Source organism: Callospermophilus lateralis, chromosome 11, assembly GCF_048772815.1.
Source record: "Callospermophilus lateralis isolate mCalLat2 chromosome 11, mCalLat2.hap1, whole genome shotgun sequence".
NCBI lineage: Eukaryota > Metazoa > Chordata > Mammalia > Rodentia > Sciuridae > Callospermophilus > Callospermophilus lateralis.
In genome coordinates, this window is record NC_135315.1 from 49,647,339 (window position 1) to 49,791,517 (window position 144,179).

General features: G+C 39.3%; 5 protein-coding genes and 1 pseudogene across 8 annotated transcripts; 4 read left to right on the top strand and 2 right to left on the bottom strand.

Moving 5' to 3' along the window:
* The first annotated feature begins 2,313 nt into the window (after positions 1 to 2,313).
* Trpv3 (transient receptor potential cation channel subfamily V member 3) lies at positions 2,314 to 31,502 on the top strand. 2 transcript variants are annotated; one of them, XM_077110533.1, is made up of 17 exons: positions 2,314 to 2,432; positions 9,589 to 9,693; positions 9,832 to 9,918; positions 10,618 to 10,775; positions 11,547 to 11,723; positions 13,221 to 13,361; positions 16,475 to 16,755; positions 19,288 to 19,464; positions 20,358 to 20,516; positions 21,215 to 21,316; positions 22,489 to 22,562; positions 24,898 to 25,063; positions 27,631 to 27,697; positions 28,425 to 28,699; positions 29,729 to 29,841; positions 31,091 to 31,170; positions 31,405 to 31,502. In XM_077110533.1, the coding sequence occupies exons 1-17, from the start codon at positions 2,314 to 2,316 to the stop codon at positions 31,500 to 31,502; spliced, it is 2,379 nt and encodes a 792-aa protein (XP_076966648.1). The 2 variants fall into 2 exon arrangements, with proteins under 2 accessions (XP_076966648.1, XP_076966649.1); XM_077110534.1 differs by having other exon boundaries at positions 31,408 to 31,502.
* An 8,019-nt stretch (positions 31,503 to 39,521) lies between these two features.
* Aspa (aspartoacylase) lies at positions 39,522 to 52,211 on the bottom strand. The gene is made up of 6 exons (XM_077110567.1): positions 51,775 to 52,211; positions 50,089 to 50,284; positions 48,653 to 48,746; positions 46,107 to 46,214; positions 42,960 to 43,069; positions 39,522 to 40,997 (listed from the first exon to the last, which is right to left on the bottom strand). The coding sequence occupies exons 1-6, from the start codon at positions 52,008 to 52,010 to the stop codon at positions 40,800 to 40,802; spliced, it is 942 nt and encodes a 313-aa protein (XP_076966682.1). The 5' UTR covers positions 52,011 to 52,211; the 3' UTR covers positions 39,522 to 40,799.
* Positions 52,212 to 73,007: 20,796 nt separating this feature from the next.
* LOC143386991 (spermatogenesis-associated protein 22) lies at positions 73,008 to 98,028 on the top strand. Of its 3 annotated transcripts, none has more exons than XM_077110596.1 (8): positions 73,008 to 73,050; positions 74,792 to 74,920; positions 78,003 to 78,057; positions 78,179 to 78,274; positions 81,704 to 82,049; positions 84,202 to 84,328; positions 94,835 to 94,932; positions 97,837 to 98,028. In XM_077110596.1, exons 1-8 carry the CDS (start codon positions 73,008 to 73,010, stop codon positions 98,026 to 98,028), a joined length of 1,086 nt encoding a protein of 361 aa, XP_076966711.1. The 3 variants fall into 3 exon arrangements, with proteins under 3 accessions (XP_076966711.1, XP_076966712.1, XP_076966713.1); XM_077110597.1 differs by having other exon boundaries at positions 74,792 to 74,872; XM_077110598.1 differs by lacking the exon at positions 74,792 to 74,920.
* A 1,031-nt stretch (positions 98,029 to 99,059) lies between these two features.
* LOC143642352 (U6 spliceosomal RNA) lies at positions 99,060 to 99,151 on the bottom strand (annotated as a pseudogene).
* Positions 99,152 to 106,770: 7,619 nt separating this feature from the next.
* On the top strand, positions 106,771 to 107,709 carry LOC143642230 (olfactory receptor 1E5-like). The gene has a single exon (XM_077110485.1). It carries the CDS (start codon positions 106,771 to 106,773, stop codon positions 107,707 to 107,709), a length of 939 nt encoding a protein of 312 aa, XP_076966600.1.
* A 21,630-nt stretch (positions 107,710 to 129,339) lies between these two features.
* Positions 129,340 to 130,281, top strand: LOC143642228 (olfactory receptor 1468-like). The gene has a single exon (XM_077110483.1). The coding sequence runs from the start codon at positions 129,340 to 129,342 to the stop codon at positions 130,279 to 130,281; it is 942 nt and encodes a 313-aa protein (XP_076966598.1).
* The last annotated feature ends 13,898 nt before the right edge of the window (positions 130,282 to 144,179 follow it).

Below are 144,179 nucleotides of genomic sequence, written 5' to 3' on the forward strand. Positions count from 1 at the left end.
GCTGGTATCCTCCAAGGCACATGGGGGGCCTAGGGTGTGGGCCTAGGGGGTTGCCTGAGCCTTGTCTGCTCATTTTCAACACCTTGGGGGAAGTCAGGAAGGAGCCTGGGCTTCAGGAGGGGAAACCCAGAAGCGAGCTCTTAGCTGCTGCGCCATGTGAGAAGGTAGGTTCCAAAGGACCCGGGAACCCTGAATTTGGGAACCCTGAGGAGGCAGATGATTTCGCAGCTGTCCAAGGCCAGAGGTGAAGCTCCTGGTTCCCTTGGTGGGCTCTGGGATTGCAGTTCTTGGGGGGCAGAAGTGTGACAGGAGTTGAGGATGGGATGAAGTGGCTCAGTGCTGAGGAGGGACAGGGCCCAGGTACCTCACAGGTACCAGCAGCCCTGGGGTCTCCCTGTGGTTGCCAGGCCATGTCAGGGCTTTGGGGGTGTGGTATTCCATTTCTTAGGTGATGAAGCTGAATCCCAGACAGAGGGATGGCCAGGGCAGCAACAGAGGCCAGCAGGTGAGCTTACAGGGTTTATGGGGTGACTCAGCAAGCTAATTATAGCTGCTGTAGCCCAGTTCAGATTGTCCTGGCCCTGTCCTGTCCTGGCTGCCCACACTCATGGGGAGAGAGGATGGAGCAATCTGTGCCATGGGTTAGGGTTAAAGGATCCTTGGGGATCACTCAGCCCATTTCTCAGGAGGGAAGTCAGAGGCCCCCGGAAGGGGTAAGAGACATGCTCTATCCTTCTTCCCTCGTGGCCCAGTCCAGCCTTTTAGTCCCATCTGTCCATGGGTCTTTGGGGGCTGGGACAGGCAATCAGGCCACCTGTCTTTATCAGGCTATGATTAGATATAGGGAGGACTTAGGAGTTCCTGAGGCTCTTTCCATGGGCTGCCCATCTGGCTGGCCTTAAGGCCCCTCCTGAAACTCCCTCCTTCAAAGTTCCTGCATTCCAGGGCCAAAGCCCTCCCCAGGATGACTTCCCCTACCCTGAAGCTGCTTACTTTTAGTGCGGGCAGCGGGACTGACTTGTTTTCAAAGCCCCCCAGCTTGATGACAACCTGCTCTGGACACTCCCTCCAGGAAGCTTTCCTACCTGGGGCAGGACCCTGGTGGTTCTGGCTCTATCCCACCAGCTGGCTTCATCTTACAGAAATCCACCCCTCCCTTCTCCTCTCTGTATCCCAGTAGGTCCCACGAGGTGGCTCAAGCCAAGACTGGCCTCTTAACTGCAGACCTGCCTCCTGTCCACACCGTCCTCTCCCCATCCATCTTACCCGATGTGGGCAGTTTTACCTTCTTCATCCTCATCCCCCCTACCCCAGCAGCCTCCTCCTGGTCCCCAGGTTACTGATCTCTACATCTCCATGCCCCTGTAGCCCCACAGCCCTCCATTACTCCCTGCTGCCCTGGGATCAGCCACGGTGCCCAAGTGGTGCTAGAGGTCCTCACGATTGGGTCCCACTGCTCCCGAGCCCCTGCCCCAGACTCCCCAGGTTCTCCAGCTCCACCAGCTTCTTGCCACTCTCTGGACTGTCCTCATCCCTAGTCCTTGCCCAGGCTGTGCTGGCTGCTGGGATCGCCCTGCTTCCAGCAGCCTTTAGGATTCCCTTCAAGATGCCTTCCCTCGTCTCTTTGGAATATGTCTCAGTCCCTCCTCCCAGCATCTCTGCACCCCTTGGAGCTCACCAAAGTGCCCGACCAATCCTGAGCATTGGTAAAGTAGGTCTGGACTGAGGAGGGGTCAGCCTCTGGGGAAGGGATTCAATTGCTCCCTCCATGCAAGAGTGTCTGTGGAGGGTCCAGCAGACAGACAGCTGTCATGGCGGGGTGACAGAGATGATCAGTGTGTTAGCTACAGAGACCAGCTGGGTGATGAGAAATCCAAAATACCAGAGGAATCCAAGGCTGTGTTACTAGGAACATAGGGTCTAGAGAAGTGGAAGTGACAATCTGACTCTGTCAAGGTCAAATGTCTTAAGTATAGATCTGAGCACAAATCCTAAGGGGAGCATAAGTCCATCTGGAGTCTGGAGGGACTAGATATGGTGGTTAGAGGAGAGGCTATAGGCCACGGTGGTCTCTACCTGGATGCCTTGCTGGGCTCTCTTAAGGCCTCATAAGCAGGGAACAGGAGAAACTGTAGACAGTCTCCCTGTCCCAAGAAGGACTGGCAGCCTGGGAAAATGGGAACGAGCTCCCTGTCCTAGGGGGACAGGGAGTGTGAACTGGAGCTGGATGGTGCCATATGGTGGTGTGAAGCCCCCCCAAACTCCTCCATGCCCCCTCAACCTGAGCATCTGCCTTGTGATTTCATTCCAGCCATGCATGCCCACACCAAGGAGATGGTGCCCCTAGTGGGCAGGAGGACCACTGGCCCCAGTGGAAACCCTGTTGTCCTGACAGAGAAGAGACCGGCAGAAGTCACCCCCACCAAGAAGAGGTAGGGCTGGCAGACTTGGACCTGGCTTTTGTGCAAGTGGGGCACAGAAACTCTACCTAAGGAACCCTTGCTTCCTGTGACCTAAGAGCATCAGTGTCATATGGGGTGGTCTGGTGTTTAAATAGGTATAACTGGGGGAACAGCACTGCATACTTTGCTGGAGACATCTGTGTGACTGTATGACTCCTGGAGGAGTCAGGGGACACTAAGGAAGGCTCCTGGAGGAGGAGAGGGACTGTTGGAGCCATCTTTGAGACAAGGATGAAAAGGGTGGGTGGGAATTCCAGGTGGTATGGACCCTCAACTAAATACATTTTTCACATACACCAATGACTTTCATTTTGTGTATGCCTGACCAGGTTAATCAAGCTCTCTAACCACATCCGTGTAAAGGAAATTTTGTAAACAAAGAAAAACAAAACAAAACGAAACCCAGTTCCATGTATGAGAACCAGCTACCAAAGGTGGAAGTTATTATGAGACCAAAGACAGATTCTGGATAGCAAGTGTAATTTATTGGGGACTTGCAGACAGAGGTGTGTCGTGGGAGGCATAAGACAGGAGGATCCTGACACTCCAAGGCTGGAGGAAGGGGTTAAAGCTGGTCTGGACAAAGGTGGCCTTGAATGTACCTGGATTTCTCAATTACTAACATGTTCCATGACAGTTCAGTGCCGGTCCTGGTGTTAATGGCTAGCACAACACTCTGAACTCTCTACCTTAAGGACTTTATTTGTCCCGTAAAGTTTGTGATACGTGCCAGGGTCACGTAGCAGGCAAAACGGAGATTGTGACCAAGACGGCTGTAGTCAGGCTGGATCCCTGCATGGGGACCCTGGCAATGGCACCAACTCAGAGGATGATGGTTAATTGGGATTATGGCAACCAAGTGCTCAACACAGTGCCTGGTGTGAGGCCAGTTCTCAGCATGTGTCCACAGTCATCAACTTGCTGCCCTCATCGTCGTCACTGTTGTTGTTACTCTGTGAGGCTTTTGGGAGCTGGACTGGTTCATTCCACTTCCCAGCTGGGGACACTGAAGAGGTCAGGATCAGGGCAGGGGCTTCTCTAGGCTCACACCTTCCTGCTTCTGAGCTGCCTCCAAGACAGGCCCTTCATCCCTCAGCTGCTTGGATGAGCCAATCTAGAGCAGAAGGCCACCTCAGCTGTGCCTCCCTTAGACCTAGGATGGCCATTTGCCTTGTCTCCTATGTTCCCTTCCCAGGTCTCCTCTTGGGCCTAAGGCAAGCTTGGTGTTTTCCTTCTGTTTTTTTTTTTTTTTTTTAAAAAACATAATCATTGAGGTGTCCTGTGTATCAGGCCCAAGATTAGACCCTGGATAAGGAGACAGGGACACTGGGGGGAATAATACCCACTCCTGCTCACAAACCAGAGGGAGGGCACCAAGGAGAATCCAGGAAGAGCCTGGAGAGAGGAGAACCAGGCAGAGTGGGACCTGAAGAAGGCCAGGTCATTTTGATCCTTTGGACAGTGTTGGGGCACTTCCTAGAGGAGGTGATATTAGACTGGACCTTGGTAGATGGAGAGGAAGGGAGAGGACATGCCGGGCAGAGGGATGTGGAGCAGATGCTCAGGGTGGGGACCAATGAGAAATTTGGTGCAGCTGAGTGGGGAGAGGAATTTTGGGGGCAGTGAATCTCACTGGGGCTGGCCTTGGGGGGTCAGTTAAGAAACTTGGACAATCCTGAGGGGAGTGGGGAACCCTCAGGAGGGTTCAGAAGTGAGGGACTTCCCATGGGACAGTATGGTGAGATTTGTATTTTGGAAAGATTACTTTGGGTGACCCACATGGATGATGGATTGGAGGGGAGGCAGAGCCAGGGAGGTCAGAGGAGGTTGTTGGGAAGGCCAGGTGAGGTCTGAGCCTGGGTTGTCAGGGATGGAGAGGAAAAGACAGATCAGAGAGATATTAGTGTCATGGGATCTGCTAGGGGAGGGAAGGGAGAAAGAAATGGAGTCACCTCCTTCTGGTGGGTTGACTTGGAGAGATGGTGGGGCCATCCCTGACTTGAATAATGTGTTACACCAGCTACCAAAGGTGTAATACATTATTCAAGGTCACAAGGAATGGTCCAAGTTCAGGTGTGGAATTCTGGGTGAGAGGCATCTGAGGGATATCAAAATGGCGACTTTATCCTGGAGCTCAGCAGAGGAAACCGGGTGGAGATGGAGATGAGACAAGTATCTCAGGAGCAAGTGGGGCAGCCTGGGACTGGATGTGCCTGTCCAGGAAAGAGCAGAAAGATCTGTGAGCTACGTTGGCAAGGACCACCTTCTTCTCTCATTTTCCCAGGGGAGGTTCAAATCTTGAGGAAAGATTGAGGACAGGCTTTTGGAAAAATCCCAGGGTCTCCCCGCCACAGGATCAGTCTACCTTTTCTGAACCCCTCGCCGTTCATGGACTGCTCTAGGTGTCACTCTTACTAGTTGACTGCTTGGCCCAGTCGAGGGTATGAGGTGTGATCTTTGTCTCCTGAACTGGTGGCCCAGAGATGCTCCAAGGGCTCTTGTGTGAAGGTCTGGACATCTCCTGCAGAACTGAGTAAAAGACTTAGGGTTGTAGTCAGGAAAAGAAAAAAAATATATGCAAAGAAAGAGGGCGACCCTGAACAGGAGGGAACCATGTATTAATGACAGAATTGAAGGAACCAGGAAGTCTACAGCACGGAGAGGGTTTTTGGATCTGGGGGCTTTGCCTGAGCTTCATGCTGTTCCCTGTGAGCAAGGTGGTGCCCAGGATCAGAGATGCAGGCTATAGGGGGCTGTGGGAAAGCTGAGCATTTCTTGGAACAATGCAGGTGGCCAGACAAGCTCCTTTCCAGCCCTGGACTTGCTCCTAGTCCTGGAGTTATTCCTTGGGAGGAACAGAAATGCAGGAAGAAATGGTTTAGAGTTGTCTGTGCACCTGAATTAACAATACCCAGGTGGTGTCCTTTGGCCTGAACCAAAGGTAGGAGTAAACAAGGAGCATTGGCAGTGGGCAGGAGCCAGGATGTCCTGGGCCAAGACCTGGCCATGTGCCTACGAAGGTGGGAGGGATGTGGGGTGCGGAAGCAAGTAGGCAGGCACGAGGCAGGCCCTTATGCCTAGCAGCTGTCCATCCCAGGAGTTAGGTTCTTGCTCAACAATTGGATCCTCCCTAGCAGGGTTCTTGTCACTCTCTTCCTCACATCTTGCACTCCAGCCACTGGGGATGTCCTTCCCAAGATTCAGCCCTACCCTTCCTCCCCCGGACACTTTTCTCATGCTGCCCTCTCTGCCTCCAGGGCTTTTTCTGAGCCAGCGGAGCATCCCATCCCTGTCTTTAGCTGCAAGGAACTTTGCTTCCCTTGAGCTCTCACAGCCCCACCCTCCTCAGAGGCCAAAGTTGTCATTGGGATGATATGTTAGCCCTGGTTGGGATCTGTGAGCATGTGAGTAGTTTTTGCGTAAGTGGATGACACCATGAAGGAGCAGGAAAGGAAAGGAGAGGGGTGAGATGAGGAGCCCAGCATGGCCACTCAGCACGGCCACTTAGCACGGACAAGGACACTGCAGGGTGAGCTGACGCCTTGACCCTTTCCCTGGGCCCTCAGCCTGGGTTGGACAGATGCTCTCACTCTGGCTTCCTGGACTGTCTTTGTGGAATTGTGGTTCTCATGCTCACGCATGTCTGCTCACATGGATGTGTCTGAAGATAGGGTTGAGCTGTGGCTGGCTGGAGTTGAGGGCTCAGGGGACAAAGCTAAGAAGCCCTCAAGAGAGAAAGCCAGGAAACCACACTGGGGAAGGAGGGGTGAGGCTGGAGACAGGATCAGCTTTCTCATTGGGCTGGGAGAGGAGGTTCTGTGGCCTGGCTGAGCCCCAGAGAAGGGCAAACACTCATTGCCACAAAAACACACCCTCAGCTGCTCCTCTGGGAGAAGATCTTGAAGAGAGGTCAGGTGAGGAGAGGCAAAGGACCCCTTGTCACTTGTCCAAGCCGAGAAAGGGGCTGAGGCTTAGAAGAGGCAATGAGAGCAAAGTAGGAGTCACGTGAAGGATTCCACTTCCTAACATTTATTGTTTATGGTTGTGTTGGTCTGTCTGATTTGTGATTCTGACCACAGATCTCTGAATTTATTGTATTTACCCTATCTACATACCTGACTACATTATCCATCCATCCATCTGTCTGTCCACCCATCCATCCAATCATTCTTCTATCATCTAGCCATTACTCATCCATTCACTCATATGTCCCTCTCTCTAACCAGCCATTCTTCCTTCCACTCATTTATTTATTTTTATTTTTAAAATATTTTTTTAGTTGTCAATGGACCTTTATTTTATTTATTTATACGCAGTGCTGAGAATTGAACCCAGTGCCTCATACATGCTAGGCAAGTGCTCAACCACTGAGCCACAATCCCAGCCTTCCACTAATTTATCTTTCTCTCATACCTATTCTCCCACTCACCCATTCAGTGAGGGTCTTCTGAGTGACAGGACCCCTGTTGGAGAATGCGGGACGATTTTGGGGAATCAGGATGGTGTAATTGTGGTCCCTACCACTAAGGAACTTATAGCTGAAGGATGATGGATGGTCCAGAGCGCAAAGCCGTGGCCTCAAGCACGGTGCCCTGCTCTCTCCCTGGGGGACTGGAACAGCAGATCTGGGAGGGCAGGGAGTTTGCCCACTTACTCACCACTGTACCCTCAGCTTTGGGAACAGTACCCAGCATATTGTAGGTCAATAAATATTTGTTAAGTAAATGCACCACTGAGTAGCTCAGGTGGAGTGGAGTGGGAACCAGGAGAGAGACTGGATCAACTGCCTTAGAGGAAAACTTGTGGGTGTGGGGGTTGGAGCTCCACATGGAGAATATTTGGCAGATCTCAACCAGGATAATTTGAGGCTGAGCCTCCAGCAAATGGGTTTGTAGCCCTTGGGTTAGGGAGCCATACTGGAATGGCACTCGTTTTGGGGTGGCAGTTCTGGGACACTGCAGGGATCCGTAGGTGTGGCAATGAAACTGGTTAGCCTTTCAATGTCCCAGAGCTGACCTGGCTCCAGAGTGCAGGCCTTAGGGATCATCTGACCTCACCACTATCCATTCACGTGAGGACACCTGGTTCGGTGATGGAAAGTGACCACCTGGGCCACACAGGAGGCAGAGGCAGAGAGACTCTAGAACTCAGGCTTTGGGTTTCCAACCAAACATTTACTCCTTCCTTTTTCTTCTTTTTTAGAAGAAGTCTTTGTTTTTGGATCAGGTCATAAATTTCCTTCTGATGGGCAGGAGCCAAGAAGGTGAGGGCCAGTGTCTCAGCCAGCACTGTCCACTGCCCCACTTACGATCCATCTCTGGATTAGCTCTGAGCCTTCTAGGCTTATCTTGAGTCCAGTTTTGGGCCCCTCCTGCCTGCCCTACCCTGGGCAGTAGCTATATGGGGCAGTCTCCCTCGGTGGCCAACCTCTCCTGCTGGTTGGGTTGAAAGCAGGCCCAGAGGGCTGAACTGAGAGCGGAACAGTGTGGATCATGGTGTGAACTGGGAGCCTGGACAACAGCAAGCAGGTTCTCAGGCCAACTTGGTTTCTACTCTGTGGGGGAGGGGTAACCCTAATGAGCTGCTTCTCTGTACTGAGTCTCAGTTATCTCATCTGTGGAGTGGGGCCACGATCCCTTCCCTCTGCCCTTCCTTCTGAACTTGACTAAATGCAGCTAAGTGGGACTGTACTTTGGGAGCTTTTATGGGATCTTGTGAGGATGGGAGGGAACCTGCTGGAAGGCATCAGGAAGCAAATGTTCTTGGGAGCCTCGTGTGCCTGAAGAGAGGCCTGGCAGTGGGAGGCCCCGACCTGGACACAGTTAGCAGATGTGCTGCAGCAGCTGCAGAGTGGGGTGTTGCTGCAACTGAAGTCACCCTTGGCCTGATCCTTATCATCCTAGTTGTCACTATCTCTGAGTGTGGGATTAGGGTCTCCATGCTCACACACATCTGTATTTGTGGGTGTGTCTGAAGATGGGGCCCAGGGGCTATAGGGCTCAGTGGACTATGGCAGGCCCCGGACCACACAATGGGTCTGAGTTTTGACTCTCTTGTGGCAGTATCTGTCCTTCTCTGGAGTCAGCCAAGCCACAGGGCCTCTTCTGCCAGTCTAGGAGAAAGCTGGCCCAGGCTCTGCCTCTCCCCTCACTGCCTGGGCTTTCCTTTTTGACTCATCAAAAAGTCAATAGGTTGGGGCTGGGGATGTGGCTCAAGCGGTAGGGTGCTCGCCTGGCATGTGTGCGGCCCGGGTTCGATCCTCAGCACCACATACAAACAAAGATGTTGTGTCCGCCAAAAACTTTAAAAAAATAAATATTAAAAAATTCTCTCTCTCTCTGTCTCTCAAAAAAAAAAAAAAAAAAAAAGTCAATAGGTGTCTCAGCCCTGCCCCCTGAGCCCTCAAGTCCCCCCTGCTCTAGATCAGCCTTTTCAACCTGTTTTCTGTCATGACAAAAAACAACAACAACAAAACAAAAAAACAAACAAACAAAAAAACCCCAAAAAACAAAGCCACAACAAAAAACAAAAACAAAACAAAAAAAACTACCCTTTGCTGAACAAAGAGACCTGGGATGGGAGTAGGGAGGCACAGTGGTGTGACTCTGGCCTTTTCTCCCTCCCTCAAGAGCCAGTAAGGCCTGCATGGATCTTGGAGTCCAGAGGCCTCTCTTGCAGGGCTCTCACTTCAGACCGGAGTTCTGAGGGCAGCTGGGTGGCCATGGGGAAGCTAGCTCTCTGGGTGCCCTGTTCTCATCTTTGAAAAATCCTCTAAACCTGAAGGCAGCTGCAGATCCCCAGGTACTGGGCCACCCCCAGTAGAGACTCTGTGGTTTATCCACCCAGCATTTCTAGCAATAGGAGTCACCCAGACTCAGTCTCAAATCCAGGCTCTGCCACAGTGCTGCAGGTGACCATGCTGAGTTGGGTTACCCCAGAGCCTCCCAGGGGCTCATCTGTGAACTGTGATAGTGCCTGGCCCTAAGGGCTGCTGAGAAGGCTGGATGAGGTCAGGCCACGCAGAGTTGGCTGAAGTGGTGGGGAACCCTCCATGACAGGGGTGCAGGATGCACAGGTAGACAGGTGGTGCCCCAGCTCTAATGACCTTGCTTGGGTGTCCCCTCAGTGCACACTTCTTCCTGGAAATAGAAGGGTTTGAGCCCAACCCCACTGTTGCCAAGACCTCTCCCCCCATCTTCTCCAAACCCATGGACTCCAACATCCGGCAGTGGTGAGTATCGGCCCCTTGTTCAGCCCTCAGCTCCCATGGGTTCCCAGAAACATGCCTTGGGCCGAGTAGCCTGGCTTGGCTGTGGGGAACTACCATTTTTAAACTTGTCCTCTCTTGTTCCTCCTGCCATACTTCCAGCATCTCTGGCAACTGTGATGACATGGACTCTCCCCAGTCTCCACAGGATGATGTGACAGAGACCCCATCCAATCCCAACAGTCCAAGGTGAGTCTGGCCCTTCCCCATCTCCCACTGGGCCTACCAAGGGAAGTGGGTGAGATAAAACTTTGGAGGCCTGGGCCATGGTTGTGGCATGGAGGACATTTAGTGGGGGAAGTGGAATATCAAATTTTATAAATTGTAAAATAATAACTGATCATTATAAAATAGTATACAGAGGATCAATAACTTTAGCACAAGACCACTTATGTAAATTTTAAATACATGCATTGAAAACAGCAATATGCATTTTGCAAAAACACATGCAAACAAGAAGAGACATCAGTGCATCACCAGGACTGTCCATTTGGAGTATGGGGACAAGGATGGATTGGAAAAGTTCAAGTGGAAGGGGAGGTGATAAGATCTATTTGTAGTGCAAAATACGAAAGTGAAATTTTCCTTCCCCTAGTCCTGTATTTCAAGGTAATTTGCTGAGAATAGTTAGGCACATATTCTTCCTGATTATTCCTAAATATATCCAGATACATATTTTGATAAATGCGATCGCATATGGATTGGAAGGGGAGCTTCATGGAGCAATACGGAGCCCCAAAGCACAAACATAGGATTTGCAGGTGTTGTGACAGGCCTGTGAGGTGTCCCTGAAGGTCCCGCAACTCTGTTGGGGAAGGGGTGATGGTTGCAGGGCAGGGGGTGAGGGGATGGTGTGCACCGTGAATTGAAAACATTTTCTGGCCTCAGTGCAAACCTGGCTAAGGAAGAGCAGAGGCGGAAGAAGAAGCGGTTGAAGAAGCGCATCTTTGCAGCGGTGTCTGAGGGCTGTGTGGAGGAGCTGGTGGAGCTGCTGGCGGAGCTGCAGGAGCTTTGCAAGAGGCGCCGTGGTGGCATGGATGTGCCTGGTCAGTGCCTGGTCCTGGCAGATGCTGCAGGTCTAGGGATGACACTTGGCGCTTGATTCCTGCCCCATCTCCTGTAGGGCTGGGTTTTGAGGAGCCTTGGGAGCTGGGATAGCAGCCTTTAACTCAACTCTGAGGGCAGTGGGGAGCTATGGAAGGGTTTAGGCAGGTGGGCATCATGGCCTGGCTCCTGCATGTTGCTGTTCAAACAGTGTTGGGACCCTGAAGGAAGGCTGGGAGATTTCTTCAGGCATGGCATTGTCAGAACTTGGTGACATGGGGATTGAGGAAGAGAGAAGAGTCCAGGGCGGCACCATTTGGACTTGGGTAGCTTGGTGGATGGTAGGGTCCTTGCTGTCTGGGGGACCCAGAGAAAAGCAAGTGGAAGTGGAGATCCCAAATAAGATCTATTTGTAGGCTCCAGGGAGGGAGAAGATGGAGACAGAGATTTCAAGGTGTCAACACAGAGGTGGACAGAGGGAAGCCAGGCAGTGGGTGAGACTGCCCCTCGCCAGGGACAAGGAGCAGAGGTCAAAGAGCAAAGAGCTTTCTTTGGCAGGATAAGGGAGAAGGAGCCCAGAGCTGGAGAAGGAACAGCTAGTAAAGAAGGAAGAGTGCTAGGAAGTTCACGGTCGGGGAGGCCAGGCAGTGGACAGGGTGGGGAGCAGGATCTTGAGGTGAGAGGCTGCAGCTCCCACACCTTCTTCTGGGTTATGAGGGTCAAGGGCAACTGGTCCCTCCTGCCCACACCTCCATCTGTGACCCTGCCTGTAGACTTCCTCATGCACAAGCTGACGGCCTCGGACACGGGGAAGACCTGCTTGATGAAGGCCTTGCTAAACATCAACCCCAACACCAAGGAGATCGTGCGGATCCTGCTGGCCTTCGCCGAGGAGAACGACATCCTGGACAGGTTCATCAACGCTGAGTACACTGAGGAGGCCTATGAAGGTATCCTGGCTGCCAGAGGCTGTGCAGATGTTTCCCAGGTTGAGGTGCTGGGCCACAGGGCTACCAGAGGCACTGCTGCCACCTAGAAGCCTGAGCACACAGCACGGTGCTAGGCATGCAGCAGGCACTCCACTTGCCCTTCCTTCTTTCTACAAGTAACTGTGAGCACTGACTATGCGCCAGGTGAACAAGACAGATTAAGGTCACTGCTTTAAATAAGGAAATTTTAGATAGGAAATGCTGTGGCAATAAAGGTAATATGACAGAAAGGGGCTGAAGAATGGCCACTTTAGCATGGATAGAGAAAGGGGCTCTTGACTGCATGATGAGAAGGATCCAGGGTGGGAATGAGAGAGGCATGTGGCTGGAGATGAGGCTAGAGATCCCAGCAGGGGCCCAGAGAAGCAACTGTGTATCATTATCATCATCCTTATTAACTGTCCAGTTTGGGTCTTGGTGCTGTGTAGATGGTGCATGGAGACAAATTTGGGATAGTATTTCTCTACCCAGGAAAGTCATTGTGAATAATCAATAAAATATGTGCTCATTTGAGTTTTTAGAGTCAGTAAACAACAGCCTGTTAGATGCTTGTGGCAAAAATAATTGGTTCCTGATTGGTCATCTTGCTCACATGCCAGTGGGCACTAAGCATCTTGGCTTTTTCCAGGTGGAGTCTAGTTTAAGCCCTTCACTGTTCTTATTAAGAAAACTATTTTATTACTTAAAACTCTGCAGATTGTCAAAAGGGTTTTTGTCATATATAAGAAAACACCAAGGATGTGACACATAGAAACTATGGAAAAGGGGAGAGGAAACCCAGGGAAGATTGCTGCTACTGAGTGTTGAACTGCACATTGAGCTGGTAGTCAAAGCAAAGAGAGAAACTGAGTGAGCCATACAATATTCTTAGCCTGGCACTAAGGAGTTGATGCTAGTCCTGTAGACAGCCAGGTTCAGATCAGTGCATCTGATCTTTTGACTGTCTTGATTCTTCTCCCTGTTCAGTCCCCTTCTGTTCCCTCCTCAGGGACTTAGAGATTTCCGTCTGCTGGCAGTGCATTCCCTTGAGGACAGGGATGGAGTCCGTTCCCCACAGTTGATTTTCTGGGGTTCTTAGGGTCTCACATTGGAGCTATTTAATACAGATTTTTTTGACTGGGTGGACAAATTAAAGTTATTAGTATTTCCATCAAGGCTTCGCTGTGTGGCCATAAACCCTACTCCTCTCCTTTCTCTGCCGCCCCTTATCTCTTCCTTCTTTCTTGAATTGGTCTCCTGCTGGTGGGCTTCTCTCTCTGCATAGTAGAAGGAGCAATTTATTCTTGCCGCCCCAGAAACCAACCTTGCCCCACCTTTCTGCCCCCTGACGATGGCTCTGAGGCCCTCCCTTCAGTGTTTTTAGGCAGTCCCCGCCACGTGGGGCTGCGGGGTTCCAGGGTCAGTTTAATCGCCCGGGTCCCAGCGCTGAGCGCCCCTGCGACCCCGCCTGTCCCACAGGGCAGACCGCGCTGAACATCGCCATCGAGCGGCGCCAGGGAGACATCACCGCGGTGCTCATCGCGGCGGGCGCCGACGTCAACGCCCATGCCAAGGGGGTCTTCTTCAACCCCAAGTACCAGCACGAAGGCTTCTACTTCGGTGGGTGCCGCTGTCGTCCGTCTTGGGCTGGGGGGTGGCTTCCTAGAGAGGAGGAGGGGATTGGATGAGCCCGAGGGGGAGGGGAAGGGGGAGGAGGGAGGTGGACGAGAGGACAAGTGGGGGAGGGGAGAGGAGGGGGAGAATGAGTAAGGGAAGGGGTGGGGCAGGGGCGTCCGCTGCTCTGGCTCGGCCCGGTGGTGCCTGCCCTAAGAGGCGCTGGCAGGCTGGAGACCCTTTAGCCACGTAGCAGGTCCCAGGCTGCGGAGGACAGAGCCTGATTGGGAGGCTGCTGAGGCAGATCCATCTGAGCAGGACCCCTAGGGTGGACCAGAGAAAGAGGGGCCTGGGGAGGCAGGGTGGAGCCCCAAAGCCCGCAAACCCTGCGACATCACTTGGCATTAGAGGGCACATAGGCAGTCACCTGAGCAACCCTATGTGGGGAACAGAGACTTGGGGGAGGGGGACGGAAAAGAGCCCCGTTTCATAGGAGAGAGATGGTTCTGAGAAGGGAAGTGACTTTCCCCAGCCTAGTGTGGCCTCGATGTAGGTAGGTGTCCTCGCTTCCAACTCTGGTGTCTGTCCCCTGTGCTCAGGGCCTCTCAGAGAATCCAAAGTGAGAGAAGCCAGCCACAACCACCTGTAATCCCAGAGGCTGGTGAGGCTGAGGCAGGAAGATCACAACTTCAAAGCCAGCCTCAACAATTTAGTGAGACTCAGTTTCAAAATGAAAAAAAAAGGGGCGGGGCTGGAGTTGTGGCTCAGTGATTAAGTGCCCCCTAAATTCAATCCTTGGTATGAAAAAAAAAAAAAAAAAGCAAGAGGAGGAAAATCTCTGACAAGTTGGGGAATCCAACAGCAATTAGGGTTAGATGTATCAACCTAAATATTTTTTTTTTAAATCACATTCTCCAAAGAATACTGACATTTACTTGGGAATAATAGAGCTTTGCAATGGGGATATGCATGTCATAGTGAACTGTGGGCGTACTTAAAGAGGTTGAGCAGGGCACGGTGGTACACCTCTGTAATCCAGCTATGTGGGAGGCTGAGCCAGGAGGATTACAAATTTGACACCATCCTGGGCAATTTAGCAAGACTCCGTCTCAAAATAAAAAAAAAATAAAAAGAGCCAGGAATGTAGTTCAGTGGTAGAGTGCCCTTGGGTTCCATCCTAAATGTCTGTCTGTCTCACACACAAAGAAGTTGAGTCTAAGGGAAGTTTTAATGAGAATTGTGTCAGATATTTTGAAGCAAATAATCCTTGGCCACAGTGGTTGACAATAAATGTGGTGTCAGTCCAAGGTTGAACAGTTTGGGGCAGATGTCTTTGCACTGGTACTTTTTGTATAAGGTTGTGGCAATCCCTATTCAAGCTATTGACTCTGGCAGAGTGTTTTTTTTTTTTTTTGGTACCAGTTGTCAGAGACACATCCCCAGCCCTATTTTGTATTTTATTTAGAGACAGAATCTCACTGAGTTGCTAAGCACCTCGCCATTGCTGAGGCTGGCTTTTGACTCCTATCTCAGCCTCTTGAGCCACTGAGTGGCAGAGTGTTTTGTGAATCATGTGAATCATGTGTAAGAGTCCTTCCTTCGTAACCTCCCAGCTTTGTTTACTTTTTTTTGGTTAGGTTTGACACAAGTGACTCCATTTTTATTCTGACAATAGTCAACATTTCTTTCACTGATGCTCTGGGTGGGAAAAAAAAAAAGTTGAAATGTGTAGTTTAGATCTGGTGACCACACCCACTTAATTGCACAGTCGTGTTATTTCCACACATGCTTAGGGCTGTGAACCACCACCAAGATCAAGACAGGCCACCAGCAGCTCTGCCAGATCAAAACATTTCTCTGAGTAATTTTACAGGAAATTGCCAGCCTTGGCCTGAGAACTACTCATCTGTTTTCTCTTCTGGGTGGCTTTAAAAATATATTTTTAGATGGACCTTTATTTTGTTTATTTATATGCAGTACTGAGAATCAAACCCAGTGCCTCACACATGCTAGGCAAGTGCTCTATCACTGAGCCACAAACCCAGCCCCTCTTCTGGGTAGCTTTTTAATGAGCAGGACTAGATGGTTCTGTGAGTCCTGGAGGACAGGGTCTTGTCCAGTCAGTTTTGTGTCCCCATTGCCCAGCACAGAGCCTGGTTGCAGTTGGTGTTGGGAAACCTTTGTTAGGGGTGAAGAGAGGGGACAGGAGGAAGAAGACTGAGAGGAGGCAGGAGCCTTGGCCTGTAGTCGTGGTGCTGTCCCATGCTTGCTGTTTGACACTTGGGAGTCAGTGGCCTTCTCTTTTCTTAACAAACAGTTATTGAGCACATACTATCTGTGTCAGGAACTGTTTTAGGTGCTTGAAATATATCAGTGAACAAAACAAAGATCCCTGCCTTCATAGGACTTATATTGTAGGTCTGGAGAGAGGCCATCAATAATAAACATTATAAATAAGAATGTTATGCATTATGTTAAAAAATGGAAAGTGCTATTTAAAAAAATACAAAGTAAAGCAGGGGAAGAGGAACCAGAAGTTCTGACTGTGATGAGAGGATTTGATTTTAAATAGGGTAAGGTTAGAGAGGGCGATACTTGAACAAAGACTTGAAGCAGGTGATAGAGTGAGAAATGCAGAAATCTACATGCAGAGAGAACAGCCCAGGCAAAAGTCCTGAGATAGGAAAATGCCCGGTGTGTTACAGGGAGAGGAAGAAGGCCATTGTAGCTGGAGGGGAGTGAGGGATAGAGGAGGAGAGGTCAGAAGATGCAGGGCTTTGTGGGCTGTCTTTGGAACTGGGGCTTTCATTCTGGGAAGGTGGGATTCACATGTTAATGGCGGCAGGCAGGGAGGGGTGGGGGGGGTGGGGGGTGTGGACTGGGGTGGATCTTGCTGCTGTGCTGAGCACAGTGTTAGAGGGCAGTGGGGAACAGGGAGGTTGGTTAGAAGGCCACCGCATCAGTAGAGCTTCAGTCTCTGTTCAAGTGGGAGAGAAAGAGACCATCAAGGAACCTCAGGGATCAAAGCTACTGGGACGGTCAGGCTGTGGACCCCTGGGGCCTGGGCACATTGCTTCTGACCCCTGAGATACCTGAGTCCCAGTGCTCCCCTGGCCCAGGTGAGACGCCCCTGGCTCTGGCAGCATGCACCAACCAGCCCGAGATCGTGCAGCTGCTGATGGAGAACGAGCAGACGGACATTGCCTCGCAGGACTCTCGGGGAAACAACATCCTACACGCGCTGGTGACAGTAGCCGAGGACTTCAAGACCCAGAATGACTTTGTTAAGCGCATGTACGACATGATCCTGTTGAGGAGCGGCACCTGGGAGCTGGAGACCACCCGCAACAATGAAGGCCTTACGCCACTGCAGCTGGCCGCCAAGATGGGCAAGGCCGAGGTGGGCCAGCGGGCCAGGGCGGCGGGAGGTTGGGGAGGTGCCGCTGCCACTCTGCCAGTGCTGGTGCCCTCCTAAGGATCCTGCAGAACACGGCCTCAGCCCTGGGAAGGTCCCAGCCTTAGATCCAGAGTGAGGCTGTGGCCTGGGACAGGTTATTCTGAGTGACAGCCAGTGAGATGTGGGCACCCCCTCTGGATTTCAGTGCCACAGTCTGTTGTTCTCTCTCTTCTCCTGGGACTTCCCCTGGGGCTGAGATGCCACAATGTCTCAAATGCTTTGTGCCTGAGCATTTCTGTGTGGTGCTGGACCCAAGCAGAAGCTGAATGTCTGACCCTCAGGGCCTTAGGCCTCTCCTGCGGACAGGTGTACCAGAACGGCTTCTCTGGGCCCAGAACTGGCTTTTTTTTCCCCCAAGCTCAGGACTCTGGTTCCTTCCAGGGCTCAGATCCAGAGGCCTAAGCCTGCTCCTCAGCCTTTGAGCCTGGGAGGGGATGGCGGCTCCTAGGAGACTGCAGGGCAGGCAGAGACTTTGAGCAGTCACAGCTGTGCACACCCCTCCCTAGTCAGCTGCCTGAGGGCTTTGGGTGGTGTTCCAGTGGCCAGGGCTGGGGACCACAAGAGACCTTTTTATTCTCCTACTGGGGGAGGAAGAGATGGGAATGGCTTCAACAGAGGAGGAATTGTGTCCTTGCCTCCCTCTTCTCCTCCCCACCCCTGGGTCACAGCCTTCTGGGGGCTTTGATAGTCAGATTGTGGTTTCAGATTTAACCTCCTCCAGGGTCTCATTTCTGCATAACACAGTGGCACATGCTCTCCCTGTCACCCCAGCTCAGGGCAGAGCCTCCCTGTGGAGGCCAGTCTAGGGGAGGCACCTGTACCCCTCCCCACTCCTTTCTTGGATGTTGCCCAGGGCAGCCACTCTTAGGGAGTGGAGGGTACGTGACACTAAAGCAGACCCTGCCCTTGGGGATTTTATAGGCTTGTCTGTGTAGTGGGGAAACCCAGTCCTAGGAGCTCTCTATCTGGGCTGAGGAGACCGGCTTACCATGAGAGATGGCAAGGGAATACTGCTGGGTTGTGCAAGACCCATGCTGTGACACCTCCTACTCCAACAGCACCTCCTACCGTAACAGCACCTCCTATTATGTTTTGGGCTCCTGACCCAGGAAGCCCTAGTCCCCAAACTTGAGTAACCCAGAGCTCAGCTTTCCAGAAGTAGTGAGCTGGATAGTGGGTGGCCCTCCAGTCACCTCTACCTAGTAGTCTCTTGGGTCTACCCTCCCCACACTAGCTTTCAGTAGTTGGCGGTGGTTTGGGTGTTTTAAAAGTTCCTCCAGACACCTAACATTCAGCAGAGTTTGAGGATCACTGACCCCCACAGCTGGCCAGAGTGGTGAGCCTCAGTTTGACTGAGGGTGGAATGAGAAACTGAACATGAACTTCTAGCTTCTTCTCAAGTCCAAGCCAATTGGAAATTGTTACCAAAAAATGATCAATTCCATTAGGGTGCAGTGGCACATTCCTGTAATCCCAGCAGCTCAAGAGGCTGAGGCAGGAGGATCATGAGTTCAGAGCAAGCTTCAGTAACTTAGTGAGGCCTTGTCTCAAAATGAAATATAAAAGAGGGCTGAGGGGGCTGGGGTTGTGGCTCAGTGGTAGAGTGCTCACCTAGCACTCGTGAGGCCCTGGATTCGATCCTCAGCACCACATAAAAATGAAATAAAGATTAAAAAAAAAAAGGCTGAGGATGTTAAGAGCCCCTGGATTCAATCCCTGGTACCAAAAACAAACAAACAAAAGCAACCAAACAAACAAAAAATCAATTCCTGGGTTCTTCACTGAACTGGAGCCCCAGCTGGTGCCAGGATTAGGAGTTGATGGTGCAGCTTTGTGTAGCCTGTGAAGGGCCTTCACATCTTTGGTCCCCAGTGAGATGGGCAGAACTGGAGCTTTGCACCTGTCAGATCAGGCTGGGCAGGCAGCAACCAAAGGAGGCAGATTTAAAAGGGCCGCTGAACAGGCTTTATTGACATATCACTCCCGGGCGCAGTCCCACGAGGGGACAGGGGAAGGGTCTGAGGAGAAACCTCAGCTCGACCGGACAGGACTTTTATGGGGCTTACAGCAGGAAGGGAAGGGCTTGGGACAGGAAAAGGTGTCTCTAGGGTCCCTTGCCCCCTTGAAGTTGGTCAGGGGAGTTGGCTGAACTCCAGGATTGGCTAGGGTGTCCTGCTGATTGACAGGCGTTAGTCAGGAGATCTTGCTGATTGACAGGTGTTTCCGTGGGCATCTGATTGATGTTCAAAGCAGCCTGCGCTGCTTTGTTCTAAGTTGCCATTAAGTCGCCGCCACCAACCTAACAGCACCCATTCCACTGATACTGCATGGGCCCAGGGGTCATGGTGCATATGCGGGACTCAAACCATCTTGATGGAAGCATCTTTTGGGGCCTGCCCTGCCTCTGGCTGGCCCAGCCCTGTTGGGCCCAAGCCCCATTCTGTGGCTGACAGCTGTTCCCCTTCCTGTCCCCAGATCCTGAAGTACATCCTCAGTCGTGAAATCAAGGAGAAGCCACTCCGGAGCCTGTCAAGGAAGTTTACTGACTGGGCGTATGGCCCTGTGTCGTCCTCACTGTATGACCTCACCAATGTGGACACCACAACAGACAATTCTGTGCTGGAGATAATCGTCTACAACACCAACATCGATGTGTGTCTCCTGGGCAGTTGGGAGGGACAGGGAACTAGGGCGGGACTTCAGTCTGCCACTGGGAAGACCCAGACCGCTAGCTCCATGGTGCCTGGAGTCCCCAGGGCTTTCTCTCAATTGTAGAATTAGACATGGAAGCACGGGTTGAGGGGGTGGGGAAATGCTGGGCTCCACTGTTCCCGGTCAGCCTCAGATTGCGGACCCTAATGGTGAAGGGTCTCTGGGTTCCAGAATCCTGGGCAGTTTGGGGTGTGAATATAGTCCATATGGCCTGGCTTGGAATCCTCTCTCTTCCCAAACCTGATTCCACATGAGGATCTGGGGGTGCACGGCTTCCTGGAGGAGGTTGGAGTAGGAGATTAGTGAAATTGGAGGTGAATAGAGAGGATTAGCTCTGAGAGGTTTTTAGCTCTTGGGAGGAGTGAGATGGCAGGCTGTTGGTATTTTACCAAGTCTTGCTTCCCAGAGCCTGCCTTGTCTAGGGTTTCTCTGGACCCTTGCAGCAGCCTGGTTGGTAGGGCAGGGATTGTTATCATTTTATAGATGAGGAGATTGAGGCGCAGAGAGGGTCATGGGCTGTCCTAAGGACACACAGTGAAGAGGGAGATTGGGATTGGAACCCTTTTTTAGCCCTCCCTCCCTGCTGTGCAGCAGATGCTCCTGCTGGAAGCCCCACTCTCCTGGAGCATTTCCCTGCTGTCTGTGTGCTTTGGGAAGAGCCCAGGTGCCAGAAATGACCTTTCCACCATTTCCAGCCAAACCAGTCCATTGGGCATAAAGACGGGTCCCTTCAGCCAAGGGCCCCACTGACTCAGAGCTCATGATGGGCCCTTTGAAAGTGGTCCTTCCCTGTCTCCTCATCTCCATGGTGACTGGTGGTATTCTCCCCACAGAATCGGCATGAGATGCTGACCCTGGAGCCCCTGCATACACTATTGCACATGAAGTGGAAGAAATTTGCCAAATACATGTTCTTCCTGTCCTTCTGCTTTTATTTCTTCTACAACATCACCCTGACTCTTGTCTCTTACTACCGTCCTCGGGAGGTGGAGGTACGTGGGTCCTTGGGGGTGGATGGAGAGGTGAAACATGGAGGAGTTTGAGCTGTCCCTGGGAAGATGGGGAAATTGAGGCCCAGAGAGGCTTAGAGATTTGTGTGGGGGTCACCTTCAAAGTTTCTAGGGAACTGAACAAGTCTTTAGAACTTAGGACGGCTAAGCTCCAGGCACTTAGCCCCAGGGGAACTCATGTTGGGGAGAGTTGGGGAATCAGGAAATCCAAGCCCTGTCCAGGTTTTTGATCTGAATCTAGAATGCATTGGGTGTTTCTGCTGTCAGGGCCACAGGAGGTGGGAGGAGGGTGTGGTTACTTGGCCAAACTTCCCCACTACTCCAGGCCTTGGTTTCCCACTCAACACCAGAGCACAGCCTGCCTTTATTGATTGTGTTAAGAGGTCCTGCTGAGTGTCTGGTGGTGGATGGGTTCTGGGAAGGACGAATGCCACAGGGCATGTGGAAGAGTTGCACAGATTGGCTCATCCTGCTCACTGTGGAGTTCTGGTTCCCACCAAGGGTAGGGAAGGCAGGGGCAGGGGCCTTCCATTCCCTCTCAGGCTCTCTACAGAGATGGTGTTCCAGGCTGGCCTCTGGTCCAGCTTGAGGGTCTGGAGTGTGTGGGTGTCGTGGTCCCTGGAGCTGGTGTGCCCCACCCTCCTCACTTTTCTCCTCCCCCTCCTCACTTTCCCCCACAGGCCCTCCCACACCCTTTGGCCCTGACGCACAAGATGGGGTGGCTACAGCTGTTGGGGAGGATGTTCGTGCTTATCTGGGCCACATGCATCTCTGTGAAAGAGGTGAGTGAGCTTCTGAGCCTTTCCAGACTGTTCTGTGAGGCAGGCAGGGTGAGGGCAGGCCTGCTGCCATCCTGCCCTGCTCTACCATTCCTGATGGGAGTGTGGGGAGGAATTTCCCTTCCAAACCTTAGAGCCCCAGTTAAAACATGGGAATAAGTGAATAAGGCAGACCTGGTCTACCTACTTCATTCCCTCTGTCCACCTGTCCAGTTTATCCACCCTTTACCTCTTTCTAGCTACTCAGTGAGCATCCGCCTCTCCCTGTCCTCACCCATCATCCCCCACCCACCTGCTCTCTGCCACCCAGCCACTCATTCATGCATCCATATACCCATGCTACCTTACCCACCATCCTTCAATCCTCTATCCAACCATCCTTCCATCTGTTTTATTTTTTAATTTTTATTTTTTGTGGTGCTGGGGATTGAACCCAGGGCCTTGTGCATGTGATGCAAGCACTCTACCAACTGAGCTATATCCCCAGCCCCATCATCCTTCCATCTGTTTATCTGTGCATGCATCTATCTAATTCATCCATCCATCCATCCATCCAAGCATTGAATCAACAGGTATATTCTGAGCACCTTCTACATGTGAGGACTTGGTTGTAAGGATAGAGTTTGCCCTCTGTGGTTCACAGTTTGATAGGAGATAGATCATGGGCACAGATATCTAGATTTTAAGGTAGACTTGGAAAAGTGCCCTAAGTTGGACAGAAGAAGGGACTTTTATCTAGGGACAGGGGGAGGGAGGGAAGCTTGAAGACAATGATAGCACTTAGGCTGGTAGGGTAGGGTGTGATACAAGGACATGGGGACAGGATCACATAGGGAAGTTGTGGGAAACAGCATGAACAAAAAGCTCAGAGGCTGGAAAGCTAGGCCAGTTTTGGAGAATGGAGCTGTCGTGATTATGTGGCTTTGCAGGTTCTGGGGTGAGGATGGGGGTCAGGAGTAAGAGAGGTAAGAAGATCTGAAGGAGCATCCCTCCTTACTGTGGGGTTCACCGACACCATCTAGACATAGGACTTCTTCTATGTCCCTCCCCTGGGTTCTGACTGGGCCTTTGCACACTCACCTCTCATGGAGTCTCAGTCCTGGGGTGAACTCCCTCCCTGAGGTCCTCCAATGAGCACATTCAGAGGACAAATTTTTCTTTTCCTTTGTCCCTAGGGTATCGCCATCTTCCTGCTGAGACCCTCGGATCTGCAGTCCATCCTGTCAGATGCCTGGTTTCACTTTGTCTTGTAAGTAGGTCTTTCCTCTTGGTCACACCTCAAAGGCAGGGCCCAAGTCCTCTGTTGTGGCTGCCATGTCCCTCTGGAGTAGCTACTCCACCATTTCACCATGTCCAGGCCTTCTGCCATGGTTACATCCCAGGTATCCCCTCTCTTGCATCTAGTAAGAAGGGCACACAGATGTGCCACATAACTGTGGAGCGGATCAGAAACTCTTAGGACAGCACCAACCATCTGGTGAGAGTGATGACTGACTCTGTCCACTCTGTCACAGAGCCTCAGGTGGCAGGCAGCATAGAGAAAGCCTGAGAAGGTGGTTCTGTTTTCTTGTTTACAAAGTGATATTCCAGGGCAGCCCCTCCTAGTTGCATGGGACCTCAAAGTTGCCATCTGGGACCTTAGCATATCAGGACTGGAAGGCACCTGAGAAATCACTGAGTCTCATGTATAGATCCTAGGAAGTGAGTCATCTGAAGTCACAAGGCACTTCAGTGACACTCCAGTAGAAGTCCAGCTCACTAGTCATTTTACTCCCAACTGATGCATACTTGATGGCCACAGGGCCCCAGGCAGAAAGCCCAGCTCAGCAGCCTCTCTGAATGAGGTCATGAGTGGCTAACATCAAAGGCTCATGTGACCTCTGTCACTAAATGAACAGAGGCTGATTCAGCTTTACTGCCATGGTAATGGGATAGAATCTGCAGCTTGGAATGAAGAATGCTAAGCTCCACAGACTGGAGTCTCTCTTCTGAGTATTTAAGAGGCTGGGTCTATGGGATCTTGAACCTGGGCGTAATGCTTCCAAATATCTACGTATTTTATTACGTATGCACCTGCCTTCCAGAGACATGAACCCAGTTCTTCATCCTTGTGGGCAAATGGGGTACCCAGATACTGCAGTAAATGGATGGGCCAGGTGCAATACTGCCCCACATGCAAGTTGCATACACATCTGTCACCTTAGAGGAAGCATGATTCCAGAGAAGAATGTATTTATACAACTACTGGTTTCAGTCCATTGCCCTGTTCTTTTGATTCTTTATTGTTTTGTTAGCATAGAGAAAGGTGGAGACCTTCTTCCTCATTTCATTCCCACTGCAATTGATCATTCATTTGTTCTCCACTCTGCCAGAAAAACAAGCTTTATGTGTCCTAATTATGGTTAGGCATTTTATAATTGTGGAAACTGTCAGATGTTATAAGCAGGAGAGTGTTTTTAACCCTGTGTTGGCAGAGTATATGCACTGTTGATGAGTGCATTTGCATATCCTATGTGTGGTATATATTGTACTTTAAAAATGTAATTGTGCTAAAGTGCACATAAAAATAAAAGCATCTTGACCATTTTTAAGTGTTCAGCTCAAAATTGTGAAGTACATCCAACTGGCTGTGCAACCAATCTTGCAAAACTGAAACTCTGTACCTAGTAAACAACAATTCTCTTTTTCCCTTTGACACCCTGGCCACCACCTGTCTATTTTCCATCTCTTGTGAATTTGATTACTCTGGGTACATCATGTAAGTGGAGCATACAGGATTTGTTTTTTTGTGACTGACTTATTTTGGTTACCATATATTAAAGCTTTTTTTTTTTTTTAAAGAAAAGAGTAGGTTTTGAAGGACTTGATTGATTTTTTTAAGTATAAATGTTCACAGCATTTTTCATTTTGGTTAAAAATGTAATTATTCACTGCATCCTTGGTGTAGCCTAGTGGCTCCCAAGTGGTTTATGATATATGGGAATCATAAATTGTCGTGTTCTAAAAACCATACATCCTCCTGAGCTGCATGTCAGAATCTCCTGGAGCCCTGGGGTGTGTGTGTGTGTGTGTGTGTGTGTGTGTGTGTAAATAAATGTATGTAAAGTATATATAAAAATATATATACATATATAAATTTTTTTTTGGTACCAGGGATTGAACCCAGGGGCACTCAACCACTGAGCCACATCCCCAGCCCTTTTTTTGTATTTTATTTAGAGACAGGGTCTTACTGAATGGCTTAGGGCCTTGCTAAGTTGCTGAGATTGACTTTGAACTTGCAATCCTCCTGGCTCACTCTCCAAAACTTCTGAACTACATGTGTGCACCATCTCACCTGGCTGTATTTTTTTTTTTTTTAAGTCCCTGTCAGTCACAACTAGTCCACGATTGGTCCTGACTTGCATCTGGCGATGTCCTCAATAGGCTGGGGTTTAGATGTGTGGATCCAAGGCAGCCTTTATCTTGTCAGTCCGGGCCCCCAGGGTGACTGTTCATGGGGTTTAAGGTTTGAGGGATTTGAATGTCTCTGCCCTGATGCTGAGAAGTGAGTAAGGCCCTTGTCTCCTGTGTCTCCTGAACAGTTTTATCCAAGCTATGCTTGTGATACTGTCTGTCTTCTTGTACTTGTTTGCCTACAAAGAGTACCTCGCCTGCCTCGTGCTGGCCATGGCCCTGGGCTGGGCGAACATGCTCTACTACACACGCGGCTTCCAGTCCATGGGCATGTACAGCGTCATGATCCAGAAGGTACGCAGGGAACTGCACAGGTGGGAGGGCCCTCAGAGGGTGCCCTTTCTTTAAGTGGGGAAACTGAAGTCTGTAGAGAAAAAGGGCTTAACACGTGACAATCGATCCATGGCTCCTTCTCCCGAATGCTATGGTCTTCCTTGGCTTTTGACCAGACTTTAGGTGTCCACATCTTACAATGCCCAGGCTTGTTGGACATTGAGAAGGGACATACTTTGTGAATGAAGGAAGTTCTCATCCCTGGGCAGTGGTGTGCTGGAAAATATGAAACAGTTGCTCTGTGTGTATTTGTGTGTGTGTGTGTGTGCGTGTAAACTAGCATATGTGTATAAATGCATACGTTTATTGCATGCAGTATGCTTTAGTATAAGTTCCACATAGCTAATTGAGTCTCACAGAATACTTTGTTTTTAATTAAATTCTTTCATCTGTTGCCAAACTGCAATTGACAAATGTGTGTTGTTCCAGTTTATGTTTTATTTTATAAGCAGTTAAGATGAGAGTGAAACAATGAAGACTTAAGTTGAAACTCCACTAGTTTGTCCATGGCTGGGCAACTTCTTTCCTGAATAGGATAATTGTTTGCAGATACTTGAAGGCCATCTTGTTGCTATTTGTGGGCTATTTATAATGTAACAGCTATGGAAATTTTGAAGTTGAAGCTGCCTTCACATTTTCTCTGTCATTGATTTAAATATACACATAGACATCAATAAAACAGTGAGTCAATCTGATTTGTAGTGTTTACCACTCTTCCTGCTGTCAAGCTCCACCATGGCTGATTTCCTGTTACTGACATTATGTTGCCGAAGACAGAATTGGGAAGAGATGTGCAGTTACACATCCTTATGTAGTGTTTCCACCATGGGGCTACAACAGAGGTAAAAAACCTCAAAAACATAGATAATTGTAAAATGTAGTAAAATAATAAGGGAATGATTAGTTTTGAACATTTATTATCTTTATTTTTAATATGTTTATGTTTTGCAAAAAAGTTGATTTCTTTTTCCTTTGATATATTGAGAAACCATTGACAAATAAAATCGAAATTTAAGGTGTACTGTGTGAGGAATATGAATATATATATATATATATATATATATATATATATATATATATAGTGATACACACACACACACACACACACATACATACACACATTGTGAAATGTCACCAGCACAGGGGTCTTGAGAAGGTTCCCCAACACGGAGGTGAACGTCAGCTTGGGCCATGAAGGTCCTTGATGTCATTGCAGAAAGGAATTTAAGGATGGGTCAAAGTGAGACACAGATGGAATTTACTGAGAGAAAGAAGGTAGTAGACATTCTGAGAGACAGGGTAAGGGTGGGTAGTCTTAGGCATATTTATACATGTCAAATCTGTAGTGCAGAGACTTGGTCTAAGAGGGTGTTTTCAGGTCTTTGGGTCTCTGACTTCATAGTACCTGCCAGGGGTCATTTTCCTTTTTTTTTTTGTTTTTGAAGAAAAATCACTAATAATTTCCCCATGGGAATTTTATCGATCTGCTTTGTGGACTGAAACAGTACTACACTGGGGTGATACTGAGGGCTTGATTAAGAGCACGAAATGTAGATGCAGTAATTAGATTCCAAAATATATATATCAGATTCCAAAAATATAAATCACAAGGATATCTACTTGTGGAAGAAAGACATCCTCAGACTTCTTTTTCCTTTAGATCCAGGTCAGGAAAGAAGTTATTGACAGACTCAAGGAATAAAGTCTAATGGCTTATTTAATTATTTTGTGACCGAAGTTTGTGAAAGTGACCTTTAAATCTGGATTTTTAATCCATGGTAAAGAGGACTTTAGATCTGGACTTTAACTCATGGTGACCCTTGGTTTGTCTGACATGTCTCCTTTCTACCTATCCTTATGTTTTTCTACCTCAAAATGATCATCCATTTCAAGTTACTTAATGCATCCATTACCTTGCGTAGTTACTGTGTGTGTGTGTGTGTGTGTGTGTGTGTGTGTGTGTGCTGAGAACATTTAAAATCTACTCTTGGCACATTTCAAATATACAAATTGGTACTGTTAACTACAGTCTGAGGCTGTACGTTAGATCCTCAGAACTTAATTGTCTTATAATGAAAAGTTTGATTTAGTTCTTAAAAATGACTGTGTTTCACAAACAGCTTACAAAATTTACAAAAATTTAACTGTTTAACAGCCAGCTCACAAAATTCATGAGAATTCAACATTCAGCTCTTGGGAGCTGGTATGAGCTGGCTCCAGCATGCCACTGCCTCCAGGAGGGTCGAGGACTCCAGGTAGGAGACCCTATCGGGAGAGGGAGAGGGTAAACCAGGGCCTGAGTTCAGGAGGTGGAGGAGAAGAGAACCTGGGGCTGACTCCAGGACCAGAAGGCTTCCTGGAGGAGGCAGAGGCAGAGCTGAGTCTAGAGCATCAGGAGGGTTCTGCTGGGGGAAGGGAGAATGGCCTGAGTGAAGGCAGGGTTAGGGCCCAGGGCTGGGAGAGGAAGGGAAGAAGCAAGGAGATCAGCAGATGGTGAATAGGTGCTCATGAATCCTGTTTCTTTGTAGGTCATTTTGCATGATGTCCTGAAGTTCTTGTTTGTATATATCGTGTTCTTACTTGGATTTGGAGTAGGTAATTGCTTCATAAATAATCATAGCATTTGTAAAGCACTTTATGTAGATGTCAAAATGAGACAGCACACGCAGCCCTGGCAACAGTTACACCAGCTCCTGATGAGTGGGGCACCTGTTGCTCTCAGTGCTTTCTAAGCAGCATCTTTTACTTCTCTCAACAACATGACCAAGTGGGAATCATATCCCTCATCCTCTAAGCCTCAAGTAACCAAGGCTGGGAGACCCAGCCTGTCACTCTTACCCATCCACACAGAGGCAACTGCCACCCACTTTCACATCCTTCGTCTCCGTTGGCCCCCACAATCCAGGATAGGCCGGGCAAGCATCTTAAGCTCTGTAGTACAGATGGGGAAACTGGAGTTCACAGAGATTTGATGGATGATCTTCAGAAAATAGGAGCACAGCAAAAGTGAGGCACTCAGCAACTCAGTGAGATCCTGTCTCTAAATAAAATACAAAATAGGGCTGGGGATGTGTCTCAGTGGTTGAGTGCTCCTGTGAGCAAGGGCTGAACAGGGGGTGGAGGAGGGAAAGAAGAGCTTGGCTCTGTTAGGCACGAAGGCTCCTGCAGGAGCTCAGGGTGGAGAAACCAGCCTGATGAGGCCTCCGGGGTCCAGAGGGAAGAGGCAGAGGTCTGCAGTGTGTGTGTGTGCGCGTGCACGTGTGCAAATGTCGGGTAATTACTCAGAAAGGCAGAAGCAAGCATCCCCTTATGTCCCTCTTAGCCCTGGCCTCGCTGATTGAGAAATGTTCCGAGGACAACAAGGACTGCAGCTCCTACGGGAGCTTCAGTGACGCGGTGCTGGAGCTCTTCAAGCTCACCATAGGCCTGGGCGACCTGAAAATCCAGCAGAACTCCACGTACCCCATCCTCTTCCTGTTCCTGCTTATCACCTACGTCATCCTCACCTTCGTCCTCCTCCTCAACATGCTCATCGCCCTGATGGGAGAGACAGTGGAGAATGTCTCCAAGGAGAGTGAGAGGATCTGGCGCCTACAGGTGAGCTGCGCTGGGCAGTGACTCGGTGTGGAAAGCTCCCCAGGGACTTGGCTCAGCACCTGGTCATCAATCACCATCAGCACTGCTGGGTCTGGGGCAGGGCCTGGGAATCTGCATAAACCAGGTCTGAGGAAGCCTTAGTCCAGGTTCTTTGAATAGGAAATGTGGCAGAGAAACCCAGCCTTATGGGGATGCTCTGCTCAGAGTCAACAGTGTGCTCTGTGGACGCTGAAGTGTGACTTAGATTGCATTAAGAGAAGTATAAGCTACAGGACAATGGAGATGACAGTTCTACTGTGCTTTATCCTGGCCTTAACACTCCTCCCTTGTTGAGGACTCCAACCCACAGGATGGGTCCAGAGATGATGACCAGGTTTGGGAGAGGACTGGAGACTGTGCCTCATAAGAAATGGTTGTTGAAACTAGGGTCGAAGAAGGAGAGAGTTCTTTCAGAAATCTGCCAAGCTACCTTGAAAGAGGGAGCAGCCCCCTTCTGTGGCCCCAGAAGGCAGAAACGAGGTATATGGGGTGGGGTGGGAAATGATAGGGAAAACAGCCTTTGATTTGCCACAAGAAGATTTCTAATCATTATGACCTTCTTAACTGGACTGGCAATGATGTTCAGGAGCTACTAGGCAAATTATGAGCAGGAGAACTGCAGAGGGAATTCCAAACCTGGGAAGAGGTGTGGGATTACATGACCTCTGGACTTCCCCCAGATGAGATTCCAGGATCCTAACATTTTCAGATAGGAGGCTCCTGGACTTTCAGAGACATTATTTACATCAAATCTCTGACATTATTTAACTCAAATCTCTTTCTCAAACTTTCTGCTTTTTTTGTATTTGAATTCTGTAGGTTAGCTTAGGATCTATGTATTAAGCCTCCAGCTAGGCTGCAGGGGGCTGTTTGATGGTTTGTGTGTGCACTTGTGTGTGTGTGTGTGTGTGTGTGTGTGTGTGTGTGTGTGTGCATGCTCCTATGGAGCTGGGTTCTGAGCAAAGAGCTGAGGCTTGTTCTTTTCCTCAGAGAGCCAGGACAATCTTGGAGTTTGAGAAAATGTTACCAGAATGGCTGAGAAGCCGATTCCGGATGGGAGAGCTGTGTAAAGTCGCAGAGGGAGACTTCCGGCTGTGCCTCCGGTAAGGAAGGGGAAGGCCCTTGGGTGGACAGAAGGATGAGTCAGTGGACAGTGGTGTGGTGGAGAAGCACAGTTGACACTCACTTGCCATGACACACCTGCCTTGTGGCTCCTCAGAAGGTGGGGTTTGCTCTTATGTGGGCATAGGCCTGGGATAAGGTGCCTGAGCTTCAGAAGGGAGTCAGAAGGAGACTGAGGCTGGCTGGGGGTCCCCCTCTGCTCTTTTGAATGTGTCTCTGTGGCCTTTTCTGACTGACTTTGAAGATATTTGCCAACCCGATAGCCTTTGTCCTTCTGTCTATACTATGTGAGTTCATGTGACGCCATAGGACTTGGGGGCACATTTGTCATTGCCAAACAGAAAGTGAGCTACTTTCCATAGATCTCAAGCTTTCTGACTTTTAAAAACAGACCTCTTTCATCCCATGACCACCTTTTTGGATAAACATATCTCTTCCTACCTACTACCTGACTTCCTGACCCTATCGATGGTCTTTTTTGAGTGGAATGTACTTACTTGTCTTGACTGCACTTCCAAACCCCTGAAAACCATCATGTCTGGCTGTAATCTACACCTTAAGAAAAGTGTCTGATTTGGACACTCTTGTTACTGGTGAAGGGTCCAACTGGGGTCCAGGTCCCTGGTGTTTTGAATAGAGAATTGAGCAAGACACACAAGAGAAACAGCCTTAGCGAAGATTTATCAAAAGTTAAAGTACATCATTAAATTGGAGCCAGTTGATTGGGAAAAAAATGGCTCAAGACCAATGTCATAGATTCTTATCTTAAATGTCCTTCCTGCGGACCTGATTGGAAACCCTGCCCCATTTGTTCCTATTGGTCACTTTATTTCCACCTAATTGGGATACAGAACTTGTGGTAGGAGTTGCTATGGTGATAAGCCCTCCAGTGCTGGAGTTGCCATGGTAATGGGACTTATCCTAAACAGGAATATGATGAGTCATCTCCCTGTCCTGTACTTCAGCAAGCGTTTTTTCCCTGTGTCCTGCCTCTGTCATCTTGGCATCCCTACACTCCTACCTCACCTCCAGGCCAGGGAAAAATGGGGCTTGGGTGGGTTTCAAACCCTCACCATGCTAGTGTGCCTGAATGGGGTAGGGGTGTGCTAGATCTCTGGGATGCACAGAAGGGGAGCTGTATGGAAACCAGGACATCCCGAATGCAGTCTATTTGTTTGCATTTGATGAAGTGTAGTTGTGAAGTAGTGAAAATGATGACCACACTTGCAGGATCAATGAGGTGAAGTGGACCGAATGGAAAACGCATGTCTCCTTCCTTAACGAAGATCCGGGACCCATCAAACGGACAGGTACTGTTGCTGTGAGGTGGTGGGGGCCCATTTCTCTTTGACCATGTGACCTTGTGCATATCAACTCTGAGGGCCCGATTGTCCCCAACTATAAAATGGAGAGTGAATTAAATTGGTTCTTAGGGCCTCTATCACTCTAGCTGGACAACTTTTAAAAATTAGGTGGTACTCTAAGACATGGAAATGTGGTATGCAGAGTGATGTACATCTAAAATAGCCTTTCTTTTTTAAAAGCAGATATCAACAAAATCCAAGATTCTTCCAGAAACAACAGCAAAACCACTCTCAATGCGTTTGACGAAATGGATGAATTTCCAGAAACTTCAGTGTAGAAGCAGAACCCAAAGCTGGTGTGAGCATGGGGTGTTAGATGCTGCAGGCTGGGTCCTGGATTCTGTGCCGTGGGGCTGTGCAGAGTGGCGGACAAGAAGAGAAGCAAAAAGCTCTTCAGGAAGAGCGGGGGACTCTCTGAGAGGCAGCTGTCAGCGTCCAAGAGGGAAACAACTTGGATTTTGATGTTCAGTAGGCCCACAGTCCTGAGCCCAGGAGGCTCCTAAAGTCTGGGTGAAGTCTCTGGTTTGACCAGATCATTTTGGCTGGGATGATAGGTGTTGAGGAAGGGGCACAGGCCTGAGGGGCAGGGAGGGCAGTCTTTCCCAGACCACAGATTCTACCATCTCTCTTAGTACTGTGACTGGGTCTCGTGAATTTGTGGGAGACTTTAGATCTCATCCCAGAATGTGCAAGGGATTGAGCCAAATTGGATATCCTGGAGGAGGAGGGGAATGAGCTATGGAAATGCCTTTCTAGAGCCTTCAGGTAACAGGAAACCACCCTTGGAATGAAACCCACAGGGCTCAAATCATCTCAAACCAAGAGATGTTTTTAGTAGTGTAATTAACACAGTGTTTTAATTTTAAAATAGAAAAGACATTTCATTTTTGAATGCAAATCACTTTAGGTGAAGTAGGTGAATTTAAAAGCTGAGAAGTAGATTTTGAGCTTTGGGGCTGGATATACATTATATACTTGGCCTCAGGGTGGCCAGAGCCCAACAATAAGCTTTTCTTTATTCACAGGAGGTTTGCAGGAGATGTGCTGTGATCTGGGTGAAAGAACTTGGCTCCTTCCCCCTCGGGCCTTGCCATAGGGCATGCTTCTGAGCTGGGACAGAAATAGCAGCTGTTCTATTTATATGGTTTTCAATCTCTGAGGCAACTAGTGTACAACAGTTATTTCTCCTTAGGGAATTTAGCAAAATTACTGAAATGCTCCGGTAGTAAGTATTTTGTTCACTGTGAATTTTGAGGCTGAAGGGGAAGGCTCATGAGAGGAGGATTTGGCCAAGACTTGGGGCCTATTTTTAGATCCTCACCCTCAGATTTTCTGTCCTCTGAAATTCCACAGAGTTTTGAGGCAGAGGTGGAGACTGAAGAAATTTCCCAGGTGGCTAGAGCCCAACCAACCAACAAAGCACTCTCCTCTGGTATTCAGTGAAAGGATTCATGTAGGAATTTTTGAGGTAGAATTATAAAGATGGTCACCATGAATTTTGATTTTTAAATGGGGCAATTGGCAAGTTAATCTTAAGGTAAACTGAGTTCAGGCCGAGCAGCCTCCTTTGGGCCAGTTTCTCCATTCTGGGCTGCTCTGTCAGCTTAGGTAGGTAGAAATCTGGCCTCCATGTCTGACCTGATGGGCCAGGTGTGGGGAGGGGTGCAGCACTGAGAACTGCAAGATCTGCCCCAGCTCCTGCACTCCCAGCTTCCCAGGGAGTCAACAGGTGCTCTGAGTGTATCAGTCAGACCAGGCTCAAGTGTGAACTGGGTGAAGAGGGCTAGCCAGGTGTCTCCAGAGAAGGGAAGACTTGAGGGGGACATCACGGAGGCAGAAGGAGCAGATGTGTTCCAGATGGTCAGAACTAGTCAAAAACTAGAGAAAGATTCTGGTTTCATTCAGTCCCTACCTGCTCCAGATGTTAGAGATGTTTAAGCAGAAGCTGGGTGAACACTTACTGGAGGTGTTGTTAAAGAAAGTAATAAGAGGAATTTTAAGATTCCTTTCAGCCTGGAGAGTCTACAAATCAATATTCTAGAGCTGGAGTGGCCTCCTTGCATTGATCCTGAACAGACGTGCTGGCCTTGAAGGGCAGTCATTGGATTCATGGTGCCATGTACTACATTATGGATCTGGGAATTCCAGACCTGATTTGACTTAGATTTTAATGGGTAAAACCATTTTCCACTTGGGAAAAAGCTGGGAGGTTAGTCAACAATTGGGCAAAAAAAAATTATATATATAAAATTGGGCGATTTTATACCTGGAACCTAAAGCTCTGAAAGGAGCCCAGAGGACATCATATCAGAGTTGTTGAGGCTGGAATGTCCTAATTTTATGCCACAGATATCTCCCTGTATCAATGTTTTTAGCACAGTTATTTGGTAAATTTAAGTCTATCTTTGTGGTTGGCACATGTCAGGGGGCTAGGGATTTTGCTCTGACGACACATTTGGCACTCAGCATTGTCCCTATATACCGGTGACTAGTCTAAAATTCAAGTGTGCACACAGTTGGGCACAAAAATCACACACACATACACACCCCACCAACCCCTGAGCCTATCAGGATATCTTCAAACTTCATGATTTACATTTCAGTCATTGAAGGGGAAGGCTTTTCCCAGTGATGGAATCCCCCAGGCTCAGGCTATTTTTGGCTGCAATGCTGTTTTCCTCAGGAAGAATTCATTATTGTAGACATTATGTCATATGTCTATTTGGAATAAATAGGGTGCTTACCTTCCTCCCTGGGATGTGCCAGGTTGTACTGTGAAGCCATTCAGCTCTTAAAGGCACCTGCCCAAGAGAGTGCAGTATTATTGACATTCCTTTCCTTCCTCAAGGCTGGATGAACTGTATCCTCTGCTCTGGGTGGGGCCCAGGGGGATGGGTTATTATCCAGGCCTGTAAACCATACTTGATGTCTGTATCAATTTACTTTTTTTTTTCCCCTGTGAACTTGATTCCAAACACAGAATTGTCACCCCATTCTCACCAATGATGCCTGAATCTTGTAAGTTGTAATTTATAGTCATATTTTTAATGTTGTATGCATTTGTGTGAAGCTATTTTCAAGAAAGAAGTCATAAAAAGAGTGAAAATATTTTAGTTCCATTGAAGAAATGCCTTTTTGATTTCTAATAAATATTTATTTTGCCTTGTTATGGCCACGTTTTATTCTTGGTATGTGAATGTGAAGACTGACTAGAAATCCTGGAGTATTGCTTAACAGAAATGGATATGAGGAAGGCCAGCTTTTGGACCCAAAACATTATTGGTCCCAGTTCAGGGCCAGCATGCTGTAAGACATGTGACCTTCACATACTGTCTACACTTCAATGTGCATGCCTGTCCAGGATTCTATCTGAACCACTCAGCAACTGTGGAAGCAGCTTGAGTAAAGGATTCACAATCAGATGGTGTTAGTGGTTCAGACCACAAGAGGCCCATGCAGTGCTCTACCTGTCTGGCCCTGCTGGCTCTCAGTTTATTTTGCATGGCTACAACCCAGCGCTCTACCAGGAGACCAGACGTCCAAATCCTTCCTATTTATCTCACAGGGTTTTCATAAGGACGCAATGAGAGAATGAGCATGAAAGAGCTGCTACTATTACTATCTTTATTGCCCATCAGCCCAACTCATGTGTATGAGCATTTTTCATTCTTTTGAGTTATTTTGTAAAGATGGTTATTCTCAACTTGGCTCTCCCGACACAGCTTTATCTTAACAGTTTGTGGAAAGTGTGACCAAATTTATTAAGTGAAATACTGCATTTAGTGAATTATTTACTTGATTTAAATGATTCCCAGAATATCTTCCTTCACTGTAGCAGGTCTTATTGAGGGGCCAAGAAAAGGTCCTTGTGCCAGGTGTGGTGATGCATGCCTGTAATCTCAATGGCTCAGGAGGCTGAGGCGGTAGGATTGGGAGTTCAAAGATAGCCTCAGCAATTTAGCAAGACCCTAAGCAACTAAGTGAGACCCTATCTCTAAATAAAATATAAAAAAGAGCTGGAGATGTGTCTCAGTGTTGAAGCACCCCTGGGTTCAATTCCTGGCACACATACACATTAAAAAAAATAAGAAAGTAAAGTCTGTTGTACACAATCACAGCTTAAACAGGTTTTAGCTCAGGATCTAGGAATAGGTCATTCATGCATTCATGAGAACATTCTGGATAGGCTAATAGAAAAAGGGTGGAAACCTCTGTTGTAGGATATATTTCTGGGAATGGGATGCCTGGGTCAATGGGCATGAACATTTTTATGGCATGAGAGACTGTGAAAAATTAACTGCCAAAATGGTCACAGCAGTTTTTTTCAGCCTTTGTGTTATCTTAATAAGATAGTTTTATAGGTTCAGTATTATATCCCAGTTTAATTGGTGGAGAAATTGAGATCTGGAGTAAATGGCATGAAATGCAAAGGTCATGATGCTTTTTCCTGGCCTGAGGATCCAAGGTCTATAAAGTTTAGTTAGGCTGGAATCAAGAGAGACCACTTGGGCTGGGGTTGTGGCTCAGTGGTAGAGCGCTTGCCTAGCATGTGTGAGGCACTGGGTTTGATTCTCAGCACTGCATATAAATAAATAAAATAAAATCCATTGACAACTAAAGAAATATTTTAAAAAAAGAACCACTTTTTTTGACTGCACCAGGCCACTTCTCTGACAATAGCAGCAATATTCTGCAGAAAGGATGGGATCCAGTGCAGTTCCAAAAAATGTATCTCATCTGCTGTGTGTGAGGACTTACAACCAATTCAACAAAAATTAGACATCCAGTATGCACAATGATAGAGGAGACAAATATGAATGAGAAAATTTCTTCCACTAAAAGTGGTGGAAGGAGAGGGAAGAACGTGAACATTGAGTGCCTACAACATGCCATGCATTTTACCTACGGAGTCTTATTTAATCCTTACAATACCCCAGTGGTTACTCTAGTTCCTTCATCAGTTCTGTTATATTTTCCAGTAGTTATTTCAAAGCTGTCATTCTTTCACCCCATCATTTCTCTTTAAATACCTGTAGGTGGTTTACAAAAATCTCCAACTTAGTAGTGAAACTAGAAGCCATCAGGTGGAAACACTTTCAACTTTTGACCACCAAACCTACAAATTTATCTGCATTCATACCCACAGCATTGAAATATCCTGTCAGGGGATGCTCTTTACTTCCTTGAGATTTCTTATGCTATTTCATGGTGGTAAAATTTATTTCTTCATTTAATAGATTTATTTTCTAAAATGTGCCTTTATGATATTTAGGGCCTAATCCAGCCTGTGTCACATTAAATATCATAAATTTTTAAAATGATATTTAGTTATTGAGGCTTTAATATTTTTCTTTCTAAATTTCACTTTATATTAATTATATGTTAACCATAGCAATCACCTATAGACCCCAGTTTTTTGAGGGGGATTTTACATTACTAATCAAGTCCCTGTTCTTTTTCTCAGCCAAAAGAAGAAATACCAATCCTGTTTTTCAGTTTGATAGGGCATAAAATCCAGTGCTGTGCCATTCACTTTGCAGTTTAGGGGATTACAGCCTTGTTTCCCTGGAGTTGTGTCCTGTGTGACCCAGGAAGCCTTGTGTGGCAGCCCTGGGTGAAATACTCCATAGAGAGCCTCCAAGTCATTGATTTGATGTGTTAAGGAACTACTATCTGCCCAGTGCTGGACTTCATGTGTCTGTGTTGGGGTGGGGGGTATAAAGAAGGTCTCTATAGGGTAAGTTACGAGTCTCTTGATGGCAATATATGTGGAAATACAGGGGTATTAAAAGGTTTGGGGAGTCCCTAAGCAATCACTTCCCTTTAGACTGTGTCTGCATGGGGTATGCAAATTCAGGCCTTGCAGATGTGCCCTGGTTCAGTTGCCCTGGTGCCCCCGGGGCTTGTAGGCTCCTCTCCCAGCACCATGGCCTTGGTCATCTCGGTCTTCAGAGTTTCCCCGCTGCCCCTTCCCACCTGCTCTTCCTATTGGAGCAGTAACTGTACGTGGGTCACCATTCCTGCCCCAGTGGCATCTAGTGGTCTCCAGGGTCATCTTCTGTGGTCTCTAAACCAATCTGCTCTTCGGAGGAAGCCCTCTGGGATGGTTTCACTCATCAGATCAATCTCATGTATCCAACAAGACTGATGGACTTCTAGGTAGGTGGTAAGCAATGTATTCAAAGTTAAGGGTACTTCAAAGAACAAGACACTCTCCCTGCTCCCTTAGAGCTTTTGCAGTTTAAATAAAGGGACACACATTTAACTGTCTTCTACACCAATCTCATAAATTAGTACTTTTGGAGTTGTGGTATGTGCTAGTCTGATATAAGTGTGTTTGTGTAACAGAGGGGGCCTAACCTAGGCCGTGTTACACTGAGGACAAGTATCATCTGAGTCAAGGGATGAGAGGGTGGGACAGACTTTCAAGAAGTGAAAAGAAAGGGCAAAGACCCCCAGGTAGTAGGGAGCTTGGTGCATCTGAGGTCTGGAGAATCAAGCCTGTGTGGCCCAACTGCTGGAGCAAGGAGCCAAGTGACATGAGATGATGCTGGAGGGGTGGCCATGCCCAGAGCATGTAGGACTTGTCCCATCAAGGTGAGGCTTTGACTGTGGGAGGCCAACCTTATGGGTGACTGAGTTACACTCCCCAGCTGGGTGCTGAGGCGCTCAGTCACAGAAATGGGTATGTCTTGCTACAGCCCCATGGGTGAAGCTATGCTCACCTGTTCCTTTGTAATATAACCCCTTGCTCTGTTTAGGATAGAATCTTCCATGGAAGTGCCTTGTGTGTGTCCCCTCCTCTTACTGTGCCCTTGGGTGTGGCCTACCCAGGTGTCAGTCAACCTGCTGACAGTGGACATCATGAAGATAGACTCAGCCCCTGAAACCTGACCCCTTGCCTCATTTGATAGCTTCTCCTCAATAAAAGGGGTCAGCGTGTGCTCTTGCTCTCTCTCTTTCTGCGGACCCTTAAGGTCAGAGGAGCTGTCACAGCAACCCCAAAGAAAAAGGTATTTGTGTCTCTTGTGTGGTTATTTCGTGCAGCCCAGTTAGCCCAGTTTAACTAGAGTGACCCCTGAGCCTTTTAGTCGCGAGAATAGAAACGCGGCATTTGACACACTTCATTTCAAAGGTAAGGAGAAGCCACCAAAATGTCTCTCACAGGGGAATTACTGAGTGGGAACTTTCCCCTGTTTAATCTGATGGGGTTGCAGGCTTAAAAGTGTGTTTTATTACTACTATGTTTCTCCTCCTGTTCTTTGAGATATAGTAACAGTCTGAAGAGTGTAGAATGGAGTGAGTTTCACTCAAGAGAGGCGGTGAGAAGACCCAGGAAGTGACTGAGAAAGAAGGAAAAAAGAAGGAGGGAGATTGGTGGAATGTGGAGATGTTAAGGTAGAGAAGGGCATTTGGGCACACTCATTTATTCAACTAACCTTTATTAGGCATTTAATAGATTGCAGACCCTGAAAAAGACACTGTTAATGTCCTTGAGATGGCATAGATGGAAGGATGGGCAAATGGGTCAACTAAGTTAGAGAAAAAGGCTTCATACCTAAAATGAGAGTTGAGTTGCATTTGGAAGGAAACACAGGAATTAGCTAGAGCAAGGCCCGGGGTGGGTGGGTATATATGTGGGGGATATGCATGAAGTTGGGAGAAAATTTTAGGGGGAAGAATCAGTTTGGATGAAGGTGTTCTGGAATAAAACAACACAAGGGCCTTGGAACAGAGAGAATGGGAATGGAGTCTAGAGAGGTGGCGGGGGATGGTAGGAGCTCACAAAGGGTCTTTTGTGCTACGTTTGAACTCAGTGCTGGGCACTGAGCTAAGTGCTTACATGCATTAACTTGCTTCATCCTCAGTAACCCCTGGCAGAAGCATTGCTATTGTGATTACCCCCACTTTACACCTGAGAAAATGAAGCTGGCAGATAGTTAGAAATAATAAAAATAAAACTGAAAATAATAAAACTACACAGCCATGTGTTGTAGATTAAGAAAAAAAAATCACATCTAATTAGAAACAATGAAGACAATAACAATTGAGTCAGGAAATATTATGCTCAATAGAAATAATGAATCCCCCAAACTGAAACCACAATGACCTAAATGGCACATTATAAATTACATAAATAACTGAAACTCAATGGAAGGATAAAGTTTCCTTGCCAAAATTTACATCTGGAAAAACTGACCCTGAGGATTTGGCCTAAGATAAAACATAACAGAACGTTTGTCATAGAGGGAGAAGGACACTTGGTTAAAACTTACGTGCAAAAGAAGATCGACACATTTTTACTACAACCTTCAGAAGGAAGTTTATTCCAATGAAAATATTTTTCTAGTGCAAAATTCAGAAATCATTTAGTTGTGCTCTATAAAACAATGAGTATGGAATAAAATTGGCTTAGTGGAGTTAGCTCTGGAAGAATGAAAATGTTTGTGTATCTATATAAGTTCCAGATAATGTTAGTATTTTTGGTAAAACATTTGAAGCCATAAATGTGTTTCCTTGGGGTTCAAATTGTAGGATAAAGTTGTTCCTTACTTGGTTGCTGTGACCTAAAAGGGGAGGGGAGGGAGGCAGGGTTTTGCCAGAAGTCCTTTGAGGAGGTGAGGGATTTCAGCTTAAAAAAAAAAAAAAAAAAATGGGAGAATTTCTTGAAAGGGTGTGTTTGCAAACCAGAGCCATGGATTAGGGTCACATTTCCACTTATGTCCACTGCCCTCTGTTATGGGTCTTAACCACTTAGGCTGGCAGCTACTGGAGTCCAAAGATCTCCTCATGCTTTGGCTAGGAGTAAGAGTGAGTGTTCATTCAAAATAAGAATTGGCAGATGAGAGGAATTTGCCTCTTCCTAATTGTCCATGATGAGAAGGACAAGTAGCTTCTCAAGGTGAGTGTAAGACATCAGTGTTTCTAGATGTATATTTACAATCAGCCCTCATTTCTCTTCAACATGTCATCTGAAGAAGAGCAGCTAAAATCTACTATGGATATCACACCTATTGCTAGTTTATGGACTGAATACTTAATATAGTGTCATTAACTCAATCATGAAAAATTTAAAAAATAGTCTCCACCTTTAGTTTCTAGTAGCACTTAAAAATTACTTGAGCTGGGGATATGGCTCAGCTGGTAGAGTGCTTGCCTCGCATACACAGGGCCTTGGGTTCAATCCCCAGCACCACAAAAACAAACAAACAACATACATTTCATGCCATGTTCAAGTTAATGACTCTGCACATAGTACCTATATCTTTTGTACTTTGAAAGAGAAAGCTATTTTTAAGAATGTTAAACCATCAGAGTGTAAATGTATAAAAATCTATGCAGAAATAGGAAGCACACTTCTTTGAAGAAGCTATATACATAAAATATTATAACTTTAAAAGACATTCATTCATTAATTTTTTTTTCTTTAAGACACTGGTGTGAATGCCTACTGCTTGGGGACTGGGTCAGGTGCTGTGAACATGAACTTGAATAAGGCACAACTCTGTTCTTGAGGAGGGTTCAGACTGGTCCTTTTTCAAGATGCCCCACAAAAAGTGAGCTAGCACTGATTTCTAGTGGAAAGAGGAGCGAATACTTTTTGCATTGAGAGTGACTTTTGTTGTCTTTGCGAAAGCTTCTTTCTTTTCGTAATAAGCAGCCTCGTTCACAAACACCGGGTACACAGTACAGTTTCCATCCAACAGGATAGTTTTTCCATCAAGAGTCACAAAGGTGGGGTCCCCAGGGTGCAACGGTTTCCAGTCTTGATCCTTTCGGAAGACAGTTAAAATAATAAATTACAAAATTTTCATGTCAAGACTCTAGATGGTTAATAAATACCTTTCTGTTCTTTAAAAAGTGATCCTTGAAGGGTGTCCTGAGAGGCATGCGAGTGACCTGACTCCACTGGAACCATGTAACTGTCTTGGGCAGCAGTTTTAAGTTTCCCTGTTAATTCTTACAGTTGACATGTGTAATTAGAGTTTCTCTGACACCAAGTTTGCCTTGAATGTGGCCAAAGAGGTTTATAATATTAAGAGGAAAAATAAATTTCATATCCACCTAAGTGTACTTTATGCCACCTGAAGTTAAATTCTGTTCAGCAAAATTTAGGAAATATTCATTCAGAGCCTTCTGTGTGCAAGATATTCTACTGTTGGGGACATAAAAATGAGTCACATTGTATTTGCACACAGGGAGACTTTATTCTGATGAGGATTGGTGAATGGTTTTGGGAGAAGTCTAAGACGAGGTGGATGTACTGAGGTGTGTCCCCACATTATGTTAACAACTGTATTATCTGACAGGTCCTGCCCCAGGGATTTGGCCCTTTGATCCTTCAAGCACCAATGTTGTCAGATCATAGGAAGTCTAGAACAGTTCTTCTCCAACTTAGCTGTACTTACAAATCATCTGGGGATTTTGCTAAAATGCAGATTTTGATGCTAATGATCAGGGTGGTGCCTTGAAATTCCGCATTTCTAATATTTTCTAGAAGCATCGGCATCACCCAGCAGTTTGTTAGAAAAGCAAAATTTTGTTCCCCTCTGCAGACTTTCTAAATCAAAATCTTCATGTTAACAAATTGTCAGAGGTTTACATGTAGAATACTGAAGTATGCACGGCACTGCATCTCAGTGATTTTCTCAACTCTAGCCATACCTTAGAATCACTTGGGATATTAATATACATTTACATGGGTACAGGGCTGGCCCCATCTCAGATATAGCAAATCAGAATCTAAAGAGTGGCTTTATTTTTAATAAATACATTTTTACTTTGTTTTATTTGAAAAAATTAATTATAGAGTAAAAAATTCATTAATTTTATGTGCAGTTGTAAATTTTGATATATACATAGCATAGTCATATAACCTATAGCTATGTAATAAAAACATCTATGTTATCACCCATCTCCTCCAGTCCCTCATGCTTCTCATTTTTCTAGTTCACTCTTCTCTTTTCTTTCCCTCCCTTCCTTTCTTCCTTTCTTTTCCTTCCTTCCTTCCTTTCTGTAAGTCCCAGGTGATTTTACAGGGTGGCCTGGTTGAGAATGCTGCTCTGAACAAGTGCTTTTGAGGCAGAGATATGCCCAGAATCACTGAAGGAACTTCCACGCCCATTGGTTGGTCGCATCTGCAGAGGTTCCCGGGTAGTGCAGTGCTCCCCAGACCTGAGTCCCATGAAATCACCTGGTGAAGTCATTTGATTCCCTGTGTCCACCTTGTAAATTAAATCAGAACCTCTGAGGTTGGGACCCGGGAACCTGGGCTTTTGAAAAGCTCCTCAGCTGGTTCTTACATGGCCTGAGTTTGAGAAGCACTGCTTTAGTAGTTTGTGATGGGTTCCATGCATTTGGGGAAAAAATCCCCTAGGTAATTCTGATAAGTAGCCCCATCACTCTTAAACTCTAGACAGGTGTGAGCAGTTTGCTCTAATGCATACTTTCTTCCATTACCATTAAGTGCCCCAATCAGAGGCCCAAAGCAAAGGAGTCACCCAATCAACCTTGGACTGAGACTAAATAAACCTTTTCTCCTTATAAATTAATTGTATCAGGCATTTTATTTTAGTGATGGAAAGCTAACTAATACACTTCTCTACGCTGCAGTGGTTTTGTAAACATCAAATTAGCTAATGTATGTAAAAATGCTGTATGAACTGTGAACTTCTACTCAAAGGTACAACATTATTAAAATATTCTCATTATTTTAAAGAAACAACAAATGTTACCTGCAGATTCGGGTGGATAATAGCAGCTATTTCTCCACTTTCATTCCTGGGATAATCAACTTTCTCCATTATTTTATAGACCTCAATAGCACAGGGAGGGAATTCTTTTCCTACAACAAAAATAATACATATTATAGCAATTAAAAAAGGGAAGTCGGGGCTGGGGATGTGGCTCAAGTGGTAGCGCGCTCACTTGGCATGCGTGCGGCCCGGGTTCGATCCTCAGCACCACATACAGACAAAGATGTTGTGTCCGCCAAATACTAAAAAATAAATATTAAAATTCTCTCTTCCTCTCTCTTCTCTCTCTCACTCTTTCTTTAAAAAAAAAAGGGAAGTCGATATTTCAAGGAAGGAAGGAAGGAAGGAGGGAAAGAAAAACAACAAACTGAAGACAGTTACAAGGAGAACACATTAAGTAACTTAAAGATGTTCATAAATAATATAAAGCCCCCAATTCTGGAATTATTCCTATCATTGCACTGATGAACAGAGGTAGAAAACATAACTTAAAGAAGCCAGTGTGGAAGAAAAAGAGCCTAGATCTGCCAGTCAGGACCCTGGGCTCTGTTCTGCTGAGTATGCCATCTTTCTTTTTTCCTAGCTGTGTTATTTTGAGCAATCTTGTCAAAAGAGGGTTTTGGATTAGCTTATCTTGAAAGACTCTTCCAGCTCTGACATTCAGTGATTGCATATTTGCAGGGGGACTTTCAGCAAGTTAGGTGGCTTCCATATAGAGGCTCTTTCTCTTAATCAAGTTCATTAAACACTTAGATGGCTCCTGAGCAGTGAAATCTTGGGATGCAGGCAGTCTACCAGCTTTCAAAGAGATGACATTAAATAGCTCAGCTCAATGCCCATAAATTGGAAAAGGAGTAGTTTACACAGATATCACGCGGTCTCTGAGCAAACAGGATGAACGTATGTCCAATGGTGTATCCACAGGATGTTATGGTTTCATCTTAAAGGAAAAGTCCTCCTTTGCCTTTAGAGTGGAGTTGGGAGGAGGAGATCCTAAGATCAACCCTATGTCAGCTAGCTTTTGCTGCATAGCACACTTTCCCAGAACTTAGTGGCCTAAAGCAACAATCTTTTTTTTTTTTTTTTTTTTTTTTAGCTTATAGTTCTGTGGGTTGGTTAGGAAGTTCCTCTAGTCTGGACTCTCTTTGCTGGTTTCTGTTTGCTTTGCTCAGGCATCTGGGGTGAGCTGGCAAATCAGCTTGTGGCTGGATGATCTGGGATGGCCTCAATCTAATATCTGGCAATTGACAGTCTGAGGGCTCAAGCTGCATGACTGGTGGCTGGGGTATCTGAGTCTTCTATTCTATAACCTTTCCGTATCCATCAGATTAGTGTGGACTGACTCACATAATAGTCACAAGGGGTTCCCAAAAGCCACAAGAAGGCAAGTCCTAATACATAGTCTTTTTCAAGCCCTTTTGTGGCACAAAAACAAGCTACTTGGGCAACCCAGATTCAAGAGATGGGGGTGACTGATGGATGCGAAAACAGAGAGCGGAGTGTCTTTGAGTTACCATTCCACTCAGGTTTGTGGCATTCTCCCTGGGGATATCATTTCTTAACATATTAGAGTTCCACACTTACTATCTGAGAATTTCTTGTGAAAATGTTATGACCTTCCCAATACCAGTTCCATTAGAGAATAGAGAACCTGCCCTCATACAAAGTTGATGGACAGCTCATTTTCAGTTTTCATGACTTTGGAGCCAAAGTGTTCCCAAAAAGAGAAGAAGTTCCTGTGATCACAGGGGGCTGCACATCTGAGGCTAAGGAATTACATTCCCCACAGACACTGAATGACGCAGTAACTATGTTACCATAATTACGTGTTTGTCAACAATTTCATACTTATATGCATTCTAGCAAGTGATTATTATTATTTTAAAGTAAATGTTTACATCATATATTTTGGTCTACAGTTTTCTTTCTTTTAAACAATAGTGTGTTTTGAAGATTCTTCCATGTTATTATTGTTTAACTGTTCACCAACAGATGCACATTTGAATCAGTTCCTTTGCGAACAAAGCTATAATAACCACCCTTGAATACAACCTATTGGGTATTCATGAGCTTGTGTTTCTTTGAAATGTGGAACTGCTGGGTTATAAGAATTGCACAATTTAATAAGTAGATACAGCAGATACTATAAAATTACCCTTTAAAGTGTCTTTACCAATTCAAATGTTTGTCAGCAGGGAATGAGAGTATCTCCTTTTCCTATACCTTTACCAATACTTAATATCGTCAGATGCTATTTTGTCCAATCTGATGGGGAAAATGGTTTCTCACTCTAAGTTGAATTTTTCTGATTACTTGTGATGTTGAACATCTTTTCTACTTTTATTGGGCATTTGTTTTTCCTACTCTATCTTTGATTTTTAAAATGGAGATTAATAGGAAAATAGGATTTAATTTGGGTTGTTTATATGGCCACTGTTTTTCTTGTATGTTTTTCTATTCTGGTGATTGAGGAATAGCTGAAGTGAATAAAAAATTTGAAAAAAGCATCTAAGATTAAGAGCATGATGAATTTGACCTAAATTTCAATTACTACTTCAATGTTAAGTGGTTAAGTTTTACACACACACACACACACACACACACACGGTTAAAGTGTTGTACATTGGTACATATATACATATATATGCACTATATATGTACTATGTAATGTATGTATAGTATTGTTATGGTTTGGATATGAGGTATCCCCCAAAAGCTCCTATGTTAATGCAGGAATATTCAGAAGTGAAATGATTTGATTATGAGAGCTGAAATGTAATCAGTCTATTCTAGCTTGAATGGTGGTAACTACAGGCAGATGGGGAGTGGCTGGAAGAGGTTGGTCACTGGGATTGCCCTTTCCCTCTCTCTGCTTCTCAGCTGCCATGTTCTGAACTGCTTCCCTTCACTATGCCCTTCCACCATGATGTCTGCCTCACCTTGGCCCAGAGCAATGGACCCAGCCAACCATGGACTAAACCTTTGAGAACATGATCCAAAATAAAAATTTCTTTCTCTAAGTTGTCCTTGTCAGATATTTTGGTCATCATAATGCAAACCTGACTAACACACAGCTAAATATGCAAATACCCACAATTAAGGAAACAACTCTTACCCACCACTTACCTTCATTGAACTGATATATAAAATCAAGAGCATGTTTAATCATTTTTCTCATTTGATCCAAAATATCAGCTCTCAGAACACCTTGGGGTTGGGGGCCAACTTCAATACCTAAGTACAGAAGGGAAGATAGTAATATTATATAAGTATTAGAATGTATTGTGAAATTAAGCATTTTATTATATCTAGAACCCCATAAATATTTAAAAGTTAGACCAGTTAGCATCATGGAAAGTATTTGAGACAGAAAGTTAGGCAAAAAATAAAGCAGAACATTTACACGTTTAAATACGCATAGTGATAAATGCATAGTGAATAAAGACTGGAAGAGAACATGGAAAAAATCAGACTTGTGTTTGAGTAGTCGGAACTTAGGGTTATTTTTTTCTTTAAATTTACTTTCACGTGATTCAAATATTTAAGTATCATAACATAGCAAAAGAAGTACATAAACCTGCAATGACAAAGTAATAGGTGGCCACAAAGAGAGATGGTAACAGAATAACATTTAGCTCTAACAGGAGAAAAGACATCTAGTTAGTCATAGAAATATAGCTAGATGAACTATGAATTTAAGTTAGCATGCAATCTATGTGACTTTAGGGCAACATTTTTATACTTAATATTAACCCATTCTGATTAGATAGTGCAATGGTTCTTATTTTCTATAGAAAAATTTGTATTTCCTCTAACCTCAATAAAACTATGCTTGTACTACCAGGTCTATTTCCTGTAGCTGTCAAGCATCCATCCTTACACCTGCAAAATACTCCTCCACCTGTTCGAGCTTCCCACAAAGTCATCCCTCCAGTTATTCTTTTCTCCATTTATCAATCTGTTTATTAAGTATATCACCCACATTCATTCTCTTACACTCAACTCAAAGATATTCTTTTTAACCCATCTTATTTTCACCTATTTCTATTATTTTCCAATTCAAAAAGTTCATTATGTTGTACTGTGTGTAACTTTCTTGTGTATATTTATAGGAATTCACTTAAGTATATGATATCATAAGTGGGGCTAAGGCATGCCTCTGTGCATGAATGATTTGTACAAATGTATGAAAATTGTGTTCATTGATATGTCTATGTGCATTTTGTGGAAGACATTGTTGTTGCATTCCATTTTCCTCCATTCTAATACAATCAAATTTTGGTTGAATATCCAATCTTTAAGATATTAATTAACTTTTCTTCAGCTTAAGAGTAAATATCAAAAGTTTAATCCACTCATAGTAATCCAATCATCCTGATGATTTAAGAATGTACATGTTATTCAGTTCTGACAAAGGGGCCATAATGAAAGATTAGTAGGGGAGTTCCTGATGTTTCCTTCCTCTGTTAGATATTGTCATTAGCTGCCAATGTGTATACGACATAATAGATTTCAAATATAAAAGAGCAAAGTTGGAAGAAGAACATATTAATATTTTCTAATTATTTAAAATGTAATTAATACTCCCTCATATTGAAATGTTTTAAAGATTTGGCTTTATTTGTAAAGGTCAAACTTATCAGAGATATTTGTTCTAGCTAAAACAGCATTGCCCATAAATATCATATCATAAGGCTAATATCTCAAAGTTTAGAAGTCTTACACTTTTATTTGGTACTAAATATAATCCATGATCTATTATTATTATTATTATTATTTTATGGTGCCAGGGATGGAACCCTGGGTCTTACACATGGTAGGCAAACACTGTACCACTGAGCTGCACTCAACTCTATTTCATATAGTAAGGTTTTGGTTTATTACATTTATTGCAATTCTGTGCCTGTATTTGGATATTTAGCTTTCTCCAGTTATACTTAATAATTAATTAATTTCCTTAATTATGTGTCAAAAGTATCAATACTTGAATAACCAGGATAATTGATAAGTTTTCATTTGCTTATGTTATTTGCCAACTTGCTCTTAAATTTACTCTTGATTAAAGCATCTAAAATCTAACAAAAACCACTTAAGTTGTAATAGAAATTTTAATTATAGTATAGTTTGCAAATAGTTAATTATGCTAATGTATCTCACAGGAAAGAGAATGAATTACTCCTACTCTGCCATTTCTCCCTCTGTGCAGTGATGACCTGGTTAATGTCTGTCTTCTCATTAGATACCAAGCTCTTTGAGGGATTCTGTGTGCCTTACTCATTACTATTTTCCCAGAACCCAGCACAGTGGTGGTCTCTAGTAGACACACAATATAAATATCTGTTGAAAGTACACGTCTTTAGAGCAATTTTGTGGAGTGGAGTTAGAGACAAGGTTCTATAGAAGGTGACTTTTCACTTAATTCTTGGGAATGAGAAGAATCTGTCAGACTGATTTTTAGGGTCAAACATAACAGTTAAGAAAATAATATGAATAGAACCAGAAAGCTGCTCTGAGATATTGAGGAAATAAAGTATAGTGTCTGCTGGGATTAATTTGCTTATTATCTGATAATTATAAGTCTTAAGGATGTGCAAGGTAGCTATAAATTTTCTTTAATTTTTCTTGGAGTTTCTGGTAGGACACATTTTATTCAGCTATGCCAACAGACTTACCAACAGGATACTTGGCTATGGAACGCGTGGTTGCGTACTGGAGGGAAGGATGCTCAATGAGATAAACATAGCAGGGTAATGGAGCCAAAGAAGTCTGCAAAGAATTTTTAAAACATCTTCCTTATTATGTAAAGACCATATATTTTTTTCTCTTTGCTGCTATGGAGTCATAAAGACTTCATATGTTTTACTTCATTAACTAAGATTAGTCAGAAAGTTTTATGAAACACTCTAAAACTCAATGTTATAGCTTTGAAAACATACAAATAAATTGCATGTAAAATTGAATTACATGCAGTTTAAAGAGCTCTGTTTCTGATCCTGTAATTCAGGTTCTACAAATGTCAGGTGATTCCCCTTTCATCCTTCTATTTGAATGGAAATTTGAGTCAGGTCTCTTGGTTTTGATAACCAGGAATCAACCTTGAGGCTTCCATGCCTGGCAACAGAAGCATTCAGCTTTTTTCAAGGAGCAACACAGAACAGCTGCATAAGGATCTCCCACCACAGCCACTACCTACTTAATGTCCAGAACTCAAGGGGGAACAAAAGTAATAGTGAACCCTCACCACAGGGTAGACATTAGTCTAAATGCCTTGAATATTTTTTTTCATTTAAAGTTTTTAGCAGCCATATGGGGTGAGTATTCTTATGCCAATTTTATAAAATGAAGAAAGCTGTTTTGAGAGTTGAACTTCTTGTTCAATGTTAGTGAAGGAGAAAGACAAGATTTAAACCCAGCTTCTGGCTACATGGGTCAAACTTTGCCCACTAAACCATTTTAGCTCTCAGGAAGGAAGAACATCTATTATATAAAATCAAATACAAAATTCATTATTTGTGTTTTTGCTTGTTTGCTATTTTCTAGAATTTTTTTTCTTTAGTTAAAGGCACTGGAAGTCTGAATTTTTAATCTCACAGATTCCCGAGTGTTAAAATGATTAGCTTTATGAAGTATATGACAAAAGATTGGGTTTGTGTTGAGTAATCCCAAACACATGGTGACAAGGGCAGGACTAAAGGGAGACAATGTCTTCACCACTGGACATGACAATATTTTGAGCTTCCTAAAACCCTATAATTTTGATATTTCAACCATACCATTTAAAACTCTGATATTCGTTTTACTTGTTTTGTGTCCAATAGCTTATGAATTGGTGGCTGTTGGAATAAAATTTATAATTTCAAAGCACAATAATCCACAAGAGTCTTATCATTTTATTCCTTGTATTTGTTATTTTACTTGTTTCTCCTTTTCTCCTGCCTGTCACCACCACCTACCTCTGTATCTGGGTACAGCCTCTCCCATCCAGCCTCCCAGCCTGACTGGGGAATAGATCTCATTTCTCTTGGACCTTCCTTCCTGACCCTGTTCTAGTTGTTTTTCACCTATAATTGACTTATGCAAACTTATAAATAAATAACATTGACATTACCTTAATATAATGAAACATCTGAATTAAAAAGTCATTCCTGGAATCTTCAAGAATAAGGGTGCACCCCATGTTAGAAGTTGTGTTGTGAAGGTCAAAAATGATGTCATAGGAATCTTCACTATTTTTTGGACCAAATAAATGATTTATTTCTTGAGCCCTTTTCACTTCATATGGCAAATCCTCTGACATCTTTTTGCTATTATTAGCAGAAAGAGAAAGATTAACAATATTTGTGGCTAAGATAATATATATAGTCAATAAAAACACAGTGTACAAAGAACCAGTTGCCAAACCTTTGATTTGGAAGATTCCTGAGGGGATTTAAAACAACTAAAAGTTTTAAAAATGAAAAATATTTCTTCTCATTTGATTTCACATAACTAATATTTCATTGGTATTCTTGTAAAATAATGTGTTCATTTATGTGGCTAGTCACAGGTAGGGCAGTTCAAACAGAATTTACCATTTTACTTCAACCTTGAACAAAACTTTTCATTTAATCTTATTTATAGTTTTTTTGTAGTTATGGTGCTCTTGTTATTTATTACCGGGATAGATCATTAAGTGCATCTTCTCCCCAGTCTTCACTCTGGGTAATTCAAGTTCTTGAAACAGAGTCAAACTTAGGTGCTCACATCATCATTAGGTATTTTTAATTGAGGCCCAACGGTCATCAGTGGTCCAGGGACAAGGTTTACAGATAAGAGTCTGTAAATGCTCCAAAAAAATACAAAAATTTACAGGTTCATGTGTATCTATTTTTTGTGAAACAAATGTTAATAGATATCATTATATTCTTCGATGGGTCTTAATCTAACCTCTCACTTCCTGAAATGGTTAGGATACATTTTTTGCTTGCTGTACATGATAATGTTTTAAATTTATTTTTTCTCATTAAATCATTGAACCACATTTTCATGTAATTCCATCTCTTTCTATTCCCTGGCTATTTTTACTAGTATCTTCAAGGGACTTACAGTTTGTACCTGAGTGTTTCCTGTCTGGAATGCAATCAAGAAGGTGGATTAGCAAAAACCACGAGTACAAAAAAAGTACATGTGAAGACGAACACTGGGTGAAGAGAGAAGCAACCTGTGGCTCTGATGACATCATGAAGCCCCACAAGCCCTAAATGTTTTGTATAGTGTGCATATGCGTATGAATGAAGGTAAACATATCTATTCTTTAGGCTGCAGAATGGTCTGATGTTTTCTGAAAACGGATACTTATTTACTCTTTGATTCAACAAATATTAATTGGAACATCATATTTTTCTTAACTAGAACTGTATGTGCTACCATAAACATAGTTGCAAAAAAAAAAAACATTGTAGTGAATTTCCCACACAGTTAACAAATGTGTATACAAACATAGTGACCAAACACTAACTTAATGAAAGGATTATTAAATCTGTCTTTCAAGATATGATTTAAAAATAAAACCTTTCTTATATATGTTTGCAGCCTGTATAGGATATATTTGAAGAGAAAAATCAAATAATGTGGTACTTAAAAAAGTTTTTAAAAGAGATATGAATGCCCGGTTTCCACAATTGTGTAATTCATAACGCAGTGTGATTAAAAATGAAAGCAATCTTACTCATTATAGACACTATGTGTACAAACATTAATATTTATCACACACACATACATACACGTATGCACACTATATAAAACATATTCTTACCCAAGATTTTCAAGGTCAAAAACACGATTCAGATCACAGTCGATATATCTGGTACACTTCTTCACCGCTCTTGGGTTGGTAATAAATGGTTTTACTTCCAGCCCTGTTCTCTGAATCTCAGCGTCATTCTCCAGCCAATGCTTTACTAGAAATACTCCCGTTAGCTCGTTCCCATGAGTTCCTCCAAAGATAGCAATCTTTTTTATAGGTTCTTCAGTAATGTGACAAGAGGTCATTTTACCAATATTTTATCTGATTTCTGCAATTCAGAAGAGAGGAGATCAAAGGAAGCTTAATGTCCTAAGAAAAGTTTAGAAATTTAACTTTAAAAGAGAATTTAACCAAAGTACAAAGTACAGAGTTCCCTTGAGTGGAGAACTTTAAACATTTTCTGTTACAAGTTCTGAGCCCTTTATTATTATGTGGGCACTCCCCTCTGTAGCCCTGTCCTTTACCATATTTGGATTAAAATATGCAAAGATCAACCAGAGATACAGTTGTTAACTTCTAACTCCCTCAGATGGTCAGTAGGTCTAAGTACAATAATAAATTGGCATTTCTTACCAAGTACAAAAAGTCAGTTTCCCCTTCAGCTAGAATGCCACCCAATAGGGCTTCCATGATCACTTGTAATGATAAAAATAGTTTGTAAAGTTCTAATCATCCAAAATATTGGTGATCACTGGGTCTTGAAAAGCTACTTTGAAACATCCCTTAGTTTCTTTCTCATGATGTTATTGGTTATTCTCTGTCAATTTCCTTAGGAATGTTGCCAAAGTACCAAAGGAAAAGCAATTGTTAGTAATTTTCAAATCCCTTTAATGCACGAAAATGTCTTGGGACATACTATATATTTTAACCACATGATATGAATTTATAAAGACATGGCCTCATTTACTGACAGCAATCCTCTCCACTGGAGTGTGTTGTGTGAAAAGGGTCTTATTAGAGGAAATTACCCAGAATACTAAGATGATTACATGCCTTTGGAGAAATGACTCTGAGCCAAATCTGATTTGATTTCATGCTCAATCACCCAGAATTTCAAATATGTTCAAGTATTAAAATTCTATGTATTAGTAATACCAGGCTGTTTTGCAGCAGGACAAGAATAATTCATTACAATTGCAAAGTACTTAAATTTATGATGTTCTTCCACATACATTAGTTCTATTTATTTATATATGCACTTTGTAAGATAGAACAGGGTAGGTATTGACATCCCCATTGCAGGGATAAAACAAAGAGAGGTTAAGCAACCTGAATAAGTTTCCACAGCTACGTAAGCGAAAACTAGGCCTGGGGCCCATGTTTCTGATTTAAGTCCAGTGTTTTTTCACAGGGCAACAGGGTGCCTCTTTGTTATTTTTGGTCTCTTCTGAAGTTCTACTTTTGCTCTTTCAGAATTCACATAAACAATCACTACAGTGTGCTCAGGAAACCAACGAGCTTACAAATAAAATACATGATAGAAATATGAAATGTGAATGCTTCATGATATTTAATAAACCAATTTCCATGTTTTTCCTTTAAGAGACCAAAATGTAAAGATAAAGCAAAATAAGAAAATATAAATTTACAAGTTAAAATTACTGTTCTAAGACAAGCCCTGCAGCCTTTGATTTTCTGTACATATGAGTGTACATTAAACACCTCATTGTAGAGATGATGAAAACACACATAAATGTAAAGAGATAACAGCTGTAATCCTACTTTGGTTTCAAGAGCAGTAACTATGGTAAATTATTAACACTGCTATGTTTTGTTTTTCTTTCCTTGCTGATTTGTAGTTTGTTCTGTCCTTTGCCCTAGTCCCTCTGGAAATGCTACTTTAGTTTTTTCTTTTAGCTGGCACAAATGACTTGCATTTTGAGGCTTGTTTTATGGAATTTTAACAGATCAGCATTTTGAAGCACACTTCACATCCGTAAAGTTTCTGTTACATTGTCCAAGTGAGTAACTTATTTGAAAGTAAATGAACTGCAGTAATTCTTTCTTATACTTACCTTATTTATTGTGTACAGTTTGTCTTCTGTGGAAAGCTTTATTAGAAAAAGGAGAGCATTTCCTTAGAACTAGAGCAACAGAGGCTTTTCATACTCTTATACCAACTTAACTTCCAAAACATTTTTAACTCCCTGTCTCCCAAAGCACACTTGAGTTTGGATCCTTGCAAAAACTATGCAGTTTCATTAATTATTCTTCTTCTTCTTCTTCTTCTTCTTCTTCTTCTTCTTCTTCTTCTTCTTCTTCTTCTTCTTCTTCTTCTTCTTTTGAGAACTTAGAGAACTGAGAATATATGAAGTGAAATCTTTTCTAGTTGTCACTATCTCCCTATTAAGTTGAATATTTAATGTTTTGAAGTAGGTGTTTAATAACTTCCAGCACTACAAATATGTTGTGCCAACGGAGATGACTGATTTGTTAATAAAATAATGTGATTTAAAACAAAAGGAGAACAAATTTTTACTTCATGGTTATGGCTATCCAACAGATCAATGTTAGAAATTTTGTAGGAGAAAAATTTAAGGTGGGTTTGTTGCCTAATTGGTATGACTGGGGAATAAAGAGGGTAAATCAAGTGTATGAAAGATGATATGTCATGAGCTTTGTAATGTTTTGAACAACCAATAAAAAAAAAGAGGGTTTCCTATTCAATATTATAAAGTGTCTTATACATAATGTGGCTGTCCAAGAGTCATGCGTCAAACTACTCTCACTACCTTAGTGTTTTCTTTCTTCTGTTGCCCTGATGCTGTCACCCATTCTGATCAACTTTTCACCTGGAAATAAATAAACGATAACAGATAGATATAGAACAGATGAGTTTATAAACTTCTGGCAAAAGCCAGGTATGGTGGTAATACCTGTAATCCCAGGGACTCAGGAGGCTGAGGCAGGAGAATCGTGAGTTCAAAGACAGCCTCAGCAATTTAGTGAGGTCTTAAGCAACTCAATGAAACCCTGTATAAAGTAACATACGAAAAAGGGCTAGAGATGAGGCTCAGTGGTTAAGTGCCCCTCAGTTCAATCCCTGATACCAAAAAACAAAACAAAAAAACCAAAACAGAACAAAACAACAACAACAACAAAGTGCTAGGAAAGATTCCATATGGCTCATGTCTGCTTTCCTTATAGATATAGCACAGGATATTGCTCCTCCCGGACTTAATGTTGCTTTTTAAATGAGATATCTTTTTTTTTTTTTTTTCAGGGAGTGGGTGTTGTGTGTGTATGTATGTATGTATGTATCAGGTCAAAATCAGTTTCCTTGATGTTCATGTTTTGGGTAAGTCTCCTAACTGTTACTACGATGAATAACAAGTCTTTTCAGACATTTTATTCTTTGAATTCTTCTTTCCAAATTAAAAAGATGAACCTGTTCCTTCAACACTTATTCCGTCCCTGCCACTCAAGGTCTACTATTATTTGGTGTCAAGCTGACTCTAATCTTATCTCCAAACATTCTTATTTGACCCAACTTTTCAAAGAAACTAGGAATATGTTTTATGGCCTTAGACTTTTATTAAGAACCTCCCCACAACCCCACCTCTCAGCTCTTTCTCCCTCTTCCTTTCACCTCTCCCAGCCTTTGAATAACAACAGATATGGTTAAAAAAAAAAAAAAAGAACATGGTCTTTGAACTCAGACCTAAAATTATTACATCTGGTCTAAAGTAAGTAATCAATAAATGGCAGCCACTATTATGAAATGAGGCCTAACATTTATTGAGCACTTACTGTGCTTTAGGTAGGACTGTTCATTTTCCCTTAGCATTTTTAGGGAAATTAAGTAAATATTGATACTGGTATTTTACTGCGGAAGGAAATGTAAGTATAGAGCGGGTAAGTTATTCAAAATCAAAGGCCCAAAAACCCACAGTCTCCCCAGGCAGGAAGCCTGTAGCTGGAGGAGCTCAGAGGTGTTGCACCATTCTGCTTCCTTTGTTGAATATCTCCATGGCTCATGGGCTCTTTTGCTCTAGCAGCACTGGCTCTGCCTTACTGACTGCTCTCTGCCTGGCACGGTTGCAACCATGCCCGGTTGTGCCCCACTCACAGGTCTCAGCTCTCCCACCAACCTCTGTTGGGACTTTCATCCCAACAGATAAATCTGACTCAGAAATGCAGCCAGACCATGTAAGACACTTACACTTTGGTTTTGTGACTGTGGGAGTCATTCTCTTTTAGACACAGTCCAGGTTGCCAGCAGCATCTTGCAGACTGAAGAATCCTTCTAGTTAGGAAACCCTATATACCCAGAATTTTAATTGTTTCCCTAGCCTGTATTTTAAAATTAGCATGGCTTTATGTTTTTCCAATAAATGTTCTTGTTATCCATGTCTTATTCCTTTTGCAAGATAACATCTGGGCCCAGGTTGAAAGTACGTATATTGACTGGAAGACTGAGATTGACTCTGAGGACATCACAGGGAGTACTCTGCTTCCTAAATGGAAGGCATTCGTTTTTCTCTCCCTAGGCCTCTTCTTACCGTATTTCCCCCTATTTTATCTATTTTTTTAAATTAATTTTTATTGTTGGTTGTTCAAAACATTACATAGTTCTTGATATATCATATTTCACACTTTGATTCAAGTGGGATATGAACTCCGATTTTTACCCCGTATACAGATTGCAGAATCACATCAGTTACACTTCCATTGATTTACATATTGCCATACTAGTGTCTGTTGTATTCTGCTGCCTTTCCTATCCTCTACTATCCCCCCTCCCCCCTCCCCTCCCCTCTTCTCTCTCTACCCCCTCTACTGTAATTCATTTCTCCCCCTTATATTTTTTCACCCTTTCCCCTCACTTCCTCTTGTATGTAATTTTGTATACCCCTGAGGGTCTCCTTCCATTTCCATGCAATTTCCCTTCTCTCTCCCTTTCCCTCCAATTTATCTATTATTTCATGCATTTTAACCTCTTTTATCATTAACTCCTATCTGCAGTGTCGAGGCAGCAGGACCCCTGTGACTCCCAGGATGGTTTTGGGGAAATTTCTGGGTCTCGAGCGAGTGGCAGAGGGCAGTGAGTCACTGGGAAGTCCCTGTCAATAAATAGTGTTCAGACAGTCAGAAAGCTGTTCTGATGTCCCTGGGAACCAGATTGGTTCTATCATGTTATTCTAAAATTTATCCTGGCATGGTGGCTCATTCTAGCAAGTTGGCTGGCATAAGGGGCAACATGGAGAGGGAGAGTGGGGGCTGGGAATGTCACTTAACCACCATAAGTCTGGATGTCTTCATTTATAAATTGAGGGAGATGTTATTACAAGACTTTACAGGGTTGTTTCAGAATGAATGAGATGAATCAAGCACTTGATAAGTGCTATGGCTGGTGGGGGTGGCCATGTTCCTGAGGATCTTCCCCCCACACGTCATCCAAGGCATATCTAAGAGAGGGACTTGGAGTCAACGCTCATGGAGCTATTTCCAGCACTGAAGCCATTTTACCCAAAGTTAAAGTGTTCACCAGATCCTGATTGAACCAAGTCCTCTCAATCCCACCTCACAGTGCTCTCTGAATTTCCTTTGCGAGTGTCATTAAAATTCACCCTACAGGTCAACCTCTTTGAAGGTGGTTGGACTCATCCTTCTTGTTGACTCTTCCAATGTTGCCAGTTCACCTCCCAGGGCCAACATCATCTTTCTCACTCATCCACAGTTTCCCTCGAAGGTCTTTCCCCTCCTTCTTTTACTGCCACCCTGTGTGACTTTCATTGTTCACATTTTGAGAAGCTTATGAGTGTTTAGTCTTAGAGTCTTCCTTTCCTCAATTTCAACCTCCTTATCTCCTTCCTCCCTTCCACAGACATTGAGCACATAGAATCCTCACTAGCTTAATGTAACAAAAAAAAAATATGTGGATCTTTGGGGTCAAGGGGCTATTTATTGAAGAGTTAATGGCAGGAAACATATGACCATAAAGGCTTGAGGGTGAGAGTCGTCTGTAGTAGGTATACAAAGTGTTCTAAAGAAAGGATAATTTAGCCTGAGAGAGTTGAATTGAAGTTTTCATAAAAAGTATCATATAATGTCCATTTACATTGGTATTTCCCCTTTTTTTAATTGTTAAAATACATATAAAGTGTACCTGTTTATCCACTTTTACGCATACAATCCAGATGTTTTGAGTATATTCATGTCTCCATATGTTTAGTCTACAAAGTAAAGCAATATATTAACATGAAATAGCATTAAAACATGCATAATGTAAACATCAAGTTAAGAATAGTGCTTATAAGGGAAGTGGGAAGCAAATGGAACACCAAAGAGAGAGATTAGAGGCTTAAATTTTTATCTATAATATATTCTTTTTAAAGGGGGTTCGGGGATTGAACTCAGAGCACTGAGCCAGTACCCCAGCCCTATTTTGTATTTTATTTAGACACAGATTCTCACTGAGTTGCCTAGCGCCTTGCTTTTGCTGAGGCTGGCTTTGAACTTGTGATCCTCCTGCTTCAGCCTCTTGAGCTGCTGGGATTATAGGCATGCACCCCTGCACTTGCCTAACATATATTCTTACTAGCAAGCAAAGAATCAAATATGGCAAAATGTTAAGGCCTGACAAACTTAGTTGTAATACGTGGTTGGTTGTTTTATCATTTTTCCTACTTTAATGTATTTTTCTTTGACCATTTTACTTGGCCTCAGTGTACACTTCCAGAGAAGGTGCAAGTACACTAAGGGCATCCATATATCCCTCAAACCATTGTTCCAATATGGACATCTTACATGGCTAGCACAATGAGCAGACCACAATGTGAACTTTGGTGCAATACCATTAACTAACACAAAGACAGTACTGGAATTGCCCCAGTTCTTCCACTAATGTCCTTTTCCTACTCTAAGATCTCATGAGGAACACAAGTTGCATTTAAATGTACTTTCCCATGAGTCACCTGCAGTCTATGATAGGACCTCAATCTTCTCTTACCTTTCATGACCTGACAATGATGAGATATTTTGTCAAATGTCCTACAGTTGGAATTGTCTGTCATTTTACCATAACTGCGGTAAGGTGATGCATGTTGGCAAGAATCCTCAGAGGCTTTGTTGAGATTCCATGCATCTTATGGCAGGATCAGAATGCCTATTTTTTATACTTTTAAATTATATCATAATTTCAAAAAATGGAAGGTAGGTGCAGTGGTGCATCCTGTAACCCTAGATATTCTGGTGACTGAAGCAGAAGGATCACACGTTCAAGGTCAGTTGGGCAATGAGGCAAGACCCTGTCTCAAAATAAAATAAAAGAAGGGTGTGGGTAGAGGTCAGTGGTAGAGTGCTTGTTTAGGGTGTACAAGGTTCTATGTTTGATCCCTGGCACTGCTACAGAAGGAAGAAAGGAAGAAAAGAAAGAAGGAAGGAAAAAAGGAAGAAGGAAGGAGGGAAGGGCAGGCATAGTATGTAATCTGGAATCTCAAAACAGAATAAGTAGGAGATTGTAGTCTATGTGTGGCGGTGCATAGTTGTAATCCCAGTGGTTCAGGAGGCTGAGGCAAGACAATGCCAGTTCAAAGTTAGTCTCAGGTACTTAACAAGGCCTAAGTAACTAGCCAGACCCTCTCTCTAAATAAAATATATTTTAAAAAATGGCTTGGGTGGAGTTCTGGGGTTGTGGCTCAGTGGTAGAGTGCTCGCCTAGCTTGTGTGAGGCCCTGGGTTCGATCCTCAGCACCACATAGAAATAAATAAATAAAAATAAAGGTATTATGTGCAACTCCAACTATAAAAAATAAATATTTAAAAATGGCTTGGGGATGTGTCAAAGAGGTTTAGCACCCCTTGGTTAAATCCGTAGTATCAAGAAAAATAATAGCAAAGATGAAAAACATAGAAGATATTACACATAAAATGAGAAACTTTTACAGGAATTGGATGATGGAGTTATGGAGTCTGAGAAGTCAAGGAGCTGCCATCTGCCAGCTGAGACACAGGAGTGCCAATGGTAATGTTCTAGTCTAAGTCTCAAGGCTGGCGAAGAAGGAGAGCTGATGAGACGAGTCCAGTCCAAGTCCAGAGGCAGGGAACACTGATGTCCAAGCCCCAAGACAGTTGGGCAGAGCAGTCTTCTGTTTTATTCAGTTCTCCAGTGGATTTGGAAGAGGTCCACCCACACTGGGGAGGACAATCTGATTTACTAGATCTACTGGGACAAATTTATTTCTTTATTCATTTGTTTGTTTTGGTACTGGTTGTTGAACCCAGTGAGCAACATCACCAGCCTTTTAAAGTTTTATTTAGAGACAGTCTTGCTGAATTGCTTAGGGCCTTGCTAAGATGCCGAGGCTGGATTTGAAATCATAATCCTCCTGCCTCAGCCTCCCAAGTCACTGGGATTACAGGTTTGTACCTCCACACCTGGCTTACTGTTACAAATATTAATCTCATCTAGAAACATCCTCACAGACACACCCAGAATGATGCTTAACCAAATATCATTTTGAAGTGGGAATGATTATTGTGTGCAACTGTATTTTGAATACATGAAACTTCTCTTTTGGCTTTTATAGGGCATCACAACCCAGAGTTGGTCTGGAGTCTCAGAAGACACTTGGACTTGGCCTGGACTTTGGGGCAGTGCCAGAGCTGTGGAGACTATGAGACTCTTGGAATGCATCTTGCTCTGTGAGAAGGATATGAGCTATTTAGGAAACAGGGGCAGAATATTATATTTTGGATGTGAGGTGTTCAGCATAAGCTCTTGTAATGCAAGAATATTCAGAAGTAAAGGAGTAGATTGTGAGAGCTAGAACCTAATGAATTCATCTTAGTTTGAATGAACTGACTGGTGAGTCATGGTAGGTGGTGGGACATTTTTCGGGAGGTGAGTCACTGGGGCATGGTCTAGAAGTGTTCTTTCTGTGATCCCTTCCTCTGTCTGCTTCTTGACCCCTATCTGTTGTCAGCTTTCCTCCTCAGGGTCCTCCCACCACGATGCAACGTGGACCCAGAGCAAAGGAGCCAGTTATCTATGACTTTTGAAAACACGAGGTCTCCAAATACTTTCCCTTCTCTAAGTTGTTCTTGTCATATACTTTGGTCACCATGACAGAAAAAATGAATAAAGCAAGGGAATGTGTCCTTTGGATTTCTATCCCCATTTTTCCTTCCACACTTGTGTTCTTCTGTTGCCACGGTAGCCAATTGTCTTAGTGTTCTGTTGCACTTCTTAGTTAACTGGATCCAGTATCTGAAGGACTTCAGATAGCCTGTGTCTGCCTCAGGAGTTGGAAGCACCTCTTTCCTAAGGAAGTCACTAGAGCCAGGTGTGATAGTGTCTACAAGGTACGTGAATATGAATGAGAGAGGGAGAGATCAAGTGAAAGCCAATGTGTGTATATTCTCTTCCCCAATGACTTGCTGGAGCATCATGGGAAATGCTGGACAACAGATACCATCAGATGGTGGGAAGATGGACATTTCAATAGCTGTATTCTTTCTAGAAGTAATTTAGTATCAATTATCATATTTTAAAAGTATTTGTAATCTTGGATCTAATAACCTAACCTATAGGACTATAAAAGGAGAGGCAGAAATTTTTGGATCAGGGGTTTACTATCATTAAGAAGACTATTGTTAATGGTCTTAATCATGTGAGGTTCATTGATCATTAATAGGTGATCAGCCAAGAGACTTAATGGGAAAGTGGTTAGAATAGTCACATATGTATTTCCTGCTAGCTGTTTCATAAAATTTAATAATCTCACTTTGTTTGATGTGACATTCACACACCTAAGATGTGTGCACACAAGTACAATCCATCCATACATGTAGATACGAAGAAAAAAGTACTATAAAGGAATGCAGGAAACTCTTTTCCTGATAGTTATTATTCCCCTTGGATGGTGGGATGGGGGTATTTGTTTCTATCTTCCTATTTTCCTGTTGTTTTCAAATTTTACGCAACTATCTTTTATGACAAGCAGTTCTTTCAACTGTAGTAATAAGATCAAGCATGAGAGGAATCAGGTGGAGATGCTCAGTGCAGAGGGTTATTACTCAAGTTTTTAAAGAGAAAGAACTGGCTCTTCTGCCCCTGACTGGAGAGTGCAAATATAGGATGCACTTCTGCCTGAGTGTGAGAGTTGTGAACAGAAAATGGAATGAGTATTATTGTCTAAAGTACATTCTTCTCAATGTCACCTATTAATGTTTTTCTTTTGAAGTTTCCAGTGTCAAGGGAGACTGGACATTTGAGCCCTTGGACTCCATGGAGGACTCATCCTCCGGCAGCAGCTGCCCTGACATAGAGCACTGCATTTCAGAACCCAAATTTAACCAGAGCCTCTCTGTAGGCTCTTTCCCCTTTGAAGACAGCACTGACTGTGAAGACTTGACCTCTGAGGGTCGTTCTGGCCTCTTCCTCCCTCCTGTCCAAGGGGCATGGGGAACCAAGAGTGTAAGGAGATCCATGGGGAGAAGAAATAAAATCCAGGACAAGCCAGAGAAGCTTCGTGAAAAAGCCATCATTGAGATCTTGTATGCCTATCTGACCTGCCTCCATGAAGATTCACTAGCTGACTGGCCTCAGAGTGACGACTACCAGAGGATGGACAAGTGCCAACAGGAGACGGTCACCCAGACCTTCTGCAAATTCCATGATCTCATGAAAAATATTAAGGCATTTCTAGACGATACAAATGATGACGAAGACGATGACTCGGTGCTTTCTGATCCTCCTCAGGAGGAGGATGTTCAGCCATCCAGAAGTGTCTCTTCCCATATGGACCAGGTCATTCCTGAAGGACATGAGGCTCGTCAGGACTTGCCCAAGTGGAAACCACGAGAAAATGGAGATACCACACAGTTCCCAGAAATGCCTCTTGGGCTTGAGGATGATGAAATTGTTGAGGTGAGCACAGATCTGCCCAGAGCAAGGGGTAGGCCCTGTGGGGGGTGGGTGCCAGGTGGGACAGCATGGAGTCCTTGTACCTGCTGTGAAGCAGAAGAGGGACCCCAGTGTCTGAGCCAGATGAGCAATGGGAGAAGGACCGCCGCAAGGAAAGGAGACAGGGAAGAGGTACTGGGAAAATGCCAAGGAACACTGTGAGAAAGAGAGGGGAGGAGCAGAGAGATGTACTAAGGATTAAACAAACTAGTGTGTGTGTGTGTGCATGTGTGCGTTTAATGATGAAAGAGTAATAAAAACTTTGCACTTACAGTTGGCTAATTTCGGTACAAAAGTAAATTAGAATTCCATAAATGAGTCAATATTGGCTCCATTACTGCTGACCCTGAATGACTCTAACTACTCTTCATTGTCTTGGCAGATGGAAAGCCAGGAGACTGGCACTGCAGAAAGTGCTTCAGTCTCAGCAGAGCAGTCAGAGGAAGAGGACGTGCTTTCAGACGCAGAAAGCACTTCCTGTCTGAATTTTAGAGGCTTCTTCCACTGGCTCAGGAAGCAAGTGGTCTCCTACCTGCCAGGGAGAAAGCGCCAGGAGAGGGCCAACAAGGTCCCCATTCTGCTGGCACTAAAGAGAAGACATTTTGTTGGAGGCCACAGACTCCTACCTCAAGAATCCTTCTAGATAGGAAACCCTATATACCCAGAATTTTAATTGTTTCCCTATCCCGTTTTTAAAATTAGCATGGCTTTATGTTTTCCCATTAAATGTTCTTGTTAACCATGTCTTATTCCTTTTCTAAGATAACATCTGGGCCCACGTTGAAAGTACGTATATTGACTAGAAGACTGAAATTGATTCTGAGGACATCACAGGGAGGAGTATTTTGCTTCCTAAATAGAAGGCATTCATTTCTCTCTCCCTATGTCCCTTCTTACTGTATTTTCCACACTTTTATCTATTATTTCACGCATTTCAACCTCTTTTATCATTAACTCCTATCTGCAGTGTCAGAGGCAGCAGGACCCCTGTGACTCCCACATGGCAGGATGGTTTTGGTGGAACTTCTTGGTCTTGAGCAAGTGGCTTAGGGCAGTGAGTCACTGGGAAGTGTCCATGTTAATCAATAGGGTTCAGACAATCAGAAAGCAGTTCTGATGTCCCTGGGGAACCAGATTGGTTCTAGCAGGTTAATCTAAAATATCCTGGCATGTTGTCTAGTTCTAGCAAGTTTGCTGACATATGTGGCTCATGGGGAAGGAAGGTGAAGGGCTACTGTAAACCATGTTTTCTTAGACTGGCTTATCTCTCTAGGTGGCCCATTCAGCTAAGATCTCTCTGCTCAAGAGTACTGGTAAGATCAATGTAGCATGGCCCATGTCTTAAAAGGCCAGTAACAAATTAAAAAAAAAACAACACAGAGGATCACCAAAACCAGGGTTTATAAATGGTAACCTTTAAAACAGACAGACTGCATGTCCAAATTTCTTCCACTTACTTTACCGTTGACAGACCTACTCCAACTTCAAGATTGTGTAATAATCCAGAAAGCCATTCAAAAGCAAATCATTATAGCAAAACATCTTAGACAGGTTCATACCTATAGGTGGTCCTTTCTTCAACTCACTTTCCACTGATAGACCAACTCCAATTGCAACATTTTCTAAAAAACACAGAGACAACAAAAGAGGAGCCCCCAGAACCATGACTAACAAATGAGAAACTTTAAACTGACCAGCCAAGATCTTTCCCAAGAGACTACCTACAGGATTAATGTAGTTTTGGCCATGTCTTATTTATTTTGTGATGCTGGGAATTGAACCCGGGGCTGTGCATGCAAAGTGAGCACTCTACCAACTGAGCTATATCCCCAGCCCAATGTCTCAAAAGGGACAGTGACAGTTATAAACCAAACAAAAACCAGACAACCAGAGAGAATTCCCAGGCCCAAGACCAACCAACGGATGAGAATCATGATGAAAGGGGATCATTGCTGAAGGAAAGTATTTGACAATGGGAAAGAAAGGGATCCTGTATAAAAGGCTGAAGAAATCATTCTTAGATACCTAGATAAATCAACTCTGTTATTGTCTCTCCAAGGAAAAAATTTTTCATCATATTTAATTTGATAAAGTGAAATGCCTGAAAATAGCTAGAATGGCTTGAAAAAATAAAAATTGTGGGGAGAAAGTTGCTCTAAATTCTGTGTCACTACTCATTGACTCACATTTGTCAACTCATAAAAAATGTTAGATTACACTCAAGTCTACATTAGAATATGTTCTAGGTAAATTCACACTTAACAGAAATGATAAACATAATGAAAAATCATCATGGGCATCTAAGCATACTTTCAAAGGCAAAAAGATTTTATAAGTGTTCTGATAGAGTAAATGAAAAAATTTTAAATTTTGTTTTCTTGGTTCTTAGTTATATATGACAGCAGAATTCATTTTGATAGATTTTACATAAAAAGGATATCTCTTATTCTAATTAGATCCCATTCTTGTGGGTGGTCACGATGGTGGGGTTCACTTAGGTATTTTCACATGTGTTCATAGGAAAATTATGTTAGATTTATTCTACTGTCTTTCCTATTATTACCCACCTCCCTTCTTTAGGTTCCCCTTTGTCTAATCTACTAAACTTCTTTTCTTCCCTTCCCCCACTTTATTGTGGTTTAGCTTCCACATATCAGTGAAAACATTCAACCTTCAGTTTTTGGGGATTGGCTTATTTTGCTTAGCATGATATTCTGCAGGTCCCTCTATTCATTGGAAAATGTCATAGTCTTTCTTCTTTATGCTTGAGTAATATTCCATTGTGTATATATGCCACAATTTCCTTATCCATTCATCTGTTGATGGGCAACTAGGTTGGTTCCATAGCTTAGCTATTGTGAATTGTACTGCTATAAATATTGATGTAGCTTTGTCACTGTAGTATGCTGATTTTAAATCCGTTGGATATATGCAGAGGAGTGGGATAACTGGGTCAAATAGTGGTTATATTCCTAGCTTTTTGAGGAATTCAAAAAAATAGTTTTTGAGATTCCTAGTTTTTCGAGGAATCTCCATACTGCTTTCCAGTGGGGTTGCATCAATTTTCAGTCCCACCAACATGTATGAGCATTCTTTTTTTCCCCATATCCTCACCAACATTTGTACTGTCAGTCATAATATGAATTTCCTCTGGTTACTATGACAAAAATTCACAAATTTAACAGCATAAAACAATGAATGTCAATTTTCTTACAGTTCTGAAGGTTAGAAGTCTAAAATCAGTATCACTGAGCTGAAATTGAGTGGTTGGAAGGATTATATCTTTTATGGAGGCTCCAGAGAAAAACCCATTCTTGGCCTCTTCCAGCTTCTGGTGGCTGTTGACATTCTTTGGCTTGTGGCTACATCACTCCAATCTCTGCCTCTGTGGTTACACTGCTTTCTACTCTTCTATGGGAGTGTACATAATCTTCCTTTTTCTTTCTTTCACAAGAACACTCGTGACTACATTTAGAACTTACCTGGATAATCCAAGATAATCTTTCTGTCTTAAAATACTCCACTTGATCACAATGGTATGTCCCTTTTTGCTATATGAGGTATCATTCCCATATTGTGAATATTTGTGTAAGAGGGTAGGAAGTCTGACCTCCTAGAGTCACATAGGAATGTGCTTAGCCCTGGGGCATGTAATGAGACTGACCTTGGGTAAGGAGCAATTTCAAACTCTTTCTGAATTAGTAAAGTTCAAACTTTACCTCTGAAGTTTTGATATAGGAATTGGCTGAAATAGATGGACAATGGGCAGATTAATAAGAAGAAAAAGATAAAATTTATATACATGCACTGGGATATCAGAGGAATGTGAAAATCCCAAACCCAACACAAATTACAAGCTTACATAAAGGGGTCATTTGGGGACATGGGGTTTTACCATCCATTTTTCCTTTAGGGACAATAGAGAAGAGTCTTGCTGTTCCCTTGGAGTTAGCATGACACGGGTACAGATCCTTAAAACATATGAGCAGTAGCATTTAAATCATCTATAATAGCACACAAGTCATTCTGACCTCCATTAATTGCTTTTCCTTAGATAGAAACACCTTTGAAGATTCCTTCCCTCCTATCAATATTATAACCCTATTTTTAGGTTTGTTACTTTCTAGAAACAGGCCATCTTCTCTTTCCTAACCCAGAGAATTGGTCAGGAACTCCAAATTTTATATGTACTATATAGACAACAATAGCTGATCAATAGGATCATATAAAAGTTGTGAAGTAATTTACAAACACTTGCTTTTTTCTTTCTAATCAAGATCCTTCATGGGCTATATTATTTACATTTTTTTGGTGAATGCATTTTCTGGGTTTCCTTTAGGGTTTATTCAATTGCAAATGTCGGGCAATTCAATTGAAATCAACTTACACCCGACATAAAATATTGTGGCCTCTCGTAACTGAGCAGTCATGGCTTCATCCAGGTACATAAGTGATGACACTATGACCCAATCTCTCTTTCCATGTCTTGCTTCTGTCCTTCACATTGACTTCATTCTCTATAGTTTTAAGATATGTCCTGCCAGGTTCAATTCCATGAGAGAGGTCACATCCCTTTTTCTTCATGTAGGAATCTCAGAATTGGTCTTGCATAGGGATTAATTTAACTGGCAGTTTGATCTGAATGCCTTAACCTACCTTTACCTCTAGGGTAATGTGATGCCTTAGTTTGGTCAGGCTTAAGTCCTATATCCCATGGAGGTTCAGCTACAAAGGGGATTGAGGTTAGATAAAGTTTGTTCACCAAAAATAGAGAATGGATAGCCATTATGTTATTTTCAATTATAATCCTAATTGTACATATTTTGGAGTACGGTGTGATATTTCCATTTGTACAATGTATACTGATCAAATCAAGCTAATTACCATTTCCATCTCCTTAACTTCATGGTTGGAGCCCTCAAGCACATCTCTTGTAGTTATCCATAAAATACATTATAGGCAGTTGTGATCAGTAGTGCTCCCGCTTACTCCTTCTATCTCATTGTGTTTTGGTGTCTATGATCCAATCTCCTCATCTTCCCTTCCCTCCACCAATCCCAGCCTCCAATAATCACTATTCTACAGTTATGTCAACTTATTATTAAGTTCTACACATGAAAGATAACACATAGTATTGTCTTTTGGTGTCTGACTTGTTTCACTTAATGTCCTTCAATTCCATCCATTTTCCTGCAGGTGATAGAATATCATTCTTTATGGCTGAATGATATACCATGTGTATGTGTCACCTGTTTGTTATCCATTATCCATTGATGGGCAACTAACTTGATTCCATATGCCATTCATTCTATTTTATGATGTGAAGTATATTTTGTTTTAGCCAGAAGAAATGGTTTAAATAGCTTATTGCATTAAATCAAGATTTTTAAAAAGGCTACGTTCTTAAAAACCTGATTTTGCCTGATAGTCCTTTCCTTGACTAGAGGAAAGTTATAAAAAGTTATAAAAAAATATAAAAAAAGTTTATAAAAATTTTCCTTCAAAATGTATTTGCCCCTAAACTATTTTTCCTGCATCAAGCAGAATATTTGTCGCAGAGAGCTTTTCTATCCACTAGCAAGACTTGTAAATTTTTAATTGATACATATATATTTTACTTGCCATAAAACCCAGCCTTTCAAAGTGTACAAATTGTAGTATATTAACAAGGTTGTGCAACAGTCAGTACTAATTCCAGGACATTTTCACTATCTTATTAAAAAATTCTATGACCAGTCACTCCCTAGTCACCTGAGTTCCTGGCAACTAATTTAATTTTTGTTTCCAGAGACTTGCTTATTTCATATGTATTAAATATGTCACATTGCCTCCTGAATGACCCAGTGCTTTCCCATATAGCCTTCCTTCTGATGTGGTGTGCCCTCTCCTCTTGGAAATATAATAAATTGTCTTTTCAGTGGCTCCTGATTCATTGGCATTATAGGACCTAAATAATGATATAACCTATATTTAAACATTATATGAATTGAGTCATTCAGTATGTTTCATATCTAACTTCTTTAACAATGTGTTCAGGGTTCATCCATGCTATCGTATGTATCAGTACTTCATTTCTTTTTATGACTGAGTAAAGTTCCATTGTATGGATACACCACATTTATTTATCCATTCATCAGATGATAGACGGTTGGGTTATTTCCATTTGGGGGTTACAATGAATAATGCTGCTCTGAATGAGTTTCCATGCCAGTAAGTTTTTGTAAGGTCATGTGTTTTTAATCTAGGAACGGAATTGCTAGATTATATGGTAAATATACATTTCACTTTTTGAGGAACTGCTAAACTGTTTCCCAAAGTGGTTGTCCCATTTTATAGTCATACCAACAATGCTAGGGTTGAAATTTCTCCTTATTCTTGATGAAATTTATCTGTTTTATTCTAGCCATTCTAATGAGTATGAAGTGGTATTTTACATTTCCATAATGACTAGCAGTGTTGAGCATCCTTTCATGTGCTTATTGGCTACACACACACACACACACACACACACACACATTCAAATCCTATTCAAATCCTCTCCTCATTTCTCAAAAGGCTGTATTTTTTTTATATTTTTATTTTTTAGTTTTTTAGGTGGACACAATATCTTTATTTTTATGAGGCACTGAGGATCGAACCCAGTGCCTCATTCATGCTAGGTGAGCTCTCTACCACTGAGCCACAACCCCAGCCCCACAATAGGTTGTATTTTTTTTTTTAAGAGGGAGAGAGAGAGAGAAAGAATTTTAATATTTATTTTCTAGTTATCGCAGACACAACATCTTTGTTTGTATGTGGTGCTGAGGATAGAACCCGGGCCGCACGCATGCCAGGCGAGCGTGCTACCGCTTGAGCCACATCCCCAGCCCAATAGGTTGTATTTTTAATGTAAGTTTTTTTAATTGATTCTGGATACTAGACCATTATTAGATATATGATTGGCAAACATTCTGTTTTTATTTTGGCTTCATTTTCACTTCCTTGATAGTCCCCCTCTTTTTTTGGGGGGGGCACTCCATCACTGAGCCACATCCCCAGCCATATTTTTGTATTTTATTTAGAGACAGGGTTTCACTGAATTGCTTAGTGCTTGCCATTGATGAGGCTGGCTTTGAACTTGTAATCCTCCTGTTTCAGCCTCCAGAGTCACTTGAAACACACAAAAAAATTATTTTTGGTCAGGTTAGTGGTAAGAAAACTTTTCCACTTCCAACTGGGGTTTATTTAAATTTTCCACATCCAACTAGGGTACATTATGAATCTGCAAATTAATTGAGAGAATGTTTTCTATTGTGCTTTTGATGCCAATGAGTCCGGGCTATCTAATTTCATAGCAGCTAAATTTGCAGGAAGCTCTCTGGGAGATGTTGTGGTGTGAACTGATAAATACAATCAATAAGAGGGTAAATTATAAGTTATAGGTTAGTAAAAAATATAGATTATAGGTATAAGATTTTGATAAGTGAGATAAGACAATTATAAAGCAAAAACTGTTATAGACAGGCCTAAGACTCCATTTTGCTGCCTTCTATAAAAATTGTTACAAGAGCTGTTTCTGAGAAACTAAAATTAAAGCTGTTTTCTTATAAAAATTGTCTTTCTGTACTTTGTACCCTACAAATTGTACCCTACTCAGGATGCAGCGGTGGTCAGTGGTCATGGTGAGCTACATCCTGGGTGTGAATGCCCTTGTAGGTCTGCATGACTTTGCAATAGATTCTCACTCCTCCGACCCTGCCTAAATTCAGGATGCGACTGTCTAGCACCTGCTTGAACCCAGGACTGTGGGCAACTGAATTGCAAAGCTAATGCTTTTTTTTTTTTTTTTTTTTAGCTTCTGGCTTGCTTGCTGACTGGAAAATTCCAGTCCGGCCTAGAGCCCACAGGTTCCACTTATTAATTTCTATGATTGGCTAACTCACATGGCGATAAGCAAGTCACTACTAAATTGTGGTTTTGTTCTTATATTCTCTTTGAATGGACCAGGAAGCTGCTCTCCTCCCACAGAGCTTGAGTCTCCAGGATGGGTGACAGTCCCTGGCCAGGTAAATAAAGCTCTCTTTTGATTTGAAATTTGGACTTAAAAGTGCTGAGGCGTCTCCCCATAACATGAGAGTTAATGGTAATTGTATTTTCTGGTGATTGTTCTTTGGTCAGATAAAGGCATTTCATATATGATTTCCTTCTGCATTGTCTTTAGCTCTAATACTTTTATTTTAAAGTAATCTTTATACCAACTCTAGGGGTTTTATCAGGTCTACGTAAGTTTAACTTTTCTCCACCCCTTTCTCCTTTTCTTTCTCTTCTTCTTTGGTTGGCATGCTTTGGGTTGATGTGTAAGAAACCATTACTTAATCTAAGTTCACAAAGATTTTTATCTTTCTTATAACAATTTTCTAGCTTTAGAGCATACATTAAGTTGTTCCATTCTTTTTGAGTTGATTTTTGCAAATGGTGTGAAGTAGGGGTCCAGCTTCATGCTTTTGCAAATGGGTACCTTGTACCAATACCATTTGTTGTAAAGGTGACTTCCATAATGAATTATTTAGCACCACTGTTGAAAACCAATCAACCATGAATGAATTTATGGTTTATTTCTAGACCCCTAATTCTAATCCTGGGTCTGTAGGTCTATGAGGTGACCAGGGGATCCAGGAAAGAGAGAGCCATAATTTTCCGACGCAGCTGAGGCACTGCCTCTCCAGTGACCACAACAGCCTCCTTCCTGTGTGGGAAAAGGGCCACATAGGTAGGCAGGGCCATTCCCCCTTACAGGGTGAGAACTCAAGAGAGAAGCGCTTTAACGTTACTCTCCCCGCTATTCTCAGAGGCAGGAACGCCAGACGCCCCAGCACCAATGCGCTCGTGGTGCCCGCACCTGCTCAGCCAAGTGCGCCTGCGTTCGTTTCGCTTGCGCCTGCGCATAACCCATTTTCTGTGCTTTTCCTGAGGCGTGAAGGTTGGCTCTCGCTGACTGGGGTCTTTTGTCGACGGTTGACCGAGGAGGGGAAACTTGAGGGTTCAAGTTGTGTGTAATATTGTAGTCGGGGGGGGGGGTGTCAAGAAGGGGAAACCCTTGCGTTGGCTCTAGTTATAAACCGTTCTGGGTCCCCTGGGTGGGGCAGGAACCTCGCCGCCTCTCCCGGCAAGGAGAGGCCCAAACTTGCCCTTCTGGCTTCTACCTGAGGCAACCGTCTTTGGGGACTGAAGTATACCACACAGCCGCTTCACTAAGCCACTCAGGTCCAACTGGAAGTAGGAATTGTGCGAGCCAGGGATCCAGGGGAGGATTTCTCACTTTAAAAATCAGTTTATTTTGATTGCGACCCTTGAAGATGTAATGGCCCTTGTAGGCGCCATTGTGTTTCGAATATAATTTGCATTGAGAAAAAGTGGCATGACTTCTGTTTTGGTTTCTAGAATAGAACCAAAAGTATTTTCAAAAGGGCCTGTTATATCTAGTTTCAAGTCAAGATAGAGAAACAAAGCAGAGGCAGCCCCTCACCTCATGTTTCCCAAGTTTTATTTTTACGATGATATTTGGAAGTTAATATTTACCTAAGTCTGATTTGCATCATTCCTTACTGATGTTTATGTCTATATGTATTATTGGGTAGGGAATTTGGAGCAGAAAAGATCTTAATTTTGTATCTTTCCTTTTCACTCATGCAATGGGCAAGTAGTAGTTATTGAATTTGATTGAAATATATTAGGGCTATACTTGGGAAAATCACAAAAGCAAATATGTTGCAAAAGAAAAATTTTACAGGAAAAAAACCCCCTTTACTTCGTTTGTTGACATTGCAAAAACTGAGTGGAAATTTATCTTTATTTATTTATTTGAATATTAAGTGAGGATTTAGTCTTTAGAAGTCTCAAACTAATAGCCAAAGCATAATGTCATGAAGTGCAAAACAGACTATGGTCTCCTATGGCTAGTTCTGTACTTTATATTTCCTACCTGTGAGTTTGCCAATGCAGTAATCCATTTCTCTCTTTATAGATCTGATTCAGAATTATGGTATGTCCTTGATTCTGAAGTAAATTGTATAGACAATATCAAAATATGCACATATTAGGAAGCAAGGTTATAATTATTTATGGAAACATAAGTTTTGTTGTAAATACTTACTCAGAAGCAAAGGACTCCCTAAAATGTTTACATTATCAGATCTCAATGTAGTTTTCAAAGATAATTTTCATAATTAATATGCTGGGAATTTATTTTTTTTACAATATGAGTTATAATGTTCTTTCTTTGAAGGTTTGGTCAAACAACTTCATTTTATGAATGTAGAATGCAAAAAAAGATTATAGACTGATATAGAAGAAAATGAAGAGAAACTTAAATGAAAATTCAACTCGAAGTACAGCAGGTATTGAAAACTTTATTTTTGAAGCTTATTTATTTTGTATATGCTATTTAGAGCTTGTGTAGTTTGTAGGTGAAACATTTTGGAAGGAACTTTAAGAAAGATGAAACATTGAGTCTTGCTTCTTTTTAGGTCCAAAGAGGTAAAGTAAAACTTACTCAACTAAAAGTATTTAGTGACAGAGGTGGGAGTAAAATAAAAGCTTAGATTCACTCTGGTGTTTTTCTGCAGATCCTATGTGCTTGAGTTGTTCTTTGCTTTTAAGATAAAAACAAATACATAGATCTATTTTTAGTTATATTTGTGACTGATTTGTTAAAAATATTTCCAGAAATACATATGTTTCCTAAGAGCTATCATTTCTATTTTCCTAACTTATTAGGTAATATAAGGACAGGATAAAAATGGTGAGAACCAGGTCAAAGAATCAATATGATGCACAATGAAGATAATATGAATGAATATGATGCACAATGAAGATAATAATAACTATTATTTATGGTGAACATTTTTATACATTTAATTATTCATATTAATTCATTTAATTCCTCCACCAACTCTTTAAAATAGGTTATTATTATTGTCCCTGTTTTTCCTATAAGAAACCAAGACACAAAATGGTTAAACAAGAAATCTATTAAATGTTAGAACCAGGATGTAATAGGAATGTGGCTCTAGAGCTCACATCTTAATCATCATGTTATTCTCCATCTCAGTTTGTGTCATATTGGCACAAAGAGTTGAAGGAAATTGCCCATGTTTATACTTTGAAGTTGTAATCCAAATACATAATTATTACCTAGGTAGTCTCACTGAAGAGTTCACATAATTTAGTATTTCATTAGACAGTTTTAGAGTCAGTATTCTGTAGTGTAGTGATGGCAGACAGCTAGATGATGGTATAGTGGCCAGAGATCTGAACTAAGATTTAGGAAGCTTGGGTCCTATCTGGATTCTTCCAGATACTTTCTTGGAAGTGATAGGCAAACTTTTTGGACTTCTTTTCCTCTGCGTTTCCTTATAAGATTTAAAATGTATATATTGTGACTTTTGGCCTGACTTCAGATCCTAGTTCTGCTACCTTAGGAAGTAGAGTTAGTTTTTTTTCTTTCTTTTTTGGATTTGATAGTGTCTCTCTCTAAGGCATTCTCAAAATTACATATAAAAATATCATTACAGACACTGGGGGTGCAGACTTTGGGTTCCAGACCAAATCTGTTGAAATAAAATTTTATAATAATGGGTTTATGGTCTTAGTACTTGAGGTTAAGTGGAATTCTAGTTTAAATCTAAGTCAAAATAAACTTGAGAACCATACCCTAAAAGATGTGCTGGTATTATCCAAACAGTGATTGGGGTTTTGAAAAGCATGGTTCAGTGACCTCTGTTGTACACCATGGATTTTCTATAGTTGATAGGGTAATAGGTAAGCACATGAGAGAAATAAGGAAAACAGAAAGTGGGATGAGAGAAGAAATGGGAATAAGTTCCAAACAGGAGGAGTTAAAGCAATGTTAAGATTGAACAAAAAAGTTCTTTTTAGAGAGATAAATGAAGCTATTTAGGATTTAAAAAAAATGTAAAAACCAATTCAAGGGCATAGAAATATGCCTATATTAAGTATATTAACATATGGAAGTAGACATTAAAATTGTGCATTATAAGTAATTATTCTATAAGTAGATCTGATTATGTAGTAATTTATTTTCTGTTATATACTAATTTATTGGTATATTCAATGTAGGCTGTTTGCCTGTACCATTGTTCAATCAGAAGAAGAGGAATAGACAGCCATTAACATCTAATCCACTTAAAAATGATCCAGGTATCAGTACTGCTTCTGACAGTTATGATTTCCCTCCAATACCAACAGGTAAGAAAAGGAGTAAGGGTGAAATATTTCAGGAAACAAGAACTGGGATTGTAGAAAATTGCACGTTTTCTTTATAATGAGAGTAGAAATATTTTTTTTCTTCTTTTACTATCCAAATGCAGAAATATCTTGGCTTTTCTTTATCATTATGGTACAGGAGTGTGAGTCTCTCTCTACAAGGGTTGCTTAGCATTTAAATGGAGTATCTTAGATTTGTTCTAATGAAGTAGTAAACTACATTGCAAATATTTTTTTTTCCTTTTTCAAACAGATATAGATTTTTGTGATCTGTACATTTGGAGAAACTCAAGTTGCCTCAGAAACAGGGATAAGTATGCATGGAACACAGGGGAAAATATGGGAAAAAAAATTAGACTTTAGGAAGGGTAGAAGCCCAGGAATTTTTGGTGCTTGGTTCTGATTTCTTTTGTTTTTGCCTTTCTTATTTGCTGGTTCTTTACTTCTGCTATGGTGTGAAAATTCATATATTGAAATTTAATCAACAATGTGATAGTAGTATTAAAGGATGGGGGTCTGTAGAAAGTGATTAAGTCATGAAGGTTCTGCCCTCATGCATGGGATTCGGGACACACACTGTGCATATTTCTGAAGGAGCTTTTTATTTATTCTATCATGTAAGAGGTACCATCTATCAGATACCTAATCTATTGGTGTTTTGATATGGGTCGTCCCAACCTCCATAACTGTTCAAAAGTAAGTTTCTATTATTTCTAAAATACCCAGTAAAAGGTATTTTGTTTTAGCAACCTAAATGGACTAAGGCAATCCTATCCAGTTTGTTTTCTTATAGCTTCAACTAGCACATGAACCATGAACTAAGATGCCATTGCTAGGAGTTTACATAATCATTTAGTTCTAGCTTTTAGAGGTAATTGGTTGACTGTCTTCTGTATCTCTTAATTAAGTCCTGGAGGCAGGGAGGCTTTGGTTCATTTTATCATTTAAGCAAGACCACTAAAATCCTGGCTTAGCTTCTGAACCAGTTAGCTATGGTGGTGAGTGCTGGGAGATATGTTTGCTAACTTTGTACTTCCCACTGGATGAAGGCTTGGAAAGGCAGACATTTTAAAGTATATTTGATGCAAGATGGCTGTATACATTTAAACTTGGTAGATACTAAAAATTATTAATAGAATATTATGCAACTAGAATTTTAAAAGATCTTTATATACTTGTGTGTATATATATATACTTGTATTGAATATATAATATATATATATATTATATACTTGTATATGTAACATACAAGTATATATGTTATATACATAAATATATGTGTTATATATACAAGTATATATAATACAATATATCATATATAATATATAATACATATATACATATTGTACAGAATTATATTATATATACTAATATGTATAAAATACATATTATATTACTAGTATTATACTATATACAATGTATATATATGTATCATATATTATATATATGTATAATTGTATTGTTAATTTATTTTATTATTTTCCTATAGACCTTAATGCAGCTCTAAAATGATTTTTTCTTTCATGTTAGAGGAATTCGAGGTATAAAGTTTCTTATATTCCCATTTTTATGTATAGAAAATTAGAAATTCACATGGGTAGGCACAAGTCAGCATTTATATAGTCATCCTCTATCATTTAAAAAATTTTCTACTTTTCCTCTAAAGACTAGGAATGGAACCACCATATAACTGAGCTAGTTTCTTAGTATTTTTCCTTAAGAATTACAGTTACTATACTGTAGTGAAACACTTATAACCATGTTTATAGCAGCACAATTCACAATAGTCAAATTATGGAACCCTCCTAGGTGTTCATCAGTGGATGAATGGATTAAGAAAATGTCGTGTGTGTGTATGTATGTATGTGTGTGTGTGTGTGTGTGTGTGTGTATGTATATGTATATATATATATATATATACACACACATATATACAATATATAATGGAGTTTTATTCAGCCATAAAATAAAAATGAAGTTATGCCATTTGTAGGGAAATAGAGGAACTTCAGAACATTATTTTAAGCCAAATAAACCCGACTCAGTATGTCAAGGGTCATCTGTCTTTTCTCATATGGAAGCTAGAGAGAAAAAAGGAAAATAAATGTGTGGGGTATTTGTATGTAGGGGGCGTGGAATCTCATGAAAATTAAAGGGAAATCAGTAGAGAAGAGGAAAGGGACCATGGAGGAGGAGGAAGAATGGGAAAGGGGAAGTACTGGGGATTGATAGTAGCCAAATTATGTTGTTACATTGTATGTATTTATGAATATGTAACAATAAATCCCACCATTATGTACAACTATAATGTACCAATAAAAATATGGAAAAAATAAAAAAAGTTCACCACCACTTAAATTTTTTTCTGAGTAGCATGAATGTTGACCTTGAAAACTAATAAGTATGAACTACTTCATAAGGAAATGTTCATTTTACTCAATTCTGAACTCTTCAAGCTCTGATTGAGATTACTATTTGTCACAGATATAATAAGAGCTTACACTGGATAAGGAAAAGGACTACATCAGTGTTTTCCAAATTTTTTTCTTGACTCAAGAGTTGGGCTGGGATATAACCAATCTGTAAAAAAAGAAAGAGACTAGAGTATAATAGATAAGATCAGTGTGTGGCATACATAATAAGGATAATATTTGATGGTGAAATTTTGTTATATTCTCTTATCCTCTTTTTGTTTGCCTCTGTTCATCTCTCTTAACACACATTATATATGTGTCTGTTATGGATTATGATGATGTATTTCTTGCTGTGGGGTGGAATAAAAAATTGGGATAGACTGCATTTATGTTATAGAGTATAAGAAACAACATTAGAATTTTTATGCTACAAAGTATAAGATTCTATATTAGAATTTATTATTTTTGCTTACAGTACAAAGGGGAGGAAAGATATCTATGAAAATCAATAAGGAAGGCTATTGGCAAATTCAACAATAAAGTGCTATTGAAAAGATTTCCTTTCTCTTAAAGTTTTTACATTTCCAAAGTTAAATAAATATGAATTAGTTATTTTGAATAACTTTTGTTTGTGTTCTTATTCTTTTGAGATTGGGCCTGGGAGGCTATGAATCAAGAGTGGGCTCCTTTAACAATGAACACAAGGTATGTCGAGAAAAATATAAGCTAAAAAATGTATGACTGATGCCATTTTTCTGTGTGTGTTTTATATTTATTGATTTGAAAACAAATTATTTACATTTAACAAGACATATTTCCTTGAAAGCCAAATACCACCTTCAGTTTCTCATCCCCTGAGAAGTCAAGATTCTGTTCCTAAATCAATTCAGTCAAATACTGCAAGAAGCCAAAGTGGTTGGAGGTGAGTCTACTTAAAATTTGTCTTCTATTCTTTTGGTCTTTTCTCTCTCCTCCTCTTTCCCCCCTCCTTTAACTTTTCCTCCTTTTTTAGATAGAATTGCATTTAGGAGATTTCTATGTTAGTAACTATGGACATTCTCATTGTACTTTTAAATTATCTCTAGATTATATACAAAACTAATATAATATTAATTCTGTGTAAATAGTTGTCATACTATATTGTTTAAGAAATAATGACAAGGAAAAAGTCTGTATTTGTTTAGTACAGATATTTTTTTTTCCAAATATTTTTGAGCTGTGGTTGGTTGAATCTGTAGATGTGGAGATCTATGAGTACAGATGGCTGACTGTTCTCTGTTTTTCTATACATATTTACCTTTGCCAGTGAGTTTCATATGTGTAATCTCGTATTGCTTTTTAGCATCTTTCTGTTTCAACTTGAAGAACTCTAGCATTTCTTGTAATATATAACCTGTCGAGATCTTTCAGTTCCTTGGCAATTGCTGGTAATTTAACCTAAGCTTAATAAATACTTGTGAACCAGATGTTCCCATGTTTACAGGCATTTGGTGAAGGGAGAAGAGAATTTTAGTTTCTTTCTATTAAAACTAGCATGTTGTCTTTTATTTTTGTATCAGTGTGCTTCTCTACTCCACTAGCTTCCATTCTCTTTAATGATTTTGGCTTTGAACCTAAGTTCTAACTTCTCTAAGGTTTCTAGTCTCACTTCTCCAATAATTATGTCCAACAATTTGTAGGATTTTCATAATTTTTAAATATGTTACACACATTCTTTTAGAGAATGTTAGAACAGTATGTATTATAAAATTTACAGTATAAATTTTAGGAAATGTTAAAATAATACACATGAATTTTTGATTGATTTTCATGATGTTTTATGATAGTTTAAGGAGCTTTTATTTTCTTGCTACTCTGAATTGTGAGTGATTGAGTATAGTTCAGTAGGTTATTCAAAGTGTAGGAGGTTTATTTAGATTAGCAATCATCAAAAAACACAAATAATAATAAATGTTGGCAAGGATATGGTGAAAAAGGAACTCTGTTGGTGGGATTGTAAATTAGTACAATCACCATGGAAATCAGTATGGAGTTTCCTCAAAAGACTGGGAATGAAACTACTATATGGACTGGGGTTTTGGCTCAGCGGTAGAGCACTCGCCTGGCAAGTGTGGGGCCCTGGGTTTGATCCTCAGCACCACATAGAAATAAATAAATAAAGTAAAGGTATTGTGTAAAACTACAACTAAAAAATAAATATTAAAAAAGAAACTACCATATTACCCAACTCCACCATTCCTCAGTATTTATCGAAAAAACTAGAGTCAGCATACCTGCAGTGATACATGCATACACATGTTCATAGCAGTGTAATTCACAATAGCCAAGTTATGGGAACTAGCTTAGGTATCTGTCACCAGAAGAATGGAAAAAGAAAATGTGGGTTTTGTACACACTGGAGTTTTACTCAGCCATAAAGAAGAATGAAATGATATAATTTACAGGAAAATGGATGGAACTTGGGAGCATTATGTTAATCAAAATAAATCATGCTCAGAAAGTCAAAGGGTCATGTTTTCTCTCATGTATAAACTAGAGAGAAAAAAGGAAAAGAAAAATAAAAGGTAGAAGGAGCTCATGAAATTAAAAAGGAGATCAGTAGAGTAGAGAAAGGGGATCAGGGGGAGGGAGGAGGGAGGAAAATAGAGATACTGGGGAATTATGTTATGTGCATGTATAATATGCCACAAAGTATATCCCACTATTATGTATAATTATAATGGCCCAATTAAAGAATTAAATGACAAAAAAGTGTGACAGTTTTCATTATCTGAGGAATTTACCATAAAACTAATGATGCTTACACATCAAGACCTTAATTATATTGTCCCCTTCAAAGTCATATCCCCATCTATGGGCCAGAGAAGAAGGCAGCAAATTCAGCCTTATAAAGTGGCATCTCAGCCTTAGGGTCATCCACTATATTCTGATGATACATCTGGGGCTACAGGCCCTGGCTAGTGGGTGGCCAGCCCTACTTTCACATCCATATGGATTCAGCAAGAGCTTGCTGTTTGGGACTTTGTTGACTATCTGGACCTATATTTTCTTCAACAAGAATGATTAAGGGGAGATGCTGCTACTTCCCTGCTTAGAAGCCCCTGCAACTTGGACTTTATGGTCTGGTTGGGGTGTTGAGGACATGGCTGAGTTGGATTGACTTTTGAGACATGATCTCTGTGTGGGCCAACTGCAAAGGTGAATAGTTTTCTCAGGGATAGTTCCCAGGCCAGTAATATCTTAATGAGTAAAAATGTTGCTAATGTTAGATGTACTATTAAATAGTTGTGAAGCTAAAAGAAATCTTTCTAGACTATAAATAATAAAAATAATTTGAATAGCCATGAGAGAGGAAAGACAAAATTGTATTTCTGTACTCTCTACTGAAATAAAGTAACAAAATTGTTGTCATAGGAAAAGGAGGTTATCAGTGTTGGAAAAAAGTCTTGAGTGTCAGGCAGTTAATTAATAATAATCATAGTCATATTTTTCTTGGATATTATAATGTTTATGGTATAACTTAAATTTTTTAATTGTGATTTTTTTTATTCCATCTTGTTCACATTTAATTTTGTACTTAATTTATTTAACTATACTTTCCAAATTATTCAAGCTTCGGGTTCCAGAAAACCTAGATTTGTTCCTATCACTAGCAAATCTAGACCTTTTTTTGGATTATTTTCTTAAACAAGAGATGGGTTGTATTGATTGTGATATTTCCAGGAAAATTATTCAGAATTAAGAACTTGTGACTTGCACTAGCTTTTTCCTTTGGAACTTTAATATTTAGAAAACACCCTTCTGATTTTAGCCTCATTAACAACAAGTTCTGATCAACTGCTACAACTCCATTTAGATTAATGTAGTTAGTAAATACTATAACAGATTGATTAGTATGGCTTTTTAGATACACAGTAAAAGCACAAAATATCTAATTAGAGCTATCTACCCTGTGTATATTCATTTTGCTTGTGATTTAAACATGGTTTAACTTTAAAAATTTACTTTGTAGTAATTTAAAAATAATTGTATAAAGAATTAATAAGCAAAATCTTTCTACTTGGAGACAACCACTGTCACTTAAAGGCTGGCATAGTTTAAAAATATATGGTGTAGGTTTCTCTTGGGTACACTATTTCCTCACTAAGGTTCTTTGTCCTCATCGGGAAAGAGAGGTAATTTATTGTAGAGTTGTTGCAATGATGTGTTTGGAATTTCAAACTAGTTAGTTACAAAGTAATTTGTAAACCAGGAATTGCCATATAAATAAAATTTTTATGATTGTCTTTTAAAGTATAAAGAAATAAATGTTTTTCCTTTTTTCCCTTCTTTTTCTTTTTTCCTATTATATCTACAGAGATGACAACAAAAATACCAGCTTGAAAACTTGGGATAAAAATGACTTTAGACTTCAATGTAAAACAACAAAACTAGTGACAAATGATGGAAAAAATTCTTTTCCAGTGAATTTGGGAGCTCAGATACCACAGAAACAATTAAGGGTATCTGAAACTCCTAATTTATCTCATCACAGAGAAACTGAGGTACTCAGACAAATGTGTTCGTCAAAAGTTTCTGGCTCTACAATTAAAGCCCCAGACAAAAACAGTGCATTACAGACATTTAAGCCCAATTTTCAACAGAATCAATTTAAGAAAAAAATGTTGGATGATATTCCAGAAGACAACACTCTGAAGGTAAACATTTAAATATTAATGAATGAATGACTTATTTATATTTTTAAAATGTGAAATAAATAGCTATTTGGAAAGTTATAGAGGTAAGAATATTTGAAATCAATCCCCTAGTATATGTTACTTGATTAGCATAAATATCCAGTTCCATTGGAGGGATGAATATTAGTTTGTAAAATATTTTCTTAGCAGGTAACTGCTCTTTTTCATAAGTGCTTCAGAGTTTCCTAGTGGATTCTGTGTTTCACTGCTTACTGATTATTAGAATAACAATTTATTCTTTGCTTTCAGAAATTATCCAACTCTGTTTATCATTCTTACATATTTTTCCCCAACAGAGAGCAGAAACATTTTTCTGTAAAGGGCCAAATAATAAGTATTTTTGGCTTCATGGGCCACACTATCTCTGTTGCAATTATACAACTATGTTACTCAACTCTGGAGCAGCCATAGACAGTATTTAAGTGAATGGGTGTGTCATTGTTCCAGAATAAGTGTAAAGAAACATCAAAGATTAGATTTGGAGTACAGGCCATTGTTTGCTGATTTTTGTTTTATCATCTGGATCTATTCTCCTTTTCCAACCTCAGTATTTCACATTCCACTAATTCTTCAATGTACTAGTCATTGCAAACTCTGCACAGTTCTCCAAACAAACATGGCATGCATTCTAATTAATCCCTGCTTTGGTTTGTATTCTCTATATCTGTACCTCAGCTTTGTATTCTCTTTATGCACAGTATTCTACTTATTTTTATAAATGTCTTCTCTATAGTATGTGTGCTGGTTATTCTTCCCTTTCTCACTCCCCTGGCCCATTGGATTCTTTATCTCTTCTTCTCTGTACCTTAGAAGGCTGAATCATCTATATAGTACCTCATCCTGGGATTCCTTATCTGCTGGCTTTTGCTAAAGATTGCCCAATGGGAGTCATTGGGAGGACATCAAAGGGTGGGTGGAGAGGTTGTGTTTTCCCATTTTTCTCCCTACTTAAATGTCGTACTGATGGAAATGGCTGTGTCCTTACATAACATAGTCTTTTCAGGAGTCTGTCTTTCATGGATTGGATAATTTTATTTCTTTCCTTGTTCTTTCAGCCTGGGAGTGGTAATAATTTCATACTATTGTTAATCTTTGGGTGCTTAAGTTTGTTTTGTCCATATGTCTGTAAAAAGTCTTTTCAGTAAGTCATCAGGATAAATTCTGCTTTTCGAAAGAAAAGAGACTCTCTGGAGACCAGTATAGCATGAGACCAATATAGCACGTTTTATAGTGATTCTCAACTTTATGATTCCTTGTACATAAATGATATGACATAATCACCTTAGTAACAGTGGCTCCCTATGACATTCATCTTCAACTGTAGTTTTATTAGAATTGTTGTTAGGAGGAAGAAAAGGGTCAAAATAATTGTATTTTTTAAAAAAAGAATCCCATCATTCTTACAAAACTCATCCTGACAAAATTGTCCCCACCCTTGAAAATTAGTATCTTACATTGTATTCTTAGTTTGATCTGTAAAAATGCTAAAAAAATTTCTACCTTAGGGTCTTTACACTTGCTATTCTCTCTGCCCCACTTCACCACCCACTAAAAATAATAATCTCTCTTTATGTCCTTTTATCTTGTTTTTTAAAAATGCATAGAATATATCAATTCTTAATGTTCTGTTATGTATTTATTTATTGTATGAATCCCCATTTAAATTATAAAATATGTGGAGGCTTATATCTTGTTAGTTTTGTTCATTATTGCTTCCTTAGAAGCTATGTTTGGCACACAGTAGGTGCCCAGTAAACACTTTTGAAGTGAATCAGTGAATGTGTCTGATTCACCTCCTTGTGTGTGAGCACATTGGAAAAAGTGTTTTACTCACAGGTCTATCACAGGATGTGGCACATGATGTTTATTGAATGAATGAACAAATGAATGAGTGGATGAGTGCTGTATAATTGATTCTCTTCTTGATTGCCTCTGAGTGCATCCTGGTTTATCCTCCTATATGATACTAATGATGGTTTTAATTTGGGGAAGTAATTGTACTGAAACTTTTAGTAGTTCTTTTTTACATATTTACTTATATACGTAGAAGGTAAAAGTATGATGAAGAGAAATAGAAAGATTTTTCTAATGTAATGTTTTTATTTTTCAAAAGGAAACCTCATGTCAGTTACAGTTTAAGGAAAAAAATAATTCTCTAAGAATTATTTCTGCAGTTATTGAAAGCATGAAGTATTGGTGTGAACATGCACAGAAAACTGTACTTCTTTTTGAGGTGTTGGGTAAGTATAATACTTTAAAAATATGTCAGGTCATACTATCTGGACAAGTTTTTAATATTGATAGGAATTTCTAAGGGATCTTGAAGAAAAAAATTTTGTGAAAGGAAAATATGTTTTATTAGAATTCTTTAAGTTCTTGGCTGGGTGTGTCATTGATTTGTATGAGTTAAGTATTTGGTTATTTGTGGCAGTATTCTTCTGATTTATAGTGTTATAATTGAAAAGACATTTGCAGGTAATCTATCCTCTCGAGTTATATGAGGAAATTGGGCAAATAATTAAAATAGACTTGATTAAAATTATGAAGCTAGTTAGCAGCAGAAATTAATCTAGAATCAAAAACAGCATACTAATGGAGCACAGCCACATCAATGTTTATAGCAGCACAATTCACAATAGCTAAACTGTGGAACCAACCTAGATGCCCCTCAGTAGATGAGTATATAAAGAAAATTTGGTGTATATATATATATATATATATATATATATATATATATATACATACACACACACACACACACACACAATGGAACATTACTGAGAAATAAAAGAGAATAATATCATGGCGTTTGCAGGTAAATGGATGGCCTTGGAGAATATAATGCTAAGTGAAGTTAGCCAATCCAAAAAACCAAATGCTGAATGTTTTCTCTGATATAAGGAGGCTGATTCATAGTGGGGTTGGGGAGGGGATATGGGAGGATTTGACGAACTCTAGATAGGGCAAAGTGGGGTGGAAGGGTAAGGGCGGGGGCATGGGAGTAAAAAAGATGGTGGAATGAGATGGATATCATTATCCTAAATACATGTATGAAGACACGAATGGTGTGAATATGCTTTATTTACAACTAGAGATACGATAAATTGTGTTGTATATGTGTAATATGAATTGTAATGCCTCTGCTATCATATATAACAAATTAGAATAAAAACAAATAAAAAAAAAAGAATCGATCCAACATGGCGGCGGGCGCGGAGAGATCAAGTCTCTGACTTCTTCAGCTGCGTGGGCATAGGGAGTCTTAAACCGTCTAAATGCTGTTTGCTCAGGATCACTAGGCAATGCTGAGTTGACGTGGATCTGGGGCGAATAGTTTGCACCACTCAGAACACACACCGAGCCCGGAGTGGCTGAATTCAGGCTCCCGTTTGCCTGCGTCTCGCAGACAAACCGCTGTGACTCAGCGCTAAACGCTCCCGCTGAATCAACTTGTCGGTTACTCCTGAACCTGCGGAGGTTAATACCAACCGAGCCTTCATAGGCAGTGGCCACAGGATTGAGACGGGGCTTGGGAGAGCCGGTCAGGACCCACACGTTGCATCGGACACCCAGCAAAGGGAATGAACTGTTGCCATTTGCATGGGATATCACCATGGCAGAGAACTGATGTCACCAGAATGCAGCGGAGGAGATAACTTCATTGAAACCGGAGGCGGCAGGTGTGTAACCCCCTAGCCCTCCCTCTCCACACAACAGGGAAACCTCAAGGGCCCCTCCCAGCTCTCCTGTGAACGCGATAGTCAGACCGAGGGAATCAGGATCGGCGCGGGACCCGTGACGCGGGACCCCCGGCTACCCCTCCCACCAGCGCTGACAACTGAGGTCTCTTGCACCAGCTACCCGGGGTGTGGCTACCGGAGGTTCTCAGCCCCACGCTCCACAACCTTAGGGTCTGAGGGAATGGCAAGCAGGGAGAGTGTGCCCAGTCGTTCAAGAAAATAGGGCTCTCGGGAGCAGCAGACCTGGCGTGTAGTCAGTATTGTGGTGAGCGTTACCTGTGAGCGGGGCCTGGCTGGAGGAAAAGTGGGGAAGTGACTAGACACAAGAAAAGGCCCTAGGCACTCAGGATTGGAGACCCGCCCAGTCGGGGAGGAGGAGCTGCTTCACAGTGATTGGTTCCTGCATATAGAGAGGAGAAGCTTGGCCCGGTGGGCACAGCTCCACCTGCTGGAAGAGAAGTTAATCGAACTCTAAGACTGCATTTTTAAATTTTTTTAAATTATTATTTGTTTTTTCTTTGTATTTATTTATTTATTTTTAATATTTTTTATTTTTTAATTTTTCTTTTTTAATTATTTTTATAAATTTTTTCTTTTTTTATTTTCTATTTTTTCTTTTGTCTTTTCATTTCTTTTCAATTTCATTATTCCCCTTTCCTTGAATTCTACCTGTTTACTCTCATTCTCTTTAGTGACTTCTTCTCTCCCCTTCTAATACCTTTCCTCCTAAGCATCACGACGCTGTTTATGTGTAATTTACTAAATAAATATAGGTAAATGTTCCGAGGCGTTATATAGTGCTACCAAGTCCCTAGCTACCCCCAAATACTCCAGACCATTCTCCTGTTAATATCCCTCGTCAGTAGAGCAACCTTCCAAGGTTGCCAAGAGATAACAACCTCAATACCATCACATCATTTAACCTAAATATAAGTCCCAAGACCAAATCGCAGACCGCTATATGCCATCAGAATCCGTACACAGTTTAAGAAACGAAGAATCTGCTTTAAAGTGCAACAAAACTCATCATCTCTAGTCATAGTCTCCCATCACAAAAGAGAGACCCCAGAGATACACAAAACCAAATAAATTTATAGGAGTAAACAGTAACTCAGCAGTCAAACAGAATAAGAAGTAACATGAGCAGCATGAAAAAGCAGTGAAGAAAAGGAGTACAAACAATGCAGGACAGCCTAAATATACAGGAGGACCTAGAGGCATCAGAAAAATGGTCAAATTAAGAACTCAAGGAATACCTTAGACAGATGGAATGGAATCTTAAAGAGGACATGAGACAGCAAATTCAAACAATGAAAGAACACATTGAAAATAATTACATAAACAGATAAAAGAAGCAAATAAGCATCTTTATCAGGAAATAGAGATTATGAAAAAATCAAACAATAATCCTAGAAATGCAGGAAACTATAAACCAAATTAAAAACTCATTTAAATGAGTATCACTAACAGAGTGCAGCAAGTAGAAGCCAGAACATCAGATAATGAAGACAAAATATATCATCTTGAAAAGAGTCTAGCCAACTCAGAAAGGCTGGTAAAAAACCACGAGAAAAACATCCAAGAGATATGGGATAACAAAAAAACCAAACTTAAAAGTGTCATCAGGATAGAGGAAGGTATAGAGGTTCAAACCAAGGAATGAGAAATCTGTTGAATGAAATAATTATGGAAAACTTTCCAGATATAAAAAAGGAAATGGATGTACAAATTGTAGATGCATACAGGACACCGAGCATACAAAATCACAGTAGACCAACACCAAGACACATTGTTATGAAGATATCCAATATACAGAACAAAGGGAAAATATTAAAAGCTACAAGAGAAAGGAGGCAGATTACATTCAGGGGTAAACCAGTAAGGTTAAGAACGGATTTTTCATCACAGACGCTGAAAGCGAGAAGATCCTGGAACAACGTATTTCAGACACTGAAAGACAATGGATGCCAACGAAGAATTTTGTATCCAGCAAAATTAAGTTTAAGGTATAACAACGAAATAAAAATCTTTCCTGATAAACATAAGTTAAAAGAATTTGCAGCCAGAAAACCAGCATTGCAAAGCATCTTGAGCAAAACACTACACGAGGAAGAAATGAAAAACAATAACCAAAACCAACAGTGGGAAATACCTAAGTAAAGCGAGAGGGCAGGGAAAAAGCTAATCATGGAGAAACAAACCAAATTGAAAAAAAAGATAAATAATCAAACATGGCTGGAAGTACAAACCATATATCAATAATAACTCTAAACGTTAATGGCTTAAACTTACCAATAAAGCGACATAGGCTGGTAACATGGATTAAAAAAACAAATCCAACAATATGCTGCCTCCAGGAGACACATCTGATTGGAAAAGACATACAGAGGCTGAAGGTGAAAGGTTGGGAAAAAACATACCATGTACATGGTCCTCATAAGCAAGCAGGGGTGGCCATCCTCATATTGAGTAAAATCAACTTCAAGACTAAGTTAATCAAAAGGGATAAGGAAGGACATTATATACTGTTAAAAGGAACCATTCACGAACAAGACACAACAATTATCAATATTTATGCACCAAATAATGGTGCTGTGGTGTTCATTAAACAAACTCTCCTCAAGTTCAAGAATCAAAAAGACCACAACACAATAATTATGGGTGACTTCAACACACCTCTCTCACCATTGGACAGAACCTCCAAACAAAAGTTGAATAAAAAAACTATAGAACTCAATAACACAATCAATAACCTAGACTTAACCGACATATATAGAATATATCAACCATCATCAAGTGGATATACTTTTTTCTCAGTAGCACATGGATCCTTTTCAAAAATAGACCATATATTATGCCATAGGGCAACCCTCAGTAAATATAAAGGAGTGGAGATAATTCCATGCATTTTATCTGATCATAATGGAATGAAACTGGAAATCAATGATAAAAGAAGGAAGGAAAAATCCTACATCACATGGAAAATGAAAAATATGTTACTGAATGATCAATGGGTTACAGAAGACATAAAGAGGAAATCAAAAAATTCTTAGAGATAAATGAAAATACAGACACAACATATTGGAATCTATGGGACACAATGAAAGCAGTTTTAAGAGGGAAATTCATTGCCTGGAGGTCATTCCTCAAAAAAAAAAAAAAAAAAAAAAAGAAAAAAACAACAAATAAATGAGCTCACACTTCATCTCAAAGCCCTAGAAAAGGAAGAGCAAAACAACAGCAAATGTAGCAGAAGGTAAGAAATAATTAAAATCAGAGCAGTCAATGAAATTGAAACAAAAGAAGCTATTGAAAAAATTGACGAAACTAAAAGTTGGTTTTTTGAAAAAATAAATAAGATCGACAGACCCTTAGCCATGCTAACGAAGAGAAGAAGAGAGAGAACTCAAATTACTAACATATGGGATGAAAAAGGCAATATCACAACAGATGCTACAGAAATAGAAGACAATTAGAAATTATTTTGAAACCCTATATTTTAATAAAATAGAAGATAGTGAAGACATTGATAAATTTCTTAAATCATATGATTTGCCCAGACTGAGTCAGGAGGATACACACAATTTGAACAGACCAATATCAATGGATGAAATAGAAGAAGCCATCAAAAGACTTCCAACCAAGAAAAGTCCAGGACCGGATGGGTATACAGTGGAGTTTTACAAAACCTTTAAAAAGAAGAATTAATACCAATACTTTTCAAGTTATTTCAGGAAATAGAAAAAGAGGGAGCTCTTCCAAATTCATTCTATGAGGCCAACATCACCCTGATTCTGAAACCATACAAAGACACCTCAAAGAAAGAAAACTACAGACCAATTTCTCTAATGAATCTAGATGCAAAAATCCTCAATAAAATTCTGGCTAATCGTATACAAAAACACATCAAAAAATTTGTGCCCCATGATCAAGTAGGATTCATCCCTGGGATGCAAGGATGGTTCAATATATGGAAATCAATAGACTTAAAGATAAGAACCATATGATCATCTCAATAGATGCAGAAAAAGCATTCGACAAAGTACAGCATCCCTTTATGTTCAAAACACTAGAAAAACTAGGGATAACAGGAACTTACCTCAACATTGTAAAAGCTATCTATGCTAAGCCTCAGGCTAGCATCATTCTGAATGGAGAAAAATTGAAGGCATTCCCTCTAAAATCTGGAACAAGACAGGGATGCCCTCTCTAACCACTTCTATTCAATATAGTTCTCGAAATACTGGCCAGTGCAATTAGACAGACAAAAGAAATTAAAGGCATAAAGATAGGAAAAGAAGAACTTAAATTATCACTATTTGCGGACAACATGATCCTATACCTAGCAGACCCAAAAGGGTCTACAAAGAAACTACTAGAGCTAATAAATGAATTCAGCAAAGTGGCAGGATATAAAATCAACACGCATAAATCAAAGACATTCCTGTATATCAGCGACAAAACTTCTGAAATGGAAATGAGGAAAAACACCCCATTCACAATATCCTCAAAAAAAAATTCTTGGGAATCAACTCAACAAAAGAGGTGAAAGATTTATACAATGAAAACTACAGAACCCTAAAGAGAGAAATAGAAGATTTTAGAAGATGGAAAATATACCCTGTTCATGGATAGGCAGAACTAACATTATCAAAATGGCGATATTACCAAAAGTTCTCTATAGGTTTAATGCAATGCCGATCAAAATCCCAACGGCATTTCTTGTAGAAACAGATAAAGCAATTATGAAATTCATATGGAAAAATAAAAGACCCAGAATAGTAAAAGCAATTCTAAGCAGGAAGTGTGAATCAGGCGGTATAGCGATACCAGATTAACTGTACTACAGAGCAATAGTAACAAAAACAGCATGGTACTGGTACTAAAACAGGCGGGCGGACCAATGGTATAGAATAGAGGACACAGAGACCAATCCACACAGTTACAACTATCTTATATTTGATAAAGGGGCTAAAAGCATGCAATGGAGGAAGGATAGCATCTTTAACAAATGGTGCTGGGAAAACTGGAAATCCATATGCAACAAAATGAAACTGAATCCCCTTCTCTTGCCATGCACAAAAGTTAACTCAAAATGGATCAAGGAGCTTGATATCAAGTCAGAGACTCTGTGTCTGATAGAAGAAAAAGTTGGCTCCAATCTACATATTGTGGGGTCGGGCTCCAAATTCCTTAATAGGACACCCATAGCACGAGAGTTATAACAAGAATCAACAAATGGGACTTATTTAAACTAAAAAGTTTTTTCTCAGCAAGAGAAACAATAAGAGAGGTAAATAGGGAGCCTACATCCTGGGAACAAATTTTTACTCCTCACACTTCAGATAGAGCCCTAATATCCAGAGTATACAAAGAACTCAAAAAATTAAGCAATAAGAAAACAAATAACCCAATCAACAAATGGGCCAGGGACCTGAACAGACACTTCTCAGAGGAGGACATACAATCAATCAACAAGTACATGAAAAAATGCTCACCATCTCTAACAGTCAGAGAAATGCAAATCAAAACCACCCTAAGATACCATCTCACTCCAGTAAGATTAGCAGCCATTATGAAGTGAAACCACAACAAGTGCTGGCAAGGATGTGGGGAAAAGGGTACATTTGTACATTGCTGGTGGGACTGCAAATTGGTGCGGCCAGTTTGGAAAGCAGTATGGAGATTCCTGGGAAAGCTGGGAATGGAACCACCATTTGACCCAGCTATTCCCCTTCTTAGACTATTCCCTAAAGACCTTAAAAGAGCGTACTATAAGGATACTGCTACAACGATGTTCATAGCAGCACAATTCACAATAGCTAGACTGTGGAACCAACCTAGATGCCCTTCAATAGATGAATGGATAAAAAAAAAATGTGGCATTTATACACAATGGAGTACTACTCAGCACTAAAAAATGACAAAATCATGGCATTTTCAGGGAAATGGTTGGCATTAGAGCAGATTATGCTAAGTGAAGCTAGCCAATCCCTAAAAAACAAATGCCAAATGTCATCTTTGATATAAGGAGAGCAACTAAGAACAGAGCAGGGAGGAAGAGCATGAGAAGAAGATCACCATTAAACAGGGACGAGAGGGGGGAGGGTAAGGGAGAGAGAAGGGAAATTGCATGGTAAAGGAAGGAGACTCTCTTTGTTATACAAAATTACATATAAGAGGAAGTGAGGGGAAAAGGGAAAAGGGAAAAAAACAGAGAAGATGGGAGGGGAGGTGAGGGGAGGGGATTGGAGGGGAGGGGGGATAGTAGAGGATAGGAAAGGCAGCAGAATACAACATACACTAGTATGTAAAAAAGTTTATATGTAACCAATGTGAATCTGCAATTAGTATACGGGGTAAAAATGGGAGTTCATAATCCGTGTGAATCAAATGTATGAAATATGATGTGTCAGAGCTTTGTAATGTTTTGAACAACTAATAATAAAAAATAAAAAATAAATTAAAAAAAGAATCTAGAATCTGAATCTCCTTATTCTAAATCTAGCATTTGGAGCAAAGCTCATCCAAATATAAATTAAATCATATTTGAAATACTCTGAAAGAACATTAAGAATACTTTACTGATAAGAATAACCACCCTATAACTAATCTGTTTTCTAAATTAGCATTTAAAAGTAGGTGAGTTTTGTTGAATGTTTCTGGAACTTGATTTTACCTAGAATGAAGAGATAAACAAGTAAGATTTGAGATTCAAAACATATTTATTTCCATTATTTAAATTTAATAATAGTATTTATTTAAATTACAAAATAATCAAAACATATGGAAACGTAAAGAGAATATAATAAATATCCATATGACCATGTCATAGGTATATTTGATGCCCCTGTATATTTGCCTCTCTAGAGAGAGCTACTGTAGTATCTTTTATGCCCATGATTTTTATCATTTTATAGTATACATTTGATTACATAAGCTTATTTTTGGTTTATATATTATAGAAATACAAAGCTTGCATTTTCAGCCAGTATTGTTTTTGAGATTTAGGTATGGTGTTTCTTCATTGTTTTAACTTCTATCTTGGGTAGTTCTTTCCCTCTGGAATAAAAGTCTTATTTCTGTTGCTCCCTGAAATATATTCAAAGAATTGCAGTTTTAATAATAGTAATGACAATTGCAGATTAAATAATATCTATGGAAGACAGACTGTTAGCACCTCAGATGTCTGTGTCCGAATTCCCAAAGCCTATGAATATTACCTTATGTGGATGAGGGACTTGGATGATATGGTTAAAATAAGGATCTCAAAGTGGGAGGATTATCTTGGAAATCTTGGTGGGCCTGACATAGTTACAAGGGAAGCAGGAAGGTCAGAGTCAGGGAAAGATTGGAAGATATTATCCTGCCAGCTTTGAGTTGGAGGAAAGAGTCATAATTCAAAGAATGCAGTGTCTAGAAGCTTTCAAAAGGAACACGACCTTGCCTGACCTGTTAGAGATTTACATCACATTGTCACATTTTTAGATGAATTTCTTTTGGTTGCTCTTTCCAAGAAATAAACTAATGGACTTTTGGGTATCATTATTTTTGAATGGTAACATACCCATCACTGAAACCCTGATCTGTGTATCTGGGGAATGGAATATGCTTTGGCTTAAGTCACAGGTCACCCCTGGATCTGTGGATGGGGACAAAGCTCACCCACATCTAAAAATGGAATAGATGTGGTTTCCAATAGAGGTTTCCTAAAGGAAAATCTGGATCTTATTAGGATAAATGTAAGTGAACCTCAAAACATCAAATGCCTACTACTATTACTTAGTAGATGGTTACTGAAGGAATAAACAATGTAATTTGATAACAATTTCTGAAGATAAGCATGGATTAGTATTTGTATTTTACAGGTAAAGAAATAGCTTTGTAAAGAGGTTGAACAGTTTGCTCAAGGGGAAGGAAATGGGGAGACATAGGTAAAAGGGTAAGATTTTCAGTGTATTCATGGAGGAATATAGTTAATGTATTGTATGTTGAAAAATTGAAGAGAATAGATCTTAGGTGCTCTTTCGACATGAAAAAAGGTAACTATGGAAGGTGATGGATATGTTAATTTGCTTATCTGTGCTAATTATTTCACATTTTCAGTACCGTATATGTATGTATCTTGTTGTATACCCTAAATAATACATTAAAAATAAATTTAAGGGCTGGGGATGTGGCTCAAGCGGTAGCGCGCTCGCCTGGTATGCATGCAGCCCGGGTTCGATCCTCAGCACCACATACAAACAAAGGTGTTGTGTCCGCTGAGAACTAAATAAATAAATAAATATTAAAATTCTCTCTCTCTCTCCCTCTCTCTCTCTCACTCTCTCTCTTAAAAAAAAATAAATTTAAAAACCAATTTTCTTGAAGTTACAAAATATTAGTAAGTTGAAGAACTTGGACTGGAATGCATGACTTCTGATTATAATTTAGTGTTTTTCCATTAAGCTGTCTTGCTTATTATAATAATGTACTTATTATTACAATACAGTAGACTTGGGGCTGGGGATGTGGCTCAAGCGGTAGCGCGCTCGCCTGGTATGCATGCAGCCCGGGTTCGATCCTCAACACCACATACAAAACAAAGATGTTGTATCCGCCGATAACTAAAAAATAAATATTAAAATTCTCTCTCTCTCTCTCCCTCTCTCACTCTCTCTTAAAAAAACAAAAACAAACAAACAAAAACAATACAGTAGACTGGTTTGGGGATTTACCTCTATAGAGAACACAGTCTATGGAAAAATTTTCAGATGGCCCACCATTGTCAATTGTACGAACTTGACATATAATCTGTTTCTAAATAAGAAAGGGCTCAAATTTTTTCTTTTCCATAAAATTGTTTCAGAAATATCATTCCTTTTAAAAATGTCTTTTTTATTACTGTAAATAGAACTTTAAGAGGTTGATGTGGGAGTTATTTAAACATAACTTTTTGTTACATTTTATTTTATTTATTTGCAATTCTAATGTTGATTTTCCCCCTTATTTCAATGTGGTTAGCTGTCCTCGATTCGGCTGTTACACCTGGCCCTTATTATTCAAAGAACTTTCTTATGAGAGATGGGAAAAATACTCTGCCTTGTGTATTTTATGAAATCGTGAGTATTTTTTAAAGCATTCTTTGCAAAGAACATGCCAACAAAACAAAAAATGCAGGCTGTGATTTCATTGAATTAGAAATTCCATTTGTTTAGTACTTTAAACATTTTGTTTGCTTATAGTTCAGATATTAAAATTATTTACTTAGGAGAGCTTCCTAGGTGTCAGGCACTGCATTGGGTGCAAAAGATATAATGTGAAATACAAGTTATAATTGGCTCCTTCTCTTAAAGAATTTCTAATTTCAAATAGAAAGACAAATACATAAATGTATCATATATGATAGAGGTATAAGAAGGGTGCTACAGACGTAGATAAGAAGAGAGGGCCAGATCAGAGAAGGATGTTCAAAGAGATCATCACCTGTATTATCTTAGATATTTAAGAACCCATAAGAACCAAATAAGCCCAAGTGTTGGTAGGGCAATAGGTGGGGAAGATTCATTTTAAGGTGAGGGGGCAACATATGGCAAGACATGAAGCTAAGAGAAAGTCTGACTTGTTCAGGGAGCTACAAGTAATATATAATTACCACAGTGAGAAATTAGTAAGTGAAGGGGTTATGGGTATGGGATTCTGAAGTTAAAGCAGGAGTGGCTTGGGATATAAGCAAAGGCTAGGTAACAAAATCTAGAGATCCCAAAGGAGGCTGGAGACCTTTTAAGACCTACATGTTTTATGAAAGGTATTGATTTTAATTCTGAAATTGGCCTCAATTCTGAAATCACACTTGGATTCTAATGTTTAGTATACTTCAGTATTTACAAGCCTTATGACATAAGTAAGCTGCTCAAACTATTTGAGCTTCAGGTTTTTAAATATCTGCAAATGGGGCTGGGGATATGGCTCAAGCGGTAGCGTGCTTGCCTGGAATGCGTGCGGCCCGGGTTCGATCCTCAGCACCACATACAAACAAAGATACTGTGTCCGCTGATAACTAAAAAATAAATATTAAAAAAATATCTGCAAATGGGGAGATGAAAATTCCTGCTTTGAAAAGTTATTGTGGAGATGAAATGATAAAACAAATGCACAGTGCCTGACTCACAGTAGGTGATCAAGAAATAGTAATTGTCATGTTAATTATTTTAATATCTTCGATGTTTGTTTTTTCCAGTGTAAGTATTTTTAAAATCCCTGTTATTGAACTATAATATATACAGAAAAGTACACTATTTCTAACTGTATAGTGCTATGAAGCATCAAAGTGAACACTTCCCAAGTTAAGAAGCCCCATTGAACCTCTTCCCATAAATAGTATCATATGGTATATCTTTTGAAGAATGTATGGTTGTTATCACTCAACACAATGTTTGTAGGATTCATCTATATTATTGAATGTAGCTATAGTTCATTCATTTATGTTGCTACGTATTTGGTTATGCAAATATTCCACAATTTGGAATTTTATTTTATTGTTGATGGGCGTTTGGGCTAGTTAAAGAGTTTTTTTGCTGTTATGAATAATAAGCATAATGAATATGAACTTTTTTGTATATATTTCTTGTGCATATGCATGTATTTCTGTTTGGTGTATCTGTAGAAGTAAAATTGCCACATTATAGAGCTAATATGGTGGTTATTGCCAAAGGATTTTCCAAGGATTGTATCAGTTCATACACCATCAAGGATTGTAGGAGAGTCATGGTTTTTTTGCATTCTATTTTTTTGTGTGTGGTGCTGGGGATTGAACAAGGCAACACTATACCAACTGAGCTATATCTCCAACCTCTCTCTGCATTTTTATCGACATTTAGAATTGTCGTTTTTATTGTAGCCTTTCTGAGCAAGATAAATGTTACTTCATTTCTCTGCCTGGTGACCAGTGTTGCTGGGCACGATTTCATATGTTTATTGGCCATTTAGATAACTTCTTTTGTAAAGTTTGATAGGTCTCTTGCTTTTCTCCAATTGAATTAGTGGTCTTTTTCTTATTAATTTATGGGATTTTTTTGAAAAGCTGTTCTAGGCACAAACTTTTTGTTAATATTTACTTCAAATATTTTTCTCATACTCCATGGTTTGCTTTTTCACTTTTAATGGTGGCTTTACTGGAGGGAAATTGTTCATTTTATTGTAGTCCATTTTAAAAATCATCAAGTCTTTTCCTCTGTTTTAAGTCATAACCTTTTAGTGAAAGAAGTTTCTGAATGCTTTAGTTTTATTCATGATTGAGGGGGTGTGGAGATTTCTGGTCTTTTATTCTGATTAACTAGTTCCCTTAAATGTGTAGCTTTTTTTGGTTCCAACCCTAAACCTAGGGTGGGGTGGGAGTGATTGCTAGAATCTCTTTACTTGGGATCATCAGACCCCAGTTTTTGTTTTCCCAGCTCTAAGACCGTTAAAATCTCTGTTCAGTTTTTAGATTCTAAATTACCTTTCTGTAATGGCAGATATCTTAAGGGAGAATGCATCCCAAAATCAGACTTCATCTTGAACTTTCATGCTGTCCAGATGAGGTTTATATAACTCCTCACTGCTTTGATATGTCTGATGCCTATGCAGGGGATTTCAAACATTTTTTTTTTAGTCCAGCTATTCTGCTTCTCAGCTGGTAGTTAGTTGATATGAACCACCTTTTCTGCCATGTACTGAAAGTGGAACTCTTGACAGTCTGACAGAAGAGTGGATAATTTATGTGCCATTACATTAAGAATTATTAAGTTATTTAATAAGCAGCATCTTGCTATCTTGTAAGAAGCCCTATCCAAGTTCGTGTCTTTACTCTGTGATAGGGCATCCATATATGACTGTCATAGACTTTGTCAGCAGTGGGGCCCTGACTCAGGTGAGGAAAGTATAATATTTGGGGTGATTCTTTCTAGTTGTTACATTATTTGTTAAAAAATTAAAATTTAGATGAAGTAACAAGTTTTAAAAAATATTTATGTTTTGAAAAACAGGATCGTGAACTTCCAAGACTGATTAGAGGCCGAGTTCATAGGTGTATTGGAAACTATGACCAGAAAAAGAACATTTTCAAATGTGTTTCTGTCAGACCAGCATCAGTTTCTGAACAAAAAACTTTCCAGACATTTGTTAAAATTGTAGATGCTGAGATGAGTTACTATACTAAAGTAATGAATGAAATTTAGATAGTATAAATTAAAGCATTTTCTGATATTGTTTAATTTATTGTTTATATAGTTATGGACTTACTGTGTTTCTGTGTTTTACTTCTTGAATTAAAATATTTAAATCCTTTTAAAAATGTGGAAATAGTTTTTGAAAGATGGGATGTATTTACTAAAATTCAGTGATCATTTTAGATAAAAATGCCCACTATAATAGAAATAGATGGATACTTTCTCAACATGAGATAATAACATATCTGAGGCAGCCCAAAAGCCAGTGTCTCACTGAAGGGGGATCATTGAAGACATTGTGACTATCAGTACCATTCTTCTTAAGTACTATTATTTAACATTTTCTGGAACTGCTGGTTTATGTGGTTCATTTAATTAGTTCATTTTTTTTTTAAAATTTCAAGAACAGCATTTTATTCTTCTGGTATATAAAATTCGAGGAAAAAGTTAAATCAAGGATTTAAAAGATGCTTGCTTAATATAGTTTTAAATTATAAAATTATTTCTCTGGAGGCAACTAACCTTACATAGCTTCAATCACAGTTCAACAGAGATACCAAGAAACACATCCTGTATTCCTTTTCCTTGATATCAATTTATTTCATATCATTCTTTCCTTCTATTCTGTATCTTATATCACTTTCCTTTCTTCTTTCCCAACCTTCTTTCTGCCTTTTGGACAGGCTATTGCAGTCGATAGGTCTATAGGATAGTAGATAGGTGAAGAGGTATGGACTAGTGATATCTCCTAAAATGTTTTAACAACAAGTAACAAGGTACTAACTCTAGTGCTAGGTATTTGAGTTCTTTCCCACTAGTTACAATCTTCAGCTGTACTAACCTGCCTGCCATTTCTCATTCTTAAATGCTTCTTTTTAAAATTTGTTTTAATTAGTTACACATGATGGTACAATGATCTTGACAATCATACATTTGAAACAGATGGGATATAATTTCTCATTTTTCTTGAAATGCTTCTTTTTCTTCCTTAAAACATAAACCTGTTTTTATATGTTAATGACATGTTTGTCTCTTAAGAAAAAGATATGGAATGCTTCATGCATTTTTTCTTGGTGCAGAGGCTATGCTCATCTTCTCTTTATCATTTGGATTTTAGTACATTTGAATTTAAAGCACTACTTCAAATATTTATGAGAATCTACTCTATGTCAAATATTTTTTCAAGTTTGCTTGGAACAAAGTACTAAACAGAATAACAAAAATTAAGAGTACCAAAAAAGTCACTGTAGTCTCTTATTATAGATTATGACATGTACTTTGAACCAGAAACCCACATATGGTGCTGTTTTTCCCATAGACATGATTCACAGTTCTGGGAATCAAAGGGATGATAACAGGATGTCTTTCATTATTAAGCCAAATAACATACTCACAGAATTTTTGCTTCCCACCACCACAGTTTGGGGCTTTGTTGGTTTAAAGATTATAGATTTTTACTTTCTTTCATAGCCTGTTAATGCCCCTCCCCCCAATTTTTTTTTTTAAAAAGCAGAAATGTTATGGACATCATTATCCAAAGTACATGTCTGAAGACAGGAATGGGTATCAACATATTTTATATACAACCAGAAACATGAAAAATTGTGCTGTATATATTTAATAAGAATTGTAATGCATTCCTCTGTCGTTTGTTTTTTAAAAATCAATAAAGAGACTTGAGACAAAGTCTTAAGTGCAAGTTTGAGGATTGTATCTCATTGTGAGAAATGAGAAATAGAGGAATATTAAATAGGGAAGAAGGTATACCCAATACTAGGAAGACTTGATGACTTGGCTCCATTAAGAGTGACTGAAACCTGTATTCATCAGCATTTAGCAGCACCTGTAAGAATTGATATTAACTCCTCTGCACTTACCAGTTCTGCATGTGTGAGAGTTGAGCTGTTTTTTCCATGATATTCCCTCCATGGAATCAGAGGGACCTAATGGCAGGACATAAGAAGCATATGGAACATATCTGAGGTAATGCTGTCAGACTAACTACACAGGCTAGTGTTTGAAATCTGTGCAGAACTGCTTACTGCAGCCATGTCTTAAGTAAAAGATGATGGCTGAAAGAATTTGAAGTGGTACACAAGAAGTGTCTGCTATAATTCCCAAGGAAGGAATGCTTCTACCAAGAATGCTTCAGTGGTTTCATTCTGTCAGTTAACAAATTAGGGTACTTTATGTCACTGAACAACAGACAAATAATGAGAGTTAGTATATTGCCTGCGCAATCCAATCCCAGTTAATAATGGAAATTTGCCTTTTTCTACATAATGAGGAAAGGAAGAGACCATTCTGATATCCAGGAGATTCTGGGGGAGGGTGTCAAAAGTAAACGTTAATGGGAAATTATTATAGTAACCCAATAAAGGGGGAAAAATACTGGGGATTCAGATTCCCTAGGAATGAAGGTTGAATGTAGCTAGTTATGAAAAAGGAAACATGGAAGAGGTTTTGAAGAAGGGAGTTATAAATATCAATTATAGTTTCATGATCAATTGCAGGGTAAGGAAAAACTGACTGCAAGATAATCTGACAGAGACTGGTTGGGAGCATGGTGGTGATGGGTGCTATTAAAATTTTTCTAAAGAGGTAAGGAGCTAGAATTAACTCAGTGGGATGCAAATTTGGATTTTCTTTTCTATTTTGGCCTGCGGAAAAATGGAACAAAATTTGTGAGAGTCCATCTTTTATCCCTGTCCTTCCTATATGCCTACATGTCTTTGGGTTGTTGAATTCTAATCCCTGTAAATAAAGAAGGCTTATTTCTCTCCTGTAGTGTGGTTATGAGGAGTTCAGTTGTAGTGAGAGATTCTTTTACCCTTGAAAAATTCTCGAAATATGTGTCTTTCATGGTGTTATTCAACTCAGAGATTACTTATAGCTTCTTGTCCAAAGGGTAAAACATCAGCTCTTATACTCCTGAGATATTCACAGTCTAGCTTTTACTTAATTTATGGTTTCTTCAAATACTATTCTTTATCTCCCAAAATGTAGACTGCAGTTTTACAAGACTACTCCATTCCTTAGGCAGGCAGTGAGAAAGCATGCGTCATGGAGCTTTTCTCCATCCCCACCTTTCCCCAAAGTATAGTCAGGTGTGATCAGTGGCTGTAATCAGTCAAAAATACAAGACTCTGAGAGAACTTTTCCTAGGGAGGTACTGCGTAATTATTTTGTTTTTAATGAGTTCCTCCAGGATGTGGACTCCTCTGGGATGCAGAGCCCCTTAGGCCCATTGATAAGTACATTGAGAAATGTAAGCAGGTGCGGTACAGACATGGGTGATGACTACAGAGGCTGTGACTTCATAGCCCATAATGAATGAAGGGGAGCAATATCTTGGCTCTGGGCCCTAGAGTCACCCTCAGACACTCTGGGTAAGTAGTCAGGAGGGTGAATGAGCTGGTGTCTTAGTGTCTGTCTGCCTAAGGCTCTTGATTCCCCAAGTTGTATGATATTCAGGATACCTTTTTGTTTTAAAGATCAAAGAAGTTGATTATTGGGAGAAATGTGCATGGCAGGGTCTCCTCACTCTCTGCAACTCTCTTCAACCTTTCTAGTTGTGTATACATGATGAGATTACAACTAGCAGGGCAAAGGTTTTTTAAATCTTATTTAAAAGAAGTGTGCATTTGTGCTATTTCAAACTAATATGAATTCTGATAAAGAGGTGGCTTCACAGGTCAGTTGGAGAGTTCTCTCTCAACTCAGATTTAAAAATCCAAAAATCTTTGAATATTTTAGTATAAGTCTATCTCACTTGATATAAATAACACACAACCTGAGAACTGGATTCGCAACACAAAAAGATGATTTTGTGTATTTCCAAAGGGGTCACCTTTTGATTTCTTCCAGTGAGTGACTCCCCTGTTTTGTTCACTATGTGGCTTTAAAAGTTGTCTCAACTTTTCAGAAGTATGTGCACAGCATAAACCAAAGTACACTTGCATTTTTATTAAAGGTGTCCCCAAAGCTTTTCAGTCATCACTCTTATCATTTTTCACAGCTATCTTCTTTTATATTTATATATATATATATATATATATTTATGTAAAAATATTATATAGAATATTAGTAAAAATATGTATGTTAGTATGTATTAGTAAAATATATATGTATTAGTATACATATACATATAGTATTAGTATACATTAGTATACATATACATATTAGTATTAATAAAAATATATTTTTACACACATATATATTTATAAATTAAAATATGTGTATATTTTAGTTGTAGGTGGACACAATACCTTCATTATTTATTTATTTTTATGTGGTGCTGAGGATTGAACCCAGTGCCTCACAGGTGCTAGGCAAGTGCTTTACCATTGAGCAACAACCTCAGCCCCATACAACTATTTTCTTAAAGGAAAAATTATAACAAAATTATCCTTCATCCATCAATATTGTTGATCATTCAACAGCAAATTCTTACCAATAAGATTTTAAACACACTGGGCTAAGAGGCTGTGGGATTCTTGAAGCAAAAGAGGCCTAACATCATTTTCCAGGGTAGAGATTTCTAAAACAAAAGCAAGATAAAGTCCACAGTTGACTTAAACTGTATGATCCAGATATAAACAGGACCCTGCCCCAACTACAGGAGATATGAAACCAGGGTTGCTGGCACATGGAATCAAGAACCACCTTCTGAGTGTAGAGTACAAGGTAACCTGCTGTAAGCATCTTCCAGCTTCCTTGCAAAATAGCCAGCAAGAGCCAGGAACCAAGAGCCAAATAGAGAGACAGAGGGGGGTCACAAACTGGCCCTCAACAAAGAGGGCTAAACATTTGAGCTGCTGAGAGGTAGGGAGAGTAGCTTGTTCTTTCCCACCCATGATAGTGATGACATGGGAGTTAGTGGCTCCAAGCACTTAGAATGGGCAAAGCTATTCCAAGTCATTTCATGAACATGTACTCCTAATTCCTGTCACAGTTCCACGACAGTGATTATGATATGTCTTGGACACTCTTTAAGAACTGAGAACCCCAAAGATGGTTGTGTGTGTGTGTGTGTGTAGGTTATATCCATTGATATTTACATGGTGATCTGGCCACCACTGCCCCAGACCTCAAGGCACCCAGCTCACAGGCACCGAGGACCAGGGCCAGAGCCAAGTGCAGGAGCCCCGCTGCTGACAGGTGAGGCCCCAGCCTCAGACCATGGCTACTTTTCACAATGCCCTTGAACAGAAAGTTTGCAGACTCTTCCCTGAGCACAGCCACCACCTCCCTTCCTGCTCTTCCCATTCTTCTCTTCAGGATACTTCTTCAGGTATGATAAATTCCTGTTTTCCATCAATTTTCCACGTTGTAAAAATATTCTGACTAAATTTTCCCACTTAACACTTTTTTTTTTATTAATGATAGCATTCGTTAGTATTACTATGCAGTGTATTCTCTCAAGATTGTATCATTAGCATACTGATGTGTCTATGAGATAGACATTTACAAAGGTTCTTTATCTTTGTCTATATAATTGAATTATTCAAGGAGCTTTAAAAATGCCATAGTCCCCCTCAGAGAGATTTTGATCACATTTTATGGGGGATGGCAAAAAAAATTGGTACTTTAAAAATAAATATTAACACTCCACAATAAGAAGAATTAAAAATTTACTTTAGTGTTAATTAAATCTTACATGAAAAAATAAAAATGTTTGATGTTATTACTCAAAGTATAGTCTATAGATCAGTAGAGTTAGCACCACCAAATGTGAAATTTTATCTTTTAAAATGTTGAATTTTAAGCAAGTCCCACACAAAAACTATTAAATCCAAACCAAAATTTAACAACCATGTGCTTCATATGTTAGATTGCCATTTTGGAAGCACTATCTTTTGTAAGTCTAATATAGTCTAGACTCAGAACTACAGATGTAGAGGTGAGAAAGATGAGAGGTGACATTATGGGAGCAATAAAATGCTTATGCCCAATCAGTGGCACCATCTGAGAGTGGTTCTGTACTTTGTGATTCCAATTAAGACCCCTGAAGCCAAAGATACATCCCACTCATTTCCCAGGGAAGCAACATTCTGAGGAATTAGGTGTATAAAATTTTATTAATCACTTTCTTATCTGAAATACCTGTATATTATGGCAGATGTAAAAACCATTAATGTGACTATGTTAGACATCATCAGCAGGGTGAAAATTCCAGCAATTGGATTCAGTATGTCTGTTTAGGGAAGGAACTTCCCATGTACCTTAATGTCCCCCTTCATTTTCCTTATCTCTGAGGTACTCTGAGTATGGATATCTGGAGAGGAACTGGAGTGAGGTCTTAAAGGTAGAAAATATCTTCATTACTTTAATTCTCCCTAAATTACTAAACCTCTCTATTGGATTAACATTTTTCACACTGATATCAATGAGTCATGTGAATAATAACACAAGAAGCAAAATGTCAGTGTGGTGAGGATAAAGACTAATGTGATTGAGTTATCTAATATTCTCCATGGATCTGAAGCCATGTATTCTGTAATAAGTGGTCAAAATCTAATGTACACAGTTCAAGCTAATGGGTTCCTCTGGGAGGATGTAGGTAGGAGTAGTGATTCTAACCTCAAAGGGAATTTGTTGCCTTTGAAATTTTCCTGATTTTATTATTTATTATAAGCTTACAATTAAAATAGTATTTTAATGGATTATTTTTAGTTATACATATATTAGGATTCATTTTTGATATAATTACAAAAGCTTGGAATACAATTTGCCCTAATTTAGTCCCCAGTGCTTTCGTTTTTCTTCCCCACTCTGACCCCTGTTCCCTTCCTGTAAAGGAAACAAAAGAAGATGTACAATGTGCAAGGCTGAATGGCAGAATGCTCCTTGTCCAAGCTGCCAGCTTTATTTATATCAATAGGTTATATTAGGTCACTGGCATCAGTAGTACCTTATTGTTCATTATGTCATTAGGCAGGTTACAGAGTTAGCAACATTATATAGCTTATTCCTCAGTTACATACTATAGTTGCAATGTTAGGAGCTTTGTGGAGCCCTCAAGAAAGTACATTGTTTAAAGTTACTGTTATGTGGACAGGTTCAGGTGCAGCAGAGCTTGGTGAAACATTGTGGTTGTTTAAAAGAGAGTTTCTTTATTTCTAGGAGCTGTGTGCCTGAGATCAAGGGCGAGGCTGATAAGACTCTAATATAGAGCCTTCTCATACAGAGCATTGCTACAGCAGCCAGGCATTTCCTAGCAGCCAGGCATTCAGTGCCTTTGCACAGAAACTTCCTTAGCCATCAAGCATGCCACAGTCATGAAGCTGTCATCAGAGATCCCAATCCCAAACACAGAACTCTTACACCTTCCTTCTGCTCTAATGATTTCTCTGCTATTAACCTATAGTTGTTTGTTTTTCTTTTACATTTCTTAGTCATAGATAGACACAATATTTTTATTTATTTATTTTTATGAGGTGCTGAGGATTGAACCCAGTGCCTCACACTTGGGAGGCAAGCACTCTACCACTGAGCCACAACCCCAGCCCTAGTTGCTTGATTTTTAAATAAGTGCTTTGTGGATATACATAATGGTTAGATACACTGTGGTATATTCACATATGTACATAGGAAAGTTAGATCAGATTCATTACAAAGCTTCTGTGAATTTTGCTGAATGTATATCTCAGCCTTAAGGACAGCCAACAGATATACATGAAACACTGGCCATATTCTGGTACCATGCCTTATATTGGCTCTGTTGCTGTCATGAATGTAGACATAGTCTTTCCTGCATGGAGTTTATGCTCTGGTGGGAAGTCAGCTAAAAATAATAGATTGATGAGTGGGATAAGAGTGGGATGAAAGTGGGATGATTTTTGAGGGAGAGAGAGCATGGAAGCAGGGAGATGAAACAATAGGCTGTTCTAAAAGTCCAGACAAGGTATGTCCTCAGCCGGGTCCAGATGTGGCAGTTGGGATAAAAGGTAGATGAATTAGAGAATTAAGTGGTATGCCAACAGCCTGGTCCAGCTTGTGGCACTTGGGGTAGAGTAGATGAATTAGAGAATGAAGTGGCAGAATCTATAGGGCTTGCTAGGTGAGCTGTTGATGGAGAAGGAAATGAACAGATACAATACAGCTTTTGGGTGTCTGACTTGAGCCTGGATTTTTTTTTATTGAGGTATGAGAGACTGGAGGAGTGGAAAGGGAGAGGGTAGAGTGCATCATGAGTTTCATTTGGGTTCTGTTGAGCGCCATATGGTTGTGGTATACCCATGGGAAGCTAATCAGTAAGCTGTTGGTGACAGGGAACTGAAGGCGATACAGCTGTTCATCATCTGTTTAGATGGCAATTAATGCCGTGAGATTAGTACGTACAGGGCTGTATCTATGGAATTATAAGAGTGTTTAGGAAAAGCTCAGAAACAGTGATATGTAAGACACTGTCAGAGAAGAAAGCAATCATAATTATTGGCAATAAATGTCCATGGAAGTATCAGAAGAACCAAAGTGATCACACAGAATCTAGTAGATGAGATAATTTCAGAAGGGAGAGAAGAATCAGCATTGTTATGTTCAATGATAAGTGAGGAACCTAAGTCTGAGAGATGGCTTGGATTGAATGGTGTGTCATAATCTCATTGTAGATGTGGTTTTGAATACTGAGTGCATGATCAATGAGATCAAATATGCAAAGAGACTGCACATCATAGAAATAGGTTTGGCTTATTATTTATATTTTAAAAGAACCCTATTATTTTCTCTTAAAGATACTGGAGATAGAGCATGATAGGAAGAAACCAATCTATCATCTCAGAATTCCTCCTCCTGGGCCTGCCCATCCAGCCAGAACACCAAAACCTATTCTATGCCTTATTCCTGGCCATGTATCTCACTACTGTCCTCGGGAACCTCATCATTATTGTCCTCATTTACCTGAACTCCCATCTCCACACTCCCATGTATTTGTTTCTTAGCAACTTGTCCTTCTCTGACCTCTGCTTTTCCTCTGTCACAATGCCCAAATTGCTACAGAACATGCAGAGTCAAGTTCCATCCATCCCCTATGCAGACTGCCTGACCCAAATGTACTTCTTTCTGCTTTTTGGAGACCTGGAAAGCTTCCTTCTAGTGGCCATGGCCTATGACCGCTATGTGGCCATCTGCTTTCCCCTACACTATACCACCATCATGAGCCCCAAGCTCTGTCTCTTCCTGGTGGTACTGTCCTGGGTGCTGACTGTGTTCCATGCCATGCTCCATACCCTGCTTATGGCCAGATTGTGTTTCTGTACAGAGAACGTGATCCCCCATTTTTTCTGTGATATGTCTGCCCTTCTGAAGCTGTCCTGCTCCGACACTCATGTCAATGAGTTGGTGATATTCATCACAGCAGGCCTCATTCTTCTCATTCCATTTGTCCTCATTCTTCTTTCCTATGGGCGCATCGTGTCCTCCATTTTGAAGGTCCCTTCTGCTCGAGGTATCCATAAGGCCTTCTCCACCTGTGGCTCCCACTTGTCTGTGGTGTCTCTGTTCTATGGGACACTCATTGGACTCTACTTATGTCCATCAGCTAATAATTCTACTGTGAAAGATACTGTTATGGCTCTGATGTACACGGTGGTGACTCCTATGCTGAACCCCTTCATCTACAGCTTGAGGAACAGAGACATGAAGGTAGCGATGGGAAGAATCTTTAAGAAAATTTCCTTTAGCCTATGATGGTAATGCTTGGGAACATTGCATCAATTTCTGTTGCAAATGATGATTTTGATATATTGATATTGATATTTGAATGCTATTCCAGACCTTTCTTCCTATAAGTTACTATTTAAACATAATATAGCATAATTATCCAGTAAATAAGTTGATGTGTATTTTATATAAAAGGTTCTCAGAATCTTCTAGTAGGACTTTTCTATTTGTTAAATCTAGCTGAGGATGAGGAGGCATAAGGTAAAAAAACCTTTTAATTGAAATTTCTCTCTGTAACTGTTAAGCCACTAATTAACTTGTGTTGTTTTTTATAAGCACTGTCTTGAAAAGCCATATCAGTTATAAGCCATATTTGCTTCAAATGATATTCTCTCCTTTCATGCTAATACTAAATCTCGATATGTGTACTATTCCTTATTTTAAATTTGACTTTCATTACTGAATAAAAAATTTCTTTTTTTCTTTCTTAGAAGTGTTCACATCCTTGTTTCTCTTAATCTTTTTAAAAAAGCTTCCTTATTTTCATGCCTTCATTGTATTTTTTTAACCTGATCTTAACCTCAAGTGAACTTTCAGTTTGCTCTGTTATAATAGTTTTGTTTGAATTTATCTGAGAACTCTGTAATGTCTGGGACCCTGAACGTCATTCCTTTAAGCATGGAAGGAATATTTGAAGGATGTTTAAGAAATTCAGAGTTTGCTTATCAACCTCACTCTTTGATGATCTCTTTTTCCTCCTTGGTATTTTAAAAATCTATCATTAAACTTTACATCTGTCATGTTATTTTACTATTATGAAGATTTAAGCATGGAAAGGAAACTATTACTGTTAAAGACTGAAAAATGTGGAATTTGAACTTGCCAAGGTTCCAGTGTGGCAATGAATTATCATCCAGTTTTAATTTGTTATTTAATACTGATTACTGACTTATTTTAATATTCTCATCGTGTTGCTAGAGCTACGCTAATTGCTATAATAGATAGGCTCTCAAAATTCAGTTAGCACTGAAGTGTGGGAGGCACATGTTTCATGCTATCCAGCTGATGAAGGCACTGTCATCTTCAACATATGGTTTCCAAAGTCACCTCAAGTTTTGCCATTCAATTGGAAAAAGATAATGGGTAGAGGATTACATAGAAGAGTTTTATAAGCCAGGCCTAGAAGTTGCATATATCATTCTGATTTACATTTTTCTCTCCAGAATTCACCCATATTCCTCAACTGAGATGCAGTTTTGGGAGGTAGTGAGAGAATTTTTTTTCACCTAAATTCTATTCAGAGAGTCAAGATTTTTTATGGTCCATTTTTTTCCATTGAAAAATAATAATTATACAGAATAGGGGGATTCTTTGTGGAACATTTGTATAAGCACATAACAAAATTTGATCAGTTTTATTCCCCAGTATAGCCTCTTCCCTTCTTTTCCCTCTCTCTGATCTTTTCCCTCTAGCCTAGTAATGTCCCTTGTATTTTCATGATGTCCTTTCTTTTTTTATGTAAAAAATGAGATCAAATACTACAAAGAGACTTTAATTTATATATGACAGCAGAATGCATTACTATTCCTATTACATATACAGAGCACAGTTTTTCATATCTCTGGTTATATACACAGTATATTCACACCAATTTGTGTCTTCATACATGTACTTTGGATAGTAATGATCATCACATTTCACCATCATTAATTACTCCATGCCCCCTCCCTTCCCCTCCAACCCCTCTGCCCTATCTAGGGTTCATCTATTCCTCCCATGCTCCTGCTCCCTATCTCACTATGAATCAGCTTCCTTATATCAAAGAAAACATTTGGCATTTAGTTTTTTGGGATTGGCTAATTTCAGTTAGCATTATCTTCTCTAACTTTATCCATTTATCTGCAAATGCCATGATTTTATTCTCTTTTATTGCTGAGTAATATTCCATTGTTTATATAGGCCACATTTTTTATATCCATTCATATATTGAAGGGCATCATGATGTCCTTTCTTCTTATTTTTATACCTTTATTTATTTATTTATTTATTGTGTGGTGCTGAGGATCGAATCTAGCGCTTCGTATGTGCTAGGCGAGCACTCTACCGCTGAGCCACAACCCTAGCCCCATATTACCTCTTATTTTCTGTCTTCTGCAAATGAGAGAAAACATATGACCTTGACTTTTTGAGTCTGACTTAATTCACTCAACATGATGCTCGAATTTTCCTGCCAATGTAGGAACCATGAATTTTTGCCTTATGTTTAGGTGTCTTGCTACATTAACTCAGGGAAGTTATATGAAATAACTAATAAAGTCCAGAAAGGGAGACTAAAGGGAGTCACTAAACTACGTACATTTGGCTAAAGACACCATATGATTTATTGTCAAAATGTATATATTTCTAAAATTTTTATTGTATAATTTTAGAATCGCAACTTTAAGACAAATCACCAAAATGTCATTTGTACCTCTCCCAGTTTACCCTAATGGTGTAATTTTACACACTAGAATACATTATCAAAACAAACAAATTGATGTTTGGTGCAAGGTAATTAACTGGACCACAGAATATACTTGGATTTCACCAGTTTTTTTCATGCATCATTTTACAATGTGCCCTTCTCTGGAGTTTATGGTATTTATCTCATGTATGGATTCATATAACTCTCCCCACAATCAGAAGCTTGGGTTGAATAGTGTACAACTAGATATGAGGGTGAATTCATGGTTGATATTACATGTCAGAATGAGGAGCTTGTGGATAAGTGGGCACAAAATAAAAAGACATTTTTATTTTTGGTATAGATTTATTAGAATTCTTAAAATGAAATATAAGTTTTAAAATTGTTTATGTTTAACTTAAATGTTTAACTGATACCTTAAAGCATAAAAATTGTAAATAATAGCCTGGGCTGGTGATACATGCCTGTCATCTCAGCTACTTGGGAGCCTGAGGCAGAAGGATCACAAGTTTGAAGCCTGGCTCATAATTTAAGCAAGATCCTACGTCAAAATTAAGAAAGGGCTGGAGAGTGGCTCAGTGGAAAAGTGCCCTTGGGTTCAAATCCCAGTACCCAAAAAAATATTTATGGTGTATCATGTAATGTTTGGATACATATATTTATTGTGTAATATTTAAATAATGTCAAGGGGCTGGGGTTGTGGCTCAGTGCAAGGGTGGGTTCGAGTCTCAGCACTGCATATAAATGAATAAAACAAAAGTCTATCGACAACTAAAAAAATTTTTTAAAAAAGTCAAACTGAATCCTCAAATATTCATCATTTCTTTACAGTAAAAATATTCAGAATTCTTTTTCTGTTTATTTTTTTTAATTTATAGCACATTATGGTTATCTACAGTCACCAGAGCATCTTACTCCTAACTATAATTTGGTACCTATTGATCAGTCTCTCCTCATCTGGCCCTACTTACTCCTGTCCCTTGCCTCTATTGATAAATGATTTTATATAATTATGGGTTACAGTGTGAAGCTTATAAATACAGTCATACCGCACATGATGACATTTAAGTCAATGATGGAGTAAACATACAAGGGTGGTTCCATAAGTCTATATTATTGAGTGACATCATAGTTGTGTTAGTGTAAGTATATTCAATGATGTTTATCATTGTTAGCACAATGATAAAGTTGCTAACAACACACTACAGAGAACATGACCCAGCAAAGCTGTCTTTAAGAATTCAGCATTTAGAACTTTACTAAGTTAACAAATATTAGACCTGCCCTATAGAAAACACTAAGGAAAATTCATTAAATGGAAACAAAAGTCTACCAGTTAGTAGCATAAAACTTTCAAGAGTTTAAAACCCAGTGGTATAAGTAATACTGAGAAATATTCAGAATACTCTGAGACTGTGAAAGCAGTTAAGTAATTTTATACCTAGTATAAGGGGCAAATAACAAATTATTAATTGCAGCAATCATTGAAATAAACTGTCAAAAGATATATATTACAAAATGATGTAAATTCAGACATTAAAAACTCAAAATGTTAAGAGTTTCAGTGTAAAGTTGTTATTTTCAGTCCAAGTTAAGTTGCTGTCCATTTGGAATCAACTATTACAAATGTAAGATCTTCTCTGTACCCCCAGTGGGAGCAGTAAGGGAAAGATCTCTATGAGACACACAAGAGAAAAATAAAAAACTTTCAAAACATACCACTTCCAGAAAACCATCAAATCACTAAGGAAGGCAACAAGAGTGGAAGAAGCATAATATCTACAAAAACACTAAGCAAATACCAAAACAATAATAGTGGTGAGTCCATATCCATCAATAATAACCTTGAATAAAGAAAATAGATTAAATTATTCAATAAAAAGACATTGAGTGAATGTACAAGACAAAAAACAAACACACAAACAAAAAACCAAGACCCACCTCTAAGCTTCCTATAAGAAACACTTCACTTTTGAAGACACACTGAGATTGAAAGTGAAAAGATAGAAAAAGATATTCTATACAAATATTTATGCAAAAAAGAGGAGAGGGAGCAATATGTTTATCTGACAAAATAAACATTAAATAGAAACTATCAAAAGAGATAAAGGACATTATGTACTAATGTAATGATCAAGTTGTCAAGATGTTATAACAATTTTAAGTATATATGGAATAACAATGGGACACCTAACAATGTGAAGCAAATATGAAAGATCCTCTCCTTTTAGGGCCTTTAATAGGGGATTCTCAGCACAGCACTTTCAGTATTGGACAGTATCCATACAGAAAATAAGGAAAACTGGACTTCAACAACATTTTAGACAAAATGGAGCTATTGGACATATAGAGAACATTTCATCCAACAGCAACAGAAGGGATGTTCTTCTCAAATGCACATGGAATATTCTCCATATCATATGATAGGCTAAAACACATCTTAGCAAATTTAAGATCTGAATACAATGCTCTGAAACTAGAACTCAATAATAAGCAATTTCAGAAAATTCACAATTACATGGCAATTAAGCAGAATGGTTCTGTGCAACTAGTGGGTCAGTGAAGAAATTAAAAGGGGGAATTTAAAAATATCTTGAGGCAATGAAAACAATACCTTGAGGCAATGAAAAAAATATGGGATGTAGCAAGAACAGTTGTAAGATAACAGTTCATTGCAATAAACAACTATATCAAAGAAGAAGGAAAATAAACTACTTTATACTTTAGGAAAATAGGAAAAGAACAACAAATCTTAATTTGTTAGCAAAGCAAGGGTAGAATAAATATCAGATCGAAATAAATGAAATAGAGGCTAGGAAAACAATACAGTGAAACAATATCTATGAAACAGAGTTTGTTTTTTGAAAAAAATAAAATTAACAGACAATTAGCAGTCTAGACTGATGAAAGGAAAATGAAGTGAATCAAATAAAATTAGCAATGAAAAAATAAACCTTATAACTGCCTCCTCAGAAGTACAAAGGATCATGAGATGGTTATGAACAATTATATGCCTCAAATTGGATACCCCAGAGGAAGTGGATAAATTGCTAGACACAAAGAACCTACTAAGATCAAATCACAAAGAAGCAAAAAATTTGAAAAGACAAATAATGAAGAGAAGAGATGGAGTTGGTTAAAAAAAAAAAAGTCCCATCAAAGGAAGGCCTAGGACCTGAGGGTTCCACTGTTGAATTCTACAAAACATATTAAGACCTAAAAAAAAAAAAAAAAAAGACCTAATATAAATTCTCCACAACTCTTCAAAAAATTGGAAGAGGGAGAAATATTTCCAATTTTTACAAGACCAGAGTTACCATGAAATTATAGTCTGACAGGAACTTCCTGACAAAAGAAAAGTACAGGCTAATATGCTTGATGAACACGGATGCAAAATACTCAGGTGAGTTCCACAGCACATTAAAAAAATTATTCATCATGACCAAGTGGGATTTATCTCTGAGATGGAAGGATGGCTCAGCATTTGCAAATCATAAAAGGGATACACTTCATTAACAACACAAAGGACAAAAAATCATGTGATCATCTCATTAGATGCAGGGAAAACGTAAGAAAATTCAACATCTTTTCATGATAAAAACCACAACTAGTTAGGTATAGGAGGAATGTATCTCAACACAACAATGGTACAAATATGGGAAACCCACAGTGAGCTTCTTATTGAACAAGGAAAAATTCAAAGAGTGTTTCTTCTAAGATCTAGAATAAGACAAAGATGTCCATTTTCACTACTCTTGCTCAATATAGCACTGGACCATGCAAATGACAGGAGAAAGAAAAATGAGGCATCCAGATTGGGAAGGAAGAAGTAAAATGATCTCCATTTGCATATGATATGATCTTTTGTATTGGCATATACTAATTTATAGAAAAATGGGTTTCAGTTTAGAATATTTGTACATGCATATAGCACTTGATTATTTTCTGTTGCTCTCCCTTCACTCACTCCTCTGATCCCCTTCCTCTTTTCTAATAGTCTCTCTTTTCCTTTCATACCATCATTTTTATTTTTTCTAGATTTCACATATGAGAGAAAGCATGTGATACTTAACCTTTTTTAGTCTGGCTTATTTTGCTTAATATGAAACTCTGCAGTTCCATCTATTTTCTTGAAAATGACATGATTTCATTTTTCTCTGTGGCTGAAAGAAAAATGAAATCATGTCATTTGTGTATGTGTACTACATTTTATTTACCACTTCGTCTATTGACAGGCACCTAGACTAATTCCACAACTTGGAAATTGTGAATTGTGTTACAATACACATTGCTATGTGTGTATCCCTCAAGCACTGACTTTAATTTTTTTTGGTAAATGCTAAGGAATGGGATAGCTGAATCACATAGTATTTTGATTTTTAGGTTTTTGAGGAATCTCCAAACTGATTTTCATAGGGTCCATACTAGTTTACATTCCCACCAACAGAGTGTAAAAATCCCTTTTCTCTCAATTTCTTACCAGCATTTACTGTTATTTTTGTTCTTGATGAGTGTCATTCTGTCTGGAGTGAGATGGAACTCAGTGTAGTTTTGATTTGCATTTCTTAGATGCTAAAGATGTATAAATGCTGGCCAGTTTACTCCTCCTCCTCCTCCTTCTCTTCTTTTTCTCCTTCCTTCCTTCCTTCCTTCCTTCCTTCCTTCCTTCCTTCCTTCCTTCCTTCCTTCTTTCCTTCCTTTTTTGAGAAGTGTCTTTAGTTCATTTCCCCCTTATTGATTAGGGTTTTTGTTAAATGTTGTTTTTTGTATACTTGATATATTCTGCATATTTATCCTCTGTCAAAAGAGAGGATAACCTCTGGCAAAGATGTTTTCTCATCCTCTAGTTTATCTGTTCACACTGTTGTTTCCTTTGCTTGTAGATGCTTTTTAATTTCATGCCATCCTATTTAATATACATCAATAAAAATAATGAATTTTAAATGATAAAGCTCTGTATAGTAAATAAAAGAAACTTGATTCCTACCTAGACAGACTTTTATAGAAATTGTTTTTCATTTAGAGTAACTATGCAACACAGTCAACTGGTAACTTAACCAATAGATTATAACAAATAGTCTTTGTTCTAAAAGTTTATTTGCATAATCTTATTATTTAGAAATTGGAATAAACCACTGTAATAAGATGACTTTAATTAATCAGGGTGAATATTGAGAAGAGATATAGCTGGGTCATATGCTGGTTCCATGCATAGTGTTTTCATGAATCTCTATAATTTCCATAGCGGTTGTATGAAATTAGAGTCCCACCAACAAGTGGGACTCTCTACATCTTCTCTAGCATTCATTATGTATTTGTGTTCTTGATGACTGAAATTTTGACTGAGGTGAGATGAAATCTCAGTGTAGTTTTGATTTGTATTTCCCTAATTGCTAATGATTTTGAATGTTTTTTCATGTATTTGCTGGCCATTTTGTATTTCTTCTTTCTTGAGAAGTGTCTGTTTAGTTCATTAAACCATTTATTAATTGGTAATTTGATTTTTGGGTATAAAATGTTTTGAGTTTTTTTATATTGTAGATACTAATCCTCTGTCAGAAGAGGAGCTGGGGAAAGATTTTATTCCATTCTATGGGTTCTCTGTTCACATTTCTAATTGTTTCCTTTGCTGTGTGTTTTAATTTGATGCTGTTTCATTTATTAACTCTTGGGATTATTTCCTGAACTTTAAGGGATTCTATAGAGAAAGTTATTGCTTATGCCTAAAAGCCTGAGTGTTGACCCTGTATTTCCTTCTAGGAGATACATAGTTTGAGGTCTAATTCCTATGTCTATGATCCATTTTGAGTTGATTTTTTGCACAGGGCGAGAGATAAGGGTCTCTCTTTTTTTTTCTTTTCTGCCACATACAGATAACCAGTTTTCCTTTCTTTAAAAGGCTGTCTTTTCTCCAATTTGTATTTTTGGCACCTTTGTTAAGGATCAGATGACTATATCTGTGTGGGTTTGTCTCTGTCTTCTATTCTGCACCATTGGTCTATGTGTCTGTTTTTATGCCTGTACCATGCAGTTTTTGTTACTATAGTTCTGTATTCTAATTTGAAGTCAAGTATGTGATGACTCCAGCATTGATTTTTTTTGTCTTAAAATGACTTTGGATATTCTGGGTCTTTTATTCTTCCAAATGAATTTTAGGACTATTTTTTATAGTTCTGTGAAGAATGTCATTGGTATTTTGTTGGGAATTACACTGAATTTGAATATTGCTATTGGTAGTATGACCATTTATCAATGTTAATTATCCATATCCATGAAAATGGGAGGTCTTTCTATCATTTGAGGTCTTCTTCAATTTCTTTCTTCAGTGTTTTTATAGTTTTTATTGTAGAGGTATTTTACCTCCTTTGTTGTTATTTATTCCTAGGTATCTTATTTTTTTAGGCTGTTGTGAATGGAATTGGAAAAACATTTTGTTGATGATAAACCCAGAGATATTGTTTGTTGTGTAATGTTGACCTTAATTCCAAATGGCCTTCATAGTGTATTTTCCCTGTGCTTTCCTTGGCTGAGATTAGTGGGATTTATGCTGTGCATACAGTATTGGAGCCCAAGAGGTCTGATTTCTCTGTAGGTTTTGCAAGACTGGGGTCCTTCTTGTTGTTCAGTCATGTATGTTGTAGAGAGTGAAGTATTTGGGGTGCACTTTCTCCAGTTTTGGAGGTTACTCCTCCAATTTTGTCAGTGATGTGCATTCTGAAAGGGTATAGGAGTTACCTGTGATGAGGTTTTTCATAGGTGCTACATCCTTAACTGTTAATTCTTTCTACCATTGCTAATGGCATGAATGTCCAGAAGTGGGACTTCAGGCCCCTCTAGCTTTGTCTACTTGGAGCTGGGTCATCAGTTGATGGTTATCTCCTCTACTATTTAAGTTGAATATCCTCCAGGATTCAATTAGGGTTAGGTTGTGGTTGGAGTAGGCATAGTTTCTCTCAACTGAACTCAGAGAGAAAGCAAACAGCCACACAATGTGTTTGAAGTCTTAGGATTTATCTTAGTAGCACTCAGGATGAAACAAGCAACAGTAACAACAACATAAAAACAAATAACATAAAGGCCAATGAACAGCAACAGTAAGTACAATGTCAATAACAATAGACATAAAAGGGGCAAAAATAATCTAGAACACAATGAACAATTCAAAATGAATAAAAATAAAATTAATAATAAAATGGGAATGAAAAACGAAAGATTTAAAAAAACAAAAGAAATGAGAAAAGATAGAGATTAAATTGTATTAATCCAATTAAATTACTAAAACAATAAAATTAATTAAAAGTAAGAAAAGAATAAGAGGACAAAAAGAAAAAGAAATTTAAGAAAAAAGAAAAAGGAAGACAGGGGGAAACTTCCTTGTAGCCAGGGTACTGAGAGTGGAGAACTTCTTTCAGGAATCCCTAATATTGTAATCTGCCAGATATGGGGTGAATAATGGTCATAGCTAAGGGAAATTGTAATTTCTCTCTGCTCTCACCAAACAGGTCAGTGCTATATGCAGGGAGAACCCTGCCCAGAGTCTTCCCTCAGAGCTGGTTAAGTTAATATTGTCTGTGGCAGGCCTGTACACACTCCAGGGGCATTTTGTATGCATACCAATCATGTGGTGTAAGTGGGAGCTGTATGTAAGCCTTTTTTCCTGATTGTTCTTCCAAGATTTTGTAGACTGGCCAAGTGGGTACACAAACTCACTCTGTACTCACTGCTGAGAGCTTAGGGAGATAGCAAATGTTTCAACCACAGCATATTCCCAAATGCCTCGGTGTGCTAAAGCAAATAGATCACCATGTCACTGTGTTCTACCAGAGAGGCGCTCACAGTTACCAGGATAATGAAGGGCAATAATTGACATATGCATTAAGAAAATCCATGAGTCTAAAACAGACCACAAGGAGTCTTATCAGGCAGGCAAGGATCTGGAAAATGGAATCCAGAATGTCCAACCTTTCCCAGGCCTAGGTAACTATAATACCTTAAGGGAACTATTATTAAAAACTTGGGGAATCTTATTGAAGCAAATAAGCTTCATGAAAATGGGGCTTGACATATCAGAATACCCTCCAGCCATAGTTAATTACAATCTCTAAAGGGAACTACTGTTTCCAGACCACATAATTGCACTTTCTGTGACCAGGTTGCCATGACCTTCCTTCATCACTGAAACTTTTTCATAATTACCCAATCAATCCTTGTTATCAGGACATCGAGAACCTCACAAAGTATACTGAGGGCTATTCACAGAGGGTAGTAAACCAATAAAAGGGATATGTGAAATCAACCCAGGGACAAGGGGACTCAAAACCCTTAAAAACCCAACTTTGTTAGGGCCATGTTGACCTCCCAGAGGTGGCCCTAGTTAGACTGTCATGGTCATTTTTACCTCCATCTTTCCTAATGAACTCTGGCTTGTTACTCTGTGTGACTCACTTGAAGTTCTTCCTGCAATATTGCAAGAACTAGTGGCTATAACCCCCATGGCTGTTTGGGCTCCTTGGGTTAATCTTCTTCTCTGTAACAATAGGAGCTATCTGAGTATGATTCTGGTTATAGCACTCTGAGAGATGGTCAGATATATAAGAGATTGTTCTGTAAAGCTAGTTTGTTATACAGGAGGAGTCACATTCAGTCCAAACCCTAGTACTGGATTTAAAGCTTATAAGAACCATGGTTTTTTTCCTAGGGCTAGGATTGCCTGTCTACTATTATCATCAGTGTTGGCTGCCCTCTCCAGCTTATCTGATGCTTAGCCTGGGATTCTTCTCCCCTGCTGTGGAGATGTGTTTGAAGTTTCAGATTGCTTTGTATTATATCTGAGTTTCCTTTCTGTTTCTCTGTTTAGTGTTCCCATCACCTGTTTGTTGGTATCCAGAGCTCTTCTCTTTCTTGCTTCAAAATACAGTTTCTCTTTAGTTGCCCTGACACTTCTTACTTGCAGAATCACACAGAAAATACTTCTATTCCTCCATCTTACCTCAGAAGTCCCCTTGTGAGGGCTGATTATGTATCTCATTGGGAGAGGGTTTGCCTTACATGCACCAGACCCTGGGTTCAATCCCTATCACCAGAAAAAATAATAAAAAGTCTATGATGCTTGAATGTGAGTGGCATCTTATAGACATGCTTTCTCTTTCAATTCTGAGCAATTGGTATCCTCTCTCTTTAATTTTTATCCTGGCTGTAGGATTTTCAGTTTTATTTATCTTTTCAGAGATCTGGCTTTTGGTTTCATTGCTCTGCTCTACTGATTTTCCTCTTTTCAATCATACATTTCTTTTCTCGATTAATTCCCTCTTGTTTTTCTAGGTTCTCAAGATAGAAATGTGTATGATTGATTTCAGATTGTTCCTTTAAAATATATATCTATTCAATTTTATAAATCTCTTTCTAAGCACTGCTTATGTTGCATTCCTCAAGTTTTCATAAGTTGTGTTTTCATTTTCATTCAGGTCAAAATATATTTAGGGATTATTGTCTTGTTGTAAAATTGACTTTTTTGCTACTATATAGTGGGAAAGGCCAAGAAAAAGAACTCAAACATATACTTATTGAAAAGAAAGAAATAAACCATTTCTAATAAAAACTAACGTTTGAATATGAAGAATCTCTAGGAATCTAAAGCGGTGTGCTAAAACTAATAAGTGAGTTCAATAAGGTCATAAGATATAAGGTTAGCCTATTAAAATGTTGTATCTTTTTGTATGTGAATATATAATATTAGTAAATTAAAGTTATATCAAATAGCAGTGGACAGAAATAGGGAAAAAAAACCTAAAACACCCATTAAAATAGGACTATAGGACTAAGTTCTTTAACATTTAAGTACAAATCTTACACTATCCATGTCTCCTCCTTTATCTACAGGTGATACATTCCAAGACTCCCAGTGGTTACTGAAATTATAGATAGTACTGAATTGTATACATACTATTATCTTGTACTATACATATATGAAGTTTAATTTATAAATTAGGTATAGGAAGAATTCCCAAAATAACTAAGAATAAAATAGAACAATTGTAATAATATACTGGAAGAAAAGTTATGTGAATGTGATCTGTCCTTCTCTAAAAATATGTTAACTGCAGTGTACTCATTGTTCTATTTGTGATGTGATGATGCAATGCCTCTCCATTAAGATGAAGTGAGATGAGTGATGAAGGCATGTAGAATTAGGTTACTATATGAGGTTTACTTGAAAACAAGCCCTGAGAAACCGCCACATCAAACTGATACCTGAGATGGCTACTGGGTGACATAAATGTTTAGCAGTTACAGTGTGGATATACCAGACAGAGGATGATTCATATCCCTGGCAGGATACAGTGGGACAACGAAGATTTCATCATGCTACTCAGAATGGCATGTGTAAATATAAAACTTAAGAATTGTTAATTTTTAGAATATTCCATGTAATTTTTTTTAACCATGGTTGTATACAGGTGACTAAAACCATGGAGAATGGAAACACAAAGGGGGAATTTCTGTATGTGTAAGATCTATATCTTTAAAAATATGAAACACTAATTTAAGACATTAAGACTTTAGAAATGGATATACTATTTTTCTGAACTAAAGACTCAGTATTTGTTAGATGTTGATACCTCAAAAATTCATCTTGAGATTCAACAAAATGCCAATCATGAATCCAATAAGATTTTTTGTGTTTAAATTGAATATAACATTTATGTGTAAGGCAAACAAACTAAGAATCAAAATCAATTTTGTAAGAGAGGAACCAAGAGGGAGAACTCACACTGATTGGCTTCCAGTCTATTAAGTGACAATAATCAGGTAAGTATGATATTAGAAAAAAAATAAAATATACATCAGTATGGAGAATACAGATACCACAGAGAATGCACAAATAGATTACTCTTATATTCTTCACTGATATTTGAGAAAGTGCTAAGGCAATTCAATGGAATATAGCCTTTCCTACAAATGGTGCTGAAAAAGTAAGATTTTCATATGCAAAAACAAAATTTAAAAAGTGAACCTAACTCTGCCTTTCTTACTCTATAAAATAACTCAAAATGGGTCACAGACCTGGGCTGGTGTTGTGGCTCAGTGGCAGAGCACTTGCCTAGCACGTGTGAGGCACTGGGTTCCATCCTCAACACCACATAAAAATAAATAAATAAAATAAAGGTATTGTGTCCATCTACAACCAAATTAAAAAAAATGGATAGTAGATCTTAAGGTTCATGTGAATATTGAGGTGATTTCCTATGACATCTTTCTCTGGAGTCAGAGAAATCCCAGAGCAAAAAAAAAAAAAAAATAGAAGCAGGTAAGCCTCAGGCTAGCATCATTCTAAATGGAGAAAAACTGAAGGCATTCCCTCTAAAATCTGGAACAAGACAGGGATGCCCTCTCTCACCACTTCTATTCAATATAGTTCTCGAAATACTGGCCAGAGCAATTAGACAGACAAAAGAAATTAAAGGCATTAAGATAGGAAAAGAAGAACTTAAATTATTTGCGGATGATATGATCCTATACCTAGAAGACACAAAAGGGTCTACAAAGAAACTACTAGCGCTAATAAATGAATTCAGCAAAGTGGCAGGATATAAAATCAACACGTATAAATCAAAGGCATTCCTGTATATCAGCGACAAATCTTCTGAACTGGAAATGAGGAAAACCACCCCATTCACAATATCCTCAAAAAAAATAAAATACTTAGGAATCAACCTAACAAAAGAGGTGAAAGATTTATACAATGAAAACTACAGAACCCTAAAGAGAGAAACAGAAGAAGATCTTAGAAGATGGAAAAATATACCCTGTTCATGGATAGGCAGAACTAACATTATCAAAATGGCGATATTACCAAAAGTTCTCTATAGGTTCAATGCAATGCCAATCAAAATCCCAATGGCATTTCTTGTAGAAATAGATAAAGCAATCATGAAATTCATATGGAAAAATAAAAGACCCAGAATAGCAAAAGAAATTCTAAGCAGGAAGTGTGAATCAGGAGGTAGAGCGATACTAGATTTCAAACTGTACAACAGAGCAATAGTAACAAAAACAGCATGGTACTGGTACCAAAACAGGCGGGTGGACCAATGGTATAGAATAGAGGACACAGAAACCAATCCACAAAATTGCAAGTATCTTATATTCAATAAAGGGGCTAAAAGCATGCAATGGAGGAAGGATAGCATCTTCAACAAATGGTGCTGGGAAAACTGGAAATCCATATGCAACAAAATGAAACTGAATCCTTTTCTCTCGCCATGCACAAAAGTTAACTCAAAATGGATCAAGGAGCTTGATATCAAATCAGAGACTCTGCGTCTGATAGAAGAAAAAGTTGGCTCCGATCTACATATTGTGGGGTTGGGCTCCAGATTCCTTAATTGGACACCCATAGCACAAGAGTTAAAAACAAGAATCAACAAATGGGACTTACTCAAACTAAAAAGTTTTTTCTCAGCAAGAGAAACAATAAGAGAGGTAAATAGGGAGCCTACATCCTGGGAACAAATCTTTACTCCTCACACTTCAGATAGAGCCCTAATATCCAGAGTATACAAAGAACTCAAAAAATTAAGCAATAAGAAAACAAATAACCCAATCAGCAAATGGGCCAAGGACCTTAACAGACACTTCTCAGAGGAGGACATACAATCAATCAACAAGTACATGAAAAAATGCTCACCATTTCCAGCAGTCAGAGAAATGCAAATCAAAACCACCCTAAGATACCATCTCACTCCAGTAAGATTGGCAGCCATTATGAAGTCAAACAACAACAAATGCTGGTGAGGATGTGGGGAAAAGGGTACACTTGTACATTGCTGGTGGGACTGCAAATTGGTGCGGCCAATTTGGAAAGCAGTATGGAGATTCCTGGGAAAGCTGGGAATGGAACCACCATTTGACCCAGCTATTGTCCTTCTCGGACTATTCCCTGAAGTCCTTAAAAGAGCGTACTATAGGGATACTGCTACATCGATGTTCATAGCAGCACAATTCACAATAGCTAGACTGTGGAACCAACCTAGATGCCCTTCAATAGATGAATGGATTTTAAAAATGTGACATTTATACACAATGGAGTACTACTCAGCACTAAAAAATGACAAAATCATGGCATTTTCAGGGAAATGGATGGCATTAGAGCAGATTATGCTAAGTGAAGCTAGCTAATCCCTAAAAAACAAATGCCAAATGTCTTCTTTGAGATAAGGAGAGCAACTAAAAACAGAGCAGGGAGGAAGAGCATGAGAAAAAGATTAACATTAAACAGGGATGAGAGGTGGGAGGGAAAGGGAGAGAAAAGGGAAATTGCATGGAAATGGAAGGTGACCCTCATTGTTATACAAAATTACATATAAGAGGATGTGAGGGTAAAGGGAAAAAAATCAAGGGAGAGAAATGAATTTCAGTAGATGGGGTAGAGATAGAAGATGGGAGGGGAGGGGAGGGGGGATAGTAGAGGATAGGAAAGATAGCAGAATACAACAGTCACTAGTATGGCAATATGTAAAAACGTGGATGTGTAACCGATGTGATTCTGCAATCTGTATACGGGGTAAAAATGGGAGTTCATAACCCACTTGAATCAAATGTATGAAATATGATATGTCAAGAGCTTTGTAATGTTTTGAACAACCAATAAAAAAACATTAAAAAAATAGAAGCAGGTGGAGAAGGATTGAAGTGAGGTGTTGTCAAGTTGCATTTACTAAAGCTGGTTGATTATAGTACAGAATTGGATCCTGCAACTTAAGTAAAAGATGAGACTGATGAACCTAAAATGGTGTACCACAGTATGTAGTTCTCAAAGTTTGGTTCTTTTACCAGGATATGTAGCAATTGTTTCACTGAATTGGAAATTGAGCCCACCATGCAGCCATTTTTTTTTGTTCTTATGAAAAACAATGTACCAAAAGCAGAGATGTTATTCTATCTGGGACGACTGAACTCACAGCATGAGAAATCCTGTTAGCTCTACACACCTGGAACAAGGAGGACTGTGTCTGAAATCTTGGGGCATTTCTTGGGTTTCACATACTATTTTCATGTCCGAAAATAAATGTTAATATAATCTATAACAACCCCCCAAAGAAAACATGAATGAGGATGAAAAGGATAATTTTGAGGAGGACAATTCATATTATGAACCTAGGTAAACAAACAACCAAACAAAAAACCTCATGCAGCTGATGATTTATACAAGGGAAACCTAGAACAAGTAGTGAAGAGGGAATAAATGTCAGCTATATCCTTGTGATCAATTGCAGGGACATAGAACATAGTATTAGAGGTCATTTGACACATAGGGAGAGTGGCTGGGAAGATGGTAGGTACTATTAATGTTTTTTAGAGGTAAGGAGGCATAACTGACTGAATAGGGTGGGAATCTGGGCCTATCTTTATCTATCTTGACCTAAGGAATAGTTGAATATGATCTGGTGGATTTCATTTTTTCTCTTATACCTGCCTTTTCCATATATTGAAATACATGGAAAATGGGGTCATAGAAGTCTGATCCTTGTTAGCATTGTAATCCCATTACCTAGGGCCATTTGAAGTGAATCATGTTGTATTTTGAGACTGCCATTGGGGAATCTTTCCTTAGCAGTTGTCTTTCTTAGTGGTATTAGGATTCAATCCTTAGTAACTAGAGTTCATCTATTTCTCCCATGCTCCCCCTCCCTACCCCACTATAAATCAGCCTCCTTATATCAGAGAAAACCATTCAGCATTTTTTTTTGATTAGCTAACTTCACTTAGCATTATCTTCTCCAACGCCATCCATTTACCTGCAAATGTCATGATTTTATTCTCTTTTATTGCTGAGTAAAATTCCATTGTATATATATGCCACAAATTTTTATCCATTCATCCACTGAAGGGCATCTAGATTAGTTCCATAGTTTAGCTATTGTGAATTATGCTGTTATAAACATTGATGTGGCTATGTCCCTGTAGTATGCTGATTTTAAGTCCTTTGGGTATAGACCGAGGAGAGGGATAGTTGGGTCAAATGGTGGTTCCATTCCCGGTTTTCCAAGGAATCTCCATACTGCTTTCTATATTGGCTGCACCAATTTGCAGTCCCATCAGCAATGTATGAGTGTGCTTTTTCCCCCATATCCTCACCAACATTTATTGTTGTTTGTCTTCATAATAGCTGCCATTCTGACTGGAGTGAGATGATTCTTAGAGTAGTTTTAATCCAAAGTACATGTATGAAGACAGGAATTGGTGTCAACATACTTTATATACAACTAGAGACATGAAAAAATTGTGCTGTATATGGGTAATAAGAATTGTAATGCTGTCATTTTTTTAAATCAATAAAAAAAGGATTCAAATCCACTGATGACTTCTTGTGTAAACTCTAAATCTTCTAAGATATTTCAAATCATCTGCAGTCTGGATTTTGACATCTTTTGTGGCTTCTGCAAAAACTGTTCTTCACCTCCCAAAATATAGGCTCCAGATACACAAAACGCTCCATTCCTTAAATGAGAAAAGTTTAAGTTTCATCCCTGACCTTCCCTCCATCCTACCTTTTCCCTAGAGTATAGACAGGTGTGATCAGTGACTGTAATCAGTCATCACTACAGGACTCTGAAAGAACTTGTCTTGGGGAGGTACAGGGTAATTATTTTGACTTTAATGAGCTCCTCCAGGATGTGGACTCCTTTGGGACACAGAGCCCCTTAGGCCCAGGGATGAGTAGAATGAGGGATATGAACAAGGACAGTGCATACATGGGTGATGACTACAGAGGCTGTGACTTCATATGCCCATAATGAATAAAGGGGAGCAAGATCTTGGTCTGGGCTCTAGAGTTACCTTCAGACACTGGGTAATTTGTCAGGGTTATGAAGAAGTTTGAGTGTCCTTCCACCCTGAGGGTCTTGATTTCCCAGGTTGTATGATGTTCTGCAGGATATATTTTCAGGTATGCTATTTTTCTCCTTTTCCATATCATTTTTTCCCAAGACTTTTCTTTTAGTAACATTAGAATTAAAGTTCGTCACTTGCAATTATTTTATTATAATATTCATTAATATTACTTATCATGCAACATATTCTCACAAGATTGTATCATTTCAGCATACTGACATGTCTGTGAGATAGGAATTAAATACACAGGTTCTTAGCCCTTGACTATATAATCAAATTATTAAGGAGCTCTGAAATACTTAGGTTAGGTACACTCCAAGAGATTCTGATCATATTTATTGAAGAGTGGCACAGATCTGTATTTGAAAAATTTACATTGTACTACTCAAAGTATGGTCCACTGGCCAGGAGAGTTAGCATCACCAGATGTAAAATTTTATCTTTTAAAATATAGGATTTTAGGGCTGGGGATGTGGCTCAAGTGGTAACGTACTCGCCTGGCATGCGTGGGGTGCTGGGTTCGATCCTCAGCACCACTTTTTATAAAATAAAATAAAGATGTTGTGTCCACCGAAAACTGAAAAATAAATATTAAAAATTCTCTCTCTCTCTCCTCTCTCTCTCTCTTAAAAAAATATAGTATTTTAGGCCCACACCTACTGAATAAAAGTGTGCCTCTTATGAACCTTATGTACATTTCAGTATGCCAACTATGCATATACAAACTGAAGAAGATGAGAGACAGCATTGCCAGAACACTGAAATGCTAGTGCCTAATCGGTGGCATCATCTGTAAGTGGTATCTCTGTGCTTTGTGATTCGTAATAAGATCCTTGAAGCCACAGATGCGTCCCATTCATTTCCTAGTCAAGCAACATTCTGAGAAATTAAGTGTATAAAATTTCATTGTTCCCTTTCCTACCTGCAATACCAATGTATTATGTTCAAATGTAATAAACTATTAAATGTGGCTAGATAAAACAGATAAACAGGGTGAAAATTTTAGCAACTATACTCAGTTACGCCTGTTTAGGGGAGGAACATCCCAGGTGTCTTAATGTCCTTTAATTTTTCTTAGCTCTTACGCACTCTGCATATAGATATCTGGAGACGAACCAGAGATCTTAAAGGTAGAACTTTTTTTTCATGTTTTTGCCCCCAAATTACTAAAGATTAATATTTTCACATAAATATCAATGAGTCAGAAGTATATAAACACAAGAGATAAAGTATCAGTGTGGTCATGCATAAAGGGTGGTCTGGTTGTCTGTTTAAGACAAAGAGTAGTGTGGTTGAGTCTAATTTTTTCCATGTATCTAAAGTTATAGCCAAGATTTCTATAGCCAGTGTCAAAATCTATTGTACATGGTTCAAGCCTGGGAGGATGTAGAAGGAGTAATGATTCTAACTTCAAAGAGAGTTTATTGCCTTTGAATTTTGCTGGAGGTATGTCTCAGTCTGAAGAATAGCCAGTAGATATTCAGGAAACACTGCTCATATCCAGGCATTGTGCCTGGTGCTGGCTCTGCTATAGACTTGAAGGTATTTCCTGCATGGAGTTCATAATCCAGCAGGGCAGTCAGCTATAAACAAGGGATCAAGGACACTGAATGCTATGAGATGAGTACAGAATGCAGTGGGAACATAGAAATAGGAACATAGAAATAGCTAAGCAAGTCACAAGTAATTGATCCAAAAAATAAGTGGGGGTAAGCCAAATGAAGTGGGAAGAGGTGAGAGAAGGTAAGACAAGAAGAACAGTAAGTGTTTCAGTCTGATATCAAGAAGTCATGACCTACATGTCCAGTGTTGCTGGAGAAATGATGTAAAAGTGATTGTGGGGTCAGTCAAGACTGTGGAAGTAGGTAAGGGTGACAATGTGAAACATCTTTGCTGCCCCCGACCCAAGCGGGCAGCTGAACTTAAGATCGCTCGTGTGAATTTCCAGGGACACCAAATAAAACACAGGCACACACTTTATCTTTAAACAAACTTCAGGACAGCTTCTCTGCTCTTGGCCTCAGGCTCCCCAAATGGGAGAGCAAGAGAAAGTCATGAGAGGCTGGTGAGAGAGAGCAAGCACATTTGGAAGTGGGCTTTTATTGAGGGGACCCTTGTTCTTAGAAAGTTACATCCAATAAAGACCAGAAGGGGCTTGGTTACAAGGGACAGGTGAGTGTAATGCAACTCAAGGGCCATCGCCTACATGTAAAGACACACCCTCAACTTTCTGAACTGGGACAGCACTCAGATAACTATGAAATGTAGTGATGGTCAAAGCTTCTCGCTTCAGAGGCATGAGTCATTCAGAGTGGCTCCCCACACATCTTTTTCTTCTTGACCTTATGAATTATTACCTTGATCTTATGAATGATGAGAATCCACAAAACTTTCAGAAGATTGATGATTGGATTTTAATATCAGGATGCCAGAGTGGGATGAGTTTGAAGGAGAGAGAGCATGGAAGCAGGGAGATGAAACAATAGGTTCTTCTGAAGTTCAGACAAGGTATGTCATCAGCCTGGTCCAGATTATGGCACTTGGGATGAAGAGTAGATGAATTAGAGAATGAAGTGGCAGAATCTATAGGGCTTGCTAGGTGAGCTGTTGATGAAGAGGGAAATGAACAGACACAATACAAATCTTGGGTGTCTGACTTGAGCCTGGATTTCTTTTATTGAGGTATGAGAGACCGGAGGAGTGGAAAGGGAGAAGGTAGGGTGCATCGTGAGTTTCATTTGGGATCTGTTGTGCTGCAGATGGTTGTGGTATACCTATGGGGGGAGATAATCAGTAAGCTGTTGGTGACAGGGAACTGAAGGCGATACAGCTGTTCATCATCTGTCTAGATGGCAGTCAATGCCATGAGATTAGGTGAGTATGTAAAGGGCTATATCTACAGAATTATAAGAGAAGAGTATTTAGGGAAGAGCTCTGAAACAATGATATGCAAGACACTGTCAGAGAAGAAAGCAGTCATAATTGTTGATAATAAATGTCCATGGAATATCAGAAGAACCAATATGATCACACAGAATCTAGTAGATGAGATTATATCAGAAGGGAGAGAATAGTCAGCATTGTTACGTTTAATGATAAGTGAGGAACCTAAGTCTGAGAGATGGCTTGGATTGAATGGTGTGTCATAATCTCATTGTAGATGTGGTTTTGAATACTAAGTGCATGATCAATGAGATCAAATATGCAAAGAGACTGCACATCATAGAAATAGGTTTGGCTTATTATTTATATTTTAAAAGAACCCTATTATTTTCTCTTAAAGATACTGGAGATAGAGCATGATAGGAAGAAACCAATCTATCATCTCAGAATTCCTCCTCCTGGGCCTGCCCATCCAGCCAGAACACCAAAACCTATTCTATGCCTTATTCCTGGCCATGTATCTTATCACTGTCCTGGGGAACTTCCTCATCATCGTCCTCATTCGCCTGGACTCCCATCTGCATACACCCATGTATATTTTTCTCAGCAACTTGTCCTTCTCTGACCTCTGCTTTTCCTCTGTCACAATGCCCAAATTGCTACAGAACATGCAGAGTCAAGTTCCATCCATCCCCTATGCAGACTGCCTGACCCAAATGTACTTCTTTCTGTTTTTTGCAGACTTGGAAAGCTTCCTTCTAGTGGCCATGGCCTATGACCGCTATGTGGCCATCTGCTTTCCCCTACACTATACTACCATCATGAGCCCCAAGCTCTGTCTCTTCCTGGTGGTGCTGTCCTGGGTGCTGACCATGTTCCATGCCATGCTCCACACCCTGCTTATGGCCAGATTGTGTTTCTGTGCAGAGAACGTGATTCCCCATTTTTTCTGTGATATGTCTGCCCTTCTGAAGCTGTCCTGCTCCGACACTCATGTCAATGAGTTGGTGATATTTATCACAGCAGGCCTCATTCTTCTCATTCCATTTGTCCTCATTCTTCTTTCCTATGGGCGCATCGTGTCCTCCATTTTGAAGGTCCCTTCTGCTCGAGGTATCCATAAGGCCTTCTCCACCTGTGGCTCCCATTTGTCTGTGGTGTCACTGTTCTATGGGACAGTCATTGGACTCTACTTATGTCCATCAGCTAATAATTCTACTGTGAAAGATACTGTCATGGCTCTGATGTACACGGTGGTAACTCCCATGCTGAACCCCTTTATCTACAGCTTGAGGAACAGAGACATGAAGAGAGCAATTGGAAGAATCCTTAAGAGGAAAATTATCCTAGCATGGTAATGCTTGGCATTATTACATAATTTAATGCACTAGGTATATGGATATTGGAATGTTATTCCAGACCTTTTTCTAATTGTAGAGGTTCCTGTTAATATAAAATATTATGTGGTTTTCAACAAATGACACAGCTGAAGTAGAAATTATGTATAATTTATGTATTATGTATTTTGGGGAACTTGATAGAAAATGTTTTTCCATTTTTAAATTACTGTTGACTCTTAGGAATCACAGTGTAAAATATTTTTATTGAAACTTCTGTCTGAAGCTGTTAAAACACAAATTCATCGTGTTTCTCTTTTTTAGTACCCATTATTTGTTTTGAAACCTGATATGTACTGAAAATGAACCTTTTTTTACATTGTTATAGCAGTTTTGTCTGTTTTTATCTGAGAATTAAGTCATATTTGGTTCCCAAAAGTTGTTCCCTCAAGCATGGCACAGGAAACAACTTTGCTTAAGGATCACTTTTCCATTGTTCATACTTCAACTTTTTCCATAAATTCTATATCCACAATCTTATTTTACTCCTGTGATGATTCCATAAAGGGAAGGAAACCTTGTTACTGTGTTAAAATTTTTAAAATGTGGAATTTAAATTTGTCCATATTTCATTGTGTTTGATATCTCAGATGATTATATTATGGGGTTTCTTCTCATTTCTCTCCACCTCAGGTATAGGGGTTCAGTCATTCATTTTTCAATCTTAGCTGCATGTATGCCATTGTCAACATTTCCAAATTTGGTCCATTAATTTTCTTGTTGTCCCATTTAAATGATGCCATCCAAACCCATTATTTTAATCTATTCTCATATGGTGTCTACCACCACAAAATGTATAAACAATAAAAGTAAGAATAGCTAAATGAAAATATTTGTGCATCAATTGCCACTATCAGGAAAGTTAAAACAACTCGCAGATTGTAGAACACATTTGTACATAGGCTGGTAGGAATATGGTATGTATGATGTATAAAGAACTTGCACAACTCAACAACAAAAAGACAATTAAAAATGTGCAAAGTGGGGCTGGGGTTGTGGCTCAGTGGTAGAGTGCTTGCCTCACATGTGTGAGGCACTGAGTTCAGTTCTCAGCACCCCATATAAGTAAATGAATAAAATAAAAGTCCATCAACAATTAAAAAAAATTTTAAAAAATGTGCAAAGCAACTGAACAAAATTTCCTCAAATAAGATGTATGTGAAATTGAAACCTAAGTTTTGAGTTGAAACTAGATTCACTGCTTCTGCTTGCAGGTGGGGTCTACACAAAGAGCAGGCAAGTGTTGAGGCTCTTAATAGTTGGCTATGTTGTAACAGACCCCTGCAGCACTCCCTCAATTTCATCTTTTTGGGAAGAATGAAGTTCAGAGACCAAGATGAGTGAGTGTAAAAGTAGGCTATATTCAAGTAAGCATAGATCAGAACTCTTGCAGGATGAGAGGGGACCTGACAGGGATAGCTGTCTGATTGTGCAAGTCTAGGGTTTACATTGGACACTATATATATATATATATATATATATATATATATATATATATATATATATATATATATATGGTTTATATTTGGACACTATTGGTCCAAACTTATGCTAATTAGGGTTTGGAGAAGCTATTGGTTAGCCCTAAATCCCATTCAGGTTTGCCTTACTTTCATTTTCTCCTGGCTTGGGGAAGTGGGAGGTTGAAGTCATTGAATTGCGCATGCTCAGTGTGTGTGGGGGGGTTGGGATGGAGGTGTCTGGAACTGTAGGCCTGCATGGATTGTGTTCCCTCTGCAATTTGCAGGTCTGGCTGCCATGGGGTGACAGGTCAGCTTGCCCTGCTCACCTTCATATTGGTCCATTGCCCTCAGGCCCAGAGTGGCATGGTAGGCTCCGCAGAGTAGCCCATGCTTGCTGCCTATGTTTTTAACCTGCCTGGGCACCGGTCTGTTACTTCACCACTCTCTTGTGGCTTTTTGGCAGGGCCAGTGGGCTGGCTGCATGGCTTGGCAGCCAGGAAGCCATGTCAAAATGATGTTCAACATCATTGGTTATCTTCTATGGATATTAAAATTTTCAAGGGCCTGGGTATGGTGGTACATGCCTATAATCCTGGTGACTTGCAAGGCCAAGGCAGGGAATTGCAAGTTCAAGTCCCGCCTATGCAGCTTAGTGAGACCTTCTCAAAATATAAGAAAATTAAAAGGGCTGGGGATGTAGCTCAGTGCTAAAGCACTCCTGGGCCAATCCCAATACCACACAAACACACACACACACACAAAAATAAAATAAAATAAAATAAAACACCAAGTTTTTTTGAGGAATGCTTGCTTTCCACAGTAGTTGCCATCCACTATGGTGATTTAGTTTTTGCAAACAGAAAATAAATGTCAGTGAGAATGTGGAGATATTAGAACTGTCAAACATTGCTTGGAGACTATGGAATGGTACAGGTACTCTGGTAAAATTATTTGACAATTCCTTAAAAAGTTAAACACAGAATTACTACTATGTGACCCAGAAATTCTCCTCCGAGGTATATACATAAAATAATTGCAGTGTTCTGATATTTGCACATATAAGTTCACAGCATCACTATTTATAATAGTCCCAAAGTGAAATAAGTATCTACTGATGATTGGATAAATTAAATGTGAAAAGAATCTGTTCATACAATGAAATATTTATTCAGCAACAAAAATAAATGAACTCTGATACACATTAATACATACATGTACCTTAAAACATGCTAATTAAAGGAAGGCAGCCATAAATATCATATATTGTATGTTTCTATTTATGTGACATATGAAGTTAGGAATATCCATAGAGACATACAGTAAAATAGAGTTGTCTATGGCTGGGTGGGTGTAGGACTGGGGAAAATAAAGAGTAATTATTAGTAGACACAGGGTTTTTGGGGATACTGAATATATTCTAAAATTGATTGTGATGATGGATATACTACTCTGTGAATATATAAAAATAACCTATTGTACATATTAAATAGGTGAATGGTATAGTATGTATAATGTATATTAATAAATCTCTGAAAGTAATCATTCTCTATAATTGGGTGAATTTGTATATAGATTGTATTTTTTATTTTATTTTAATTTTTTATTGGTTGTTCAAAACATTACAATGCTCTTGACATATCATATTTCAGCAAAATACGACACTAGTATGGCAGTATGTATAAACGTGGATGTGAAACCAATGTGAATCTGCAATCTGTATACGTGGTAAAAATGGGAGTTCATAATCCACTTGAATCAAATGTATGAAATATAGATTATATTTTTAAGTATTTGTGCATTAGTGTTAAATTTCTGGTCTAATAATGGTTCAGTAGTTGTATAAAATATTGTTCTACTGCATAGGAGATTCTGAATACTAAACTATTCAGCAGTAAATGTCTTTGTGTCAGAACTTATCTCAAATAGCTCAACACCTGAAAAAAAGAGGGAGAGAGGGAGAGGAAGAAAGAGAGAAATGGAAGGACAAAGAAAGTGATGGAGGGAGAGAGATAGGCAAATGAAACCAGTATGAACAGGTGAAATGATGGAATGAGGAATAAATACAGCACAAGAAAGGGAAACTAACATAGCATTAGGCCTGGAATCTTTGTTTTGAATATGATGAGCTTAATGACATAGATTTTTAGTTTTTATAAATCAATGAATTTAATCATACATCTTTCTTTTTCAGTGAAAATATTTATGTAATCATAGTATTATGATTATATATCATATAATAGTACAGTTGTAATATTTCTCAAAAGCTAAATAATCATAACAGTATTTCACAACATAATTGTCACAGATTTTATGCCAATTATTTTTTGTAATGATTATGTGAAGATTTTTTTTTAATTTGCTGGTATTACTTAAAAATCATTTATTACTAAATTGTCTTTGGTGCAAGATTGAGATGCACAGAATACTTGCAAATATACATTAATGTGGTGGCAATGATTTGGTGCAAGATTGAGATGCACAGAATACTTGCAAATATACATTAATGTGGTGGCAATGATTTTATGGTAAATAAAGTAATTATACTAAAAGAATGATAGGAATGTTTCTGTTTAATGAAAGTAAAAGAATGTAAGAAAAATATAGTAATAAATGAAAATAGCACACATCACCTTTTTATATTCTTATTTATTTGTTATTTTTAGATATATATGGCAGTAGACTATAGCCACATATTATACATAATGGAGTAAAACTTACTCTAATTAGGATCCCGTTCTTATGGTTGAACAACACACATCTTTTGATAACAAAATTAAATTTAAGGCAAATGCCATTAAAAAGTCCAATATTTATTGCTATAATAGGGGAGATAAAAGTTGGTTTCACAGAAGGAGAATAGAAGAGTCGGGCATGGCGAATAGAGGAAGATGTACATGGTTATACAGGCACAGTTTTATAGGAGGAAAATTTTCTAATGTTCTGTAGCACAGTGGGATAGTTGACAATTAATTGCATATTTCAAAATGTCTGCTAGAGAGGATTTTGAATGTTCCAAAAGCAAAGAAATGATAATCATTTGAGGTGAAGGATACGTCAATTACACTGATCTGATCATTATACAAGGTACACGTGTACTAAAAGATGACACTCTACCACATAAATATGTATAATTATCATGCAATAATTTTAAGAAAGATCCTTTGAAGTAAGACCAAGTTAGAAAAGACAAGGTAGATAGGAATATACATTGGAAAAATAAGGTGAATAACAGGAACATCTGAGTAGGAGACATATAGATCAATGGAATGAAATAAATCTCAACTGAGTTTATGTGAAGTCACTCAGGGAATTCTCTGGGAGAAAGGATAGATAGCACTTTTCAACAATTCATGACCTTCCAAAAAATGACTACATCCCCAAATCTATCAAAAGGTGAATGAATTAATGAATTGTGTATGTTATACACTAAAATACCATCAGAAATAAAAAGAAGCAGACTACTAATACACACAATTATATGTATGAGTACAAAACATTAGGAAGAGCTGAAAAGACCAGGCATAAAAGAGTACATACTAAATGATTTCATTTATATGAAGTTCAAAAAATAGGCAAGCCTGATGCGGTGGCCCATGTCTGTAATCCCAGGTGGCTTGGGAAACTGAGGCAGGAGAATCGTGAGTTCAAAGCCAGCCTCATTAACTTAGCAAGGCCCTAAGCAACTTAGCAAGAACCTATCTGCATATATATATAGGCTGGAGTTGTTTCTCAGAAGTTAAGTCCCCTGGGTTCAATCCTTGGTACCAAAACAAGCAAGCCTAATCTGTTGCGATAGAAAGCAGATAGGTGTAAGATAAATTGCAGGAGGTGAGTGAGTGGTTGGAAGAGTTCATGGTGAATTTTGAAATGATGTAATTATATTAGATTTGGACTGGGGTGGAGGTTACACTCAAAACACCTTGAACTACCCACTTAAAATGGGTGCATTTTCTTGTATGTATATTATATTTCAAGAAACTTGAAAAATGCCCACATTCTTGTTATTATCATAGAAGGTAAATCATTTATAAACTAGCCATTCACATGCTCATCCAGTGATCAAATATTGTTTTCCCATTATCTTTTTCCTGATTAATACTGAAGCTGAACATTTTTCAAATTGTTTATTCTTTATGAATTCTGTTCCTATTCTTAGAACACTTTACTATGTTTTTTTCTTATTATATTTGCAGAAGTCATTTATATATTGTGAATTTCAATCATGTATCTGTTAGACATTTATAGTCTGTGAATTCTCCAATTTTAAAAAATTTATTCTAATTTGTTATATATGACAGCAGAATGCATTTCAATTCATATTACACATATATAGCACAATTTTTCATATCTCTGGTTGTTCACAAAGTAGATTCACACCATTTGTGTCTTCATACATGTACTTACAGTCTTCCAAATTTGTTTATGTTATCATATGTTCATATTTTTACATGGTCATATACATGAAACTTCTAAAATATAGCTTCTTGGTTTTATATGCACTTAAATGTTTTCTTGTATGAAAGTATTTTTACATTTAGCTTTTTAAGCCAATTAAAATGCTCTTTCACTTAGAGTGTAAGGGATTCATCTAGAATTTTATCTTGTTATTTTTTCTTTGTGTTTACCAGATTAATTTTATTTTATTATTTATTTAGTTATTTTTGCAACATTGGTGATTGAACACATGGCTGCTTTATCACTGGCTATATTCTCAGTCCTTTTAACTTCTATTTTGAAAGGGTCTCACTAAATTGCTGCCACTGGCCTCAAACTTGTGATCCTCCTCAGCCTCCCAAGTCATAGGGAGTGGCATTACAGGCCTGCATCACCTGGTTACCACATTGATTTTAAACACTATATTCATCATAAAATAAATCCCCACATACCTATGACTACTGCTACAAATCCTTCCTAATTTATTGATTTTTGTCAATTCTTGCATACATATGCATTATTTTAATTACAGGATTTTTTCAAGTATGTATTGATATTTGGTAGGTATGGAGGCAACCAATGTTTCCAGGTTTTCAAATAGTTCTTAGAAATTTTACTCCTTTTGTCTTCCAAATGAATGTTAAGAATAAGCTTGTCAGTTTCCATGAAAATAATTCCACTGAACACCTGGCATGGATATCAGCAAATGTACTTCAGAAGAATTGATACTGTTCAAATAATATCATAACTTCACATCTCATCGAATTGCAAATTTTATTTTGTGTGTGATGCTGCTTATAAAACCCATGGTCTCACACATGCTAGGCAAGAACTCTAAATTGATTATTTTAAATTGACTGGTTTTATCAGGTCAAAATTCATCTTCACAAGCTGTTAAAAATGATGACGTAGAATAAATGGACAAACTCCTAGATATATACAACTTCCTATGACTGAATCATGAAAAGACCAATTACAAGTAGCAAATTTGAATCCTAATAAAAGCTTTTCATCAAATAAAAACCCAGGATTTATATGGCTACATCACCAAGTTCTAAAAGACAAAATTAAAGAAAAACTAATTATATTATTCCAAAAATTGAAGAGGAAGGAATTTTCTCAAACATATTCTATGAGGCTAGCATTAATCTAATACACAAACCACAAGAAGATGAAAACAAATGAAACAAAAACATCAGGCCAACACTATTGATGAAATCATAAAACACTACACAAGATACTAGAACCAAATTCAAAAGTACATTATGAAGATTATTCATCAAGATCAAGTGGTATTCATTCAGTTGATGTAAGGATAGTTCAAAATATTCAAATCAATAAATATTATAATACAGTGCATCTACAGACAAAAGGCAAAACCAAACTCCATAATCATCTCAATAGTTGCAGAAAATGCATTTGATAAAACTTAACACTCCTCATAATAAAAACCTAAGCAATCAGGCATAGAAGAAACATATAACAAAAGGCCACTTATAATAAACCAACAGATGATAATATACAGAATGGGGAAAAACTGAAAGCTTTCTAAAATCTGGGACAACACAAGGATGCCCATTTTAACCCCCTTTTTTCAGTATAGTATCTGGAAGTCCCACCCAGAACATTTAGTTAAGAGAAAGAAACAAAGGGAAATGAAATTGAAAACAGAGAAGTCAAATTATCACTGTTTGCAATGACATAATATTACATTAGTTTGACATTTGAAAGAATAAAAGACCCGAATAGCCAAAGTAATCTTGAGCAAGAAGAGTGATACAGGAGACATCACAATACCTGATCTCAAATTATACTACAGAATTACAGTAACAGAAAACAGACATGAAGACCAATGAAATAGAAAACATGGAGATAAACCCACATACTGACAGTCATCTGTAACTAGACAAAGGTGCTAAAAATACATGTTGGAGAAAAGATAGCCTTTCTAACAAATGATGTTAGGAAAATTGGATATTCATATGTAGAAGAAACTAGATCCATATCTCTCACCCTGCACAAAGTCAAATCAAAGACCTCAGAATTAGACCAGAAACTTTGCAATTGCTAGAATAAAACATGAAATTTGTGGGAAAAGTTTGAACTTTCTAAAAAGTATATACAATTTTAAATGTTTAATTAAATTTAAGCTTAAAAAAAAAATAGGGTCAACACTCCAACATACTGGTGTAAACACTGACTTCTTTACCAAGACTCCTAATGCTCAAGAAATAAAACCAAGAATCAATAATTGTGATTCTATGAAATTAAAAAGCTTCTGAAAGAAAAGGAAACAAGAGTGTGAAGAGAGAGCCTACAGAATGGAAAATAAATCTTTGCCAACTACTTCTCTGGCAGAGGATTAACATCCAGAATATATATAAAGAACTCAAAAAGCCTAACACCAAAGGAAAAAAATCCCAAATAACCCAATCAGTAAATGCGCAAAAGAACTAAATAGATGTTTCTCAAAAGAAGAAAGCCAAATGACCAACAAATATATGAAGAATGTCAATATCTCTAGTAATCAGGGAAATGAAAATCAAAACTACACTAAGATTTTATCTCCAGTCAGAATGGCAGTTATCAAAAACACAAACAATAATTAATGTTGGTGAAGATGTGGGGAAAAAGGTACACCTGTACATTTGTTGGTGGTATTGCAGACTAGTACAACCACTCTGGAAAGCAATACAGTTTCCTCATAAAAACCAGGGATGGAACCACCATTTGACTCATCCATCCCATTCCTTGATATTTATACAAAAGAATTAAAATCAGAATACTATAGCAATACAGCCACATCAATGTAACAATGTTTTTAGCAGTATAATTCACAGCAGCCAAACTATGGAATCAGCTCAGATGACTATCAATAGATGAGTGAGTTAAGAAAATATGGTATTTTTATACAATGGAGTTTTACTTAGCCATAAAGAAGAATGAAATTATGGCATTTACTGGTGAATAAATGGAAATGGAGAACATCATGTTGGTGAAATAAGCCAGACCTCAGAAAATCAAAGACCAAATATTTTCTCTTGGATGCAGAAGCTAGAGCAAAATACGAGAAAAAAGGAGGTGATGTTGGAGGTCATAAAGACACAGGGAAAAACAGTGGAATAGAAGAAGGAGATTTAGAGTGAGGAGGGACAGGAAAGGGGAAGAAATATGGAATGAATTTGACAAAATTATGCTATGTTCATATACAAATATGCCACAGCAAATTCCACCTTTATGCATATATAGGAAGTACCAACCAAAAAAAAAAAGATGAGTGAAAGGAAGACAAGTAGAGGAGGGGGAATAAAAAGAGGGAAGAGGAGAGGGAAAGGGGGTAGGCACTTGGGACTGAAATGGAGTAAATTAAATTCCATGAATGTGCAATTTTGTCAAAGTGAGCCCAACTATTATGTGTAACTATAGTGAACCAATAAAAGAAAAATAAGAAAACTCCCCAAATGCCACCAGAATCTTTTAAAGCTAATAAATTCAGTAAAGTTGCAGGATACAAAATCAACATACAAAAATAAGTAGCACTGTTAAATGCCAATAGCAAATGAAAGAGAAATCAAGAAAACAAACCCATTTACATTAGTTAAAATTTTATATAAAACTCTTATGAAGAAATTTAACCAAAAGGGTGAAAGAGCTCTACTGTGAAAATTAAAAAAACATTGATAAAAGATACTGAAGAGGATTTGAAAATGTATAAAGACATCTCATGTTCATGCATTGGAAGAATCAATATTGTTAAAATGCCCATACTACCTAGAGTGATCTTCAAAGTCAGTGCAATCTCTAGCAAAATATGAATGACATTCTTCATGTAACTAGAAAAAACAATTCTAAATTTTATAAGAAACCACCAAACCCCTGAATAGCCAAAGACATTTTGAGCAAAAAGAACTAGTGGGTGGCATTGATTGTACTTTAAAATATACTACAGACCCCGAGTAATGAAGATAGCAGGCTATTGGCATAAAAACAGATACATAGACAAGTGGAATAGAATAGAAAGTCTAGAAGTAAACTCTTACATCTAGAGCCAATTGATTTTTTATTAAGGTACTAAGAAAACAAATGGGAGAAAGATAATATTTTCAATAAGTAGTTGGGAAAATGGATCTCCACATGCAGAAGAATGGAACCAAATCTCTAATTCTCACCATTTACAAAAATCCACTGAAAATAGATTAATGACTTAAATATTAGACCTGACACTATGAAATCACTAGAAGAAAACACAGGGTAAATGCTTCAGAACATTGGAAAAGACAAAATTGTTATATAAAACCCCTACAGAACAGAATAAAAGCAAAAAATAGACAAATGGTATTACATCAATCTAAAAGGCTTTTTTATAGCAAAGGAAATAATTAGAGAGCAAAGACACAACTGTAAAGAAAATATTTACAAAGTGTATATCCTGTCAAGAAATTTACATATACAGAATATATAAGCAGTTCTAAAATTCTATAGCCAAAATGAAAAAAAAATCCATACAAATAGCCTGATTTAAAAATGGCCAATTGATTACAAATAGACAATTCTCAAAAGAAGATCTCCACATGGCTGGTACATGAAAAAAATGTGGAACAGCACTAATTATCAAGGATATACAAGTGCAAACCATAGTAAGATATCACCTTAGTCCAGTAAGAATGGCTAATATCAAAGAAACTAAACATAGCAAGTACTGGCAAGGATGTGGAGAAAAGGGAACACTTGCACACTGTTGGTGGGAAAGTAACAACAGTTCAGCCATATGGAAAGCAGTATGGAGGCTCCTCAAATTATTGAAAATAGTATTGCCATGTAATCCAGCAATCCCACTACTGGGTATGCATCCAAAGGAAATAAATCAGTATGTTGAAGACACATCTGCATTCCCACGTTCATTGCAGCATTAAGAAATAGAAACAAACTATGAAGAGATCAATGAATAAAGAAAGTGTGGTATATGTATGTAATGGAAATAATTCAAGAGTTAAAAGGAATGGAATCATGTCACTTTTATGCTTTTTAAAAACTTTAATTTGTTATGTATGACAACAGAATGCATTACAATTCATATTACATATATAGAGCACAATTTTTCATATCTCTGGTTATACACAAAGTAGAGTCACATCCTTTGTGTCTTCATACATGTACTTAGGGTAATAATGACCATTGCATTCCACCATCTTTCCTACCCTTATGACCCCTCCCTTCTCCTCTCTTCCATTTTCCCCTTTGCCATATCTAGAGTTCATTTAATCCTCCCATCTTCCCTTGCAGCATATTATGAATCAGCATCCTTAACAGAGAAATCATTCTGCATTTAGTTTTTTGGGCTGGCTAATTTTACTTAGCATTATATTCTCTAGCTTCATCCATTTACCTGCAAATGCCATGATTTTATTCTCTTTTAATTCTGAAAATATTCCATTCTGTATGTATACCACATTTTCTTTATCCATTAATCTACTGAAAAGCATCTAGGTTGGTTCCACAGTTTAGCTATTGTGAATTGTGCTGCTATAAACATTGATGTGACTGTGTCCCTGTGGTATGCTGTTTTTAAGTCCTTTGGCTATAGACTGATAAGTGGGATAGCTGGGTCAAATGGTGGTTCCATTCCCAGTTTTCCAAGGAATCTCCATACTGCTTTCCACATTGGCTGCACCAATTTGCATTCAAACCACAATGTATGAGTATGCCTTTTTCCCTTTTCCTTGCCAATATTCACAGTTGTTTGTATTCTTAATAGCTGCCATTCTGACTGGAGTGAGATGAAATCTTAGAGAAGTTTTGATTTGCATTTCTCTAATTGCTAGAGATGTTGAACATTTTACATATATTTTTTGATTAATTGTATATCTTCTTCTGAGAAGTGTCTGTTCAGTTCCTTGGCCCATTTATTGATTGGGTTACACTTTTATGCTTTTTTAAAAAATACTTTGTTTTTTAAGTTGTAGTTGAACCCAATACCTTTATTTTATTTTTATGTGGCTCTGAGGATTGAACCCAGCTCCCCACATGTGCTAGGCAAGTGCTCTACCGCTGAGCCACTTTAATGCTTTTATGTCAGTTGAAAAATAAAAACAATCTTTTGAAAAGATACATGATTTATTGAGCTATTAGGTATGTCCTTTTATTGTGATATTCATTTATATCTCATTTATATAATTTATATTTATATAGAAGATAGTTTATTTCTTTCCTATAGTTCTTGAACCTAATTTTCATTACTATTAGGCATAGGATGCATTCTTCATGGATTTTTAGTCATATTTTTCTGTTACAGAGGAAAGTATTTTAATTGAAATATTAATCTTCTATCTTGTCACTGATAATTTTGTGTCACTGAGATTTCAGAGTTTGTCTAAGAACTGGTAGTACCTTAACAACCACATGGAAAATAACAAAACATTTCAGAATAAAAATATTTAATGGAAAAAGCATAATGCAAATAACATAGAAAAGTGGTGGTGGGAGGTGGCATCATAATTTGAGATATGGGATAAAGGATGAAGAAAGGCTTGAAGCGAACCTAGAGTTCCAGGTTCTGCAAGCTGAGATTTAACTGTCCACAAATCTCAAAGTGGAGATGTCCATGGGCAGATGAAAGAACATCTGGGAGCTCCTGAGGAAGTTCTGGTCTTCAGATAAAGATGTGGGGTCAGCAAACTGTGTAAAAGGAGGAAAGGAATGGGTTTGAATGCCATCACTTAGAGGGTACAACTAAGGAAATGAATGGGCTGAGGCTACAAACAGCCCATGCTGTGGTGGAGTTAAGAGTTTAAGAAGAATGGCTGCTCCTTCTGTTTCAGAATTGGGAGAATGAAAAGAAACTTCAAGATAAGAGGAGTCTCCTGTCTACCATAGGCTCAACAACTGATCCTCTGGGTGACATAAAAAGTTGTTGAGCTTCACATTTTTCAGTCTCCAGTGAGAACATCTTCTCTTTTTCCTTCAATTGTTGTGAGAATACAAATAAAAACATAGATATATGGAATTTTGTATCTAAAACATAGATTCTTGTAAGAGAGACATCCCTAAAACTGAACTTTTTTTTACTAGTCTCAATCTTCTTTTGTCCTTTCCTGGGGAAATAAATTCAAGAATCCCTGGATTTTAGTTAATTACAAATAAAGACAAAATTGTGCAGTGAAACTATTGCCAAAGGACTAGAAAAATTTATTTAGGTTAAAAGAGGGAAGAGAAAAACAACATAGACATGACAATAAGTAAGAGGTGTGGGAAAGTTGAGAGAAAGAGGTCAAATTTGTGCAGGAACATGAGGTAGGAGACATTAAAAGGTAGCTTGGAGATTGAGATATTTGGATGTTACTGAATATTAACATAAGATTATGTAGCACTATTTAAAAGTTACACTATGGTCAATGTGGAATTTGGATAAAATGGTAAAACCAACATCACACATGTAATTTTGTATTTATAAAAAATATTAGAAGTATTTGCAGGGATCACAAACCAGAGATATCACCTGCAGATGTTGTCCCTGATGACCCATAAATTAATCTTATTCAGTCATTAAATGCAAAGTCCCCAACCTGGATTGCACATAAGAATCACCAGGGCAGTGTCTGTAAAATTTAATATGCTTGCAAATGAACTGGTGTTCTGTTAAACACTAATTGTAATATAGTGTCCCAGGTGCTACAATTTATTTATTTATTATATTTTAAAATATTTTGTTGATGTAATATAATTATATGTAATAATTACATTTAACATGATATATTTGTACATGCACAATGCATAAATTTTTAGTCTGTTTCATTCCCTTATACCCATTTGTATCCTCCTGTGCAATTCCCTTCTTCTCTTCTACTGGTCTCTCTTCTTTTTTAAGGGATCCCTTTCTTTTATTTTTTTCTAGCTTCCATTTGTGAAAAAATTCCACATATGACCCATAGGGATACTGTTAAAACACAAATTCTGCATGGTATT

Bases quoted from the DNA above. Each gene is read 5' to 3' on its own strand.
- LOC143642228 (XM_077110483.1), top strand. From the start codon at position 129,340: ATGATAGGAAGAAACCAATCTATCATCTCAGAATTCCTCCTCCTGGGC.
- LOC143642230 (XM_077110485.1), top strand. From the start codon at position 106,771: ATGATAGGAAGAAACCAATCTATCATCTCAGAATTCCTCCTCCTGGGC.
- Trpv3 (XM_077110533.1), top strand. From the start codon at position 2,314: ATGCATGCCCACACCAAGGAGATGGTGCCCCTAGTGGGCAGGAGGACC. The intron at 10,776-11,546 runs GTCAGTGCCTGG...CCCTGCCTGTAG, and splicing joins TGGTGGCATGGATGTGCCTG to ACTTCCTCATGCACAAGCTG. The intron at 22,563-24,897 runs GTAAGTAGGTCT...TCTCCTGAACAG, and splicing joins GCCTGGTTTCACTTTGTCTT to TTTTATCCAAGCTATGCTTG.
- Aspa (XM_077110567.1), bottom strand. From the start codon at position 52,010: ATGACCTCTTGTCACATTACTGAAGAACCTATAAAAAAGATTGCTATC. The intron at 46,215-48,652 runs GTAAGTCTGTTG...TTCTGTACTTAG, and splicing joins CATAGCCAAGTATCCTGTTG to GTATTGAAGTTGGCCCCCAA. The intron at 40,998-42,959 runs GTAACATTTGTT...GTCTTCCGAAAG, and splicing joins TTATCCACCCGAATCTGCAG to GATCAAGACTGGAAACCGTT.
- LOC143386991 (XM_077110596.1), top strand. From the start codon at position 73,008: ATGAAGAGAAACTTAAATGAAAATTCAACTCGAAGTACAGCAG. The intron at 78,058-78,178 runs GTATGTCGAGAA...TTTCCTTGAAAG, and splicing joins CCTTTAACAATGAACACAAG to CCAAATACCACCTTCAGTTT. The intron at 82,050-84,201 runs GTAAACATTTAA...ATTTTTCAAAAG, and splicing joins CAGAAGACAACACTCTGAAG to GAAACCTCATGTCAGTTACA.